Source organism: Rhea pennata, chromosome Z, assembly GCF_028389875.1.
Source record: "Rhea pennata isolate bPtePen1 chromosome Z, bPtePen1.pri, whole genome shotgun sequence".
NCBI classification, from domain to species: Eukaryota; Metazoa; Chordata; class Aves; order Rheiformes; family Rheidae; genus Rhea; species Rhea pennata.
In genome coordinates this window covers 51,322,864-51,467,042 of record NC_084702.1, presented here as the reverse complement: position 1 = coordinate 51,467,042, position 144,179 = coordinate 51,322,864, and the positions used below count along the sequence as shown (strand labels likewise).

The 144,179-nt window shown below is 36.4% G+C and overlaps 2 protein-coding genes across 4 annotated transcripts; one reads left to right on the top strand and one right to left on the bottom strand.

The window, feature by feature from the left end:
- The first annotated feature begins 37,933 nt into the window (after nucleotides 1-37,933).
- RASA1 (RAS p21 protein activator 1) lies at nucleotides 37,934-98,430 on the top strand. The gene is made up of 25 exons (XM_062600534.1): nucleotides 37,934-38,085; nucleotides 52,181-52,330; nucleotides 54,110-54,245; nucleotides 55,139-55,209; nucleotides 57,900-58,017; nucleotides 58,949-58,980; nucleotides 60,719-60,771; nucleotides 61,515-61,665; nucleotides 67,210-67,288; nucleotides 69,543-69,663; nucleotides 71,606-71,762; nucleotides 74,294-74,381; nucleotides 76,927-77,004; nucleotides 79,106-79,263; nucleotides 79,563-79,639; nucleotides 84,436-84,608; nucleotides 84,808-84,967; nucleotides 85,157-85,299; nucleotides 86,065-86,180; nucleotides 87,402-87,488; nucleotides 90,291-90,358; nucleotides 93,238-93,326; nucleotides 94,996-95,073; nucleotides 96,340-96,474; nucleotides 97,566-98,430. Exons 3-25 carry the CDS (start codon nucleotides 54,120-54,122, stop codon nucleotides 97,647-97,649), a joined length of 2,442 nt encoding a protein of 813 aa, XP_062456518.1. The 5' UTR covers nucleotides 37,934-38,085; nucleotides 52,181-52,330; nucleotides 54,110-54,119; the 3' UTR covers nucleotides 97,650-98,430.
- Nucleotides 98,431-101,181: 2,751 nt separating this feature from the next.
- On the bottom strand, nucleotides 101,182-112,306 carry CCNH (cyclin H). 3 transcript variants are annotated; one of them, XM_062600535.1, is made up of 9 exons: nucleotides 112,099-112,306; nucleotides 111,819-111,941; nucleotides 110,473-110,546; nucleotides 110,031-110,241; nucleotides 109,553-109,716; nucleotides 106,976-107,046; nucleotides 105,072-105,183; nucleotides 104,401-104,461; nucleotides 101,182-101,426 (listed from the first exon to the last, which is right to left on the bottom strand). In XM_062600535.1, the coding sequence occupies exons 1-9, from the start codon at nucleotides 112,213-112,215 to the stop codon at nucleotides 101,388-101,390; spliced, it is 972 nt and encodes a 323-aa protein (XP_062456519.1). In that variant the 5' UTR covers nucleotides 112,216-112,306; the 3' UTR covers nucleotides 101,182-101,387. The 3 variants fall into 3 exon arrangements, with proteins under 3 accessions (XP_062456519.1, XP_062456520.1, XP_062456521.1); XM_062600536.1 differs by lacking the exon at nucleotides 101,182-101,426 and adding an exon at nucleotides 102,183-102,412; XM_062600537.1 differs by lacking the exons at nucleotides 101,182-101,426; nucleotides 104,401-104,461 and having other exon boundaries at nucleotides 105,077-105,235.
- Between the last annotated feature and the right edge of the window lie 31,873 nt (nucleotides 112,307-144,179).

The following is a 144,179-nucleotide window of genomic DNA, read 5'->3' as shown; positions in this document are numbered from 1 at the left end:
ACTGCTCTGACCACCCATGTTCTGCTAAATGAGACAGTCCTTGAGAAAAGGCTGATGTTGGATTAGATCTGGAATTTTAAGTAGTCCTAACCAGAAATAATAAAAGAGTATATCCACTTATTTAATACCTTCACTAGATGGAGATATATCAGTCTACTGATATAACCCACATTCAAAATGGAAAAACTACAATTACTAGTGTTTACTAATCAGAATTAAAATTGAGTTCCCAAGGATCAATTGACTGTGATTAGTGTACTGTCTAGATAGGACTGATAAGCTAGAATTAGGACTGGCAGTGCCCAAATGCACCTGACAAGGTTTGTGTCAAACCCAGCAGGTACCACCGGCTTTAAAGTGACAACTATGTAGGTTGCAAGGTAGCAAATTTTGATAAGCAAGCAGCTGACTGGGGAGTGGCAGAAGTTACAAGAATAATTTTAAGGTCACAGTTGGTATTAAGGTCTCCCGGCAGGTATCAATAAGTTAGGAACATGCATATTTCAGAATATGTTTTAGGATGGGTTTAAGATTGGTGCTGGTAAGGATCACATAGCACAGATACAAGTACCTTAGAAATATATGCCAAACCACAAGCTGCCAAACAGCTACTATGTTTTATTTGGTTCGTTTACCACATCCCTAAAACTTAAGACTTCAAACTAGATAGATTCACACATTTTCCCTGATAATGACTCATGATAGCAATGTTAACAGCTAACCAAGGGATATGACTGGCTCTAGAGTTCAACTAATGGAAAGACATTGGCTCTAAACATTTATAAAGATGTTGAAGAAATTATTTAAATTCTAGATTGAAGTCTTTCCAATCTGTCTGAACATATTCTGTATTTAAACTGAAGTAAAAATGTGTTTTGGTAATAAAGTTTTCCAAAATGCACTACTGAACAAATAATATCCTTCATAATCCGTATCAAGGAAAGATAAGCAAGATCATGAATTAGTTCTACTGCCCTTTGCAAAGATCACATTTATTTAGTTGCATATGATGGTTTAGTATCCAGTGCCATAATAACCTATGTTTATTCCATAATTTCCAGAGACTGTGCTAAGATCCTTAACTTTTTTTAAAAAAGACAATCCTTCTTCTCCTTTTATGTGTATTTCTTCAAGCATGTGTTTCTAAGCTTTCAGTGCTGCAGAGTTATTCGAACTGACATGCAATTTCATTCATTCTGGTGCTTATCATGAACTGCAAGCATTTGGATAGCCTAAGAGAGGATGCAAGTGTCAACTCACAAGAGATTTCTGAAACATATTTCGCATAATCTGACTACTTACCTTGCAGTCTAGATAAATTATATAGTAAATTCAGACTCCTTGCCAGGGTGAACATCCTTTGCTAAGAAATTAGAAACACTGTATCATTAGGACTGTATTCCAAACTGCTGCATGTGGCTCCAATCCTGATTCAAGTAAGGTGTTGAGAACAGCAGAAGTGTTGCTCAATTTCAGTAGTGGAGGATCAGGCTACTGGGTCCCGTGAGATCAGACTCTTCTCTAGAGAACATTTATATCAGTGGTGATTATGGCTGATAGAATTGTTTGTTATCTAATACTGGCCTCAGCATCAGTCTTTGTAGAGTTTGGCTGCTTTCAGATGAATTTTTTTTTTTTTAAATCTCACATATTGTAACCATCTTTCCATGTAGTTGTTCACCAGTCCTTCTGGGCCAATTGGGTGAAAGACAAGTTGGGAGATGGGATGGTGTCCTGTCACAGAGGGAAGTGTTAGGCTCAACCACAGAGCTTCTTCTTACTTTAGCTACAGTTTAGCTACACACGCTAAATTTAGGAAACTTGGTCTATATAATTCTGTGCCTATATTATTCCTTTTTGTTAAAATCTTGTTTCCTGAAAATACACAAAACAATACCAAAAAATATATGGTCCTAAATTTTTTAAATTTCATTTTTGTGGCTTAGCATCAGAATGAAAAACTTGATACATAAGAATGAATCTTGTGTTTCATATTTACACATTTTTTTTCAGGTGTACTGAAAAACTGTACATTATAAATAGAATTCCCACCATATTTGAGATTTACCTAAGCTCAGTAAGGAAGACTGAAAAATGAAAACAATAAAGGTTACCATTTTTTTACTTCAGTAATTGAATTTGTTAAACGGAGCACATTCAAATCAATGGATTAAATTTGATAAAGTTTGTTTTCTCATTTTCTTTTGTTTTTTTCTTTTTTTTTTTTTTTTTTTGTTTTTTTGTTTTTTTGTTTCAGTATAGTCTGGCATGCAATGGTAAAAGCAAAGCTAGCTGCAATTAAATGATTTGCAGAAGCTGAAGGAAACTCAATTTAAAAATTAACTTAAGATACTAATGCTCATGTGCAGACATTGTAAGGAGGTTAATCTCCTCAAGACAGTGAGTCTGTGACACTGTGACTCTGGCTTCTAGTGAGGTAGCTCCTGCATGGGTGAAGTTATGGCAACATAAAATTTCTGAAAGAGTAAATACTTAATGGAACAATTTTTCTCTGATAAATTTTGAATAATAAAAAAAGGTAGTGTTAATAGAACAGATATCTGCTGTCTTTATCTACAGTTGCACTCAAGACTGATGAAGGAAATTAAAAACAAAATATACAGAAAGATTACATGGGCACTCACCACGATTCATGTAGTAGTGCCTACTACACTGTATTAGAACAAATCAATAAAGCAGGAAAACAACCAAATATTAGAGAAACTTTTAACCAGAAAACAGATTTGTCAGGTGAGTGAATCAGGACACTGCTATTCACTGCACAGGGCAAAAACAGTGAATACAGAGACCTGAGGGCACTGAAAGTATTGCCTATTTTCACCAGTAGGACAAAGACCAACAAGTGAAGCAGAGGCAAGACTCCATCTCCAGTAAGTAGGAAATTCCTCGTGTTGTTGCATAGGAATGCATAATATAAGACAACTGTCAAAAAATGCATAGCATAAGGGAATGCCTACACACATAGCAGAGAAAATAAATGTGATCGTTTATTCATTAACCAAAGGACAGAGACTGGGAAGTTGAGCCTTAAGCTGCGCTCTGAACACAAGCTCTGACGTAGTTACCTCTACATACCATGTAGACCTACCACGCAGGCCTATCAACCCAATCAGCCCTGCATGCACAACTGGCAGCACCAGACCTACAGAGCTAGGCGAAATGCTTCAAATTCTGAAATATATACCAAAATACATAACAGGAAAATATGTTGATATTTTGAAATTTTCCATTGATAATTTTAAAGTTTATGAAGAAAAGAAGGAAAACATTGCAAAGTAAAACACTTCTCCTGATTAGCTTTAGAAGACGGGGTCACGTAGAAAAGTAAAACCAGACAGAATCAGGCTTTTCAAGTAAACCTGAGCTTGTTGGAGAAGGATGCTGTAAGACCCTTCCAAGCTGACTGTATCTTACTTATTCTGTAAGCAGGCAGTTATTAGCCTAAGATACACATAAGACTTTTTTTAGATTTTCCTATTAGTAGAAGTACCTTTTAATAAAATTTATTGTTAAAATACTAGCTATTGAAAAGTATTTGTCTATTTCCATGCAATTCCAGTTCAGAGACATTGTTCTCAGCAAGTGTGGGATTGTGATTGGGTCTTCAAAAAAAAGAATCATCTTGTCATACAGGAAAGCAATGCTTCAAGCCTAGACAAGTGACACTCATTGATTTCAACACCTCTTTAAGTCTCAAGGCTGCTCCTTTTAGTTTCGACTAAAATTAAATCACTCTGTGGTTTGAGGTTTAGGGGAATTCTGAACAAAGGAAATGTACACTGTGACCAAAGTTATTGAGGAAATTTGATCCAAATTTATAAATAGTTTCCATCAGTCAGAACCTACAATGCAGAGTACAGAAAGAGCAGTAACGAGACGAGAGATCAAGATTTACTAACAGAGTTCTCCTGTCAGGCAACAACTTTTCTGAATTAAGAAGACAAGCATCCCATGCTGTTACATGATGATTTTGTTTTCCCAACGTATTAGTAAGAACTGTGGTTTGCAAGCAGGCTTGTCTGTCAAATTAAATGTTCAGTAATGAAAGCCTTGGAGATTATACACCAGAAGAAGTCCTGGCACAGTGCAATGCACACTTCCACATTGCAGTAGCATAGAATCTTTCACGTAGAAATACACTTCAACAGGAAACAGACAGGATTTTTTACTAATTTTTGTATAGCCATATCACATCAGCAACATGGAGCATATCAAAGAATTGCCTAAATCATTTCCTTCTTCTGGTAAGGGAAATTCTATCAAACCTAATGTATAATTTAGATACTAGCAATAACTCTAATTTTTTGCCACTTTTAAGAATTTTTTCCACTTAAAAAGAAGATGTAAAATATTAGCAGTAGGTGCTTAAGAAACCACAGCAAGCTTGTATAAAACTAGTCTTAAAACCAAATATAAAGTCTTCCGTGGGGGAGGTTCACCACTTCCTCTGGCTGCCCATGTAGGAACTTATTTAGCAGAGAAGATAAAAACAAGAGCTATGTGCAGAGTAATTAGACACTAGAGGTGTCTCTGAATCAGTATTTCTTAACATTGTGTGTTGGAGATTGACATTGTCAGTTGTTTGTGATGCATGTATAAAATGCCCCACATTTTAGTCATATATTATTAATATCTATTTTGTTTAATTTTGTTTTGATGATGTGTAGCAACATTAGTTAAATGTGAGACTTGTACAGGTTTCAGCAGAAAGATACTATTTGAACAGAAGACTACTCAAAAAGGAAACAGAAAAAGAATGCTCCCATCAGTCTTTTTCTCATCTGCACAAGACACATCAGAAATGATTTCTACAACAATGCCCTTTGTAAATATTTGCCCCACACTCAAATAAAAAGTTAGAACTTAGAATTCTAAATACTACTGGTTTTAGTACCTTTTCAGTACTTTTCATATCACTGCTCTTACTTTTCATGCTGGAACTACAATCAAGGACAATAGCTGAAAAGGCATTCAAATGGCATTCCTTTTCAGGCAAAAAACAAAACATGTTTATCTTGAAGGCAGCCTATGCTTGTGGAACTTTCAGTCCAGACACTCAACCAAAATGAGAATCAGTTCTACAGTTCCTCTTAAAAACAATATACTCAACTCCTACCAAAGACTATTTAAAAAAAAAAGAATAAATACCATTTGAAAAAAAAATCTAATCCTTGATATATGAAAGAGCGAGGAAAGCTTTGTATAAATATAAGGGTCTGAATCCTTTTATAAGGTCAAACTAAAGGCTCCAGTTCAGCAAAGAACTTACACTCCAAGCTCTGAACACTGTTTCACTGACTTCATTGAAGATAAGGTAGAGCTCAATGTTTATTGGTAAAGATGGGATTAAGTTTATATTGATCTGTAAAAACAAGTCCTCTGCAGCTAGAGAAAGTGAATTACTGGCTGTTTCCATTAGGTCATATTTCTCCTGTAAAATTAGGATATTACAGACCTTGAGTTAGTCATTAACCTTCTAGACAGATCTGTATGCTCTGCAGAAAGATATGACAATAGCGAGTACTATCCTTGCTAAATATGGATGACTAGTAAAGGAGCTGGGGTAAATTAATGACTGTACACTTCTTGTCAAGAAGAGCTCACACAGAAAAAGGGATTCATCATTATGAAATCATACCATACAGATGGCCCAGCCTATTGCATTAAATGCAATGATCCCTTTATAGGGAAGCAGTGGAAAAGAAATGAGAAGCATTCTGAAACTGGATTATACTGAAGATGTATTGATATACCTATTACCACAAAAAAAAAAAAAAAAAAAAAAAAAAAAGAAAAAAGAAAAAAGAAAAAGAAAAGAAAAGAAAAGAAAAGAAAAGAAAAAAAGAAATCCAAGTCTTGCTGTTACTATTTTGGAACAACTCATCATTTATATACAAATGAAAAGAAGGAAAAAAAAATCCAGAAAACATATTCTCTCTTAATATAACATTCATTTTGCTTGGCACTAGATAGTAATCAGAATGGCTCACTGCATATCCCAAATTTATTTTAATAGCAAATGGAAATGTATATATTAGAACATTCAATTTATACTACCAATGGAAATCAGAGGCATAGTCGGAATTTCAAAGGGAGATCCTATGAGAACTCATTCTGAACCCTATAAATTCTAACTACCTTTCAGCAACCATCATTGTAATCATGAAACAGCAAGAAAACCATAAAAAATAGTTAATCTAGTCATTCAGTTAATTTTTTGTATTTTCAATCTCTATCCTGTCTCCAAATACAAATTTAATTTCAGTAGTGATTTCTACCTTGCAGCTACTGAAAATTTATCACAACTCTCAGTTTTATCTTCTCTGTATAACTCAGCACTGCCCAAAGCATCCCCTTGTATGGGTTCTAGAAATAAAATGTATGCTAAGAGAGCAGAGTGTGCTTTGGTAAAAGCAGATCAGAGAGATGATGAAAGATATTTGGGAAGCAGAACAAAAAAGAAATGATTCTATATTCCAAATGATTGGTAGCATGATTTTTACAGAAAAAGTTTAGAATTTTTAATAGAAAAAATTACATTTTTGGAAGTAAGGTCTTTAAAAACCCTCAAAATAGGTCACCATCAGCTTGCACTATGCACAGATTTGTCATAATTTCTACTCTATAAGGTCTGAGCATACTTTGTGGGAAAAGGAACATTTTTCCAAAGAAAATCTAGAACTTAGATTAAAAGTTCTGATCTATCAAGGTGGGACTCAAAAGATTTCTACACAAATTTAACTCAAGACTGTAAAAAATGGATTTAAAGTTCTCACAAAACAGAAGATGGACACATTTTAAGCATGCACAGAAACCACAGGCCAGCCTTGGAAATTGCTGAGAAGACGAGGGAAAGTACCTCCTGCCTCTTTTTCTCTCAGCAAATATATGTGCCCTCAGCAATATCTCTGGCACTTAACAGCCAAATAATGCAGTGTTGGTTCTCCTTTTCCCTTCTACTTGCAAAGCTATCACCAGATGCACCTAGAGTCTCCAGTACACCAACCAGATGTGGTTATCAGGCAGAAGGCACAAGAAACTTCCAAACAGTAGCCAGTAAAGCGCCCTCTTAAGCATTTATCTTGCGCCCTTGCAAGCTCCAGTAAAGCAGAAGGCCACATATTCCCTTTCTATTACAGAAAGGGTGCGGGCTTCCAGGAAGTATCTTTGGGATTTGCACCAGGGTTAGGGTTCTTCAGCATGTGTCTTATGGTAGGAAATAAAACAAGTCATTTAGAATAGCCGTACTGTTTAAAATCTGTAGTGATCCTAATCTGTAATCTTCATTTTATCTCTATATAAATGTAGATATATGTATGTCTATGTGTCCGTCCATGACTCATATAGGAGCAAAGAGAATCACAGGTCTTTGTCCACAGCCATAGCTTTCTCCAACAAGAATAACTCGACTGCCTATAATAGACAATATCTGCAGTGTACTCAGCTGCCTATAATATGGACAGTATCTGCAGTGTAGATGCAGATATCCCATTCCATATTTTCCTACATGAATGAGGACTGACACAAAAGCTCAAAACCAGTGTTTTCAACTAACTACAATAAGCAAAATGGTCAGTAGTAATGGCAAACATCATGGAGTTAAAGCCTAGGAAAGAAAGGGTAACCTGTTATCATTATTATTACCGAAAGTGTTTAGGGTAAAGAGGTTTCTCAAAGGATACCAGTGAGTGTGAAGCTGAGAGAATTTTTGCTACTGTGAGGTGAAGTCAACTTTGGTTTAGGGCAAAAACTAAGTGGCAGCATTACTTTGTGTAATCCCCAAGTTTACACTTTGAAAAGACATCTTCAAATGCTTCAAAACACTTTCATCCAAAAATTTCCTAAGTATTTTTTTTTCTGAAACAAGTTATATAACCTGAAAGATTGATATGAAGCTTTGGTTGGTAAGGTATAGTCTCTATCCTCTCAATTTCACACAACACTGATGTAAAATTGCTGGCCATTCAAACTTACCAACTATTTTATATTTAAAGATTATAATATACCATTCTGTGACCTTCTGTGCCTTTGTATATGCCCTAACGCAATTTGGATATCCATTCTTTGGAAAAAAATTATTTCAGGCACATTTCCAATTACCACAGTCTGCAGATAAACACTGAGGTTCACCCAAAGCCTCCACTGCAATCATCCTAACACATGATATGCTCACACCAAAATGGCTAGCTATGAACTAGAACCAGACTACATTTGACAGTTTCCAAATCTTATTCACTATTCTGATGCAAGAGCAGTCATGTTAATTCCTTCTGCAAGTCCAGGATCATCTGCCTCCTTAAATGAGTCTGGGAATTAGTACTGCCATCTGATGTCTATAAACTAGATGTCCTTCTCCTGGAATATCATTTGTGCAGTAGGAGCAAGACAGTAGGTGGTAGAATGCATCATGCCAGACCCCTTAGCTATGTATTCTTCCAAATCTGAACACTGTGAACACAGAAGTTCCCAAAGTGAACTCCAACAGTCTGTTCTGAAGCATGAGCAATTGAGCCACAAATATGGCAATATGTCTATCCAGTTTATGCAACATTTAATAGATCTAAATTTTAATTTAATCAGTAACTTTGACTTTTACCCTCAAGACCACACTGGAGGCTGCCCCGTAATCATTTCCACCCTTAGCGTCACTGGAAAGCAAGAAGATGGCTACCAGCTAGTTTTAAAATTGCTCCACTACACATGGTACACAAGATACACCATAACTTAGCTTGTATGTTCCAAGAAACACAGTATAAGCAAGCTTAGCACATGTTACCAAGGTGGATGGCAGAAGGACAGATTTGTTGGCAACAAAAATATCATTGCTGGATGCAAACCTGAGCATTAAGATGTCTGCACCATAGACAGCTCATGAACTGAGGTATAGATCTTTGAAAATTAAGCATAAGTAAACTGCCATCTTTCTTTGCTTTTAAAATCACCAAGACAAGCTATACTCATGTATATACAATTTTCAAGTTTTGGCTTTTCCGCTAAAAATATGCTTCCACATGGTTCTAAGGATGTTCAATGTATAAATGTCCACAGGCCAGAAATCCTCAGAGCAAATTTGTTGAGCAGTAACTTATAGTGATGTAAGCACATGTTACAGACTGACAGAGGTTTCAAAAACAGCACAAGGGAGAATGAAGGAATGCATATCAGAGCTGTGTATAGAAGACAGAATCTTTACATCCAAGTTTTAAAAAAATAAGCAGACATGTGCACACGTTTTGCAGATTGCTTTATCAGTGCGTAAGAGTAATTTTATCATGTGTGGATTCATAACCTAGGTTAGTGTTGCTGTGTTCACATAACTGAAAATAAGTCCTACTTCACATCTGAATTATAACAATCTAACAGCATAAATCTCATTATATCTACCTCTTCCATAAAGAGTTAGACAGAATACACTATTTTTTTGGTATTCTGCTAGCGAATCTGAATTCAAATGCTTCCAGAAAAACTCCGAGTTAGACTTTCTGACTTTAGATTTCGATTGTTAATCCATTCTAAAAAGAGCTTTGTAAATCGGAAAAAAACCAGCCCTTTCTGCCCACATATTTAAAAAACAGCACTCTGATCCCCCCCAAAAAAATTATTTCTCAATGACTGCAATACGTTACAGTAGCAAAAAGTGAGATTATGAGTATTTACATATATATGGGAACGTATATAACTTGAAAATTCCATTTTACTCGCAATTGTCTTGCATAGTACACAGCTACGCTCATGTTCGGGTTATAAACATCGATGTACAAAGCTGCAATAATCTTTCTTAGACAACAACTTGGCCAGTCCTCAGAGCAAATAAACAGCAGCTATAACCTCCCTTCTGTGAAAGGCCTTATTGAGATGAAGTGACTTCATATCAGTATCAACAAAATGTAGTGACAAAAAGGGGAGAAGACTCAGATTTAACAGTGGAATTATATCCTTTTTAGGCAGAAGACATTACTTACCACTAAAAATGTTAAAGGAATGCATCAGTAACATTACTACTTTGATCACAGCTTAATGATCCAGAAGGTCTAAAGACTACGTCTGCAGTTCTCAAGTACATGAGCCACATAGCATGAGTAGCTCTGGTGGCTGCAGGGCACGGCTGTACCTGTTTGTACCTCCCTGTGGAACACATTAAACTGTAAACATTTACAACCATTGCAATTCTGGAAGACTATACCAGGGGTCTGACAAAAAGCTTAAGGGTTACAATTATTTCAGAAGATTGGAAATCATTGGATTATATTGTTAGTCAAAATGTTCTACATTTTAATGTGTTATCACAATCAACTTTTACTCTGTGAACTTATCGTGAGAGAAAGAGAAGAAAATAATGTTCAGAAGGAGAACTAAATGACAGCGGCTTTCCTGTTGGCCACTGTTCTGATGGGGTTACTGAATTTAAGCTCCAAATCAGACATTGACAGATAAGCAATTGTTGGAGTTCCTGAAATTAGTCATCTCTCTTTTCAATAGAGAATTGGATATACCAATTTATCATTTCACTGTTTTCTTCTTAATATCCTTGTGATTATTTTAAGGAACAAATACAAAATGAAGAAAGCTAAAGAAGGACAAGGCTGTTACACTGAAAACTGTTATGATGTGGGGGCACACACCCCTCCCTCAGCATTTTACCTCATTTGTAAAGAAGAACAATGCCATGTTAGTTGCAAGAACTCATTTTTATTTCATGGCTGTTTGATAGCCTAAGGAATGCTTTCAGTAGCACCCCTAGAGGACAAGTGTCATGTAAGTGAAATCATATACCTGCAGTTAATAAATAAACATTTGAAGCCAAAGCTCAGAGAAAATGATAGATGGAATATCAAGGAAAGTATGGAGTGCCTAAAGAAAGGGCACTTAATCTGATAAATACCTGCTAAATAAAATTTAATCTCAACAGTGATGGAAATGCTCAAAAAAGGAACCACAATCTGATGAGTTTGTACAATTTTTTTCATAACTGATTATGGCAGATACTTCCAACGGAACTTGTCTTTGAAACAGAAAATACGATATGATAAATCTGTGACTTATTTTGGCATAGCTGCACTCAAGTAGATAATCTAAATGCCAAAATGTTCCTAGTTGCCAGTCCTTGAAAAATAGTGGTACTGTAAATCAGTGTCAGGATATTGCATCTACTCACCATCTCTTCCATGGAGATCTCTTTCTGCTTTGCTGAACATGGAGAAATGAGGACTTGCAGTATAGATGATAGGAGCTAAAGAATATACAGCAATATGGATGCCCATTACTTTCCAACTCAAGCCTTCATATATTTGTTTAGAAGACAGAACCTGAATAAATCAAATGTGAGGATCAATGAGAGCTGTGGCCTTCAGTAAACTCGAGAAGCACTGCTATAATAAGCCTGATAGAAAATGTTCACCTTAGAAACAGCTAACAAAAACTACTATGAAAAAACAGGTTATAACCTAAACCAACTACCAATTACCTCATAATCCTTATCCAGGCAAACCTCTTAGAAAATTCAGAGTTTGTTTGACAAGTGGGTGGTAAATGATTACAAATTTGATTTTTCAAGGAAAATACCTTAAAGAGAGGAGGCAAAAAAGGGCTTTATATTATCAGCCTTCTAAAAGAGCTAGTCTAGGAAATATTCCTGGTCTGCAGAAAAAGAAAAAAAAAAAAAAAAAAAAAAAAAGGTTTACAGGACTGCCAGAGTATTAGGAGTCAGAAGAGTTATAAATAACACATTTATTAGACTACTTTCTGTTTCACCCAGAATGAGGGAGCAAAAAGGTAAAAGAATTGAAGGCAATGTGTACATATGTTACTACACGGAGGGAATCAAACTCCCACACCTAATAAGTATAGAATAAAAGGAAGAGAAAGCATCACAAATCTGCATTGTAGAAAGCATTGAATATGAGAGACGAAACCTAACAATATCAAAAGGCTACCTAAGACTGCATGTCATTCTTCAAACAAACAGAAAGACAAACACTTTTATTTTATTTTTAGAAGATGAAACAAATCTGAAGAAAATGCACTGCAGTCCTATAGGAATGCTGACTCCTGCTCCTTGTTTTTTGTTTATGTTTAAAATAGAACTATTCCTGCTCTCTTTACTGAAACAGATGGGGAAGGATGACCTCCTTTACATCGATTACTAGTTTCTTTTCTAAATATAAAGAGCAGACTGCACTGTGCCCAGACAGCTCCTTGGTGACTAACACAGGCAGACACATGAGTTGATTCACCCTCACCCACAGGAATACTTTCTCATTTGCTGGAATGTGACATTCTAATGCTCAAGCAAGCTCACAGTCCCCAACACACAGTCTCAAAGGGAAATGTTCTTATGAAATGAGGCTTTCAGCACCCATGCGGAGAGAGTGTTAATACTGGCAACCAATCTACCTTGGTGTTATGCTCTTTCTCCCTAACATCTGAAAGCAAGATCCAAAACCCACTGAAGTCAATGAAAGGCTTTTCAGAACTTTCAACAAGGTCTGCATCAGATTCAGAATGGCTACAGTTATAGATGGGAACAACCTATATTGTCTCAACAAACACTTTATTTACATGCTGTGTCAAAAACAGATTTAAGTTCAACCACTCAGCATAGGCTGTTACAGAAAACATGTAATGTACCTGGAAGCAATATCTGAAACCCAGATCACTAAAGGGAAGATGAATTTAATACTGATGCTACTTTCGATATACCAGTTTGCTGTTTAGGTTTCACCAAAACTTGTTTCATAGTGCTCAGTGTTCTGCAATTTGTTACAGCCATAAAATTCTAATACAAACTTTGTTAAAAAACAAGTTGCTTTCTCTTCTTTTTCCTTCATCAAAACATCATGCCAACAGACAGACTAGCTCCTCTGAAAGAAATGAAGTTCAGATTAGATATAAGAACAGATTTTATTTTAAACATCATTTCCATATGACCCTTGGGGAGTAAGATAGAACATATCTGACACTACATCAGTGAAAGGCTAATTCAAATACGTAGCCCTACCAGCTGAAAATCTGATTTCTACAGGTATGGTGAGTTTGAATGTGTCACACAAATAGCTATGAACTCTTACAAGATCCTGTAAAGCTGGTGAAAATGGCATGTCAATTCTAATGTTTCACCATTAGGTATAGGCCCAAAACATTACCAATACAATGAATCAGTCTGAGAAAAAAATAGGTATTTCTTTAAGTTACTGAGACGTAGCTTGCTTCTCTTGAAAAAACAATCTGTACAGTATCAAACAACAGAAACCCACTCTCAAGCTTTAAATTCATTTCATTCTCATTTTGTTCCTCTAACAAGAACTCTGTCTCCTTTGGTATACCCAGGAGGAGGATTCAGGTTTGGCAATCACTGTAGCCACATCCAGATATCAGGCAACTTCCTCTTTCTTTTGATACAGAAGGCGGCTAGCCCAACCCTCACGTGAGGGCGGGCAAACACACAGATGTGCTTCCCCCTACTTTCAGCAAAAGCCAAGTATGTCTTCCTGTATTTGCCACAGAGTGCTGGGTTGTTACCACATTTGTGTGGGTGGCAAGTAAGCTTACTAGCTATCGCCCTCGTGACCAACATAGCCCGACTTTACTGCTATAAGCAGTGGAGTAGCAGGTGTTTCTGAGAGAGGCCATCCCCAGACTTCAGCAGCAACACTTGCTTATCACAATGGATAAATAATCCAGATAGGACCTCCCAAGGTATTGCTATAAAATGAAAAATATGTTGTGATTCCTGAATGTTTAAATAAAAGAATACAAACCAGGAAGGTTATGGTAACATATTTGTTGCTGGTGGTCCTGTGCAATATGAAAGAAAGAAGAAACTACATAGTCATGTGAATAATTAAAGATTTGCACTCTATATAGCTTATCCACGTGAGACTTTCATCGGAGTCTGTAGGTCTGAACCAAAATATAGTAGAAGACAGCTCTTCCACAGAGCAAGCAATGGTACAAGATTCAGAGGCTGTAAGCTGAATGCAGACAAAAAGTTAGAGAAACAAGCTGCGTTATTTTTTGACAGAAAGGACAGCCTACCCAGAATGCAGGAGACAGTGGGCAAGATACACTTCACCTCATTTCAGTTGGCTAAACATTGAATGTTTGCTCCAAATTAGTATGGGTGCCCTGTATTGCCAACAGATATCCTCCAGAACGTGATTCACCTCTTTTTACCATCTGTCTTGTGATGCAGCGAACTGCTTGTTGGAGCTGCGTATGTGTCTCCTTTGACTGCAAACAGAGTCCACACAACTTGGTAGACTGGATATCTGTGATAACCAAATAAATGAATCCTATATATATATATGTAGTTGTATATATATAAGGATACACACACACACACACACATACATATAAAACCATATATAGAATTGAGCTGAATCACATCTGATAGGCCTGAAGGTAGAATTTATTCAGGGAAGTTCTTTGGTTTGAATCTAGGAATCTAAGTTTTAGGAGTTTTCAGCAATGCAGATCTCTCTGATAGAGCTTATGCTTCAGTTTCTTGTAGACATACGGTACCTTCAACTTAGTAACCCATTTAACTTCTAATTTTCCACATGATTGTACATCACCGAGTTCAGATACTCCAAATAGAAGAATAATCTTTGTCCTAGCCTCGAAGACCTTTGTCTTTGAAGGCTTCACTGGGAAATAAGATATGATATCAGACTCTGTAGATTAGTGGCATATTCACTGAAAAAGCTGCATTCATTTCTTTCTATTGTTTCTGCCCATTCATTATGCCATTAGCAACAATAGAGACTTCCTGCGAATAAGAACAACTAATTGTATTTATGACCACTTATTCTTCTTAAATGAGCTAACTATAATCTAATTATCTATTTCTTACAAATTAAAACTGATAACAACTTTTGTATAAATCAGGTTGTCGTAGATCAGTGCAAGAAAAAAAGATTAAACCCTTTTTGGAAGAAAATATCTGAAGTATGAAGCAATATGTGCATGATGTCACTCCCTTATTTATGAGGATGAAGTAATTCTTCCAGATCATTCATGATTTCTTCTCTTTAGAACAAAGATCATCCTTTTGTAATTCCCAAGTGAACAAACTTTAGTGGAAAGGTGTCATGTGCAGCAGTGCTATGTGACTCTTGCTTTTAAGCCACTATTTAATTCATGACTTTGCTATTACTCATCTACTTGCATTTTTTCAAAGCAGTCCATTTCATTAATAATAAAACATCTTTGTTCTTAATATACTTTATTTTTATGCAGCAAAGTTCTCATGCTTGACATTTCTCTTATGTCCTTATGCAGCCGTTTTGATCTACATATTTTAAGTCACTGAAATCTAAGCATACAGTGTATGCTGAAAGATTCAAAAGGATATAATCAGTTTAGATTGATACTGCATGAAGATATGCAGAATTATTTGCTTCAGAATGGTGGAGTAAGCTTCTAATAAACTACTTGTGGTCAAGTGTTCAGGTTTTGTTCATCCCATATGCTATATCAGAATACTCATCATTCTCACACGCCTTACTTAAGTAATTTCTTTGACTGCATACTCTCTGAAGCAAAGATTAAATGTTATTATGTATATCTAGAAAATACAGGAATATAGATAGTCATCTAGCTGGATGAGAAATAAGAGAAGATTGTTGCAAGTAACTGCATAAACAGAACTTGATGGGTACTGTGGTTGCCATATCCATGCCAGACAGTAGAAGATGCTTGCATAATGCAGCAAGTAATTCTCCAAAAGGGTATTGAATTACCTTCAAATGACTGAGAAAGTGTTACTGTTTTTATCTTGCATTGTGAGAGAACTGAGGTCAATCTGCATTTTATGAGGTACTGTACAAGCACAGAAGAGGGGCAGCCCCATCCAGAAGAATCTTAGTCCAAATAATCAATAGTTGGAAGGAGAATCAGGAGCTTGAAGAGTTCGAAGAGTCCCAGTAAGATGAAGTGCCTGAGTGAAGGTCTCAATGCAGACGAGCAAGAACACACTCAGGTCTCCAGTCTACAGGGTTAATGACCTTTCATTAATGACACGACTTCATTTGACTTCAAGTAACATTGCTGCATCGTACTCCTTTTACACTGACTGCTGTGTATTTAAGACAGGGCAGAAAGCAAGGCAATGGAGAAGTAAGCCTAAAGGTACAGTGCATTGCAGATGCTATAACATTGAAAAGTCATGAAAAAGCAAGCAAGCAAACAATATACAGGGCATCAGCTCCAATAATGCAGGGGAAAATCTTCTTGGTCCTTCTGCTAGTGCAATCTCTTCAAAGCAAATGGTATCTTCAAATATAGGACTGTCCCAATCTTTATCCTCCTCCAGCCAATATTCTCAGTTATAAGCATCCATTTCTCTCAGATCTACTGTGACCCTTACATAGCGTATAAACACTGGGCGTTTTTAAGCCATGGATCTAACAGTCTGTGACAGGGCTAATTTATTATCTTGAATTTTAGGCATATATAAGAAAGCACACATTTTTTCCTCAGAGGTGCACTTATTCTTTTTCCTGTATCGTCTCATCCTGAGTGGCTTTTTGAAAAATTAAAAACAAAAACAGAACCAGCAGTATTAATAAGAGCAGAGATCCAGGTCTTTGATGTATTCTGAATAATAATATATCAGCTTTTCCATCTTACATGAGACCTCTTTAGCTCTCAGAAGAGCACTACTATTTATATCGGAATACACTACTGATGCAATACGTTTGCATGTTTGCAAAAAGGAGAATAATAAAAGCACCTGCTATTGTCCTTTTCTCACATAGCCTGGAGACATATCTAATTGCTTTACTGTTTTCACTTGTTCTTTGGATGGAGGAAAGAAATCTTACTTTCTGTAGTAATACCACTCTGTGGACTCTAAACACATAAGCTGTTGCTCAGGAGATACTAATGATTACTTATGTCATGCATTATAAAAGCCTGAAGGTGTGAGTTAGTAAAATATGTCAAATATGAACTAAAGTTCCAACTGATTTGATATTAGTTGGTAAACAGCTGGAAGGAGTCACATGCAATTTCAGATGGTTGTCCAAATTTGACTGGATAGGTGATAAAATTTATACTACACACAGACAGGCATAAACATTTCTCAGTCAGAATAGTCATGAACAAGTTTGTTCTTTGACAATCCTTAACTTCTCAGGGTTTTGAATAAACACAGCAAAACTTTCTATCTGGGACAATGTGAGAGACACTACCACCGAAATACTAAAGAAGGGGTTTCATGTTAAGTTACATGATACTACAGAAAGATCAGCTTCCTATTTCTATGCACAACTCTACACAACTATAATTGACTACATTCCCTCAATTGAACTTGAGCCTGACTTGAGGGAAAGTCAATTCCCTCAAGTTAAGGTACAGAGTCCTTAAATAACTAAATACAAAAATAGCAAAATTTCTGGATTAATACAAAAGAAAAGAGTAAACAACAACTCTGAACACAAGTGGCAGGAAGAACTTTGTTCTTCATTTTTCTTTTCTCATTTCCAAAAAGCTAATTACACTGAGATACAGTCCTTCAAGCCTTAAGCTACACCTTGTCAGTTCATCTACATCTCAAATAAACTAATTCAAAAAAAGCAAAAGCAAAACAAAAAACAAAATATAACATGTTAATCATGTTATAAATCTTGACCTGACAATGGTAAGAAAAGGAACAATTAATCAAGCTTTAGGCAAAATATCAACCCAGGAATTATTTTGTTTATTCAGATCAGGTATATTTGGCCTCACTAATACAGTAGTTTTATAAGGAAGGCTAAATCCTTTGATTTATATTAGTATAAAAGTCTCAGACTTCATATTGCACTGATGATTTTTGCATTTAATAATATGTAAAAACAATGTTCCAATGGATCAAAACAACGTGTACTCCGTTAGTTTCAGGGAATTATCCCAGAGCTGAATTTTACCCAGTATAATTGAATTCTATGCAAGCTACTGTTTATCTTCTCTCTGAATGCCATACATAGAAATTCAAATATGCTTTCATTGTGCAGCAGCTGTATCAGTTCTTTGTCCAAGCTTTTATGGCTTCTTTTGGTCTACTGTTTCTCCATTTCAGACTTGTAAGCAGACGCATAAATGAAGAAGAAAACCGAGTTCAGTGTTCATAAATGAGTCTGACTCACAAAGAAGCTGCTTTACTTAACTCTATGGACTGGTCCTCTAATCAGTTCTGGTGGACGAATACACCTCTGAAAATTGCTTCCAATCTTTCAGTAGAGGTATCATCTCATTGTTAAATAGCTTAATGAACCCTTAAGTGATCCAAGTAGTTTCCACTTGCAAGAAAATAGCAGCAAGATTAACAGTTGAATAAACTGCAGTTAAAAAAAAAAAAAAAAGCTAGCAAGAAATATTTAGTCCTTCCCTTTGACAAATCTACAGATCGTGAAAGAACACACAGATTATGATGTTTACTCCTCGTGTTAAATGATACAGTACTATATCTGAAACACAGAAAGCAAGATTTGAATCAGTGCATACCCCTTTAATTATTGATGAGGCTTTTTCTATGAATAGAAATCTCATACCTTGTTTGTTTCATAATGAAATGGAGCTATTATTTCAGTGTTTAATGTAATGCACCACTGGGTCTCTTGCTTTCAGAAGTCTTAAAACAGCTGTTTCAAAAACTGAATGCTGCTTTTCCTTTCCTCCTTTAAATTCAATTATCAAAGAGCAGGTGCACAAAAGCTTTTTTACATGGAGAACAAAAAAAAAGTTATAAAATTACAATACAAATGTTTCTAAGCAAAAATCTGGACTTTAAAAACCCAGAAATCTGGAGGAGTTTTTTTGCATCTGAAAAATGGTATCAATCCATCTTCTGGACCTCGACTCTGTTTTTAGGCTCAACTACAGAATATTTGTCCCAAATCTGTAAGATGAGTGAGGACTCATGGGATATATAACTCAATGACAGCTGATTGCCTGTTCTTGCCTCTTTTATATTTGCAGACTACCACAGTTAAAATATACTCTCTCTATATAATAATCTGCCCTTTCTGTTTTTAAAAATCTCCTCCTGTAATCTTATCCTGTAATATTACCTTACCCTGGTAATATAAGTATATGAACTCTGAAGAATGTAATAACAAAAGGAAAGAAAGCAACTGAAGTATCTGTTTATTAGACAGGCTAGGTGAGGCCTTGCACAACACTTGTTTAAGTAAAAGAGAAGAAAAGGATCAGATGCTAAAGAGCTGATGTAGGTAGGAAAAAAAAAAGTTTTAAAAGCTAGAAGAGGAAATGATATACCTAAAATTAAGGTTGGATGGTAAATTATAGAGAGGGAAGACTCAGTTTACACGACTTGTTTATTTTATTATATTGGGCCTCTATAAAGAGAGACAGCTAAAAGACTAAAAACACTAAAAGAGAAGGGAGAAAAGGGACACTGCAGGAAATTAAAAGAACCACTCTTCCTGTCATTACCAGTTCCTATTAGTATTTCTGCTACTGTAGTGCTAGATAAATGTATTTTTGTCAGAAATTACCCTACTTAATTTACTCAACAGGTTTCTTGGCTTTCTTATTTAAGATTATTTTATTATTGCTATAGACAACAGATTCCACCTTGTCAAGTCATTTGACAGAAAGTGCCAATTTCATCACTGGTCTAACTCTTCTAAGTCAGATAATAAAACCGAATGAAATGAACAAAAATCTACAGTAACTCCTAAAATATGACACTTTGCTCCAAATTTTTATCTTTTTTCCTGTAGAGATGGCAAGGATATGAATATGAAACAGGCAGAGAAAGACTAATGTAGATAACTCACATGGTAAGCAAACCACAGAAACAGTAGTGTGATGGAAATCACAATCTGAGACAGACCCTTAATGACTCAGATATTCTGAATTACTTTTCAAAAGGAAGTGGTTATTTCTGTATGGGGGAAAGGATATCAAATGCCACATGACGCTTCTGAACCATATTTACACACAGGGCCTTACTGAAGTCACTGAATATTGTCAAAAATGCACAAAGTACCTTACAGATTTCACAAAATTGTCATCATAGGCATGGGAGAAGAACAGAACCCTACACTCATGTCAGACTGGTAGAATACGTTTTTTCATGTTTCTTTTTCAGCAGAGGGACTTGCTAGAGCACTTAAGGACAAAAGACAGAAGTGCATAAGGATCAAAATGGAAGTGATATGTACAGTGCCAAGAGACATGAACTGTTGTGTTCAACCTAGAGTTAAGACACACTGCTAACTAGTTTAGCTGTCCAGTATTTACTGTCTTTGTTAACTTTCCACAGTTGCATCAAATAGGAATTGGACATAACCAAGAATGTTAATTTTTCCCTCATCCATCCATTTATCTTGCTGCTTCCTTCCCAAATCTTCCCAATTCTAACCTTAACTCTAACCTTAGTCCTCCAGCATTTAAATAGATACATATTTCCTTTCTTACCTGGCATTAGCAATTAAAGATGAGAAAGCTAATTTCAGAGGAAGTGCTAGGCTCTGATGACAACAAACAATTCTTATTCCAAATAAGTATGAATTTATTTAAATTGAAGCAGGATCAATGGAATGGATCAGAGTTTACCTTGGTGCCTTCGTGGGGCATCCAAAACCTTGTGGTTTTCAGGGTTACAAAGGTCCTAGAGCTCACACTGCATAGCTAACATATGGACCAAAGACTTGACTCTCTCATTGGAGAATGAAACTCATGCATTCATTCCTCATAATTTACAAATGAACAGGACTCTAAAGAAAGATAATAAACTGATGTATTATTATATGACTTTGTACGATACAAAAGCCTTCCTTTAATCTCAAAGTCAAATATCAAAGCAGATGCTTGTTATTGTTGTTATTGTTCCCGTGAGATTGAATTTTTTTGTACTGATTTCTCACAAGAACAGCGTTAATTCCATGCTTGTACACTCTCAAGTCACATGAATGCACATGATAAAGGAATCTAACACTGGATATGCTAATATTGCACATTTTGCACACTGTTGTAGATAGAAAAACAAAATGATATACTGCCATTCATCTTTTCATATTATACATGAAGAATACAGAACGAGGACAATAAGGTTGCTAAACTAAGTGCTCAAGAGTCAGAAAATGTCAGAATTAAGGTTCCTGGTCCAAACTTTTTTTAAAAAAAAATGCATACATATTTTGAGGCAATCTTTAAAATAAATGACATCATACTGACCTCCTTTCCCACCTAGATCTCAACTTCCTTCCATGAATAGGATGGACAGCGCTGACTATAAGCAGCTGTTGATAGTATTTTCCCCCTCCACTGTTTTCTACATTGCTTACTACTTACCATTTACACCCTGATGTAAAGACTGTTACTGATACTGCTGGGAGGTTATCAATGGTACTATCACTATAAGAACTGAGAACTTCCCACAGATTAACTAACTGGTTCTTACAACTATGCCATGAGACAAGGAAATGGTATTATTTCCATTTTACTTATGGGGAGCTGAGGTATTCAGATGGAGGTCACAACTCTTCATGCATACTACATCTCCAGCTTGAAATGTCTACATCTAGTTTTTCCAAAGTACTCAGCAACATATATAGAGGTTTTCACGAGTGAGACTGTACTGCTGACTTCAACAGATTTTGGAAGTGTTCAGTACTTCTGCAGATCAAGCCTAGGTCCTATTTTCTACATTACAAGCCATGATACATGCAGTTGAGAGGCAGATGTCTGAAGTCCAATGCTACAGTCTTTATGACAAGGACAGAGAAAAAAAACTTCTTTAGGAAAGATTTCATCTGTTGTCACTATGAAACTCTTTCTGTTCTTCCTGTTTTTTGCCTCATTCACTACACCCCTCTCAGCATTGCAAAATATAAAACAGGATCTTAGGCATACCAAATAATGTCACTACAGTTTGATTCACTCCCAGTGTACTGGCTATCCTGCACGCTACCAGATAGGTGAACATTTTTTTTCATTCCTAATAATACACTTTCTATTAGAATCCCTTTCTCATTATGCCTGACCTTTCTTATCCACCTTCTTTACAGCTCAATAAAAACAGAAATTTACCTAGTCATTATTAATTTTGTAGCATACTGAAAGATTAGGTAGAGTTATACTTATCTGCAAATCAGACAGTATCATGTAATGATTACATACCAGACTACATTTTATATTGTGGCTAATCTACATGCAGTATCACATAGATTATTATCTACCAGAATCTTTTTTCTTCCCTTAATTGTTCTTGTGCTTTACTATTTTTAATTTACTTCACAGAGAGGGAAATATTCTGACAGGCCAGCTGCCAGCATAGTGGTCTTCTGAGAGCACAAAGCATCTTGCATTACTCGACATATGGATCTCATGAAGGTCATATAGTTCATGGAAATGCAGTTATGGCATGCTCATGGAACCTCTCTACTGTAAAATGGACAAGAAACATTAAAAAAAATCTTTTCATCCTCGAGAACTTAAAGAAATAAATTGTATTATGCAATGAAAATATAAGCACTAGGAAAGGTGTTATTTGTTCCTTTATTTTTGGTAAATATGCATACAAATAAACATACACACATACCTGACTTAAATTGTAGTCACACAGTCATAACTATGAAATAGAGTGTACCCAAGAACAATTTAATACAGAATTTTAAAGGACTTAAGGATCTTAGCAATGGTTAGAAGCATTAAAAACTGTTTGGCACACAAGTCCTCAGCGAATTGTCAAACATGCTAGTTCACTAACAGATGAATGCATGCTATTAGGATATGAGGAAGTTGGAATTAGCATTAGAACTTCTTTCCCTCATAAGTACTCTAATCAATGAGGTAATACAAAAGAACAGACATTATTCAGTTTGACTTATTGTCAGAAGAAATCTTGCTTATACCTTTGTATTCCTGACTTGTCAACAACTGATATCATGGCACATAGAACCATAGAATTCACAGAAGAAATATTTGTTAATTATTCTCTTTCACACAGGACTGTTGCATTGCTTATACTTACATATCTATGTAATATCCATATATACATTCTAATTCTAAATACTTTATCTTGATGCCTAAGACTAGCATACTTACTTGCAAGGTACACAAAACCCAAACGAAAGGGGAAAATGAAGTTCAAACAATTATGACATTCTGATGTCTGCAAGTATAGGAATCTCTGCTGGATTAGCTCATTGGTCCTTCCACAAGCAACGCAGAACATACAAAGAAAAGAATTATTTGAAAAAGAGACCCAAGATTTCTCAGATTTCTCTTATCTCACAGGACTATGTAACACAGAGGCTACATCATAAGCTACACATGCATCAATACTTTGAAGCGATCATTCATACCACCCAGGACATTTCTTCTGCCATATCTTGCAATACCATGTTGAGTATGCGTATGTGTGTGCGTGCGTGCATTCTATTATCTATGATATGCACTTTATATATACATGTATTAATAAAGAAAGCACACTGATTAAAATTACCTTGGAGTATTTTACTCCATCTTGTAAAATCTGCTAGTAAAAGTTGGAACAAAGAAACATTTTCAGTGAGCAGTTATGCCTATACAGAGTAGAACACAAGAACTTGTAAGCTTGGTCTTGTAAAAAGAAGAAATGTAACCTTTTGAAATGCTGTTATAGCAGTTTGGTTTTCATCTTCTTGTCAGTCTTCCCTTTGGGCTTCACTTTCCAAAAAGGTGAGAAGCAGGTTCTCTTCATTTTCCTCTAGAAGTATTAAGTCTTGTTTTGCTGTGGTTAAAAGCTAGGCACATTTTACTCTCTGAATGGCTAGATTTCCTTTCCTGTGAGGGAACTAATATTTTAATCTGATATAGTAAAGTAAAACTCAAGGTTAAAGCACATGCTTAGGGAGGAAAAAAAAAAGTTATCCACATCATAAAGAGCCAAAAGAGGAAAGAGAGGATACTTTTTCACCTCCCTTTTCTTTGAAGGGCAACAAGATAGGCCAGACCAAACCCATTAAATACAAACAGTGGAAAGAAAAATCACCATCTTGTTTGATTAGTAATCAAACGGTTATCTTAAGAAGGATATGTATGAACAAACCTTTCCCTTTTCTAGAGTATACAGTACAGTAGCTCACACTGAGCATTTCATTTTTTCTGCTGTTTTTTAAGTAAGTGTTCCAGGCTGTTCCTCACAACCTCACCCTTCTCACAATCCTCTCTTCTTTTGTTTCTATGTAAATTTAAGGCAATTTGACATGCATGCAGAAATATTCATGGCATATTACCACAGAGTTTGTATTTTGTAAATGAGACACATGGATCATCCTTTCTAAAATAAAATCACCTATACAATTAAAGATGCATAAGATGTGAACAACTGGGTGACATATATTTCCTGTAACTGAGAAAAATTATACATGGAATTCACTCTAGCAGACAGCAAAACATATAGTGTATTCACTTTTTATAAATTATACCTCATTTGAATACACATTTTTAGATCAACTTATTTAAGAGTAGGACTATGATACCTGTTTCCTAGAATATATAGAAGTTTTGACATTTTGCTTCATTTTGAATCATAAGTGTCATGAGTGGGTATCTCATAATGCTTCTACTGCATGTGAAAGAATAGCTAGCAGAATCTAACCAATGATCTTTTTGTTCTGTAACTGCAAGTCCAATTCCAAAAACATTACAGTAAGACCAGCATAAAATTTAACCCAGATGAGACAGTGAGCCAATGCAAGCGCCTCATTGATTCAAAACTAATATCACATACCAGCGCTTTGTCCCTGATTGCTGCTGCATTAAGAGATGCTAACCAATTTGACATGGACAGATCTACTTTTGGGACCGCTGCAGTAGAGCCGTAAGCAGCTAATAAAACTGCTGAAAGGGTTTTAATAACTTCTTAACTTGTCAATAAGAATCTGCAAATATACAGTCCTCCAATTGCATTCACGCAATTAGTAAAACCCACACTCTTTATTTATAGCATATACAAGGCCTTAGAGTTTACAGGAATTAAGGTATATTTCTTCTATGCATTCAAGAGTCTGTGTTATCACAATAATAACTTGTCAGCAGCATTGCAAGATAGCCTAAAAAAAGTATGATTCTGGAATTTTCATAAATTCTCACCTATTCCTTCTAATGGAAAAATACTTACTTGTTAGAGAAAGTTATGCTTTGGAAATGAACAGCATCAGCATCCCTCTTCTATTCCAGGAGACGTAGCCTTTCCTCTAGGAGTATGGCTGATGAAACCTTTCATCAGATTAGAAAAGAACTAATCGTCATAAAAGTTGATACAGGATGATAGAGGAATATGTTCTTTGGAAACTGAAGGGTAATGGTGATTGTAATCAGGAGGCTTGAGTCAGCAAGGAATACCTGCCATGAATTGTAAGTGCAAGCTGACTCCTGCATGACATCTGAAAAGCAAAGGTGAAAATTCTGCAGAGCTGAGAAAACACTTCACACAACTCTCATAGCCTGCCAGAGGTATGTCTGAATACCTACTTTAAAATTAAGCATGATGTTGCACAGAGTCACACCATGACGGGCATTTACAACATTTGCTTTCTATGAAGCTTTTTGTTACAATTAGCATGCACATATATATATATATATAAAACTGCTCTAGCCTTGAAAAGGCAGGCTACTATGACTATAGCAGAATTGCAGCAAGGAAAATGGTGGAAAGTGACCAGATGGACCATATGCTCCAAGAATGGTATTTACCTGCTCAGTGTCTCCACCAGCTGCCTCTATGCCTGGTCTTCTTGTATATCAGGCTCCATTTTGCTGCTGTAAGTGATTTCTCTGACAGCATTGTGGCTACTGTGTTCTCCTTCATGGTCTTTTTGTCCTTTCCTTTTTCCTTTTGCTCTGTTCTGTCTCTTACTTCAGAAAGACATTGAATTGGTGAGACACTTTCCTACATTTTATATTTTTTCAGTAATTCTATCAGCATTTCCTCTTATGCTGTTGCTTCTTCTTTTTTTTAAAAAAAAAAAAGAAAGTATTGAACAATGGTAACATCAGTGCTTTCCAAGATCCAGCCATTAAGGTGGTAATCTACAACACCACATTTCCATAGTGATAAAGACTTAAGAAAATCTTACAATAATTTCCATCTTCCACAGAATCCTATTTATTTATTTATTTATTTTAAAGTCTGGACATGTAGTCCTTTCTACTTCTCTCCCCATATGCTTTGAAACTGCTGTGGAACCTCCCTAGCTCACAGAGATTATCTTAGCAGGTAACTGCCTGATTGTTTGCAATGTAGAACACAACTGATTACAGATGTGCTGTTCTTCATTTCAAATTAGGAAAACAGAAGGCTGCAATAGGGGCTGTATTTGAATTAAAAAATAATTAGGATAGGGTACAGAATTAAAATTAGTTTTCCTTTTGTGGCTAGTTTAATTCACCACTTAATTCTTAATACTGAATTATAATTAACCATGCAGTGAAACAGTGAAAGATAAAAGCATCTCTCCATGAAGACTAAAGGAGATATGACAAGAAATAAAAGCAATGATTAAAAAGTGAGATTAAGAGGATTATAGTTCACTTCACCCTTTTTCTCCCTCTGCTGGCACTGACCAATGTGCTACTGCATTTGATGACACAACTGAGGAACGCCTTCTTCTAGGACTAGGTCTGTCCTTCCAAGAGTGTGCATTACTATCACCTAACAGAATGTTGACATTCTGCATTGCTGGAAGGCATAGCCGCATATTTAGGAAAGGGAGACGGAAGTAAGCAGCTCCTATAGCTCTAACAGGATGCTTTTTGCATCTAAAATATATAATTTCATGCACCTTGTGGCAGCCTTAAAGTTTGTGATACCATTATTGCTGTTTTTCAATGAGTTTTAGCACCTTAGGAACTGATAATATTGGTAAATTGTAAATTTCTCCATGTGATTTGTCACCAATATTCAGTTTTCATACTGATGAATTTCTTTTTAGTACACTGAAGAAACATAGATAGATTTTCTGTTGATAAAAATAGCCTTTCTAAATTTTATGTTAATAAAAATGTACCTTGCTAAGATTTAACTGATTGACAATTTTTTTCTTATAAGTTAAAGCAATTAATTGAACTAATTTCCTAAATGATTAAACACAAGCATGCACCATACATGAACCTCAGTATCTATGGCATTCGATAAACACATTGCTCTGCTAAGGTAGTCTTTTTTCAGCTGTGCTTTCTAAGAAAATGAGATCTATGTGATCATGCTCTGTGCACATGCATACACATGTATGTGGGTGAGTATAAACATCTGTCTCCTCCAGTAACCTTTGAAGCCATCGGCCAAATGCTGAATCAGTCCTTACCAGGGCTCAGAAGTAATTAATTTCCTTTAAGTTTTAGGAAAATTAGGGTAAGGTGTAAAGAGTCCCCTAAACAACTTATGCCCTTCAGAGACAAACGCCTCAAGGCAAGCTCTTTGGTCTGCTGCTAGTCTGTATATGGCTTTCAACAAATAGTCCTCACATAGCTCAGAAACAACTGTATCTTATGCTGTCTCTTTCACAGACATTATTTAGGTAAGAAAAGGTGTTGATAATGTGGAAAGATGAAAGGACGTATAGAAAAGTACGACACAAATTCCAAATAAATTGCTGCTTATGGAACTGCTTGGTTGCTTTTAACTTTCTTGCAGGCACCTTGCTTTTGCTATGGCACTGCACAGTAACCCAACTGAGACCTTGCTTCTCTATTGCCAAGGTACTGTGCTCAAAAATGCCGTATTTTCTTTATCTGATGGCTAAGATTTGTTTCCCCTTCTTCCTAGACTCTGTTAAGACCCACAATCTTAGCTCAGGCAAGGAAGTATGGCACAGGTCTAGCTAACGTAGCATGTTTACTAGCTATGCTTATATCAGAAGTGTCAGATAGAGATAGGCAAAATGTGGCCAACCCCTGGCATTCAAGCAGGAAGCTTGTGTCAGGCATTGCTGATTCCATGCACTCTATTCCCTAGAGGTCATACCAATAAGTAGATTGGCTGGTTAGGACAGTAAAGCAGTTGGAAGGGTGAGAAAGCAGAACAGGAAGGCAGATGCAGAATTGCTAGAAAATTTGAAGCACAGCTCCAAACAAACTTATGATTTGCAAATTACATGCAACTTACTCTTCATTCCCACAAAAATAAATTCCCCACAGGAATTTCTAGTTACAGTAATGTAAGCTAAACTTCAGTTGTAGTCTAGACATTATCATGTACATTGATGTAAACCTCTCATACACAAAAGCCCGTAATTTTTTTAATTAGCATCTGTTTTAACTTGAGGCATGAAATTGCTATGCAAGACAAGGGTAGGAGGTGATAGGAAGTGATGTGACAGTGCACAATCCTCCTACTCAGAAGTAAAAACTTGAAAGTATGATGTTACAAAGCACCCTTTGTTCAGGAGAAGGGACAACTCTATTTTCTTGTGCAGACCTGACATGACCTAATCTTTTACCTGTTCTGTGCATTTTAAATGCTGCAGCAGTAGGCTCAAAAGCCTAGACAGGTATGCACCAATGAAGACCCATCCCCACTGCCAGCTCCAATTCCAATAAAATGTGATGTTTGTCTGAAACTTGCCAATCTGACTTTATTCACTTTGGAACTGCTGACTATCATACCGTATGAATTTAGCCACAAGCCAGGTCCTTTTGTCCCTAGACAAAATTTCTTTCTCTAGAGAGAAAACAGCTTCTGATTTACTGCTACTGTTTAAAATAGGCTAAAGTTTGTCCCACCAGCCCCAAAAGAAAATCTCTGGACTCTAACCTTCAGTATCAGACACTGAATGTCCACTGAGAGCTTCACTGACTCTCCTCTAACCACCAAATGCAGAGTTAGCTTTAGCTCAAAATACTCTTTCAGATACAAGATTTCCTTTTCTAAGAAAGTGAAGCCTCTCAAAATACCAAATGGACTATATCTAGATCATCTGCTTCCTCTTCTTTTTGTGTTATTATTAAAACGTTTTCTTAGTGTTACATAAAGTACCACATTTCATCATGTAGATTCTGTGCTCTCTTGACGGACGGACTGTGGATGTGCTTATTCCTTGTGAATGTAAAGGAGACTAAGAGCCTCCTCCTCTACTATGTGAACTACACCCCTGCAAATTTTCCTAAATCTGCAGAGCCCCAAACAACTGTCACAACCATCTAATCTAAGACCTGTGTGACATGAGCCACAAAACTATCCTAACTTAATTTCCAACTGAATGACAGTATGCAGTTTAGAAAAATCAGGTTTTTTTTTAAAAAAAAAAGTTTAACAGAGAATCAATTCACTGTCCTCTTCACCGACAGCTACCTACCCAGAAAGATTTGATCCTTGCTGTACAAGTTCATTCTAACTTGGTACACTGAAACATCTCGTTAGCTGGAATAAAAAGGTGTTAGTACCTAACCTTCCCTATTTTCCATTTGTTGTGCTGCTACTGACTAGACCCTGCTCCTGTAACAAATTCTATGCAGGTACTGCTCTTCGTACAGAAAAATTTTCAGAATAGAGGCTGTAGATTTGTATTCCTGTTATATACTCTGCAACAAAAATATTTCTCTAAATAGCCACACATTTCACAATTATACATATGTGTATGCACACACATATCAAAATCTATGTGTAATCACTGATTATGAGAAAATTAATATCACTGCAAATTGCACTACCTCACTGAAAGTTGCAAAGACATTTATGGGAACTGAAAGCAGCAAATAAACTATATACCAGCATATCTGGTACATGCTTAGATTAAATACAAATTGTGCCTAAAAGTTACAATTTAAATGTCAAGTGTAATTAACTTTATTTATAACCATTAACTGCTGCTAAAATAATTGTCTGCATTTAGCATATGCCATACATCAGATGCTATTTGAATATCCCATCTTCCGAACCATGAAGAACATTGTGTTGAAGCATATATAGCAGACTTCTGCCCCTTTTAGAGTAATCAGGTTCAGCAGTGATTTCACTACTGCCATTAGTTCTTCAGGCATCCCGCAATTAAACTCAAAGAGAACAGTGTAATGACAGCTAGTGATCTCCTGTTCAATACTTCTTAGCATTTGATCCACAACTGGTTAAAATCCAACAGAGTAACTGCTGGGTCATTATATTTAGTCTACTCTGGAACGAGTTGCATGAAATGCAATTGGCTTGAAAGAATTTCTTTCATACAAACAAGTATCTATCATAAGCAGGAAATAGAAAATATCAGCAGTACATTCAGAGTAACAGATTATAAAAGGTCATAAAAGGTATGAGCCTGCGCAAATATATAGCATAGGCCATTTCACCTAGAATTTCTCCTAGTAATTTCTACAGCTAGATTAATACATAGTGTCTTAATCCTGTAACAAAAATAGCTAAAAATGGGGTTCAGTACACTGGATTTTAAAATTTTGTTTCATCTATCTAATTTAAAACATTTATTATCTAGAAAACTTATCCTAGGACGAAGGACACATAGGAACTACCTTGTAGGTAGAAGAACAGGACACCTAAGCTCCCAGTGTAATACTTGAAGGAACTTGTTTCATGGGAGTGTATACATACCCATACAAAAATAGGAATCTTCATAAATTGAATGGATACTTTAGATGTGTAAATATGACCTTAGACACGGTTACCAATTTTGCAAATATATTGTATATGCCTACCACGCAAAAACTGGTTTCTTACCTTTAGTAGATGTATACACAAATTTTTTGACATCATGTGAGTCATCATCTTCAAAAACTACTGGAAAGCTCTACGCAGATTTGATGTCCATGAAATTAGATCCAGCTACATGATGTCCAAATTCATGACTATGTTTCCTTCCCTGGTTTTTCATCTTCAGTGATACTGATTAAGTTTCTCACTCAAAAATGTCAGGTCAAAAGAGCTGATTACAATTTTTTGGTAACTGGAAACTTAAGTGAAATTCCAAAATGAAAAAATAAATAATTTCCATTGTTACTATTTTATCAGTTCTACTAAACAAGTATTCTTTGAGAAGACCAATATATAGGTTTTTGTTACTTATATTACAGCTATATCTAGAAATAGATACCCTATTTGGAGCTTAAACTCAAATTTTTCTATGAAGCATGAATATCAATCTCTTCAATTAATATGGAGTATGAGCCTGCTAATTAATATTCATATTAGAATTTTGTTGATTTTTAGAGGTTATGTACATAATTTAATTTATGTGAACAACTGTTAGCTGTAACAGAAATATCCTTTACTTAAACACAAAATTTACTTGGGAGGGTTATATTAAGTCATCGCAACTAATAATTACCAAGTAAGAAATCAGGCTATTGAAATGAGTGTAAATGATATACACCTATAATCTCAACAGTGTGATTAGCTGTTTGTTTAACAGTGTCAGGGTAGCATGAAAAATTGCCCCAGCCCGAAATGAAAGACAGTCTTCCAAGCAAAGGCTCGGATCACCCTGCATAGATTACATAATCGGTCTCAGAGGAAATTCTGTAGGTAGTAAGAGCATATTCACATTTTCCTGTTTGTTCATCCTTATTAGACTTTTCTCCTTCCTCCAGCTCCCATAAAAGCATCTCTGCAAACATCCAAAGGGTAGCTAAACAGCTCCAAACCCACAAAGATGTTCATCTCTGTGTAAATTTTTGTCCATCAGCAAAGTCAAAGACATGAAGCACAAACCTAAGGCCATTTATTAATGATAACCTTTATGGAAGTGGCCTGTAATTAACTAAGCAAAGAAAATTATTTCATGTGAAATACTGTCAAATTCAGAAAGGAAAAATGTTTGTCCTTCATAAATACATTTTTTTTTTGCTTTTATTATAGAAAATAGGTAATAAATCCAAAATCAGCTTCTGAAAAAGATTTTAAAATGTTGCTTAAAAGATAACACAACTGTTCAAAAGGTCTACAAATGGAGTCTCGCAATACATATAGGCTCAGGAGAGAATTCATAATAGCTTTATGTGCATATTTCAAAGAATAAATTATAAGTATAGACAAGTATAAATAGACAGGTCTCTCATATTTAAATATATGCAATAATATAGAATGGAAATTAAAGAACTGTGAATTAAGACTGACAGTCTTTAGACTAGTTCATAAATTTTTAGATTTGCCAGTAAATTAAAACATCATACTGACATCTTCAAGTTAGCATTGACCCGAGCCTGTATAAGACCATACAGCACACACCACAGTGCTTTGAGGAGAAAGCGGCACAGGTGTTGGGCAGTATAGCTGCATCTGACGATGCTATGTCTGAACTAATAAGCTTGATCTCTCAACTGTATTGCTTTTGTCAGTATATTTTGCCAGCTACAAGGTAACAGTTATTAAGGAGTAACAAACTACAGTACACTCCTTCCCCCACCCCCAGCTCTAAATACCTCCCCAGCTCTAAAAACAAGAACCAGCGAAGTTTTCATTATCTATGTCTATTTTTAAGACATCTACTGCAGGAGGTTCATGTGAAGTGCCAGAACATCAGTCTAAACTTAGCATGTACAAAGGGTCTAAGAGTTTAACCACAGTGGCTATTCTGAAAAGCAAAACCCTGCAAATTGATAAAAGCTGTTCCACGGCCATCAATGAACATGTATTTTGTCAGACACATATAGAAATTATAGCAAAGTATTTGGCCACAGGAAAATCTGATGCAATCTGATAAACAACTTCATTGTTTTTATTGCATACAAATTCATTTTTTTATTCTTACGCTATTTATACTCTTACTGCTATTAGCCTTTACAGATACACTTTCACAGCTCTTAGGATTCAGGGGGAAAAATATTTTCTGCTTTGTTGCTATAGCTGTATCTTTAGAGATTTGAAAGAACAAAAAGTCAGATATAGACTTACCAGGCAAAGAGCAGTAACAAACAAAGCTTCTGACTCTACAGACAAGGGCCAACACGTGGCCATGAGCCTGTGCGATGCCTCCAAACAGAGTGCTACTGAATGTTGCTGTTCTTGCTTAAAATAGATGTTTTTGAATAATTCATTTCCTTATATACTATATTTTATATCATCCAAGATGAACATTCATTCAGATGAGTATCATGTGATTCCACAGTCATGTCAAAAACAACCATTCTAGATCTCAGGAGACAGAAAACTGTCCAAAACTAGAAATATAACAACTGATAAATACATTAAAAATACCCAGTATTTTAAAAATTCAGTGATAATGTGGAAAAAATTAAGGGTAAGAACACACACACTGCCACAAGTGTATTATACTCAAATGAAAGACAGGAAAACAGTAAAATTATCACTTTTTGTTTAAACTAGCAAGCTCTTTTACAACACATACAACATTTAAATTGTATGCCATGGAAATTTTATGCTTTCCAAAGCCAATTCTCAAGAAAAGTGTGGCACAAACAGGTTAAGGCAAATCTGCCAAGATGTACAAATAAGAAAGGTAAAAAAAATTCACCAATGTTCAAGAGTGGGATAGACTGGGTGAAAGTATGGCCACACCACAGACCAGTGAGTAATAGGATTTCTTAGGAAGGAATCATTTTGAACCTTGATGTTCTAACTAACATAAGGTTTCAGATGCAAAGAAGTGTTGTGCCAAGGCTGAGCGTCAAACTGTAATACCAGTTTGTTTCCAAGAGAAAAAAAGAATTGCTACGTGCACAGAGGGCTCAAAAAAAAAGAATGTACCACACTTCTAAATTACACCAGCAAAACCACGCAATATGCAAAGTTAGAGGAAAAGAAAAAGGTTTTTTGTTTTCCAGATGCAGGCTGAAGTGAAGTGAGACAAAGGAAAATTTATGCCTCTGTATAATGGTGGTGTTCTACAATTAAAAAGAGAAAGTAAAAAAAGAGAATTATAGAAGAGCTTTCTAAGCCATTTTGCAAGACAGCCAAAAGAAACTGAAAAGAAAGGTATCACATCCCAGTAACTACCCCAATGACAATTCCTATTAATTAGTTCACTAGTTTTATATATATATCAATTTTTGCATTTTGATAAAAGAATAAAAATACCAAGTAGTACTTTCTTTATGAATATGAATGTCTCTAAATACATCTATTATGACTGTAAAGATAGGATACTATTTCTATTACAATGAGGAATACTTTTCTTTATTTGGGTTTAATTCATCTGAACTCCAGTTTGTATTTAAGCACCTATTTGAGAAGACATCATACTACTGGTGTATATAGTGACAAAGGGTTATGGTAGAGTTTGGAGTTTGACAGAGGTCATTTCTCACGTGACAAAGACGTTCTCGAAAACTAATAATAATCTGCAAGTCATTTAACAAAAATACCAATTGAAAACTGCCAAGCATCTAAAATAAAAGAATTTTAAAACAGCATCACTATTTACCCTCCATTCAACGATACAATACAAACAAAATATTCAGTGCAAACAGAAGTTCCTAATCTGCACCATGAAAATGGAAGAATCAAGAGCACAGACCTAAAATTAAATATGCAGACATTTATTATGGTTGTTCAGTGATTACCTTACAATAACTGTCCCAGGGATGAAGTCAGATTTATCTGATAAGAAAGAAAAGAAAATATAAACATGAGAGAGATAAAGAGTTTAAGTTACAGAAAATAAAACAACAGAAAATCTGTAATCTATATGTGTTGCAGTACTTCAATATTAGACCAAGGTTAAGGGATACGAGACCCAGCAGACAGGAGAGAAAAAATCCTGTACACTTTAATTCACAGATTAGCCTTCCTGCAAATTATCTCCAGGGCACACACAAATATATTTTTCATATAATCTAATCTGACATCATCCACAGCAGCTATAAGCAGGGATGAAGAAATAACTATCCTAGCATCATTTATAGAAGGGTTTCCAGAAAAAGATAAATTTGTAAACACAAAGGAAGTATTAAGAAAGTGAACCTGTAGGTTCACTTGTTCATTCATCTGAATATACTAATGTAAATTAAGCCCCACAAAAGCTTGTGCAACGGAAATCAAACTCTAGGCCTTAACAGAAGAAAGTCTGTCAAGAGGAAATGCAGATGTGCTTATGTTACCTGCAATGGCAAGTGAGCTGGGACAGACAGCTTTGCCTGAAAAGTGAAAAGAAACTGTGAGTCAGGGACAGAAATGCAACAATTTAGCTGATCTTACAAGCCAGCTCTCTGTTGGAATCCTTGCTGAATTTAAAGCGTCTTTCCATAAAACAAATCTCATGAAGGATGATTGCAGTTTCATTACCCTCTCTTAAAGGAAATTCTTACGTATGTAATTTCAAAGAATCTTGTAGCTGTCTCTGTGGGCTTCTATTTACTACTGTTTACTTTTCCTTACAGATTTTCAAATAAAATGATTTTAGCACAGTCTTATTGCTTCTGAAGAAGCGATATTCCTAAATATAGAAATGCAGTGTAAATATTTATAAGATTCCCTTTCTGAGGCCATCTTTTCTAAGTGCTTTGAAGGGCAACAGCATGTGTGTGGGTATGTGGGACTAGAAGGATAGCTGTGCTAAGAATTCCCTGAAACATGGTAATGTGGAAATCAAAGTTGTTTGAGACTACCATTGAAGCTGCAATTTCTTAAACAGAAAAACAGTAGAGTATAAATGTGTTATAATCCCGTGAACTGAGGACTACAGCCAGATTCTGCCTTTCACTGACAGTGGCACAAATCCAGCATAATTCCACTGATACTACTGGTGTAACTAGAAGCAAATTTTGCCTTTAGAGGGCAAGGTATGAAATTTCATTTCAGTCAGATAAAAAGATTTTGGTTGGAGAGCTGTGAAAGTGGGAGTATTAGTTTTGTTTTAGTGGCCTCAGGAGAAATTCACTTAATACTTTTGGGTAATGCAAAGCTTTGAAAACCTGAATGTTTAGATACCTTTCTAGAACTTTTGAGAGACATGCAAGTGTCAACATGCTACTATTTGTCAGCTCTTTTAATACTGAAAAAAAATCAAAAGATACCTACATTTTATTTTTCCTGGTAATACGTTTGTCACACAATAGAGGTACTTACATATATAAGAATTGTGTATGGAGAATCATGGAGGTACTTACATATGATGGGAACCTAATGTATTCAAGTAAACTCACTGAAGTTAGTGCAATTATTAATGACAAAGATAGGCTTAGGTGTGAGAGTTTATAGGCCTGGGTAATAATAAGGGAAAAAAAAGTAAAATTTCAGGAAAGTGCACACTAAATATATTTCCATAGCTATGGAGTTGCAACTCAGAAGAGTATCTTGTAGACTCTAGTATGCCGGAATATCAGGTACTTGTAAGTTTTTGTAATAATTTGCATGAAAAGATATTTAAAAAAGAGGGGAGAAGGTGGATTTCTGTAACAAGATCAAACTTAGGAAGCAGTATTGTCATCCTGTGTGAAGACAGTCAGGCCCAGGGGTGTGAATTAACGCTAGATCTGTCCGAATCCTCCTGTCTTTTGCATCTGCCCTCTTACGCGGTACTGCCAAACCGCGGAACGAGCACGGCGGCTTGCACCGCGCTGAGAAAGCCCGCACCCCAGTGCCGCAGCACGGCCAGCAGCCGCCCCGACCGAACCCGGCCAGGGCAGCGCCGCGGCCCGAATAAAACACCTCAGTAAGGCCGCGGCAGAGGCACCCTCGGCGCCGCGACCGTTGCGCCGCGTCCCTCTCCTCGCGCGCCCCCCGCCCCCTCCCCTAACGGCCGGTCTCGCGGCCTCGCCCCCGCCCCGCCCGGGCCGCCGGAGCGCGGCACCTGCCGCCGCGCCGCGGTGCCTCACCGGACCTGTTCTCCCTGCGGGCGGCACCGTGGCACCGAGCGAATTCCCTTTTCCTTATTTTTTTTCCTTATTTTTTTGATTGTTTTTGTTTGTTTGGGCTCGTCTCGCGCCGGGATGGCCCGCGCGCCGCCCTGCTGTCCCTACGCGCCAGCTCGCTGCCTCACGCGTTGGTGCCGCCAACGGCCCGCGCGGTTGCTCTGCACCTCGACGCCGTAACTCGGGGGAGGAGGAAGCTCCGGCGCCGCCCGGGCAGAACCCACCTTTTCCCGTTTGCTCGCCGCGACGCTGCTTTGCCGCGTTGCCGGGGCCGGGGCCGGGGCCGGGGCCGGGGCCGGGGCCGGGGCCGGGGCACACCGCTCCCCCCCCCCCCCCCCCGCCCCAGCGCGCCCGAGGGGGCGGGGCCGCCCTCGCTCCCGGCCACCTCGCGCCCCGCGAGCCGGCGCGCGCGCGCGGGGGCGGGAGGGGCGCGCAGGCGCGGTGCGGCGCGGCACCGCGGGCCCGCCCGCTCCTTTCTCTGCGCCCGCTCCCTCCCTCCCTCTCCCGCTCTGGCCTGCGCCCGCCGCCGGCCCCGTCCCGCAGCCGCGCGCGCGCGCTCGCTCGCTCGCTCGCGGGCGGGGGCGGGGAGAGAGCGCGGCGCCGCGGCCCCGCGGGAGCCGCTCCCCTCGCGGCCGCAGGGGATGAGGCAGCCGCGCCGGGGCCCTGCGGAGCTGCCCTGAGCGCCCAGCCCCCGCCCAGCCGGGTATTGTTCCGCGCCCGTCTCCGCCGGGGAAGTTCGCTCCGCGCCCCGGCTCCGCTCCCGCCGGGGCGGGGCGCGGCGGGGGGGTCCCGGCCCCTCTGTCGCCTCCTCCCCGGCGTGCCGCGGCCGCGGGGGGAGGAGGGGGCGAGGCTCAACATGATGGCGGCCGAGGCTGGGGGTGAGGAGGGCGGCTCGGCCGCCCCCGCGGCGGCGGCGGGAGCCGGCGGCGGAGCGGAGCCCGGGCACTACGCCGGCCCCTGCCGCGGCCGGGGCTCCTTCCCGGCGGGCTCCGGCGGCGGCAGCCCGGGCGCCGGCCCCGCGGGCGGCCCGGCTTTGTGCTCGGCGCTGGGGCTGCTGGCGCTGGGCTCGGGGCCTGCCCCTCCGGCGGCGGCCGGCGGCGGCGCCCTGGCAGCGGCCGGCCCGGGCCAGGGGCCGGAGACGTCCCGGGGGGCGCTGCCGCCGCCCGAGCCCGGCGCCGCCGCCTTCCCGCCGCTGCCGCCGCCGCCGCCGTTGGCCGGCGCGCTGGGGACCGTGGACGAAGGCGACTCGCTGGACGGGCCGGAGTACGAGGAGGAGGAGGTGGCCATCCCGCTCAACGCGCCCCCCACGAACCAGTGAGTAGCAGCGCCCCCGCCGGCGCCGAGCCGCTGGCTCCGAGCGTGGTGCCGCCTGCGGACCGTGGCGAGGGTCAGCCCCTGGTTTGGTGACGGCCGCCTGCCTTGCCCCGGGCTAGCGGAGCCAGCTTCGGCAAGTTGCTCTGCTAACCGTGCTGCAGACTGCCGGGGAGAGCGAGGTTATCCTCCCCGCGATGAACCTACCTGTTGGGGAAGCGCTTTCCGTCTCTGGTAGTGCAGTAATCTTTCTCAGAAGAGTAACGCGCATTGCTTTTTAAAAGCTAAACCAGCTAAAGTGTTAGCTTTTTTAACCGTATGCTGTGTAATTTTATATTACTCCTTTATTAAGAAAAATGAACTGGCGTTTAGCTTTTGCACTTCACATACAAACACAGCTAATGTAGCATGCACTTCTTTATTCAGGCAGTCTTGAGGCATGAATTTAAAGCGGATATAACTATTTCTGTATGTTAAAGTGTTAGTAAAGAGAGTATTTTTGTAAATAATGCCTAACTTTTGCTGCTCAAATGGCTTTAAAGAAAGCTATTTTTAATTGGGCTATGTTTAGAGAGAAGAGATAGTTGGAAAAAAATAACCTATAAATTGTCAGTAAGATTTTATACTTACCCTTCTTCTAGGTTAATCGAGATTCCTCCAGTACTTGTAATATGAAGAATCTTGCACTAGAGGCAGAGTAATTCTGTGTTTATATTTTTGAAATATAAGATCAGATAATGTTATATAGAGTTCATGTAATTAGTGAGTACTCTAAACACAACCTTTGGATTTAACAATGAACTAACTGTAGGAAGTCTGTAGGTTTACATAAAGCAGTTGCAAGGATTGTGTTAGGACAGAAAATAGCCCTTGAGCAGATACCTTATTTTCCCCAAAATGAAATTGTTTCAAAGGCTTGTATTGCTTATGCTGGTATCTACAAATATATTATTCCTGAAGTTACAGTAAGTGTAATGGATAATTTAGGGCTTCAAGATACAGGATTGCAGATGTACCCAAGGTGTAAGGTCTGAATGTCCGTCTGAAACCCATCTGAATTCAGGTTCATTTGCACGTGTCCTACCTGAAATAATGCAAAAGTTAACTCTGATGTTTGAGTTACTTCCAATATTTCAGGAGCTACTGCAGTTCTATGGCAGACATAATCTGTAATATTAATTCTTTTTTTAAATTAATCTCTCTCACCTTGACAGACTTTGTAGTAGTCATTTCCACTTCTAATTTCATGATTTATTTTGGGGGAAGGTTGTAAAGATGGAGACTGTTTTGTGATAACAGTGTTTGAATAGTCTTGAATGTCTACATTTCCCTGAGGAACTAGAAATATAACTGGGCAGTTAGACAAAGGATGAGGAGGGAAGTAGAAGCATATAAAGATGAAGTTACTTCTTCAATATTGCTTATAAAGTAAGACACAAAATTCTAGTCTGGTTTTCTCTCTGAAAGATCAAACTGCTTTTTTTGTTATTACTGGTTATGATGTTTCTCCAAGAGTAAGTAATTTTTTTTTCCTGAAAATATTTTTTGAAAGTGGGGTAGTAATTTGGGGTAATTATTTATGAATAATTACCTATTTGATACTAAATAGACTTTACCACTTATACAAATCTAAGCAGATTATTCTGTCAGAATATTGTACTGTAACTCATATGCTAACATGATTTTTAATTTTTATAACAGGATATTAAATTTCTGATGAGAAGTACATCCTCGGGAAGACTGCAAAGGCCCTGATTTTTGTATTGATCAGTAAGGTTACTCACCTTATTAAAGGGGATGTTGAAGTCCTGGCAGGACCAGGGCATAAGCTGTGTAGTTGAACATTTTACTCTTGAAGGTTCTTTATATAAAAAATTCAAGAAATAAAATTTATTAGAAAAACTGGTTTAGAAATTTTTACCTCCATTTATTTCAAGGTTGATTTTCTTTGTAATTTTATCCTTTTTTTTGTGACTCTTTCACAGAAATGGTAGGCTGACCAATTAAAAATAATCAGAAAGCTTTTTCCTCTGCCATGTGTCTATTTTATACAAAATCAGATTTTACCATTCTTGGTTAAGTCATTTAAATTCACCATATGTTGATAGTAAATTGTATCCTTTCAGTCCTGCTGTTTTATTTTGAAAGTGTCCTTTCTTTGTAGTCATACCATCTGCTTTTATGGCATTGAACTGTTGATTTATTACCAAAACAAAGAGCAATATTATCTATCATCTTAAAATTATAAGGAAAAGTGTAGTCTTTAAGTCTTTAAGAACAGTTATTAGATCTGTAATTTAAACCTAGATTAAATTTCTCTGGTTGAATGTGATTACAAAACTGCTATTTCATTTGTTTAAGTACGACTGGCAGCTCCACCCTTTCCCACTTCCTCCTAATTCATTCAGTTTTTATAGGAAGCACACATGGTGTGCTTGATGGACAATTCTATGATTCTATCAAATGATTGTTTCTTTGTCTTGTTTATCATATCTAAATGTATGCATCAAAAAATTGGTATGACTCTTCACTCCTGGCTCTGCTTTATGTGTTAAAGACATATGGATAAAGATGAAAAGGCATTATTTCTTCGATAACAGTAACTACTCACTAGGGCTTCTTTGCCTTCCCTTGGACACATTTCAGGACTTCCTGAATTTGTGGTTATTGACTCCAGACAAAACTATTTGATAAAAGATGCTGCTAGTGTTTTCTAGTTCATACTCTAATCTGAAATTTGACCATTGCATATAAAATGAAATAGAGCTTTCTATAGAAACGTAGATACAGCTTTATTACTTTTCTAGTTCCTAACTCAGATTTTGCAAATCTTTTTTTTTCTTTTAAAAAAAAAAAAAGAGAAATAAAATCTCAAACCTGAGTGAATTCCTAGATTGCAAGTTGTAGGCAATAAATTCTCATAGGCGAAGCTTTTGTATAAATGAGTTTTTAAATACCCTATAGCTGGCATAATAATTTTCCCAGTAACTAACCTGAAGAGATGGGAAGTGAAGCAAATGCAAGTTCTGCACTTCCCATCAGGATGCTGTAAATATAGTTTTTTCAGAGTCAGGATGTGTTGGTCTTCGTTAGCAACCACCTAATATACTTAATTTCCTCTTCTCTTTTCCAAGCACCTAAGGAAAAGTGGAACGTGTCTTCTCTTACTATGTTTTCTTTAATTTTCTAGGAGTAGGAAGAGATTGTCAGTATTTAACAGATTCTCTTTAGTCAAAAAAAAAAAAAAATCAAAAATGCCAAAGTTGATTTCTGTTTTCCGTGATTCTGTATCGAACTGACTTGAGGCTCGTCTGGTGTGTGTGATGGTTTTGCTTCTCAGGAGTGTATAAGTAGCATGTTTATGCTGTAGCTTAATGATGTGTGGGAGGCATAGGATGTTAGGGAATAGAGTGGGTGATTCTGTGTTTGATTTGATCTTTTTTTCTTCTTTTCTACCCTTTCTACCCCATCTGCAAAGCTCATTGACAAGGGTTGATGACAGTCCAAAAGGGTATTATGGCAAGGTCTTCAAAATTAGTGAATGAATGCTACTTAATTTAGTAGTAAAGCAGTAATATGTGGAATAGCATAGCTATTTATGTATTTAACTAAAAATCTTAAATTGACAGGATTATCGTAGATCTTAGATTAAGATGGCAGAAGCTGTTCCAGTACATTACAATGAAATTTCACATTTTTGTATGGTGTTTTTTAAGCAGTGTTTATCAGGTTGAAGTAGTAATCAGTCAAAATTGAAAGCTATCAATCTTACAGAATGAAATAGGTTGTCAAAATACTGTCTTGTTAAAACAACATCTTACTCAAAGCAGATATATTTGTATTGCCACTCACGGTATCTGTTGGGGCACCATACCAGTGAGAAAAAGAGCTGAAGATGGAGAGCAGGGTAAAGAAATATTAAATAAAGGGGGATTGAATGAATGTGGAATACGTTTTCCTCTCTGAATGCAGCGTGAAGTTCTTGTTTCTGCAGATGAGTTTGCCAGAGGTAGGAAGTCTAGAGTTCTGCAGCAGCTGTTCCTTTCAGAAGCTAGAATGAAAAGGATTTTTTTTCTGAAAGTGTATAGTTTTACAGTAATTGTTGAAGCCTGTACTCAGTACCGATGAATAAATGTGTGTTGATCTGCACACTGAGGATTGCCATGTTTTGCTGGATTCTGTGTAAGCAATAAAAACAAAGCTTTTTAGATAATTTCTTTGCCAGTGGCTTGTTTCCTAAGTGTGGGGGGAAGGTGAAGGGAAGCACCTTATTTCTCTGAAGTTGATGGTTCGTGTATTTATTGTATAGATTTTATGATTTATGTACTTACAAAATAGTTGTTTATAAATCTAGTTTTGGTTTTTGTAGTTAGGAGCAGCAGAACAAAATTGTATGTAACCCTATATAGGAAGTAGAAGGAGTAAGTAGACTGAATCTCCTAGGTACTTATATTAGTGGAAGTTTCAGATTAAGAAAAACAAAAGTAGAACAGCATTTGATGCTGGGAAAAGCTTGGAGAGGGATTTACAATATTTTTGTCAGTATTTCTAATTAACAGAGACTCTTGGCATGTACTTAATCAAGTTTTTATTTTGTATTGTATATTGTCTCCAAGAACTTCCATCTGTGACTTAGGCACTTCATCTACTGGCCTGTTCTATTGAGAAGCATAATGTCATGCTGTATTTATTCACCTTTTTTTGGTGGCTGGAGTGTGGGAAGGAACACAAATTTTCCCATTAGGTGGCATAGGTGTCTTCAGTGTAGAAGCCCATCTGTTCATTCAGCCATGAATAATTATGATTCCTGCAGTAGTTCTGCAGTTTCCCCCTTTTCTTCATTTCTTTAAAAAAAGATATCTAGGAAAAAAAGATATCTTGATAACTATCTCACTGGTTGGCACAATCAGAGGAAGAAGAAGGTATCCTAACATTGCCCTTGTGTTGTCTAGAAGCATCGCAATGGAACAGAAACCTGTATTTTCTGTGTTTCTCGAGAATATGATCAGCACCAATAAAATGTTACCAGTGCTTGACAGATCTTCCCCTACTGTTTTATATATTTGCAGGTAGTCTTAACAAGTTTTTCTTATTTTTGTGCAAAACATCTACTCTATCACAGTGGAACAGAAGAAGGTTTCTGTTCTTGCATGCATCTATCTATAAATTCCATTTTGTGTATTTATAAATATACTGTTTATAGTTGAGGATCATTATTAGGGAACCTATTTACTGAAACTTGTCACTTGTAGTCTGGAATCATATCGGGGCGGTAGCTAATTGCAAAGGGTTTAAAAGGAAGTGCAAGAAACTCTGAGGTGGGTAAATGAGTAGTTAGGTTTTTTTACTCTTCTGAATTTGCTGATGTTAAACTCAAGGAACCTTTCTTCTTTCTTTCTAAGGTAGCTAGCAGTGTTACTGATATATTTCATCACTTTGTAATGTGGGGTTTTATGTTTCTATTAGTATACAAGCCAGTGTTTCTAAATAAGCTTATAAGCTCCAGTAGCATTTGAGGGAAGGAGTACTGGATTTCCGAAACACTTGATGTCATGTTCTGATAGGTGGGGAGGCTGGTTTTCATGAGTCTAAGAAACCAGGTTCTAAGAAATTCATTCTCATCTGAATCTTAAGTTTTCAACGTTTTCAGCAGCTTCTGGCAACCTTTTTTGCATAGAATCAAATCTTTTGGTTGTGGGCTCTTCATTTTTTGGAGGAGTTTATCTCAGTGTAAAGTTGCTTCAGATAGGAGTGTCTTTATTAATATTGAGAGCTTTTAGTCATGTAATTCAATTTAAAAGAACTGAGGATGTAACCACATGGGAATGCTTAAAATCTTAGTTCGCTGTTAAGGAATCCTGTTGTTGGCTTGACAGGAGCAGGTATATGATTTTTCTCTTGTTAATATCTACTTACAGACACTTGGACAGGGGTTTCTTTTATGAACTTGTTGGAGAGTACCTTGCTTTCTTTTCTGGAGTAGTTTGCAGAAACCATGAGGTTAATGATACATCTAGATTTAGCCAACATTTAATAATCAGCTCAGGAGTCATATAGTGATTCTATGTAGATTTGTGTAGGCATTTTTTAAAAAACGTTTGGTCTCTAGTTTTGTGGGTGGTTATTTTTTATTTTAAGTTCACTTGTTTTCTGTAAAATGATGCATATTTATATAGATGTTCACCTTCAGCAGTATACACACCAAAGGACATTCTACCTATGGCTTACTTATTAGGATTTGTAAGGTTACTTTATAGTTAAGTCCTATTTAGAGAGCAATTCAGTGCAATTTAAGAGGAATAATAAATCAATCCTTATTCTGCATCTCTATCTTTTAGTAGAGTAAATAACATTGGATACCTACAAGGTGCAAGCTAGAGTACGTGTGTCATCTACAAGGTTAAGGAATGGGTTGTGTTATCTTGTTTAAGCTATAGCCAAATTCAAAATTCTACATCTTTCTTTCTTATTTTTTTTCATTTTCTCCTTCCTTACAAAGCTCTTTGTGTTTTTGGAGCATTTATGGAATTTTTTGTTTTGTGTTTTTTTGTTTTTTTTTGGTTTGGTTTTCTCCTTGTCAATCAAAGGAAAGCTCAAGAAATGTCTTTATTACAGAGATTTTGCTTATTGCATTGTGCTTCTGGATGGATAATCACCTCATCTCATATTCAAGTCTAGAAAGAGTTTATATACACACAATTAATAGAATTGTTAGTTTGCAAGTTGTTCAAAACAAGCATTGCCAGTTGGATAGTTTGCAGGTTTCTTTTTATGTTGCACACATGGATTCAGTGTGTATAATGCATCGTACTCCGTGGGTAATCTTTCTCCCCCCTCCCCCCTTTCTTTCCTATTGATTTTATTCTCTGCGGGAGGCATTGATTCTAATGTCAATTTAGGCATTATTTCTGTCTTTGATTTTTAGTGTTTAAGCTCTGACTTCTGGGGTTTTCTCATTAGGGCAGCTCTTCTCCACTGGTGAGAGGGACTTCACTAGTGTCGCACTCTGGCTTGAAAGGTGAGGGGAGAGTGGAGCACATGATAAAAATCTGCACTTGGTTGGTTTGGGCTCTAATCTGGAGCTGTGCTGCTGACCAGGAGGCGAAAGGAAAGACTGATATGAAGTGAGGTTCAGTACTGGATAGGCTGAGGCTTCCTATTTTCAGTCGCTTGAATGAGCGTTTTGCTTCTGATGAGCAAAGCTGGGCTAGTGAGTAAAACAGTAAAAGGATGAGGAGGAGGTCCAAGAAGGCTGGCAGTAGGAAGGGATGGGGTGCAAAGAGGAAGAGGAAAATTAAGGAGCCGCTGGTACTTCTAATGAAATTAATGGCAGACAAGGCAAAAACATTTTAGAAATTCCTTAACTATTGCCAAAGAAAATCTGCTGATTTGCACAACAGTAGTAATAATATTTCCTTAGGAGCATTATTCCTAGTTCAAATAGATAAAGGCATATCTTTGACCTGAGGGCACAAGAATGAAACATATAAGAATGGGATGCTTCTTGCCGAAAACTTTAATGAGTTCCAGAATTCATTTCCTAAGCTGAGCTTTTGGTAAGAATATGTAGACAGTCTTGAGAGCTATTTTTCAACCTATTTAGCTCTATTTCATCTATTTATCGATGTTTTTTTTAAAAAAAAGAGATAGCAATCGATATTCTTTTGGATTGGAAGAAATTTTTTGAGTTGCTAAGTTTTGTATTATATTAGCATGTCTCTACATCTGTTTTAAAGCTTATTATTTGTCCTTAAAACTGTTGAAACTTGTAGAATCTTGCTTCCTTTAATAAAAATTATTTTAATATATTGCCTTTTGAGTAAGCTGATCTAATCTTTTCATCCTTGTTTAGTCTTTTTCTTAATTTATTTTTTTGGTTGTTCGGTCCACAGCTGGTGTAAGCTCTACTGGAAGTGTTTTAATGATTTCTTTTGGTAGTTTGTGTAACTCCCACAGATAATGGCTTGGCACGGCTGGTATACTGAGGAATGCCTATATAAGTGACTCTCCATTTTTAGTTGGCTCATTCCTAATCTGCTTTTCTTCATACTGTTACTGTTCCTAATGTGTTTGAAGCAAGTAACTGAGAAAAACAGACTTATTCTTCATTAGTCTTTCATTTGCTTTGTACATCCACTTAGATGTTTAGGGATCCAAAAAATATATAAAAAAAGATATCCCAGGAGAGTATGAAACACTCTTAATTTCATGCTTACCACGCAAAAGACTCTTACTTGGCCTTTTTGGTCCTGTCCCCCTGTTCAGTTTCAGGTTAGTGTGAACTCTTGCTTCACTATCTTACAATCTGCATCCGATGTAGAAGGTAGTATATGTTTGCACAGCTTTTTCTGGCAGGAGTTGTGATGTCGAGAACTGCAAATACCTGGTCAACAACTGATAACTAGCGAATGGTATAGCAAGCAAGATGGAGGGAGGCAATGAGTTCAGTTAAGCCCGAGTGAAACTTACCTTAAATTAATTGTTGCAAATGACAGGCATACAGAAAGCAACACAGTCTTGCACAGTATCTTTGTAAATCTAATGAAGACGGGGACAGGATGTTAAAAGGAATAATTTGATAAGACTTAAAATGTAGCTAACATTTTATGCTGAGAGAAACTAGAAGGGCTAAAATGATACTCGAAGAATAAATATGAGCATCGTGTCTTTTGCTGTTTATCAGAAAGGGAAATCTTGAGAGGAGGTTGGATATTGACAGAATAAAAAGGAACAGATGAAAATACAGGATTTCTTTTTTCTCCTCTGTCTTCTTGAAGATGTACTTGAGATTTCTGCATGTCACTTGAAGTTTTCCTAGTTTAAAGGTAATCATGTATTTGTTCCCTTTTCCTTCTAATTGGAGTAGAGCTCACATAGTCTCAAGAAGTGATAACGAGAATCTGCACTGTGTGGAAAGTGTGGAAGTGGTGATTGTGAATTGCTAGGTAGGGTGCTCTGACCATGTCTCCTGACAGCTCTCCATTCTTCTGTTGAGCTTCACTGAAGCAGACAGATATGGCTAAGGAGAAGGAGAAGAGCTTTGAGTAAAATGAGTATGACATTTGATGATGGATTTTTTTTCTTTTGTGCACTGTAATTTATTTCTAGAAGGAAATAGGGAGGTCTGCAAACTGTTATCAACACTTCTAAGCTGCTGGAAAACACTTGTTTCCCTCCATTGCTTTTTCTTTCATCCTTTCCTCCTTGGCCTATTGTATTCCTAAGTTAAAATTGCTGCCTACTGTAAAGGAAAATGCTTTAGTGGAACAATGAATCTTTATAATATTTGCTTTTCCAATGTGTAAAAAGGAAATATGTAAATAAAAACTTAGTGGAACCGCTTGATATGACACAGTTGCCTCTGCCTCCTTCCAGATAGTAAATCCACTATCTGCTACCTCTTTGGGTACAGCCAGTGTGTTTCGTGAACCTCTGGTGCTTCCAGACTGGGGCCAAGTGTCCTGTAATTGTATCGTGAGCTTGCTAAAGGCCTGCAGTGTAACTGCATTCCTGCTCACAGTCGGAAGCGCGCTGGCTGGGCCTGCTGAGGCTGGCGTGACTGGTTTGCTGGTACCCACCTTCCTCAGCGGAGCAGTGGAAAACTAAGGAGCTCTTGTTTGCAGGCTAGAAATAACAGCTTGAACTCCTGTGCAGCTCATTTCACAAGGTTCATGACCTGGCTTATAGCTCTCAGCCACAGAAGTGGCTGAAGTGTCAGGAAGGTTCTCCTATGCAGCTGTATGTTGCTTTTGTATATCTCTCAATGCACAGAATCAAAATTGTTTATGGTGTTGTAGTTGTGTCTGCATTCTGTTTGTTTACTGTAATTAAGGTTGTGATAAATAGGGTTGGAGTTCTGAATATGCTGCTTATGATTTAAACTGACAGATGGAAGTGTTTTTTTGCAGAGCATCTGATTGGCTTGTGAAGCATGGAAGTCTATCGTTGATATTCTCTTAGAATTAAAAGTGCAATATGGGTTGCTAATTAGTTACAATAACAGTTAAACAGCCAGTCATGAAAGCAGCTACCTAAACTATGATCTATAATTAGTAAGATATTTTATAGCTGGATCACTTCTTTTGGAAGAGTGTTTACATCTTCAATGCGTCTAGTAACAGCTGTTGTAATGTCAGGATACAGTGTGATTCACAGTAGTATTTAGTAATACTTGCTTAAAACACTGAAAATGGTGGAATATCATCACTTACTTTTGTATTTCCAATATTAACTTTTCAAATGTATTTCTAGCTAGGATTATGTAAGAAATCACAGATAACTAACTGGAAACGGTAGGGATCTTTTTGGCGATGATGAATGGTATAAATCTAAGTGGTAGTGTGTTAGTCTATTTTGAATGCATACAATTCATAAAAGTCAGAGCAAGAGAGGCAACTTTGTATTTGTGAATGACCAGGCAGGATTTTACTTGCTATCTTTCTGGGGAAACCTTATTTCTCTTCATAAGACTAGTACTGTAGTGTACTGTAGGTAGGACTGCATTTTACAGCTCTTCAGAAACAATTTGATGCAGGTCAAGAGGTTTTGTTAAGCATTATTGCTAACTGAATGCATTAAAATTAGAGCTGTTCTGTCTGCCCAAGAGTAAAATTGTTGATCTATAAAATTCTAAGTAGTATAGAGCCTTCTAAGAGAGGGGAAGGTAGTTCATGATGCATCACTGTGATAGACTTTTGTAGAAACACCTGAACTTGAGCTTCCTTGAGATGCCTGGCTGAAAGATGGTCAGAGCATCTGGAATTTACATTCTCAAAATTTCAGATAGCCTGGCCTTGAGAATGTTCTTCACTTTTTATTATTTTGATATGGAAATTAGGGATGGTTCTGGAGATTGCTTTGTGGTTTAGTCATTTCTATTTTACTTTCTTTAGGTAGCATGGAATATTGGATGGATTTTTCTTCATAACAGATAATAAAATATTGGCAGTCTTAATTTTTCAGTTATATAAATTTGTGCTCAGTATATTGATACTCAAAAAAATCATTTATGGATGTATTTTGAAGCCAAAGAAAACTCCTTTTGTTAAAGAACTACTACTAAACAGAAGTATTTTTAAAAGAGTAGATAATATCAGTTCTTAATTGATCACTTAATATGCTTAAATGAGATTAAGAGCTGTAATTTTGTGAAATATTCTTTACTACTTAGAATCAAACTACTTGAAGATAATGGTGGAAATAAACACAGTGCATCATTCCATGATATTAGAAACAGGTGATAGCTGGGTGATACATAAGATGTGCAGTTTTAAAAATAAAACCTTTCAATGATATTCTGCTGTATATTGCTTGAATAAAGCTATTCTGTCTAGTGATGAAACTGCTCTGTGGAAAAATGCAGTTGTTTCCCGAAAAGCATTTTGCTTACTCTACTGATATCTTAAAGGCTTGTACTTCAGTGTGTATCCTGTTTTCTAAAGATGTGTGCTATCTACAGAGGCTTCCTGAGGATATCACTTGAGCTGTTTTCTGCTCTCAATGCTCTACTGTAATTTGTATCTTAGTTTCCTATCAGTTGGTAGTTAAATTCAGTGTTAACACTTATTTTTGTAGCTAGTGAGATAGAATAACTTATGTATTACATTAATATATAGCAAACTGTAAAATACGGTGTATTTTCTATCAGCTGTTTAGCATTTGAAATATGTGCTCAGTGACATTGAATTTAGTTGCTCTTATAAATTAACTAGATGTTTCTATTTCAGAAAACAAACTTCCCCTGAAATAAGGGGACAAATATATGGTTTAAGTGTGTTTATACATTACTTGGTAATAAATATCTTCTCTTATGCTTAATACAAAACTTTAAGCAGGAGAAAGTAAATATAGCCTGTTCAGCATTAGAGGAGGTAATCAGCAACATGTGGGGTACACCAGTATGCCTGTTACTGGCAGGAGGGATTTTTTTGTTTGTTTGTTTAGAAGAACTTCTTGTCTTAAAACTTGAGCACCTGAGTGTGTGGTATATTAGTGACCCTTGTTATAAGAAATATTGCCCCCTTGCAGAAAAGCTGAAGGTTTTATTTGCAAAATAAAATACTGCCTTTTTCTTTTCCTAATATATATATATATATATATATATAGAGAGAGAGAGAGAGAGAGAGATTTTTCAGTTTTTTGCATCCTTATTAACACTTCTCCCTTCCCTGTTTTTAAAGCATGCCTTTCAGTTTGGCATTGTAAGCTGCTGTGTGTCTCAATAGAGTTAAGACTGTTTTTCTCAAGCGGGTGGTAATTGGGACAGCTAAAAGCTTAGTGATGCCATTGTTTAAAATAGGCTTTGTGGAATGTTGATTTCAGAGAATTTCTTGATCAGGAAGGTTTCTCAGGCCTCGGGGGAGCTGGTTAACTTGTGAAAGTCTGTCTATCCAGAATAGCGAATAACCCAGTTGTTACGACGTTTATTTCAAATGAACAAATTCTGGTTGTAAGCCATACTCTGTCTGCTCTGGAGCAGACAATTTCATCTCAGCTACCTCAGAACAGGCAAAGTCTTGATTTTTTTTTTTTTTTTTGTTTTTTTTTTGTTTTTTTTTTGTTTCATTTCCCATAGGACTCTCCTGGCAAGGGTAGTGTTATCCGCTTTTTTGGAGACCATGCTTAAACTACAGGTTTCTATCAGCAAAGTTATATTCTGGAATGTGATGAGACATTCCTAACAGTACTTTCTCTGCAAGAGCCTCAAGTATTATACAGTTACACAGACAAAACAGCACTTTTACTAATTTATCTAACTTAGATCGGAAAGAGGAAGAGAAGCTAAAGAGAGCTATAGTAGCAAGAGGTACAGCTTTGCTATTGTGAACAATACATACATTGATGCTACTTGTGCTGGTATATGTGATGTATATCTGTATAGTCTATCTGATTATCATTCTAGTAGAAGCCTTCAAAACAAACTTTCACTTCCATTACATATAGAAAGGAATGGTTTCTGGCATGATTTTATGAACAGTCCAGCTGTTCAGGTTTTTGAACTGTAAATTTTTGTAATTTTTTTACTTTGATTATATTAATCTAAAAGGTCACTTTCTCTTCTAGAATGTATATTTGACTCTTGCAAGACACATGAGCTAGTAGAATAAACTGATTAATAGTCTGAAATTGTCAATGATTTCTGGAGCATGAAACAGTGGCTGTATGGAAGTTGGTATTTTATGGAGTGTGGAAATTAAAGGTTGAATCTGCGTCTAAACATATCAGCAGATGGATGCAGGGATGATAATTTATTACAACATGTAGCTCTGGAGTATGCTGTGGCTTTGTGAAGAGCATATCTGTTTTCCCTTTTGATAGGTGGTGAGAACAACAATTTGCTGCTTTTTTTTTTTTTTTTTTTTTCTTTTCTTTTTTTTTTGAATCTAGTCCTTGATGGTTTAGGGTAGAAAGAGATCTGACTAAAGCCTTTCTTGTAAATAAAAGAAAACTGAGTTAAGAGTAAGGAATGGTTGAATGATGAGAGTTTAACCTTTCCCTTTCAGATTAAAGCCTTCTTTTGTCATATTTTGCTGTCAGTGATTTGCCATGCATCTGTGCTTGGTTTTAATTGATAGGCTACACATTGTGATTGGGGAAGACTGCTTTGGAGCTAGACTGTCACCTGGTGGCTGCTGTCATCTTGATTAGATGCAGACTGTCTACTGTGATATCTATGTTTGTCAGTTGAGAAACAGGTTATTACAATTCACTTCACAATTTATACTTTAGGAAAATTCGACCTGAACTGAAGACTGAATAGGCTTAAAACAGTCTTTGAGTTAGATCAATCACTTCTGATAGTGCTTAAGTGAATAGGGGAGGAGAGAAAAGCTAGTCATTTAGAGCCTTTCCCCCTTGGGATGATTTGAAGGGCTTTCCTCTAGTGTGAATTATTTGGGGAAGCAGGTCATCTGAAAAATTGTGTGCTCCTAAGAGTACTGTTCATTGGAAAAAAGTAACTTGAGAGAGATTGCACATGAAAATATATGAAAATTTTATTTGAAATGTTTTGAATACATCAGTTTTAACTGAAAACTTTCTTTAGTTTCACAGGTTGTTCAACTACTGTTTTTATGTGGAATTTTTTAATTTTTTTCAGGTGGTATCATGGAAAACTTGACAGAACAATTGCAGAAGAACGTCTTCGGCAAGCAGGAAAACCTGGTAGTTACCTTATTCGAGAGAGTGATCGGAGACCAGGTTCATTTGTGCTTTCATTCCTTAGTAAAACAAATGTCAATCATTTTAGGTGAGAATTAAATGTTTTATTTTAAAATATTCTAAACTGTTTGTTTATGGTTTTAGAACACAGTATACTACAGAAAACAATCATTGTAATTGACTATTTTTGACCATTTTTGTTCATATGTGGTATAGGCTTATTGGTTTAAGCTATATTGGGCTTAATTGTTTTTAGAACATGCTACTTAAAATTCACTTTACAGGGTAAAGAACAAAAATGTGAGGGAACCAACAACATTAGAATGGAGAAGTTCGTCTTCAGCTGTTGTGAACAGAACAACAGTAACATGCAGATTTCTTAGTCACCGAGGAGATTGTTTTGAATCTTTTCCTCAGTCACTGTAGCCCACAGGACGTATTTAAATGGCACAGTTCTATCTAGGTGCTCTCCTTTACTTCAAGAAAGAAATAACAAGGAGAAACAAAAAGGTTATGTATTTAATAATCCGAGGGTTTGCTAGAAACAGCTTTTGGTGTGTGTTAGAATTAGTTGCTCTAAATACAAATAGTCCTTTATCCAAAATTGTAACTAGGATTACTTTACCATTAGCAACTTATGTATATTAATAAATTTATTGCCTTTAGTGTAAGTGAGATGTATTCTGGGAAGAGCTTGAATGTTAGTCAACAAGTAATGTGCTGCAGTGTAGCAATAATCTTCCCAAATAGGAAGACCAGTGCCTCTTCAGCAGTGTTTAAAAAAAGAAAAAGAAAAAAAGGACTCTTTTAGATAGCAAGAAACTAATGCAAATTTGTCAACTTCTGAAAGTGGAATTAACCAGGATACCAATGTATGTACCAGATGTGCACAGAAATAGTTTCATTTGCATTACAGATGTAGAAGTTCCTGAATGCATATGCCATTTCATGAATTGTGATTCAGATTTTGCATTGACATGAGTTTGTAGTTCTCATCAGTGCAGATAAACTAGTACAGAAAAGTATACTCATGTTTGCAGCATGCTGTGTTTCAGCTAACAGTCCCAGCTTCTCAGCTGAGCTGATTCTTGTTTGGGAACTGCTTACTATGTAGCAAACAGTAGCAGAAAATTAAACTAGGTTAATACTTTTAACTGTTGGGTTTTTTTAATAGTCTGATTATAACTTTTACTAATAGTGACCAACAGCAGGAGCTTGAGTATTGGTTCATGCCCACTATAATAATTATATCAGATAGATTGTGATCTTTAATAATTTCCCCAAGGGAAGAATTCCTTACGAGATTTTCAAATCTTAAAATATCTTTCATTCTTAGATCCATAAGTACATGCAAGTGTAACTGTATCCAAAGGAAATTAATTTATTGGTTGATACTGTTCTTCAGAGATGAGACATGCCCTGATCTCATTTATTGACTGCAGAGCCCAAGGGGGGGGTAGTTATTAGAAAGGTAAGTGCTGCATTCAAGAACACTGTGAACCTCAAGAGTGGCAGTCTTAAAATTATTTCAAGCAAATAAAAGATGGACAACTGTATCCTACAGGGTGGAAGTGCCACTTCCACCAAAACTTGATCTTTGACAATTGTGGCCTTCCAGAAATGGGTGAAACTTCCTTTGCTAAACAATCTCCCTGATACTTTGTTTCCTAAAAATGATATTTTTTAGAGTAAATGTCCTTTACTGTATTTCTGTGTAACTAAAATCCTGGCATTTTTGGTGAAAGTCTCTAATTTTGTTAAATGTAGATGTTCTGCTTTAAAAACTCAACATTATCCTAACTTTCTTTGAAAAAAGAAATCATAGCAAAACTTTTTCCTCTGTCAACTTTTCTACCTCCTTGATCAGGATTATTGCCATGTGTGGAGATTATTACATTGGTGGACGTCGTTTTGCTTCACTCTCGGACCTAATTGGTTATTACAGTCACGTGTCTTGTTTGCTGAAGGGGGAAAAACTGCTTTTTCCAGTAGCACCTCCAGAGGCAAGTGATAAATTTTTTAAGTGTTGTTTACTTAAATGTCTTTAATCTTGTGTTCAGTTTTCTATGAAGAAAACGTTGCAGGAAGTTTATTCTAGTTTTAGAGCTGTCTCAATATAAGAAGTATGTAAGTGGATTCTCACTGATACAAAGTAATGATTAAATAGCTTTTTAATGAAAGCATGTGATTAGAAAGCTAGATATGAAGTATTGCAGTTATCTCTAAATGTGTGGCATGTAAATTGCGATAAGAATATGAGCAGTTCTTGGCTGCTGAACAGCACCATTATAGTGCAGTTACCTCTAGAGTTTTATGCTGACTTAGAATATTTCAAAACAATAAAATATTTTTGTTGATATTCTATATATCTAGCAGAGGTTTCAAAATACACATTCTGGAAATAACCAATTTTTTTGAAAACTGGACTTCTTTCAAGTGCCCATCCTTAAGATAATGTCCATAATTATAAGAAAAACAAAACCAAAAATCGCTACAAGTCATGCCCTGCTTCTGCCTAAGCAAAACCCAAAGTCTGAATAAAAATATGAATGTTATGCTGAATGTTAAACTTGCGTGAACTTAAACTTACTTTCATTTAGAATGGAAAAGTATTCTTTCATAGGAACTAACTAATTTTGTATTTTATTTCTAAGACGATAATATACATTATTTGGCAAGCTACAAGGCTAGAAACAAAATGAGAGCTTTCTTAGCTAACCATATGGTTTTATGCATTTGTAGATCTTACTAATTTTAAACTTTGAAAATTTAAAACCAGCAAGGAGTTACGAGTGACAATTACCAGTCCTGTGGTTCAGAACAGCATAATCTTGGAGAAGAATTCTACTGTAGAAAGGGGAAAGTAACATCTTTGTTCTCATATCTTAAACTGTAGCCTGTGGAGGACAGGAGGAGAGTTCGAGCAATTCTACCATACACCAAAGTGCCAGAAACTGATGAAATAAGGTATGTTTTTTAATAATAAGTAGGAGCAATTGTGACATTATCAGAATATTTAGAAATAGTAGTGATTTCAGTATGTATTCACTATGCAAATATTTTCCAATTGCATCTTAGATGTAATACTTAGGAGATTAAAACATGGGGCTTTTTTTCTTTGCTGGTAAGTATAACGATAACACTGTTGATCTGGGTATATTGCTTGTATTTTAAGGAGAATTCTATTAATAACTTCTGAAGTAAATTTTATAAAGTCTTATGTTTTTTTCTTCAGAAAAGGTGAATTTGTGTACAAAGGTATTCTGTGCAAAAATGTTTCACGTGGGTGTGTTTGGAATAAATGATCTAGGCTTTTTCCCTGAGTTACTTACAGAAGTAACTAAGAGTGGATAAATAGTGCAGGTCAAACCAATCCTGACCACTAGAAAGAATATGAGCATTGACTATCTGATAAATGTGCGAATCGTATTTTTAGTGCCTTCTCAGAAATAAGAAAAAAGACGCTTCAAAGAGACTGTTTAACATTCTAGTACTCATTTTATTGCCTATGCTTAAAAATCTGGTGACTTCCTTTTTTCAAAATTCTCTTTACTTTGTTCTTAGAATGGAGCAAGAATGATTCTCCCTTCCCTTCTCTCCTCTATTTTCAGAAGAATCTAAATTGAACAAAGGATGCTTTTAAATGTGTATTATCCAGTAGTCTTACTTCAATTGCTTAGTGATCAAATTGCCACCCTATGTTGCTCTTCTTGTGCGTGTGTGTGAACTGTTTTTCATTTCCTTTCAAACACTGATTTCAAGAAATTCCCAGGGATTGGCTGTGTTCTTCACTTCACTTGCATTTTCTTGATACTCTATGTGGAAAGAGCGCAAGACCAACAGTCCGGTATCCAGTAGAAGAGGATATGCTAGTTACTTGGAATTGATACTGTATTCCTGAGGTGTCAGAAATTTGTTTTCCGGGTGAAAAAAATAAGAGGATTTGGAAGAGATGTGTAGTAATTTCTAATCAATCTAATGAGAGCATTTTGGTTTCAGAAGTCATTTTAACATGCCAGTTGAATTGGGATTTCGGTTGGTTTTAGGAATAATTGGCCTAAGGTATAGAGGAAGGGTATGCAAGCTAGGAGATTACAGCTTTGTATCCTTACTAGTTTGGAAGTTTATCCCAAGGCTGACTGTCCAGTCTAATCTAATCTCTTTAAAGAACACAGAGGGTATTCGTCTTTGAGAAGACCTACTTCTAAGTGAATGAGAAGTAGGTGGTAAGACAGGAGGGAACTCTAATTGTATATTGAAAGTAGGACTTCCTACAAGGTATAAAAGTAGAAAGATCCATCAAGTCAAGTAAATGTCTTACTACACCTATCAATTTAAGGGGAAAAAGCATTTCATTACTCTGCTGTGGTCACAAGAACTGTAGAAAATTGTACTGTTTCTCTCTTAGGATGTTGCTAAAACAAGTTTTTTCTTTACTTTAAAACATGAAGTTTTGTGTGTCTGGCTAGGCTTTTGAGATCTGCATGGTAAAATAATTCTCTTCACAGCATAGCTGGGACCAAGTTCTTGGTTTGTTCCAGGTCAAATTAAGGTACTTGTGAAGATTTTTACATACTTCAGTGAATCCTGACTTACAATTTAAAATAGAATTAATTAGAATTAATATTTAGAAAACTTGGTATTCCAAGTTAATTTCAGATAGTTTTCCATGCAGTAACTTACTGTGTCATTCTTTGTATTAGAACTGACGTAGAGTGATATTTGTCTAATGCTCGTTCTTAGGATTTAGATTAATTAGTAACTGAATCAACCAAAAGAAAATACAAAATTCAGTCTAAGTGGTTTTCATTAGAATTTTTTATTCTTGCTGTTTGTTTTGTGCTCCAGTTAATGCCTTTTCTGTTACCCCATCATAAATCAAAGAAAGTTTATAGATAATTTCTATGCAATTTTGGGTTGGATTAGTGTTTGTTGTATGTACCTCGTAGCTATTGCCTGTACCCATGATGCATCATCTATCTAGAGCACAATAGGATTTCTGAATCAAATGAAGTGTTTTTGTATGACCTGGTTTTGAGATAACACTGAAGGAATAACTTACTTTAACCTTTCAGTAATGGAGCTTCCTTGGACATGCTAACACTCCTTATTGATACTTTTCTTTGTAACTAATTGCATGTTTCTGTAGTAACTATTCCACACCCTCTTTTTAGCACTTTCTCATTTGCAAGGGCCTAAATATTAGATACTTCTGCAGACTTTTGGTGTACAAAGTTAGCTTTTGATAAAAGAAGCATTATTTTTTTTTATAGGCTATTATGGGAATCTTGAATTTGTTTTTACTTTTGTTTTTACTTTTGTTTAGTATTTGATCCGCCTTGATAGAAGAGCAATATTACTGTCCTTTAATATGGTTGTGATTTTCTTTTAAGCATCCTTAGCACATTTTAAAGCTGACTACATTCAAGTAGGTATTAGATTCTAAATATAAGTCAAAGTAGTGTAAATATTCATATAATATAGCTACTTAAACTGTGAGGGAAAAATGCACGTGATGTTCTTGGGACACTAACGTGTTTTTCATGATACTATTTCCTCAAATGCTTTGCTGAAATTATGCTTAATAATTCATTGTTCTCATTAAAGTTTAAATGTTAATTTATTTCTAACTTAAATTTCACTGTAACTCTCTTCAGTTTCCTTAAAGGAGACATGTTTATTGTCCACAATGAGTTGGAAGATGGCTGGATGTGGGTTACAAACCTACGGACAGATGAACAAGGTCTTATTGTAGAAGACCTGGTAGAAGAGGTGGTAAGTAATTCTATATTCACATCTGTTACAAAACTGAGGTTTTGGATGAGGGTGAGGATGTGTTAAAAATAACATTGAAATAAACAGAAGCGAGCAACATCTAGTCACCTGGTTTCCAACTACATGGGGTTTTTTGGATTTTTTTTTTTAATTGGACCTATCAGCTTTAAAGTAGTATAGCAAACCTTAAAGCTTAATTCAGTACTTGAAAGAAGCAATGTTAAAGACTTACGACTTGTTTGGACAGCGTGTGAATGTACAGGTGAATATTACTGTGAATTTCCTAGGCAGTTCCCTAAACTCAGCTGTCCTTGTGATGAATCAGCTAGTCATTTAATTACAATCTTTTTATCCATAATATTTGCTATGAACTGGGGTAGGGGGACCAAAGTCTGCATTAAAAAGTGTACTGATGAGTTAATTTTCTGGCTTATATGTACTGCTTATGCTAAGTCAGGAAGGTTTTTTTTTTTTTTTTTTTTTTTTTTTTTTTTTTTTTTTTTTAAGCTCAACCATTGCTTTAGAGTCTCAATAAAATATTCCTGTGCAGCATATATATTTTGCTACAAGCAGAATTAGCTTAACCTGCTTCACAGAGATCTAAATCAGGATGTGAATGGCTAAACTGAAATGTTTTTCAGTATGAGAGAATCTACTGTAGACTTATATGTCAGCAGTTGAAGTCAGCCTTAGAAAAGTTGATATTAAAAGTTGTTGCCAGTAAAGAAGGATTTAAAGCATGACAAAACCCCAAATCCTCTGAAGTAACACTAGATTGAATTTCCACTTGGTGAATAAAATGAAAAACCTCTTCAAAAATGTCTCAGTCTTATTAGTGTTGTTTCTGTAGAAGGCTTTCACCTGTGAATTTTATTTTTCTAAACTCGGGTATACTGTTGTCATGTACTTAATCTGTCAATTTTCTCATTAGGGAAGAGAAGAAGATCCACATGAAGGCAAAATGTAAGGATTTTGCTTTTGTTATTGAAAGCAAATTGTAAGATAACTGTTTGTAAACTTCAACTATGAGGTTGCCTGACTTTTGGGAAGGCATTTTTTTTTAATCATCTTAGCACTTTTCTATATTCACTGCTGAAGATATATCGATAACTAATACAAGATTTTCATGTCAATTATGGCTAAAGTTTGTGTGTTTTGCAATGGTGAAATCTTAGATGAGTACCTTCATGATCACTTCCACTCAAAATATGCTCAGTGAAGTTTTCTTAACTAGCCTTAGAGGTAACTTTTTCAGATATGCTTAACTAAGTGTTGAAGACAGAACAAGGTACAATTAGATGAATGATGAAGTATAACAATAACTCCTTCTCTACATGATTTCATGTCATATTAATAACGCTTAGATTTTTAAAGAGAAAATTGGAAGCATATAAAATAATTGATCCTGGTTGCTGTGAATTACAGCTTGTTAAATAATTAGGTTTTTTTTAGGAATTAATCCAGTTTAGAATCCGTGATGCATTGATGTTATGGCAAACTGTTTATTTTTATATTATTTTCAGTGGTAAAGATGAGTGGCAAATGAAAGATACAGAAATTTTTTTAATCACTTCATCTCCCGCTGTTCATCTTGAATGCTTGCTGTAATTGCAGCTGCTGCTTTCTGCATCTGTATTGCACAGTTTGCAGTTTCCAAAGTGATGACTGAAGAAGGCATTTTGTTATCATAATGGGGAGATAAAATCATTGATATGTTGCTTCAGTCTACTGCTCCCTAATGTTTCACTAGCCAATTCGGCAAAGTGGCATAACAATTGTAGGAATACCTTCAAATACAGGAGTTTTTCTTTGTAAAAGGTAGTCTGCAGCAGGTGTTTGGAGCTTTGGCACTGTTGGTCCGCACCAGATATTCATGCTGCTCAGAGGATCGTAGGGGAACAGGAATTCCTTCAGATATTCCAGTAGCTAGATTGTCCTCTAAAGTTAGTATAATGACAAAGTTAAAACTGGAGCAGTTTTTTGATCAGTAGAAGAGGCTTCTTTTCTCCCTTCCTCTCCCCCTCCCACTCTTAATATAAATGAAATGAAAAGTTGACTGTACTTAGAGCTTTGCTTTAAAGGACAGAATGAACTTTCTAAGATGTAGCATGTGTTGTGCTGGAAGCAAACTGAATAGCTGTGCAATGTCAGGCTACTCTGTATAGGCGTAGGCATCAGGCTGAGACTTGACAGAGACTTCTGAAATTTAGGACAGTGCCCCTGAAACAGGACTCTGCAGAAGATACAAGGTGTGAGATTAAAACAGTATTCACTCATCTAACAAAGCTAAGGTCTACTTTTTCAGCTTCTAGCAAAATTCAATTTGTTAGTTATTACAGTATTTAACCTTTATATTCATCTCCATGTTATAGCTTTGCATTTCATGATTCAAATTGCTATATGAGATTGACCTCAAATAATAACTATCAAATTATCTATCATTTAAACAGTGCCTTATCTCTAAACACACTTAGATTTGAATGCCATCAAAATTAATTTATTTAGATACCTGTTAGTGTTTGTTTTCATTTCATTGGTGGTAAAATAGAAATGCTGAGTAACACAATGATTGAATATTCAGTTTGTGTTAGATCTTTTTTAAATAAAGATTGATAAGGTGCCAGAGCCTTGTGTGTCACTACAACCAAAAAAAGAGAGCTAATAGTCTTGCTTTCTAATATTTCTCTTCATCTTTATTAAGATGGTTCCATGGGAAGATCTCCAAACAAGAGGCTTACAATTTGCTGATGACAGGTACTTGTATTTCAGATGGAAGTACAATGGTAGTGGAATGGCACAAATTAATCCTGTGAATATCAAGCTGGTTTTGTGTATGAATATATGAGTATCTAATTTTGAACTGACTTAAATGGTTGCTACCACAGTAAAATGCTACACTGGAAAAATCTTTTGAGGCTCTTGGTATTGAGGACTTTAATTCTCTCAAGTACTAGTTTCATCACTATATATAAATTCAAAAACCATTTAACTATAATAATTTCATGTTTATCTTCATCAAAATTCTGAGGAGAAAGTACTGAAAATACTTTCCTCCTTACAGGAAGAGAATATATTTAAATGCCATGCCTCTGGCCCCATCCCTTGCCCCGCTCCCCCAGACACAGAGAAAATATTTCTTTAAATGGAAACATCAAGAGTGCTAACCCATACCTTAAATGCAAGGACAAAATCTTTGATTTTTTTTTTGAAGTTATTTTGTCAGACACTTCTCCTAACATCTTTTTGTAAAGAGGTGGCAAAATAATCGGCAAGCTACAACTAAACTATTTTGCGTCAGCTTTGGCAGTTTTGTACTACTTCATCTCATTTGGGTAAAGAGGAGAGGAATCACTGTTGGAACATGCTTCACAGACTTTGTATTTGCCCCTTACATGTGCAATTCATGCTAATTTATGTAGAAAGGGAATTGATAAGAGTTTATAAGGGACTCTAAGATAAGCAAGGGTGAGTAACAGAGTATTATGATGTCTTTTCAGTTGGTCAAGTGTGCAGTTTTCTTGTGAGGCCTTCAGATAATACACCTGGTGATTATTCACTTTATTTTCGGACTAGTGAAAATATTCAGCGTTTTAAAATATGTCCAACATCAAACAATCAGTTTATGATGGGAGGCAGATATTATAATAGGTAAGTTTTAATGGTTAAAAGAATTATGCGTATTTTGTACCCATGTATGTTATTTGTTGGTGTGATTATAAGACATAATATAAGATTATTAGTATTTTTTTCCAATATTACACTAAGAATTTTAACTAAATTGCGTAGTTGTTGCTTGTAACTAAGCAAGTTCTAAAAGTCTTCAGAAGTGTAGGTGTAACTTTTTTCTTTTGATGTATTTTCCTTTAGCCAAACTTCTTCTCTTTCAACCAGCTTATTCACACTATGAATTGTGGATCATGACATGTTAATTAAGAGAACATTTATCTTGGAAGCTACTATTTATAATGAGGTTTCTCGTGTGTATGGAAATGGAAAGTAAAACTGACCTTTTTATTTGAGACATTTGATAGGGATGTCAAAGTGTGAATAACAGAAATAGGCATTTACAAGAATGGAAAAATGGTCTTTGTTGCTGAAAAAAGTCAACAAATTACATTAAAACATTTGAATGATGCTTTAGTCAGAAGTGCAGATCATTTAGAGTGAGGAAACTTTGGATAGGTTTGTTTTGTCGTTGGTATAAAGTACAGTAATTGGTACAAAAAGAAAAGGAAATGACAAGACATGCATTTCCCCTTTCATGGGAGAAGCTGTTGGTACAGTTGCATCCTTAATGATACTATTTTTAGTGTGTCATAGATTTGAGACTTCTCAGTAGTGAAAACTCATCTCCCCATTTTAATGGAGGCTGTTGCCTGTCACAGAAAATCAGAAATTTTCCAGACTTGTTCATCTGGAACCAGGGCATTCTTCATCCCAGTAGAGAATTTCTCTCGCTTCCAGCTTGGCTTCTGAGTGGGTAGAGATCCAGGAGCTGGTGTGTCTGAGAAAATATCAAGGTCTCCTAGCTAAGAAGTTCAGTGGATGGTCATACGTCTTCAAGTGGACGATGGTGTGAGCCTAAACAATTGGAACCTTATGAACCTATGCCTGTCCCACACGCAGGCTGCTTGAATACCTTCTGCATTAATCAGTTTGGCCTCCAGACATCCTCATTGAAAATCAAGCTAGCTGCAGTGTCAGCCTTTCACGAAGGTAAATGCTTATTTGCCCGTTCTCTAGTTACTTATATTAGGAGGCTGGTAGGCTAAAAGCATCCCCCTCAGATGATATCAAACCAATTAGCAGGTCTAGTGGAAGTGTTAGTCCCAAATAGTTTTGCAGCATTAGATAGCATACCTTCAGAAAGTTACTGTATTGAGTTAATTACTGCTTTCAGAATTAATTTTTAATGCTAAATGCCCTTGAAATGTGTATGCAAAGTACGTTTACCAAATAAGATTCTTTTTTTGAAGTTGAATGGAAAAGAAGATTATAAAGTTAAGCAACCCTGAATTATGATGAAATGCTTAGTGTTTTTTGAATATATTGGTACCTAAGTTGCAAAGATTTTGTAGGAGCTTATAAACGACTTCGTAAGATTAGCAACGGTGAGAAACATAGGACAACATAGGATTGTGATATCTTTTCAGATAGGTGTGCAGCTTTTTTGTGAGGCCTGGTTTATATATATAATGATTTTTTATATATATATATATATATATATGTATGTATGTGTGTGTGTGTATATATATATATTAAAAAATCAGGTGTACTTTTATATAAAAATAAAAAATACACCTGCTTTTTTAATTCCCTTTCACCTCAGTGAAGGAGAATCTACTTAATTTTACCTAATCTACCTAGTTTTATTCATATATTTCAGGGAATTACTGATATATTTCTAGGCTCAAATTCTGTCTAAATCAGTATTTACTGAAAGTTGATAAAGTTCTTGGAAGTTCAAACAGTATGCAATGCAAGATAATAAGGATGCAAAATGAAGGTAGTAACTGCCTCAGATTCTTAAATGTAAAATCTGCTGCAGAGGCAATAAATAAGGAGCAGCAACAAAGGCATAAGTTTGAGCTTTTTAATTCTTGCACTGATTCATTTCATTCTGTTTCATTGTGGACACTGGAAGAAGGAAGTCTTTAAATATATGATGACTAATGTGGATTATTCTGTGGAACAACTGGAAGTGGCAGAAGCAGATCAAACAGGGCATTGCATCCAGAACAGATATAGGAAGTGTGAATTCATGCAAGATAATAAAATAATTTATGAGTATTTATGGGGACAGAGAGAATGTCTGTGTTTCTTTATGGCTTATCTAAAAATGTAGAATTTATCTTCACAGCGAAAAACTTCAGAATGAGGAAGTACTGCTGCTTGTTTAAATGCATCTGTTTGACAATTTCCATGAACAGAACTCTGAACTTTTTTATAATAAGCTGTCTCAGTAAATTCCCTTGAGGTATCTCCTTTAATATCTGTTACTAATATTAGAATAGATCTCTCAAAATCGTCCTTGATCATGGTGTTTTCCAAGTATTCTTCTCTTGCAGTTTTGGTATTGTAATTGGTGTAAAAATATAGTTAAAATAAAGCCAATTTGTTCTTTGATTGCTGAGTATTGATTAGGATTATAGTTGCAATAAATTATATACTAAGAAGTATGTAGCCCCTGGCTACACTATCCTGAACATGCCTGATCTCATCTAATCTTAGACGAATCGGAGTCAATCCCAGTTAGTATTTGAATAGGAGACTGGTTGGGAATAGTTGGTCTGGGTGCTGTATGCTTCCAGCAAAGGGCCACAAAGATAATTAAGGGACTGGAGCATTTCTCATACAAGGAGAGGCTGAAAGAGCTGGGACTGCTCAACTTGGAAAAGAGAAGGAGTAGACATGATCTTATCAGTGTGTGTGTGTGTGCGCGTATCTGAAGGGAGGAAGCAAAGAAGATGCTTAGTGGTGCCTAGTGACAGGACAAGAGGTGATGGGCACAGACTGAAATACAGGAAATTTGATTTAAAAATCAGAAGAAAACTTCTGTTTCAACTGAGCACTGGAACAGGTTGTCAAAAAAAGGCTGTGGAGTCTCCATCTGTGGAGACATTCAAAACCCGAGAGGATATAGTTCTGGGCAACCTGCTCACCCTGCTTGAAGCAGGCAGATTGAAGATGATTGCCAGAGGTCATTTCCAACCTCAACTGCTCTGTGCTTCCATGAATAACTTCTATGTATGTTGCACTTTTTTTTTAGCATAAGATAACATTTCTTAGTGTTTCAATTCTGTTTTTAAAAAGTGTCATAGGAAAAGCATACTAGGCTATTTCTTTAGCCCCTTTGTCCTCTCCATCTTTACTTTTCAAAATCCAACATACATAACTCTTCCAAATTCCTGTGAAGTTCAGTTGGTGGAGGCACTTTTGGTTGGTTGCTTGGTGGTGGTGTTTTTCAGACTGATTCCATGAAAGGAAAAGATAAGAATGACAAAAACTGAGAAATGTTGACCCATCAGTTCATACAATGAACAAGCATTCAAGTTGTCTTTAATTTGACAAACAAGACAATTTGAGACTTGAGTCCATTTTTTTTTCTAACTGATCCATATTTTGATAAGCTGAACAGTATGGATCTTAACATCTTAATTCTTTTCTCTGTAATTTAACAATATGTAGAAAGTTGTTTAGTTCTGCATTTCGAGTTCTTCACTGTTTGAAATGTCAACTGTTGGAATAATCTCCTAATTCACCTACTATGTTTTGAAGGGCTGATACATCTCACGGTGATGAGATACTTTTAAAATTATCTAAGTAACCAAGACCTGGGGAGCCTAATAAGCCCTATGCTAAACATTTTACAATTACTGAAGTAACTGTAATATAGTATTGAGATTCATCTTTATTTCTGTAAATCAAACCAATCTTAATTTTTTACTTTTTTTTTTTTTTTAATTTATGCTTGTATATACATCCCCGGATACATTTGATGTAGGTTGAACTTCTGTTGTTGCTGTCAGACACTAAAAACGATTATGATCCTTATTTCCTGTCTGTTTAGATTCTTTGTCGTCGTTCTAATTTCATGTTTTACTTGTTAGGCAACTCTTATTACTTGTAAATTCACATTCTCCAGCATATTTTTCTGAAAGTATCTTGTATCTTTGTTTACAATGTCTAGTTTATTCAGCCATTTATACTGCATTAGTGACAAGGCAAATATACTATGACTATCTGAGTTGAGTTCACTTTGGGGAGAAGAGGGTTAAAGAACTAAGCTGTAGAACCATAACTCAGGTTATTCCTAAGCTCATTTTATGAAACTGCAAGAAATTAAGCAATTGCCTCTTATGTTTAGGCACTCCTCTTGGTATTTATTTTTAACCAAGAAAGGAGAGGAGACACTGACAGTCAAGGTATTCTTGATCTGATGAACTTGAAAAAAATCATATAAATCTGCTTAATTATTGATTGTCCTCATAAGAAGTTCTTAGCAATAACTGTTCAACACACAAAATAAAATGACTGAGTCATTGTTTTATGCAGTGTGATAAGGCTTAAATTTTCATGTAGAAGATATCTTGCACATACTGTATCTCAATAAAAATTGAAATAAATGATTTTAATAATAGTGACAGAGAAGTTTAAGTCATTTTATAAACTTGGAAAATTTTTTTTGTGGGAAGATTCATTGATTTATCAAGCATACGCTAGTTCATGGCTTTTAGAAGAATAAAACTGAGAAAAACTAATGCAGATGGCTTTCTGTTGCTTTACTTGTCTTCATTATTGTTCTACAGTATTCATGCATCTTTCTTGTGTTGGGCACAATTGTGTTGAATTGTAACAGGCCAAAGATCTCATTGCCTGTCTTGTTGATTAATTTACACATAGAGTATATTTGCAATGAAAAAGCACATGCGATATATTTGTTTTATACTTGATTATTTGGTTCTTTATATACAAAACATCAACCTGAACGTAAATAATTAATCTGATGTTCGTGTTGCTGTTCTTTATTACAGTGTAAATCTCAATAACTGCAAAAGTAAGTTAGAGCAGCTCAAGGATATGTTGAATTTTCGTTTTCATCTATAACTACTTCTCTCCTGATCCTGAAAATGTAATTTCTATCTGATTCTGATAATTAGAATGCAGGTTTCCCTGTAGAGGAGTGCTGTTGATAGAGAATTTAATTTAACGTGATAGCTCAGTGATCTTGAAGTATAAGCTGCATAATCTGTTACATATTTTTTTCTATTTCCCACTCCTGTACGCCTTAAAAAAAAAAAAATTTGCTTTGCACAGTGAAGTGTCTCACATTCTCCTTCCCTAGTATAGGACCTGGAAAATGATTACCACTCAAATAGCAATTTTCAGCCTGATTGGAGATCTGGGAATGCATGTGCACTACTTGAATGAAGAAAATGTAGTGTCCTCAGCTGGCACTAGTTAAAATGTTCTGCAGAGTTTAGAGTGAATGTGTTATGAATACAGTTTTGTAGATGTTCTTGGCTTCAATGTATTAGTAAGTTCTCATTGCTACAAATAGTTATGAAATTTCACATTTGATATTTGTTAGGAATTTGTGAGGAAACAGTGCATCTGCATGGAAAAGCAAATTCCTCTGCTGAGGAAAAATTAGCCAGTTTAAACTTAATCTTATTTTTCTTGCTTGAACAGTATTGCTGACATCATTGAACACTATAGAAAAGAACAGATTGTTGAAGGATATTACCTTAAAGATCCTGTTCCAATGCAGGTAAGAATATTTTTGAAGACATTGACCTTGCTGTCACCAGATGTGTTTATAAGTTAGAAACGGAATTAGAGCAGAGGGATCAATTACAATTAAACAGCATTCATCCCATCTCCGATTTTTTTTTTCTTTTCATGTGTTTCTCTTGTTTTATTCTCATGTGCATTCACTTATCAGAGGTTGGCTTGTAGTCAATACAAAAAAGTATGCACAGGAAAGCTTCTGGGATGATCAGGTGACTAGAATTGCAGGGCATGTTCTGGAATACTGTTGCCCGATAGTATAGGTTGATCCTAAGAGACCACCAATAGTAAGCCAGTCACATCATCTAGCTTTTTGTAAACTTTACAACTTGTTCTAAAATACCTGCATATTTTCTTTCCTCTCTGTTTCTAAGCTTTTCTATGTAATGATTAGAAACTTGGTTTTGATTTTCAACCTAAATAATCGTTGGCAAATCATGCTCTTTGTTACAGTTGGAAGGTACCTTTTGGCTTTCCTTTCTGCTGTATTAATACAATTTGTATTCTCCCTGAAGTCAGCTCACTAAGCTAAGCATACCAAGCTGGTCTTTTCTGTTCATAATGTTTTTGTATTTGTGCTGCTATCATTAATTCCAGTACAAGTTCACGTTTCTTGAATGTGATGGATCAGAACAGCTGGTGTACCATGTCATTAGTAATCCCCTTTTTTCTGTGGGAAATACTTGCCAGATATATTCTGGAAAATCTGTCATTCCCATAGCCACATTATATTCATAACTCAGTCATCCTGTGAATGTCTCAGCCATTCAAGTTTCTCATCCTCTGTAAGTATCAGCAGATGTAACTTCTGTGTTGTGAGACTTATGCTTATTTCATGTATTGCCAGTTGTCCTATGTGTCATCAGCGCTTCTCAGTTGTCTGATGCTCTTAACTTGCACTCTGTGGTTGAGAGAGAAGGCAAATGTGAATCCCAAGACTAATCGTTGAAAAGCTTCACTAGCAACCTTCCTCATGATTCATAATTCCTCTTGCATCATGACAATCATAATCTTAATTTTGGCTTTTTTTCATTATCCACTTATGGTTCCGGTATTAATAATTTTCTCTGTCTGATGAATTTTCCATACGTGACTGACTGCATCAAATTCTTTTAAGCTATTTGCTTATATTTTTGACTTTTCCTTTTGTTTAAAAAATCAGTAGTGTAGTTTGGTTGCATTTTTATCTCCCTTCCACATCCTGCCATCTCCTGTGTTTTTTTGAGAGAGAAGTATTTACGTTGTCTTGTGTACTGTTAGGGTCAGTTTAATGGCTTTACTACTCCCCATTTAACTTTCTTTAATGTAAATGCACACGTTGCCCTTACTCCATACATTACTGTATCTAATTTGAAATTCATTTTACAAAACTGGTGTCATTAGATCTGTTGTGTTTTATACTGTTTCTCTTGTAGTTTATTAGCATCATCTCTAGTTCATTAAAAAAAAAAAGTTGATACTGCTTTTCATCTCATCTTTGTCATATTACAGGAAGGGAATGGGGAGGAGGAAGAAAAATAGAATATTTAGTATGGAACATGCATATATCACTTTTCATCTCAATGCTGTCCTTATGCTTGACAGTCTTGCTTTTTCATGTTTTCTTATGGTTGATCTGTGTACCTAGTAATGTCAAACTTGACTTTTGGCCATTCACAGTTAATATTTACATTTCCAAATCTTAGTTTTCTGTGTGAATTGGTCCATTTTCTTTTTCCTGTTTCTGCGTCCTCCTGTTATCTTCTGTTAGAATGCTACTCATTTGGGACAAACGGGTGCTGATGTGATTAGTGAGGGCCTGTGCAACTTTGTGTATGAATTGATTAATTCTAACATGATCTGTACCATTCTTGTTACTTCAGGTTTCTCTAATTAGTCAGTCCCAAAAGCTTTGGGACTGTTAGAAACTATATAACCTTCAAAGACTTGTATAAGTTTTACTAAAATAACTGTGAAACATTCTACTTTCTATTTGTTATTTACAAAGTAGCATCTGAGTCTTTTTTTAAAGGTTGGTTGGTATTTAAAAATTACTTTTCTTCTTATATCATAGTTTTGAGGTAATTGTTTCCCAAGAAATTTTATTAAAAATATATTGTTAAATAGAACACTTGGAGAACAGTAGAGGAGATTTGGTAGTATTCAATAAGATGATTTTGATTGCAGCTTTGTAGTGTGCAATTGTTTCACAGCAATTCCTGAACTTAAATGTTGATTTCTTCCTTGTTTACTAGCATCAAGAACAAGTGCTTAATGATACAGTGGATGGAAGAGAAATCTACAATACAATTCGTCGCAAAACAAAGGATGCTTTTTATAAAAATATTGTCAAAAAAGGTTATCTTCTAAAGAAAAGTGAGTTCTGTTTTAGCGCTATAAAATACTTCTCCAGAGATATGCAGTGGGCTTAATACACTACTGGCGTTAGAAAAGATAAATTTGAAGCTAACATTGAAAAAGTTATAAAAAGCTTGTAAAAAGAATGTGGAAATTTCTTTTTCCTTAAGCACATTAGTACAAACACGTAATACATAAAATTACATGTAATGTAAAATTGTTGATTGGCAGCTCAAAAACGAGACACCTTTGTTGAAGATGACGTTCAAACTTATTAAATGGGGTGTATTTTCATGGAACATTCATATTTAATATGGAATTCATTAAATTTTAGCTGATAGAGAATGGGTTAAAGAGCTAGAATAATGTAAACCACTACGTTCATTGGAGACCAAAGCTTGTTTAATTTTGTTATTCCAATTTAGCTGATGTGTTTAATTTAAAATGTATGTTACAGTCTACAAGATACATGGACAAAACCTTTAAAAATTCACTACCACTGTTATAGTCAACATAACGTACAATAAATGGATTGAGAAATGACTGTTTGACACATTTCAATGTATCTCTTAAATTATTTTTGAGTAAGTCTTTGAATTTCTGAGGAAGCTGGTTCAAATGTCACTTGTTTGGTTGTTTTTAATCAGCTTCAGTGGAAACAGGAAAAACTATAATAAGGCTTTTGTAGATGACAGCTACCATAACTAAGAGGATAGGTTACAGATAGTGATCTGGATAGGAAGTAAAAGTGAGAAAGAAGGGTAAGCATTTAAATATAGCCAAATGTAAGAGGCACATTCAAAGGAAATAAAAACTGTAGAACCTCTGAGTAGAGCAAGGAAAGCATCTCTTCTGTTGGGAGTGCTAATTCTAGGAGAAGATGTGGAGGGATATGATAGAGTAAGGAATCAGCTGAAAATAAACTTCAAGCCTTTAGCTAGAATGCTTAATGACAAACTTTAAATGCACAAACAGGAGCAGTGAGTAGGTGTGGAGGGGTGTGCATTACCTGCATATAGAACAGAAATTTAATAAAATCACTGTTCCATTTAGTAGATCAAGTATATTAACAGCATGTTAAAGTTGTCTCTTCAAAACAGTGAGTATTAGCGCGTGTGTATTGAGGGCTGTGGTGGATTTGTGATCATCAAAGTTTAAAATTAAGACTGAATATTTTTCTAAAAGGTGTTGTGGCTTAAGTGTGAATTAGTTACGGAAAGTTCTGTATCTGTTTTAATTCAGAGGACCTTAAACAATGAGTGATTTATTTGTGATTTAGTCAATAGCTAAATCCACATTTCACATATAATGTGTTTTCCAGCAAAGCTTGAAGTTAAATCCCCAGTAATTAAAATGCCACTTTGTGCTTGCACACATTTGTCTAAAGCATGTGGAATTGGTCAAATTTTGGATATAGGTGGATTTGGGACATGGTTCTGATCCAGGATTGCATATAATGTATTCCCATTTCTATTTTTCAGTTGTACTGTTTTAAGATGTTGTGATATAATCTGTTACATACTAGTCAGCTGATGAGAGTTTAGGAATAGTTTTCACATATCAAGAGTCTAATTCTTAATTAAAATGGGTGCCATAAATTGGATCACTTGGTACCAAGGCGTTGTTGGCAAACTGTATAGGCACACTTCCCATGGATGTGTACTGAACTGTCCAGACAGCCAGTATGCACTTGCTTAATCCTGTTGTAATTAGTGATAACGTTTATAGAACTGTCGGCAACTGTGCCTGAATCTGGGAATAGGGTCTGGTTTTAGCTACTTGTTACATAAAACTGAGTACATATACTGACTTTTTTTTTAAAACTTAAATATAATTAACTTTGTTCTTAATGTCGTTCTTTTGTTTGTAATTTGATGAAAGGCTTACTGCCTTCTTTTGTTTTCTTCATTTACACAATGTGCTTTTTTAAAAAAACATTGTAACTTTTTACTTTCCACAGGTAAAGGAAAGAGATGGAAAAACCTGTACTTTATATTAGAGGGAAATGATGCCCAGCTTATTTATTTTGAAAGTGAAAAACGAGCCACAAAACCCAAAGGATTAATAGACCTTAGTGTGTGTTCTGTGTATGGAGTACATGACAGCTTGTTTGGCAGGTAGGACAGTGACTTTTAATTTTCATGCATGCAGCAGGACAGTTAACTGCTATTTTGAGGTATGTACAAAATACTGACATCATCACTAGTGAACAGGTTGCCCTAGCTTGACAAGTTTGTTCGTTGACACCTGAGCCGTGGTGGTTGTCCGCATACATTTCTTTAGTGTCTGATGGTTGTAAAATAAAAGCATTGTGACTCTTAGTTCATGTTCTGTTTTATTTTGTAATTGGGATAGATTGCAGGGGCATATATAAACAGCTGATCATAGTAACTTGTTAAGCCATGGCAATTCATTGCTAGTGACTGCTCATAAACAATTTCTAGTTAAAGATTTTAGAACTTCTATTAAGCTTTTTTTTGTGTAGTAAAATGCAATAATTTGGGTGCTTTTGCACTGCCATTTTTCAACACAAATATATTGTTCCATGTTTTGCATTAAGGACATTAAAGAGATTATGAACTACCTCTGAGGGCTTTAATCCTGTTGAACTAATGTAACGGAAAGATAAGACAACAACTTTGTCAATTCCAAAATACCTTCATTCTTTTTGATAGATTTTTTTGAAAGCTAATTGGTCAGATAATTTGTAAGTCCTCTTTGTATTTAAGAATCAGTACTCTTGTCAGATTAGAGCAATGTTAAAGGAGTAAGTAAGCTAGGTCGTATAAGCAAACAGTCTTTCAAATTTATTTTTGCAAGATAGTTAGATTCAGTGATCATTTTCACATGAAGCTTTGTTTACTGCATTACTTTTGATATTCAAAATATAACAACTGCAATGATGTGATTATCAGCAAAGAAATTGGAATCAAGAGACTTCCGGATATCACTGGTAATTAACAAAGAGGTGGCATCATCTATTCATTGAAAATTTTTAAAATTCAACATCTTCGCTGAATGTAATATGATGTAGAAGACAGACACGTTTACTCCTATGAGTGTTACCCTTTTCCTTACAAGTGCATGCCTTTTCTCATAATACAGATAGAAAAGCATATTAAATAGAAATTGTAATATTTATTAATATCTTAATATTTATTTTCAAATGATATTTAGTTGACTTCACACTATCTCTGTGAAAGGAGTTGAAAATGCTTAAAGTTAGTGGCATTTCTTAAGCTGCAAAAATCTGGTTCTGCTCTATCTGTTTTTTTTTCCTAAGCATTTCTAAGCATTTTTCTTCAGCATTTAAAAAAAAAAAAAACTAATTGGAATGAGGAGTATGTAAGTAGAGGAGTACCAGCATAATTAAAAAAAATCACTGAAATGTTCCTCATAAAAGGTGTCAATTACACAGGAAGCTTTGGTGCCAATATTATACAAGGAACATTTTGGTTAATGGTGACTGTTTCTTAAGCGGTTTCCAAAAAGCGCTGTGTTGTGAGTTAAAATCTAGTTGGCAAGTGAGTGGTACTGAGAGTGTGGGTACAAAATACTGCGTGTTTGCACAGCCTTGGGGAGCTGTTGATGAAGAACAGTACTTGAGACAAAATTACTCCTCTAAAAGTTGCCTTTTCCCTTTTTCTGGGAAGTACAGTGGAGGCTGTAGCTTTGCATGTGTTTGGCAGTTAAGTAGCCTCTAATCTGACAACTTCCTGCTCTCTTCCTGTGCTCCTCTGGCATGGCTACAAAATGCCATGCCAGTGTCTCTCTAAGCAGTAAAATGCGTTGGGAGAGTGGGAGGCTGAAGACTGAAACATTGCTTCCAGATGAAGTAAGAGCCTTCATGTAAACCTGTATATGGGAGATCTGAATTTTTTTTGAATGTAATGTGGAAGGCCATGAATCAAGTGTGCACTTTAAATAGCTTGTAATTTAATGATACAAAATCTTTTCAATGGACTTCTTGACAAATGAGTGTAGGAACACAAAATGACCAAAAAAACATTTCTAATTGCATTTAAGGTTGTAGAAGTTTGTGTCCACATACATTTGATGATTAGTATGTGATCCAGTACACATTTATTGGTTGAGAGCTGTGAAACAGATTCAGATTTCTTATGTTAATACAGTTTCACTAACTGCTAAAAGAACGAATTCAGAATGTATGATTAATTGCTAGGGAGCTAATGCTGTACACTTGTACACCTTTAAAATGTGTGTGGGAATAGTCCTCGTTAACAGCTTTTTTTACTTATGAGACTTTTTTGCCTTGACCGTCAGTGATACGTGTGTATTCTGTGCCGAGCGTTCAAGAAGTTTAAGGATTCTGAAATACACTACTGAAGAGCAGTGTGGTTTTTATTTTATTTAGCTTTTGAAATTACATAATTTATTCAAACCAAAATGCACTTTTGAAAAACTTAGCAATTTTTCCTGTTGGAGTTCGTCCTGTTTCCATGTATGATGATAATAAGGTTGGGGAGCAGGGGAAGTTATGCTATGTTCAGCGTTCCTTACTGTCACACAGAAGGAATTTACTAGTTCAGCTTGAACTTCATTTTGGCAGAGAACAACAAGTGAAGATGTTTGTTGATATTATCAAAGAATACTAAAACTTACTCTTTTTGTCTTACTTATTTTCAAGGCCAAACTGTTTTCAGATAGTAGTTCAGCACTTTAGTGAAGAGCATTACATCTTCTATTTTGCAGGAGAAACTCCAGAACAAGCACAGGTGAGAGCTTTTGTTGGTAAATATAACTTTTTTGTCTTGTAATATGTGATGCTGTTACCTTTCTGTAACAGGAAGCAAATGTACCACGAATAAATAGTGGCTGTGTCTACATAGGCAAATATTACCATATAACAGATTTGTAAAGAAAACAGCTGGTGCTGAGAAACTAGCAATTACATTCCCCACACCTTAGGGATATCCTTTGGATAAGCTCTAGTTTGGTACACACATTGAAGTTCTGTTATCTTCCCTAGATGTTTCTGGAGAGCATCTTTTTGGAGTAGTTTAATCCAAAATTATTTGTTCTCCAGGACTTTTCCATGATATAAACCAGAGCATGGTAAGTGTGAGTGATTGGGAGTTTTGCTTCAAGAGCACGTTCCTGGTATGAACCAGGTTAATACAGGTATGTCCAGTGATTAAAGCATACTGAGCAATTGGCTTTTACAATTATTTGTCCTGTTTGTAAAGCATTGTTCTTTAGTATTTGGCCCTGATCTTGCGCAAAAGGTAATTTTCTGTTTTTAATTTGGTATTGTTAAGTTGTTAACTGTCTACCAGTTATGTTTGATAAAAAAATTATAGCATTGGAGCTTAATTCTATAAGAGTCTTTTGCCAATGGGAAGGGTATATTAGATATGACAGTGTTTCTAGTCATCAAATTGTTTCGTCAGTCCACAGTCTGAAATGCACCCATAGCATCAGAAATTAAGCTTTGCATTTGATTTTCTTTAATTAAAGCTGTTGAGAGCATTTATACGCTGCTATTCAAATAAGCATGTATAAATTTAGTTTCCATTTCTTTTATACACAGGAATGCACAAATTTTCATGTTAAATTGATACACATATACAAAAGTCACTTAAATGACATCAGAACAATGAAGTGGTATTTGTCTCACAACACTTAACGTACTGTCTTTGAGAAGCATCGTGCACTATAATAATTAATAATAACAAATATTAATATCCACAGTCGTGAATGTAGGCTTCATTGTTATTACGTATGCAATGTCTTGTGTTCTAAAATTGAAAAAAACCTTCAAAGTAATTTAATGTCTAACAGGTAGAATATCCTGTCTTGTTTCCTGAACGCTTGGTGTAATCTACTTTTGTTTTAGATCTGTGTAATATTTAAGCTGTTCAGTGCATTTTTACAGAACAGTGAGATGTTTTTTATAAAATTATTTTGACCCAGGCAAATTAGATCCTTTATAGATACTTCTGTTTTGAGAAGTTTCAGCTTTCTATACCGTGTGTTATTTCTTGGAAGAATAGTTTTACTTGTATATTAAGAAAATTTGATGGATTTCATATAACATGGTAAATAAATACCAAAGCAGCCATCCAATGAGTTACATATCGTCTTTGACGTTTGTACAAAGCGTTACTCGACATAATAATGTGAAGTGTAGCCTCATGCTTTTGTTGCTGTGCCTACTATAGCACACTGCTCATTAAAACTTTGTGATGTAGTTTGAAGTTCTTTCTTTTGTGGAAGGTTTTGAAAGCTAAAACCTTACTCTAAGTGGGTTACTTGAGACTAGCTGCATTTTAGGGTGTGCCTGTGCTAATGTGGAAGGTAATATGGAGATTGAAACTTTTTTTAATGACATTTTTCAATTGCTCTTTGAGAGTAGGTAGCAGAACTTTGACATAAAGCCTCATGAAGACTGACCGTTAGTCAAAAACTACATTTTGTGGTTTACAAGAGCAATACTAACTTGAGGATGGGGCCAAAAACATGAGAATGAGGCTACAATGTATCTTGCACCTTCCAAAGTTAAGAACTCCTACAAAGCTCTTTTGTCCCTACTTTTTCAGGCTGCAGTGACTTTTCAGAGGTGGTCATGCTAGCTAGTAATGCCTCTTAGCAGCCTATCTGAAGAAAAAACATGGATAAAGACCTACACTCAGCTTGGTGTTAGACAACCTGTTTATTTTCCTGTTCAGAGTGAAATCCATCCACTTTGCTTTATGCATTTGTAAGCAGAAGGAACCGGGGGCGCAGGATACACTTTTCAGTGTTTCTCTGTTAAAGCTATGTTTTTTTGTTTTTTTGTTTTTTTTTTGCTTGCTTGAAGTATTTGCAGTAAAATTTGACTGCAATACAGAAATGATAGAATGATCAGAACACATTTTGGCTATTAACTGTTATTTTTCTCAGAAGCGACCAAGTTTTGCTTCATTTTGTCCACCATATGTAATTTAATGCAATATTAGTAGACTGGAAAATTGGTAAAGGTCACATGGTATAGCCATTATTAATGCTTGGTATTTCTAAAAGAGAAAATGCTTCATATTTGCAAATCCTTTATTTGATTTTACCAAGTGGAGATATGAATTTTGCTTTAATACTCAAATATGCATAATTTTGAGTTACACAAAACTTAGTGATTTTTTTTTCTCCCTCAGAATAAAGGAGCAACTTCAGATACTTTATCCTTTTTTTTTTCTATTTACTTATTTATTTGGCATATCTGCTTCAGTGCAAGAAGCTGTTTTGGACTTTGTTTTGATTCTGTTCGATGTGCTTCTTTCTTAGGACTGGATGAAAGCTCTGCAGATGTTTTGCAGTTTAAGGAAGACCAGTCCAGGGACATCAAATAAGCGCCTACGTCAGGTGAAGCTGTATAGATACGGTGGATTTGGGAGCAGAGGGGAAGAGTGTTTTGTCTCCTTGTTGAAAAATGATACTAATAAATGTCAAGAGTTTTCCATTCAACACTAGTAATCCTGCATGTGCTTTTTTGAGTGATGCAGTACTCTGGTTAAACCAGTTGGAATAACTTCATTTGTGGCTGTATCCATGCATACACAAAGAAGAAAATGTTCTTTATAATCTGCAGGTGCTTTGCTAGGTATTTTTGACCACATTTGAGTAAAATTCACCACATATGGGAAACTTGAAAGGCTTAACAGACTTACTTTACATGCAACCAGGATACTAGTATAACTGCTTATTTTCAGTGAGAAGTGCATGTTCAACCATGCTTGTGGCTTAATTTATGTTGAGCTCCTTAAAGTGCTGTTTTGATCAGAAGAGGTGCTCAGAGGTAGAGGACAGATAGTCATAAACAGCAAAGTCTGTAATGATTGGTGAATAACAGGAAAATACTTCAAAGAATCCCTGGTATCTTTGAATGCAAGGAACATTGAAAGTAGCTATTTAATTAAAACAGAATAAACAGTAATATATGATGTTTTTCAGGAAACGTAGAATTATTCTGTGATCAGAATATATTAAAGATCAAAAATGTTAAAGATGATTTGAGTACTTCTGAAGAACCAAACAGGGTGAATAAACAGATCAACTAGCAGATGAAACTAGGGACTGGTAATCTAAACTAGTTCTGACGTGACTTTAAAAAGCCAAGAAAATATTAGGCTATATGAAAGAAGAGAATAGAAGATATGATGCTATTTTATATATTTGGCATTATCATTTAAAATACCGTAGTTAATTTTAATCACCTTATATCGTAATGTATAAAGGAAACATGAGAGAGAGATTTTCACTGAAGGCTACGATGAGTGAAAATTTCTAAAGTGAATACGCATGGAAAGTGTGGAAAGTTTACAGTTTTGTGAAAAAACAGTGTAAATGATAGAAGTAAGTAAAAGTGTGTAAAGATCAAAAATCAAATAATCAAACACTTCTATTTTTATCTTACACAGTTTTCTTCAGGGAGACTTAATGTTAAATTAAGAGAAAACATAGTGGATGCTACGATCTATTTGTGTTTACGTGTTCTGCACATTACAGTGGAAGAAAAAAGCTAATAAGTGTTTACTGAACACTTTATGCTACTTTATGACATAAGCTGTCTTCTGGTGGAGTTTGAAGAAACTTTACTATGAATTTTTATGTAAAGATGGGTTTCCAGGGTTTCTTGAACTGTCCTTTGTAACTTATGGTCCTGAATATTTGAATTTAAATGGAATATTGACCTGATCAAGTATATTTCCTGTACTGATTGTCTAATTTGACTTTTGTTGGTATCAGTAGATGTTGGATTGAGCTATGAATTTCATGCAACTTAGAAATTTTTATGGAAGTAGATCATTTAAAACATTCATTCTTATTGTAAAAGATATCAGAGAGCTTACTTTTCATTTTCAGGAAATTTGGAATAGCCAAGTGCTATAATTTTGAGAATCTGTAGTATAGATGAATGTTTTCGTTTTAGTGGAAAACAGGTTGTAATGTGCTGAACAAGGAAACTTTAGGAAGTCTGCTAGGGAAACCCCAAATATCCCATTGTTTGAGTAGTCCATTGCTTTTAAATAAGATGTCTGTAACTTAAGTCAGTCATGTAACTTAAGTTATATGACTTGAAACTTAAGTTGTCTATGACATAGGCATCTAAGCCTGATGTCTATGACTTCAGTAGAATTTGCTATGCACAGAAAAGTTAATGCTTGCATTTCCTAATGTTTTATAGAGATAGCTTTAAAGGATAAAAATAAGATGCATTAAAAACATGGTGCTGGAGATTTTTTTCAATAGTTATATTTGAGTTGCTCTTAATTTGTCACTGGTGCCTCTTAAAATGTTGTTCGATTACTCTTGTTCTTGTTTCTCATGTTCGGAAACTATAGTTTGTATTTGGTATTTATACATTAACATTAAGCCTCCACAAGGGGAACAATTCCGTTCTTGGGGGAGGAGGGATTGTTTTATTCTTTAGCAAAAAGAAATAAATTTTGTGTATTTTCTTTAGGTCAGCAGTCTTATTTTGCATGTAGAAGAAGCTCATACGCTCCCTGTAAAGCATTTTACTAATCCGTATTGTAACATCTACCTGAACAGTGTCCAGGTAGCAAAAACACACATCAGGGAAGGGCAGAACCCTGTATGGTCAGAAGAATTTGTCTTTGAGTAAGTCTTAATCTTCTTGAATTATTGAATTTCACTTGAAAGTTTAATTGCCTTTAAAAAAATCTGAACACTATGTAGAATGTTTTGCATATTAAGAAAAAAAAATGTATATGTGGTTATACAGCTAGTTGCCTTTTGGCCACAAATGCTTTGTCAGAATGTTCTGTAGGCACCTAAGTACCTCTGTTAATATAAGTGTCTTTAGCTGATGGTGAAAACTGAGGATTGAAATAACTTCAGAATAACTTTAAATGCTGGCAAGGATAGTATTAATTGAGGCTTTCTGTCTTTTCTCCTAGTGATCTTTCATCTGATATTAATAGATTTGAGATAAGCCTTAGTAACAAAACAAAGAAAAGTAAAGATCCAGATATATGTAAGTATATTCCTGTAAAATTTTATATATAGCGACAATAGATACTTTTTGCAATTGTCATTACTCCTGTCAAGCATTGTCACAGGAGAATTAAGTATACTGTATTTTTATGTTTTTCATACCACTGTTAGTATGTTTTGGATATCCGTTACTCTGCATTAATGTTTTCTACAGTGAGAACTTGCATGATTTTTAGTAATAAAATGTACTGTAATCCAACTCTTACGGCTTTGGTAGCTCTGTTCTATAATAGATTATACAGTGACCGTGTTTAGCAAAAAGCAGGAAGAAAGAGAGGCTGCTCTATAAAATGCAAAATTTTGCAAAGTTCACTCCTTTAAGTTTCTTTAAGCCTGACTGTGTGGAATTTGTTTTGTCCTTTTCTTTTTTTTTTCTTTTTTTTTTTTTTGTTGTTGTTGTTGCTTCCCAAAGGGAGGAAAGGTAGTACTTTCACTATTAAAAAAAATGCACACAAGAAAAGCATGAAAAAACTTTGTCAGTCTCTAGAGCAAAATTTTCCCACTGTTTTCTTTTTTCCTGTTTTCTGTCATCTGTGTACCTTTCTTGAGTCACGCTTGGGCTTATAGCTGATTTTACCTCCATTTTACTTTGAATGGAAAAGGACTTTGCTTCCTTTTGCATTTTATAGAAGTTCCCAGGAATTTACTTTCCTTTTCCCATCTAGACAGCTTCTTCAATTGTTGTTTTGTTTATATTCCAGCAAATTAGTATCAAGATGGATAGGTGATAAGATAATAGCGGGGTGTAAAGCTGTCAGCTTTCTAGAAAAGAAAGGACTTGATTTGAGAAACTTGTATCCTAAGCTTTTAGATGTGAGAATTTTTTTTGTTTTAGTTCTCTTCCCACACAATGTGTTTTTAGGCTTTTTCTTTTATTCAAGGTATTTTGTTTCCAACGGTATTTGTTCTGCAGTAACTTCAGCCCTTTACCTCCTCTTTGCCAGCAGTGCAGGCCTTTCTAAGATTTCTTACAAGTATTTTTCTTTTCCATGTGTTCGGACTTGTCTGTTCTGAAGCCTGGCACAGTACTTACCTATTGCTGTTCTTTTCAGTTTGTATATATGGTGTTACTAGCCTGTCAGGTTTGCTGCTTGATTTTTTTCACAGAATAGATCTGTAGGGAAACCCTGATCCAAGTAGAATTACTACTCGGATTGAATGCTCTTGTAGAACCTAATTCAGTTTCAGAACTCTTGCCCCTTCGTGTGACTACAGAATTTTCTGCGTACCGGGAGGAAAAAGATACCTCCCCTCTGTCAGACAAAAGGACTATCCAATTGTAATTGTAATTTTGTTCTGTATTTTTGTATTCTTTTGAGCTAGAAAATTCTTCTCTAGGACACAGCTCTGGCTAGTAAGAGAACCTTTTAAAGCATAATTCATGAATGAAATATGGAAGTAACAAAATATTGTTGTAGTTTCCTTCTCTGTCTGGTTTAAGGAGATTGTGTTGGCTTTGGGTGTATCTAACTGGTGGAAGTTGATGGAACATTTCCAGGTCAGGATGCTTGGCGATGTTTCTGAGTTGCAGTTAGGTAGACTCTTAAAGCATAGCCCAATGATCCTTTCCTTGTGGGATAAGGAATAGACTAAATCAACTGGAATTGACTTATCTCGGCCTACGTTCCCACCTGTATTAAAAATGTGAAGTATATGGGAAAAATCTGAGCTAAAGCAGACCTTATCCAACTTACCTGTGTGCTGTGTTGCCTTAAACAGCCTCTCCAAAAGCAAGAGAATCAGTTTTTCAATGTTACCCTTCTCAGCCACAGTTGTTAAACATAGATCACTCTGAAGTGGGTTGTCAGCTTTCCTGCTTGCTTTTTCTGCTGTATATAGGAGATTGAGGACTCAAAAATCTAGTATTGGTTTCACTGCTTCATTTTTCTCATCATGCACAGAAGTAAATACTAAAAGTATTTTTTGACTTAGGAGTTTACCTATTAAGTATTCATTCTGTAATTATTTTAATATTTTTGCTTTTAAGAGGTCACTTCAGATATTCAGAAATAATGATACTAAACAGTATAGCATAAATTCTGATTTTTATTTTACTATCAGTATTTTTGTATGTGAATTTATTCAAGTGTATATAAACATTCTTGAAAAAATAAATCCTAGGAGATCAGAAATGTGTTAGTAGGTTTTGAAACTGTTATGCTCATGTTTTGTCAGACAGTGGAACCAGTAAATCTCTCAGAGCAGTTCCATGTAGGGAATGGCTACAATGTTGGGGTGGAATTTCTGGTTTGGTTTTGCACCAGGATTGCAACTGGGAAGTTGGTTAACTTCAAATTCATTCATGTTGAAAAACAAAACACATTGAGGCAGTCACCTCATACAGGCAAGTCCATAAAGCAAAATTTTAGCTTCTTTTCTTTTAACAAAAATTTATTACTGTGCTGCGTATTTGCCAGTGGCACTGGAAAATAAGCCTACTGTGGCAGGGTTAAGACTTAATTTCTTCACTCCCATATAGGGAGCAAATGTGCGCTAAACACATTTGCAGCCAGGTGGGTAACACTCTGGCAGACGTGTGGACTTTGGATAATTGGTAGAAACTCAGACTGGAGCCTGTGAGGCACTTACTAATGGTAGCAACAATATATATATCCATTGCTGCAAAAGAACAAAGGGTGTCCACAGTGCTTTCTTTGAAGAACAGACCGAGTATAAAAAGGTTCCAGCCCTTAACAGCTCCTTGTGAGCTTGTAGAAAGGGTTGTTAGTGAGTTGTACATGGAAAGCTAGGATTTAGTATACCCATCTATTGAACTTTTTTGTTTTATTTTGTTGACATTTAGATGGGCTTTTATTCTGAATCAGTTATGGTAAATGTTTTTCAAGGGGGAGGGGGACAATAAAGGCTCCACTATAAATTTGGGTTTATTTCTAGTCTAAGGAAAATATAAATTTGAACAATCCCAGGTTAGCATTGTTAACCATCAAAATATAAACTTACTACTAGTTACTAATCCCTGTGTATGAACCTTATATATGCAAGCAACATGAGAAGGAAGAGAGACTTTGAGTTACAGATGCTTGAGAGCTTTGGTGCTGGGAAGATATATTCTAAGAAGGTTATTTGCTTATCTGTCCTGAAGCGATTGCCCCATCCACACTTGTGATAAACAGCAATGATAATGAATTGGCTTACTTGCTACTTGACTGACCTGCGTGTGTTACCTTATATTAAATGGTCAACTGCAAAGACTATGAAATATTCCCCTGGAAGGTCTTTAAGTGCACATGGTAAATGTGGTAGTGTTTAGTTCAATGGTCTGATTAGACAAATGATGCGCCAACACATATTCCAAAACTGGGGCAGTAGAAAGTCTGCTAGAACAGTTGCTAATTTCAGCAATGCAGTGTTGTCTATAGGCTTTGCAGAAAAGTGAGGAAAAAAGGAGATGTGAGGAAAAAAGGTGATGAGACACTTTTTTACTATTATTGCGAGTGACTCAGTTGAACATAGATCTTGATGAGATGAACAGAACAAGGGTACTTTCTTGAAAGGTCCAGACTGACACAGTAGAGGTGAAACGTGGAGGGGATTATATATCCCCTCTCAGGAAGTTGTAGATAATTTATAGGTAGAATGTTCTCTTCAGTGTCCGGGCTGAGAAACAGCTCTCCACAGGAGAGGGTGGGCTTAGTTGGGAATGGTCAGTGAGTTGTTTGCTGCAGCTTGCTCATCAGCTGTTAGACCAGATTTTCAGTTGTGGTCAAATGGGCGAGCTTGGTAATTTTAAGGTGCCAACACTGCTAGAAGGTGAATTCATGATTTTGCTGCTCTTGAGCTGTTTTTTTTTTTTTTTAATCATTACCTAGCAGTAAGCTGTCCAGGAATGCTTACTTGCTTTTTTTGTTGTTTTTTGAGGGCTTGGGGATTTTTTGTGTTGTGTTTTGTTTTTCTTAATAGAAAATTTTCAGAAGCTATTACAGCCTTAACCTGAGGAATTCCGAAGTATTGAAGAAAAATATATGGCAAGGTTTGGTAAAGCTATAGTAAGACTAATAATAAATAACAAAAATAGTAGTAACAAAATAGTTCAAGAGGTGATAGTATGGAGGTATGAGTAAAAGACTGAAAAGAGGGCAGTGAATTATCTGTTCTGATTTTCTGATTGTTACCTAGGTTTGAACAAACCCATTCGCAATTTTACTTTTTCTAATACTTTACTGTGTCTGGTTCTGGGCTCAGCAGTACAAGAGAGAGATGGAGCTGCTGGAGCAGGTCCAGTGAAGGGCTGCTAAGATGATTAAGAGGCTTTAGAATATGTCTCATGAGAAAAGGCTGAGAGTGCTGGACTGTTCAGCCTGTAGAAAAGAAGACTCGAGGGGAGATCTTACCAATGCATATAAACATCTGAAGGGAGAATGTGAAGAGAAATTGGGCCAGACTCTCTTCAGTATTACCCAGTGATAGGACAAGAGGCAGTGGGCACAGACTGAGACCCTGGAAGCTCTATCTGAACATAAGGAAAAACTTCTTTATCTGACTTCTTTTACCTGTGTGATGTTTTCAAAAGTATATGTATACTTTATTTACAAAATGTTTTGTATTTCAGATGGAGTTTGTGGGAGTCTTTTAAACCGTTGAAGTGATTATCTGTTAATATATTGACAACATAAATCTTGGGGTTTTTTTGTTTTTTGTGTTAATACTCTTACTAAAGCAAGATGACATGCACCAAAAATAAAATGCTTTTATTCAATACTAGGAGTTTTTTGCTGGAAATAACTTCTGTGAACAATGCTTTTATTTTTCTTTAAGTGTTTATGCGTTGCCAATTAAGCCGATTACAGAAAGGACATGCAACAGATGAGTGGTTTCAGCTCAGTTCCCATGTACCGCTAAAGGGTATTGAGCCAGGATCTTTGCGTGTTCGAGCACGATATTCGATGGAGAGGATCATGCCAGAAGAGGAGTACAGTGAGTTTAAAGAGGTATCAAGTTGTTTAACTTTCCTTAGTTTATCTGTCAACACAATTCATTTTGTCTGTTGTTTGAGACAGACTTCAACGCTGGTTGACCTCTTTAAGCACTGCTTATGTCACTGTCACTGTCATTGTATGATAACAGTTTTTCCAAAGCTGTGATACAGTAGAAGAAGTTTCTGATCATGAAGTTCTGTTTTTCTTTCAGCTTATACTCCAAAAAGAGCTGCATGTAGTGTATGCCTTATCACATGTTTGTGGGCAGGACAGAACACTGTTGGCAGGCATTTTATTGAAGATTTTTCTTCATGAAAAGCTTGAGTCGTTGTTGTTACGAACACTAAATGACAGAGAAATAAGCGTGGAAGGTACTGTACTAACTACTCTAACCTTGAATTCAGTTTACTGAAACTGTGTGTTGGGGGGGGTGCTCTGTCTTCTTTTTATTCTCTTCTGTCTCCTCAGTTGCATCATGTATGAAATTGTAGGCACAGCATTTGTTTACTCTGCTTTTTGTTGTCGTCTCCAACTTTTCATTTTACCTTCTTTTTTTTCAGATGAAGCTACTACATTGTTTCGTGCCACCACTTTAGCAAGTACTCTTATGGAGCAGTATATGAAAGCCACAGCGACACGTTTTGTTCACCATGCACTGAAAGACTCTATATTAAAAATAATGGAGAGCAAGCAGTCCTGTGAGGTGACGCTTTAAACACTTTGATTTGTTGAAAGTTATTTAGTGGTGGTGATTGTTTAGTGTTTGCATTAAATACCAGCTTTAGAGGCATTTAGTAATCTTTCAGAACTAAACTTTACATGAGAAATACAGGAACCGGATTCATTACGATATTTTTTTTTCTAGATGTTGACTTGTACAATATAGTAGCGCTTTTCATGGTAGCACTTTTAAAATGTTTTTAACTCACAGTTCTTTAAATTGCATGTTTATTCTTTAGCAATACTGTGCTGTTTTGTAGCATGTGCCGAATGGCCTAGCTTAAATTACTTTTGGTAAACTCCAGATGTAATTGAAATCACTGTCTGAACTTATTTTTAATTTATAGCTCCATGATGTTATTAACTGCTTGTTATTAGTCCTATCTCCTTTTCTAAACCAACCCTCTTAACTTCTGTATTTCACTCTAACTTAATTGCAGAAAGGATGGAGACCTTCAGAAGATTGGATTAAAAGATGTGAAAAGGTTATGTAGATGGATAGTGTTAAATGTCTGTGCTACTAAAAGCTGTACTAGTATACTAAAACTTAAAAACATTGCTTGTTCATATTAGTTTCCTGGCTAGCCATTGCAACAGACATTTAAATTCTCTATAAGTCTGGGGCTTGTACAGCAGCAGAATATTAATTTAATTTAAAATAGTGTTCAGTGTGTAATAGTGTCAGGTCACAGATGTAATTCTATTTATGTGAAGAAACTTAGTCTACTTTTTCTCCCTTTGATTTTAGTTAAATCCCTCAAAGCTGGAAAAAAATGAAGATGTAAACACTAATTTGGCACATCTACTCAGTATACTATCAGAATTGGTGGAGAAAATATTCATGGCTGCAGAGATACTGCCTCCGTAAGTATGCACTCTTTTGTTCAAATTTGTATTTGAAAATTCCTGTTTGTGACTTAAACTGCACCGTAATGGTGTTCTTATTGGTTCATCTTTTACTAATTAGTCTGAAGACTAAGTTCTTCAGGGTTGTTATATGCACAGAAGGAAAAATATGTATATATTTTCAGGAATTCTGCTTTTTTCACCAAAGCTTCTGGGTAGCACATACATGTGCTTTTGTTTGAGGGAAAAGCTGCTAGATTCAAGGAATAAGGGAAAGAAGCAGAAGAAGAAAAGTAAAAATAGCAATATAGTATTTCCACAAAGAGGTAGAAGACAATATTAGTTAGCAGACAATTGTAAATATTTTAAGCTGATTGCAAATTCTTTCTGTCTTCCTCTTCCCCCTCGGTGGGGAAAAAGGGATGCATTATTAACTACATATTAAAAACATGAATGCATAGTGGCAGAATGCATGTATTTTTTTTTAATTCTAAAATCTGTGCTCATGGTTTAAATTTGAACCATTTAATAAAAGTGTGTAGTACTAACTTCTCTTTCACTATATCATTAGCTGTTAATGGAAACAAAATTCTGAATTTTGGAATGGTAGAGTAGCACAGAAATCTTGTGTTGGTGATGGCACAGTTAGCAATAAGTTACCTTCCTTTATAGTAGATGATGCAAGTCTCAACGTTGTGCATCACAGTGCTCCCACTTTTTGATGAGATAGTACTATTGCTCCAATTGCTCATCTACTTTTAAATACTACCCCTTATTTATGTAAAAAAAAGAAAAGAAAAAAATTATTATTCAGTTAAAAAGGGAAAAAATAAAAAGACCAAATCACCCTGTCCTTTCTTAAAGTGAAACACTGTTTAAGAAATAGGAAGCAAATAGTTATAAAATATTTAATGCTTATCTGAATAATCATGAGATCTTATCTATACAAATAGAAGTGTGTTTTGAGGGAAGACTTTCTTTGCCATTTGTAAATGGACTGTCACAGCAGTTCTTTAAAGCTTAATTTAAAGGTTAAATTTTATGTCTAAATTATAAACCTAGTGTTGGTAAGGCTTCCTCATCAAGCAAGAGGTTGGACTGGATCATTTCAGAATAGCCATTTCTTTTTTTTATACATATATGTGTGTGTGTGTATATGTGTGTATATATATACACACACACGTGCGCACACATTCTGTGAAATTTAATGGAAAGACTAATTAGCTATAATTTTTGCAGAACATTGAGGTATATTTATGGATGCTTGCAGAAGTCTGTTCAAAACAAGTGGCCAGCTAACACCACCATGAGAACTAGAGTTGTTAGGTAAGTTACTTGTTGCTTTCTTCCGTGCTGAGAATAATCTTTTAAAGTCTTATTAAAACCTACTTCAACTGTTTTTCTTCCAGTGCTAAAACTTATAGTACTTGTATAGATTACAACAATATTAAAAATCTTTGATACTGAGCTATGATATCCCAATTAAGGATTGAGAACTTGCTGACATCTTAGTCATGCAGTTAGAGCCTTGCCAGAGTAAGATGGTGTACTAGTATAGAGGTCAGTATAGCTTTACCTTTGAATTTACTTGTATTTTTGTTAAGTTTTACAAACTAATGTACAATCCTTTTTCATATCTGGAAAGAAAAACTTCTCTTAAACTGATAGTTAACCTGTGATAGTTGCAGAGAACAGTGACCTCTGAAGATCTTGGTCCTGTCATATGCCTTCTTGGGGGACCATACCTTATCCAGGGACTCCTATGTAGTGTGTGTTAATTACTGGAGAAGTAAGATCTCACAGAACAAGGAAATTAATACTTTTTCAGAAAGATGATTAGGCTGTCACTAGATTTCACTGAGGTTTTGTCTGCATTGGAATACGTAGGTTTTTTGCATCAGTTAAGCTTCTCAGTGCTGATAACGCACTCTATATTGACTTCTGAAAATAAGTAGGTTTATGCTGTCCCATTTCTGTTTCTTTGCTCTGGCCCAATCATGCTGAAACACTCGAGCCTCTGTAAAAATGTTGCAGGCTACTGAACCTGGCTTCTCTGAACTGGCATTGAGTACAAAAGCTCCAGTATTCATTCATCAAATTGAATACAAAAATTTGTCCCTTGACTCCATCTTTTGCCAGTATAGGTTAAACAAACATTTTTGACATAAGATGAGGTCTTGGCATAGTTTTTGGAAATTATATTGGTGGCTTAAGGGTATTGCAGCCACATCTTTCCTTCACTTGCTTTACCTTTTTTGCGGGCCTGACTTCTTAATAGACAAGTGTAGTATTCAGCACTGATATGACTTGCTAAGGTTAATCTTCCATTGGAGGGAGTCTTCCAGATGACTTGTCTTTGGCTCTGTTTATCATTTTGACACCAGAAGCCTTGACCTATATCACTTAGCATCTACTGCAGACCTTTTGTCCTCGTATTGAGACTGCTATTACAAGAGGTGATGGGCTAGTCTGTTGCAGGGATGTAGAACTTAGAAGTGAGCACAGTATCTTTCCCTGTTCCTTCTCACCTTCAGAAATCCCTGTGGCTTGCCCTAGGTGGATACATTCAGCATTTTCCTTGGTTTCCATTATTTCCAGCATCCAGAATTTATGCTGAATGGTATAAACATTAGATTCTTCTGTTGTTCTCTTAGTCTCTACAAGCCAGGTATTTGTGACTCCTCCCTGCACTACAGAGTTCTGCAGCCTTCAGTGAAGAACATTATCTTTTATTGTACTGGCTTTGACCCATGATTAAGTATGATCAAGTATTCAGAAATGAGTGGGCAGTTTAAGTGTCTGATTAGCTACCCTGATATATCATTCAGAAGGTGCTGCCATTTCTGTCTGGTTGTAAACCCCACACTTAAATATTGGCTCATTCTTAAATTAAGCAGCTTAACCAGTGTAAGAAGCACCAAATCTCCCAGATCTGCAAGGTCCATCCAGGTCATCCAGGTTGCCTTCAATTCCAGGCTGTCTAAAAAGAAACTATTGTATGTGCCCTGATTTCCAAACTACTTCTTTATGGCTTTAGGTTAATTGCATAGAAAATACTCTTCACATGGGGCAGAACTATTGTATCATCAGCCCAGAATTCATGGTTCCCGAAGAAATAAAGTGTTAACAGCATGCTAGAATTCAGGTGTTTTGAACATTTGGAAGGTGTGTTAACCTCGCTGCTGCACGTATCATTTCCAAGTAGTAACGGACAATACAATTGCTGGTACACTGCCTTGCCTGTTGAAAAGTAAGGTCTCCTATCCTCATTTAGTAAATGCTCAGTCTTTGGTATTGCTGCAGTGAAAAACCAGCTTGCTAATACTATTCAAGCACTCTGAACAAAATGAGAGATGTTCAGATTGTTTCTGTTGGTTCGTATGTCACCTCATCATGTAGCAATCTTCCAGAATTATAGTTAATCTAGGGTGGATATATTTTACTTTAGCTATTAACAAAGTCAGATTTTTCACATGCTAACCTGAAGGCTATTGTAAGTTTCTATTGGATGAGTTCCTAGTTCTGCAATCAAAGAAAACCCTTTTCCTCATCTTTCTAGACTGTCTAGGTGGCAGCAATTACTTCTGTAAGGCAGGTATCTGATTCAGAATTATTCTTCTAGGACAATGTACTGTCATCAGGATATGGATTTGCTTAAGCTGAATGAAGGCCGTGTTGCTGCCAATAGTTGCTGCCATTCTGACTGTGCGCTCCTGCTTTCCCTGTGTCCGCTTGGCAGAGCAGGTGGCTACAGAATGAATTACGTGCCATAGCAGACATGGGAGCGCTTACTTGGGGGAGGTGGGAGACCAGGCGCCCCTCTTTTTCGAAGCCAGTATGGATTTAGATTGGTTTCAGTATGGCTTTACAGTGCAAGCTTCTTTCCAAGGTGGTTTCAGAGGCTCACCTTAATTGGGAAGTCATTATGCCTGTTTTTCAATTTTTCAACCCAGCTGAAAACATTTGAAGACTTTCTCAATTAACAAATATATTCAGAGTGCAGGCTGGTTGGTTGTTACCTGTATCAAAAAGATTTCCACACTGACTTGAATCCTTAACAACTACAAAATTTTACGTTATTTCTCTGACTTTATTATTGAACAAAATACAATTTTCTTCCCATTTCAGTGGCTTTGTTTTTCTCCGACTGATTTGTCCTGCTATCCTGAACCCAAGGATGTTTAATATCATCTCAGGTGACTATATGCTTCAGACTGAATTCATACTTATACAGTAATGGACATGAATTTACTTTAGCAGCTAATCTAGCAAAATATTTTTTCTTTGAACAGTATCCAAAGTCACATTGTCCACATGACTTGGCTGATGTAGGGGAAAAATTCAGTCAAGGCTTAGACAATGATTGTCTCCAAAGTCTTGTTTTAAAGTCCAGAAAACATGCTTTGTGGTATTTAAGTGATACAATGTTGAACTCTGAGTTACAGTCTAGCAATGTAATGTATTCTAGCAGTGTAAAAATTGTGTGCTAGTCTTCAGATCTCATTTGAAATACAATGCAATGCCAAAGTTTATAGCTGAAATTCAGTCTTATCTCTTAAATGTAAAAGATCTATACAGTTGAAAATGTCTGCAGAGCCTGGAATACGTTTGTGTACCTAGAAAATTATGCTTGAATAACTTGCCAGAAATTGCTGTTTAAGTAACTTCCAGATGTTGCAGAAGCCTTTACTTGGACTCATTAGGGTTGGGCCGGTCTCAGAAAAAGGAATGTTAAAGATGAGAGCGAGAGGCAGACTTGAGACAGTGATCTTGTTTGACTGAGGGTCATAGAGAATTCCTGTTGGCTTGCCAGAGTGAGTGTTCTTATAGCATAAAGAAAGTGTTGCCCTGTTTTTTGGGGCGCTTACTACGTAGTGCGTATATAGTAGTAAACAGTGACTGGGAACTGCTTCCTAGAAGACTTGTGGAATTTTCTAGGTGGCAGAATTGTTGTGTTAGCCAGCGGCACTGTTCTGGGCCTACCCTAGATAGCGTTCTTACAGTTGGGGTGTTGGCATGTATCAGGGAGCGCTTCTGACAGTTTGTGGGGGGTCTTTCCTGCTGCAAAGCTTTAACGGTGAAGGCATGAGCTATTCCTTGGCAGTTGGCTTAAGCACCTCAAAATATTTTTGGGGGGTTTTAAGTTACAGATGTAGTTGAGGTCTTGCAGAAAAACATCAACTATTTGTATTTGTTGCTGCTCTAGACAAAAGGCTGTGTTGAAAGGATTTCAGGGCTGAAGTTTTGCTATATTCCTCATGTAGGAGGAAAAAGAAAGGCATAAACTACTGGAGGGAAAACTGTATTATTAAAATAGCGGGACACCAAGTTCCTTAGTTTTAAAAAGTGTGTGTATGTCATATTTCATCTTTCGCCCTCCCCCTCCTCAGAAAAGGTCTTCTCAACCTAGAGAGCACTTTCTCAGTTTTACCAGTAAAATGCTGATTTGAAAATGGGAAGAACTTAGAAGAACTTAGGGTGACTGTGTCAGAAACCGTTCAGGGAAAAATGCTTTGGGTGTGTGTGTGGGAAGTCCAGACAACATGTTTTCTGTGCTCTTTTTAAGCTAAACCAGATGAGAGGGCCAGTACCAACCCAAAAGTTCCTTTCTTTCACTCAAAATTTTCATACATGATTTAGGGAAGGCATTTAAGAAAAAAATATGGCCTTGTACTCAGTGTTCTTTCAGTATGTTACTCGGATAATTTGCGAGTTAGTTGCTTCCTGACTTGGGAACTTCATTGAATCCATTGTGTCTATAGCTGTAAATAGTTATTACACATGCATTTGCATAAATTCCTTTTAAGTTTGTCTATAAGTATTTAAGTTCTGTTCAGAAATCCAGCTAATATTCTTGATTATTGCCAAGTAAATTTAAGGGTTTTTGTTAAAGCTTCTAGAGCTGTTTTTAAAAAAAGGGGAGGAGTCTTTTACTTTTGAGATAAAGCTCCAATTTGCATTTCTTTCTGTAATGGGAGAGAGAATTCTGAAGTCTGCATGTACAGGCACACTTCAGTTTTAAGCAGAAATCTCTATCCTATTGCCTCAACAGCTGTTCACAAAAATCTTTGCTTCAAAAGCAAGTCCTGTGTTTCAGCCTTCTTAAATGCTTTTGATTAAGGTTTTAGATCAGTCCTCCTAACCTGAAGTTCCAAATTCTAAGGCTAGTGATGTTTTCTACCAGTGCTTTTTCAAAGGGATGTAGGATTCCAAGTGCTAGATACTGTGAACTACAGAGATTAGTTGTGTGATTAGTGCCTCAGTCTAAGCCTCAGCTATACATAAAAAGCTAGATATTTTTCAGTGGACTGCAGTGCTGAAGAGAGGGCAGTGAGGAAGACAGGAGATCAAAGGATGCACATAGACAACGAACAGTATATAGCATTCTTATGAAAAATTGAAAAACTTACAGTTTATGTAACGATCATGACAATTTTGATGCCTTTAAATGACCTATAAGCAGAAAGCTAGGTTTGACCATTACTGTAGAAAATATTTTGCAAGAAATTCCTGGTACTGTTACTTGTTGGTAAAGGGGAAGACATTAACGTTAAGCGCTTGCATTTTCTTTGTACAGCAAGTAGCTATATCTTCTTGGAAATGCACACCATGACTGCATGTAATGTTTAGTCTATCTCCCTAGTACTAGTAATAACTTGCACAACATCACAGGACCCACTTCTGTGGGCCTACAAAAATAAGGAAAAAGGTAAACTCATTTTTTTTTTATTCTAACAACAAATAATCCTTCTTTTAACAGAATTGTTTCATTTTTGTGAAAAAGCTTTTCACTTAATTCACAGAGCTTTTTTTAAACTTAGGCTTCTGAGGAACAGTATTTCGCATATTTGTTCTATTAAAAAAAAGTACAGAAAATCAAATGTGGATATTAGTTTTCTTTTTAGTAATTAAGTCTGCAAAAGTTTTTCATCAAGTGGTATTTTCCTCATGGAGTTACAACATGCAAAGAATTTAACTTAGTGATAAAACTGAGTTGGATAACAGCTTAAGTTTCATGTTACTGCTGGTTGTTTTAAATGAAATGGCTAGTAACTCTACTTTGCATTCCTCTCAGATTCTCCTTCCCCTACTGCTGCAAGAACACTGACGCTGGTCGCCAAGTCCGTGCAGAACTTAGCAAATCTGGTTGAATTTGGAGCCAAGGTGAATATAATTTTATACACTGAGAGCAGAATAGAACTATGTTTCAAATTTATTTCATTGTTCATGTTGAATATAGGCATTAAATATGGTGTCATTTTTCTTGTGCAAAGCCTGCTATGTGGCCTGACTGTCCTCATCAGCCAGGAGGCTTTTTTTCCTGCAGCCTCTTCTATCCTTTTCAGCTAAACAGGGTTTTGATCTGAACTACAGCAGTACCAAAAAGTGGCTGAATTGAGAAAAGGAGCCATAATCATTTGAGTGTGAGTGATCTAGAAACTTGTTTTGATGACTTGGTATATATCCCCTGTAGATTTTGAACCTGGTAGCAGGAACAGGAGAAATCATCTGTTAAAATAATTGACGAACCAGTGACCATACCAGTAGGTATTACAGAGAGTAATGTAACCATGCTTTGATGCTATGAGGGCATAGATAAACTCAGTAGTAAAACAATGGAAATATGTTGACTTTCTTTTCTCCTGTCTGTGACCGAAAGGGTCATACTCCAGTATTTTCTGCGTGGGAGCTGGAGAAGTAGGAAAGAAAAGGCAGGCAGCCAGCTAGACATCCACAAAGATGATGAGTATGTGACAGTAAAATGGTTGAATTTTATTCAGGAATATCCATAACAAAAAGACAACTGAGAATTGCTAGAGCAGGAATTTGTGACTAGAAGGAGTAAGTTCAAGAAAGATAGCATCAGTCTGAAGTAGATGATGGACTTTTTTAATTATTATTATTATTTCCATTGACTATTTAAGGTTGGAAAAGGGAAGCATCTTTCAGTAATACTGGCATCCCTCTGTTCAGAACCTTGAAATACATTCCACACCCATTCTTCTCCACATATAACAATTTGCAGATTCAGACCATGTAGTAAGTCAAACTGAAACCAATTGAAACCAATCATGACTTGACTTGCAGAGTTGTCTTGTGTATAGAGTATTTAATACTGAAACAAATGACCAGCTGTCACCTGACTTTTTCTTTCACCTTGCTTTTGTTCAGCTTATTCCTTACAGTGGTGGTTTCTGTTCTACAGCATGTTGAAACACTCCTATTTGTGTTTATTTTCATAGTTTGACATAAAGAATGTTGTACATCAGCTTTACAAGTTGCACTAGAAAGCCTCAGCTGTCAATAAGGTTTCTATTGTATCACTAAGAGAATGGGCCAACAACAATTGGTCTGTTCTGGTTCCCAAGCTGTGACGTGGATGAACAATAAATCTGTTGACTTAGTCATAATGGAAGAAAGTGACTTTAGGCTGCCATTACAAAGCTGGTTGTGTGACACACAACTTAATGAAAGCACTAATGAAAGAACAAGGAGGGCACTTATGTCCTGATATTATCTTTGAAAGTATGGCGTTTTTAATTGCATTTATATATTAGAGGGACATTAATCTTAAATTTATTTCAGATATGTAAAATTTTGTCTGTATGTGTATTTAAGCAAAAAACTTCAGAATTAATTTGGAATATAAAAAGTAGACTCTTCTGCCTGGTTGCATACCAGTCCTTAAAAATTCACTTGAAAAAATAAAATCACTCCAGATGATGCACTTGTTTGGCAATGTCATTTTTCTCCGACTGCAGCATGTTCATTTCAGTTGTGACTATTAAATTAGTATTGCTTTGCTCTAATAAATACTTCTAAAAATTACTAGGAACCGTATATGGAGGGTGTAAATCCATTCATCAAGAGTAACAAACATCGCATGATCATGTTCTTAGATGAGCTTGGGGTAAGTGGTTTAAAAAAAAAATACTTGAAGCTACACAGCAAGACTGTAAATGAAATTTCTTTACAGTTCTTGTTAACTAGCTCAAAAATGTATCAGTTTCCACACAATTTTGAATGCATTCTACTGAATAAATTTTTCTTACATTTTTATAGAAACTGCAGATCGCTGGCCTGTCATGCAGAGTTAAAAGCATGAAATATTTCATTAGACTTTACTCATAAGCACTGCTGTGGACGTGAATAGCTCAAATATATCACATCTCCACTGGATTTTTGGCCAAAAATACCAATCTTTTAAAATATATTTTAAAACAGAAGATTGTGTAATTTGTCCTAAGGTTTCAATCAGTGCAAATTTTGATATTTTTAAAAATACTATGTTGAATTTCTATTATATGTCACAAAATGTGTCACTGCATTCATTCTAGACCTTGCAGTTTGAAAGAAATAGTTTTGTTTGATAGCTATATCATATTCAAAGTATAGTATTTAGGAGTTCACGTATGTTTTTTATACCAAGATTTTGTTTTAAAACTGAAGAGGGAAGAAATCTGGCTAGCTTCCTAAATTGATTCCTTAAAAGATATCTAGAAGATTATCTCAGAATATTCTGATAATCTATAAAAATGAGCGTTTTAAGGTAGAGTATTCAGGTAGGCTGCCATCTATTACCTTTTTCTGGTTAAATGGCAAATTCTGCATGTTGATTTTTTTCTTATTTTAAATGACTGATTATGCATGAAGATTCTGAAAACTGTTGGTTTTAGTCTACTGTTGGATTAATCTGCTAGTCTAATTACATTATTTTTTGAGTGGTTTTACTGACTTGCTAGATCTTGCAGTGTTTTTGCTGCTGCTATTGTCTGATTTACATTGAAAAAAAACACTTGATGGATCCTCCCTCATTTGTAAGGAGAGCAGAAGATGAATCTCTATCCTCGTAGCTTTCTGGTCAGCCCAGAGGTAGCACAGCAACATCAGACTTTTTAGTAGAAATAGACACTGTTACATCTTCAGTAATTACTCCTTATGAAATGTGTGCAATCATAACTTAAATATCTGCATAAAATGGATGCTTATGAAGATGAGGAAATAGAAATTTTATATTAGATAACATGGACAGAAGACTTAACTGTGAAGAAAAACACTGCAATACTTCTTGCACTATCAGAGCAAGTGTGTTGGCTGATCTACAGAGCTATAATTTAAATTCCTCTATTGCTGGGTACTCACCATTCTAAGTCTGCTCACATACTTTTTGTTAAAGAATGTTCCTGAGCTTCCAGACACTACAGAGCACTCTAGAACTGACTTATCGCGTGATCTGGCAGCCTTGCATGAGATATGCGTGGCACACTCGGATGAACTTCGAACACTCAGTAATGAGCGAGGTGTAATGCAGGTAAGTTACAATAGTTAACAAAAAAAATCACAGATACAGATAGTATGTCTTGAGTTACTGTGTAATTTCATGATTTTTTGGAAATGCTTCTGGGTAGCAGTATGAGTGATAGATAAATTAAATATTTACATTTCATGAAGAGTTAGCTGTAGATCTAAAGGTAAGTAACAGTCCATAGTTGAGTTTCTTTATACAACAAAACAAAACAGGTTGTAAAGCTGTGGGTGTTTCTAAGTTCCAGAGGAACTTTTAACTTCCAGAGGAAGCTTTTAGTTTCTAGAGGAAGCCTAAACCAAAGAAATGACTGTCTTCTGACAGGCTGTCTGGGTCACTAGTTTTAGGATCTTAGGTGGATTATTTATTTATTTATTTATTTATTTACTTTTTTATTAAGAACTAAATGTACTTGCCTTAGCTTTCTTTTGCTACATCAGTTCTGCTTCCTAATTTGTTACACTTTTAAACAAACATGCCAAGCTTTTCTAGCAAATACACTATAAGCATTCTATTCCAACCATTAAACTTGTATACTTTCCTGAAAACTTCATTTTTAAGAGGGGGAAAAAAAAATCAAATAACTTCATGCATTGCCTCCAAAATATTACAAAAGTAATACTTGCCTAGAGTCTAATAATTATGATGAACTTCAAGTAGGTAATTTAATATGTGCTTAAACTATCACTGTGTGTCCAGTACAAATCAAAAGGGACTCTTAGTCTTTAAACATAATGGATTTCTGGGTTTGTGGGTTTTTGTTTCGTTTTTCTGAACGACTTTTTTGAAACTTGCAGGTTGACAAGATAATGTTCTTAAAAAAAAAAAAAAAAAAAAAACAGCCAAACAAAAAGATCCATGAGTGCAGAGACAAAATTTCTTCAAGATGTTTTACAGTTGCCTTTCAAAATAGTACCTTAGCAACTAGGGAATCAGAGCTGCTTTTATATAATATATTTTCTGCAATAGTTCATATTTTTATATTTTTAAACTGATAGCAAGACTTGTAGACTGATGTTGAAATATCTCACTTCTCAAGTGAGATTTTTGTTCTTTCTAATTGCTAATGTATGGCTGTACTGACTTTTTTCCTACAGCATGTTCTTAAGAAGCTATTGGCTATTACAGAACTGCTTCAACAAAAACAGAATCAGTATTCAGTGTCTAATAACATCAGGTAGCAGCCCTCTACATGAATTCTGCATGGATCCAGCACGCCCAACACGGCAACTCACACCAGTATCACTTTCTTCTTGCTCTTGCCAAAAATAGCACACCCTGTCACATTCCCAGTGATGTGTGAACTATGCAAAAAGAAAACAAAGATTCTGTTGGTGAATGATTGTACCAGCAGCTTTTTAAGCTATCTGTGCAGGACACTTGCACTTTTTTACACTTGGAACAAATTTTCACAACCTCTGAGCCTTGGTGTACAGTTCACCTTCCGCAAAGAAAATGCTGTGACTGTCTTGAACTTTGAAAATTATTTTCAGCACTTCCAATTGCCAAAGTTTTGCTGTCCTGTTTGAAAAGAATTATCAACTGACATGGAAAGAAATGCATTGTTTTGACAGCTGCATATAACTGGATAACACTTCTTACTGTAATTTCTGACTGGTTACAATTATTACAACTTTGACTGTTTCAACCACTTTAACTTGTATTTACAGTTTCCAGAGTTTGACATTATGGTAGGAACAATCTTTGCTGTACACTTTTTATACCATGCTGTTTCTCTTGCTGGAATCATGTTGAAAGAGAATATGCAGAATGGGTCTTGACAGCTTTATTTTTTAATGTGCCATTGATTCAGTCTGAATAATTCTTCCATCGAGGACTGTATATCCAGATAAATCACAATGCTTTTGTAAAATGTTTACAACAGTAAATAATTTGAATTCAGTAAATTTATTGATCACTGTATCAGACATGCATGCATTCATTAAACCATTTTATAAAATATGTATTGGTTGGTCTTTTGTGTAATGTAAGTCTACCATGAATCTTATTTTTATAACTGAAATACCAGTTTTTAAAATAAATCAAGTTGCAGAGAGCCTGTTTATGGAAACTGGTAATTTTGGCTGCTGTGGAAGTTCTTTTTATGGTGTTTACATTCATGATCAATTTTGCGATGTCTGTAGTCTGTAACAAGCAAGCTGGTGTGACACTGAAGAGTTTGAGTAAATAGCAAGGGGGGAACCCTGAATTTGTGCATATCTCAGGAGCAACAGAGCAAGTCTGTTAAAACTATTAAGAAGAAATTAAAATATTCAAAGAATGTCTCAGCATTCCCATTCATGACTCTTTCTTGGGACTGACATGGGAATGGATAAAAAGACGCTAAGATTCGTTGACAAGACTAATGAGAAACTGCATTATAAATAACTTGCGTTACATGAACACAGCTGTTATACCAGTAGGGCAATTATAACATCTGGCTGGGAAGAAAGTGGATGTACAAAGGGAAGGTGGAGATGTAATTGTTTTGACTACTGTTGCTAGTCTAAGGCTCACGTATCCCTCTAGAAGTGGAACAGAATTGTTATTTGCAGGATTGGTTGATGGGATAAAAGTTTGAAGATAGATAATACTAGAAAACCAGAGAGGTGCTGGCCTTTAAAATAATCATACTATAAAAACATTATGGTTGGTTTCAAATTTTGAAAATGCTGCTGCTTTCCCTATTTAGTCTTGCAAATCAAAGCTTGCACAGCTAGAACTTCTAAAACTTCATATCATATTTTTCCCTACTATAAAAAATTTCTCAATTTTTTTATCTCCTGTCCATGAGAAGAAGGACAAGAATTACTTTTTGCAGTCTTTATCTTTAAATCTTGGCCATAATGCTAGTGCATCCTTCCTCTCACGTTTTCTGGGCTTGCAGTTGCTTTGCTGCCTTGGACGCTTCGATTAGGCCATATCCTTATTTAAGATGGGAGCTCTTAGTTAAAACAGAAGATCCAGTATTGGACACCTAAGTGTCAAGAGTAGTATGCTATTAAGTATACTTAATAGGTAGAGGTGACACTTACCGGACATGACATGACATCGCCTGCTCCTCCTTCGAGCAGGGATGGCTTTGCTCGTCTTTACCCTGTCGGCTGATCAAGCGAGTGATGGCTGGGGGAGACCTATCCAGTGGTTCCCCACCTGGGCAGCATCTGTGTTCTCTCCTGGCCTCATCTGAGACAGCAGGGACCAAGTGGTAGGCAGCCTACCACCTGACCTAGCTGAGTATACCTTTTCGCTTATAGTCAGAGTAAAAACTTTCACATGGATGGTGAGTCTGCTCAGTCTTCCAGAGCCACTGCCACCCCCATCTACACCTTACCCTGGTTGTGAATTAGAGGGATGCTGGTGGCAAGTAGCACACCTGCAGGGCCTAAGAACAGGCAGCCCAAATACTATCATCAGCTGCACCATGCCTCCAATTCCAGACTTCCCTCAAAAGTAGCATCTGTGTCTAGTTTCCAAATGACACTTCACTGAATGCAACTTGGGCAGATGGGCCACCTACCACTCCCAACTCAAAAAAGTACCCTGTATCATACAGGGTTCATAAATAGCCTAGTGAGACATCTCCCTGTTTGCATGATTGATACTCAGTTCCTTTGTAGAGCCTTTCCTATAAAACTACTGCTTGACTCATTCCTGTCAAATTTGTATTAAAGTGCATTTTAGAGAAAGAGGTAAATCAACAGTCTTGTTTTCAGCATTTCTTATAGGCATTTTCCCTAATTAATAGTATGGGGAGAAAAGTTAGGTCACTAATAGAAATATGCAAGTCAGGCCCTAATTATAACTTGTATGAAGTGTTGCTGAATACTCTGCTTATATCTTCCAACCAATCTAGAACCTAATGTGCTGTTCCTAACAGTTTCAGTTTTCTTCTTTTGATTTTTGAAGGTGCTGTTATGTAAATGGTGTCAAGCCTGCTGAATTAAAGGAGTGAGTGATAGCTGCTTTTCTTCCCTGACTACTTGGCCTACTACCTTGATGCAGAAGAAATGAATCAATTTTGACAAAAACATATTGTATATTTTTGTCAAACAATACAAAGTTCATCATTGCATTTTCATGTAATAGATAAATAGCTAATGAAGAAAGTGAATTTAAGTTTCAAAGTTGCTTTAGGTTATGCATATTCTAGAGGAAATAACACTACTGCTTACTTTCATGCTTTGTTTTAGAAAGTAGAATAATCTGACCTAGATTTGGAAGGTATGTAACTAAAAGCTGGTTTTTTAACTGTTTGCCCTAGTATGTTCATCACACCAATTTGAGATCATAGTTGCAGGAACAGCAGTTGCAGTAACAAATTAAGTCAGAACATTTGCAACATGGAAGGTAATAACCATAGCTTGTATCTGCTTGCAGTGTGTTTCAGAAGAGCTTCAAAATGTTGAAAATGTTATGGGCAAGGTTGTATTCTTTTATCTATTTCAAGGACAAACTTGGGAAGAAGGCAGCACATCCAGTATAAAACATTTCAGTATCCATACCAGATTTGTCTCCTGCTTTTATGCATCCACTTTGCTAAATGCAAAGTGTGATAAGTCTAGAAATATAGCACAGCAGTAACTAGAGTCAAATCTCAAACTGTTCCAAAGCCAACACTCTTCCCTGAGTGACAAATGCCTTTAAGTAAATATTTCACAGTAGTGTTTTGCCTTGGAAAGGATGAGTGTTTGCTAAAGTAACTAGCTGCAGTTGCACTAAAAAAAGTCATACACTTTATTGTAAAGACAGAGATTAAAACAGAGAGAACAAATACCTCCCAAAATCAAGTAAGGAACCTGTAGTAGCCTTGGAGTTCTGCTAACAGCAGATACTGAACAGCAGGTAGCCTGAGCAGGTCCTGGCACCTGGAACTGCAGTGTTAGAATACCATGCAGAATATCATCTTCCTTCAGGGTTTACAGTGAATCCACAAGATCATCATCTGTCCATTCTTCCTAATGGAGGAAAAGGAAAAAGCCATGCCCTAAGCAGTGTATGCAGGTGGTATGTTTTACAGTTAGGTAAGCCAGGCAAGTAACTAGCTACAGGTACATGCTACTGCTGCACAATGTCAAGGTAACAACTTCTACCAGTTTAAAGAATTTAATGGATACAACTATCTTTTCATATCGATCTTCCAACTATATCTATGGTTAATAACATTTAAATAATAAGTGTAAACTGCTTTTAACCATATTGCAGAACTGGGTTGTCGTGTCCATATTATTTGACACTCCTGTGCATCTGCAGGGATACTTCTGGAGAAAAAAGTAAAGACCAGGGACCATATTGCATTACACATACCATTCTACTTCTGATAACCAGGAAGTTTAACTTACAGTAAGATTAGCCCTAGGTTGAAATGAAAACTAGTACGTGCAAGCCAGCAGTAGGAGTTGAGTAACTCCTAATGAGTGAGATGAAATGCATGTTCATTAAGCACATCATGACAATCTGAAAGGGAGCCTGTTGCTGAACAACTCAGAGCACACTCTACTTAGAACACAAATCTTTGTCATGTGGAATCTAACTTCCTCCCACTTCTAAATGTGAGCACAGCATAAAGATTTTTTAGGCTTTCCTTAGTTAGTTGTGGGACTCCAATTAAGTTTTTCTTCCTGAGATCATTAAGGATATATCTTGCCCCCTCAGAAGTATAACCCATTGTGCTCAATGTCTTTTGCGGGGCGGGGGGGGGTGGGGGGGGGGAATATCAGTAAAGTAAATACACAAGGAAGATTTTATTTTCAGCTAATGATAGCTAATCCCAGCTAATGAAGGCTAATCCCAGAATACAGGATTGAAAGCCTCCTAGAGCGAGTCTAACTTCTTGCTCGTGCAAGAATGTTTTCATGATTTTTGTAAGGAAATTTAAAATCTTAACCCAGTGCTCCTTATGCCGAGGATTTAGCACCTCCTAGCTGAACAAGCAGGCTAGAGCCTAAAAAAAAAAAAAGTGTTTAAATCAGTGGTGACTAAGCACTTTATTACCATTAAATAAAGCAGTTCATCCAAATATACTCTAAAAGCCACATAGTTCCAGTCATTTTAGCACCCCTTTTGAACACCTGTTTGGGGTCCTTCTCATCCTTCTTTATTACTGGGAACTACGCACAGAAGGGACCAGAAAAGCTCAGACTGGAGCATTTTACTAGTATCCTGCCCTTTTTATGGCTTCATTACTTTGGCAGTTTGTCAGCTATAGCTAGTTAGTACTTTGTGGAGTCCTAGCATTGCAAATGAATAAGCTCTCCGTCCCAGTTATACCTTTTGTATTGCTATTATCTTCAGCAATAAACTGGTAGATCCAAAAAAATGTTTTAAGTCAAATAGAACTGATTGTGAATTTGCACCTATTAAACCCTAATTACAACTATAAACATCATTGAGGCTTCAGTACCAGCTGTGCACAGGATTAGTGAAGTGTGAGCAACTGTACAGCTACTATAAGCATCTAAAAAAATAAGCCCACATCTTGTGTGTTTATGATCAGTGATCCCAAATCTGATCCTGCACAGATTTCCATAGTAGTTGAAATTCACATGGCAAGGATTTGAACAGACATCATTATTCCACAAATGTAGGTGTTTTAGTTTTCCACATTTTAGATTGGCATTTGGAGTAAACTTCAGTCAAATTTTTTTTACAGTATTAAATAGTTATTAGATATGTTTAAGATTCTGCATTTTATAAGAGCATATTTTCAAGAGTTGTTGAACTGCATAAATTACAGCTTAGCTCCACAGAAATCATTTTTCAGGTTGGTGCTATAATGTGGAACTAGAATCGACCGTGATAATTATGACAATTTACACAATTCAAGAGCCTTGCAAAACAAAACAACAACAAAAAAAACAGACCCAAAAAACACTCCTCACAAAAACACCCCTCAAAAGCACATACAATCCCTACTGCATTTTAAGATTAGAATTTTGACAGACAACCCTATTCAACAATTCAGAAGGTTCTCCTAAGTGCCATACTTCGGAGGTCTTAGACCAGAAGGATGCAGAATGTCTTCTGCTCTTCAATATCAGGAAATGTTCAGTTGAAAAGTTTTTCCAGCCAAAGTTACAAATGAAAGGTGTGTGGAAGATGTTTCAAATTACACCTAAGCAATACCTTAATTGTATTTTAATTTAAGGCACCTGCCAAAAATCTCTACCTCATTTATACTGTCTTCTAATTTGCAATACAAGCTACCCCCTCGGTGTAATTTGTGAAAGCCTTAGAAACACATAGCCTGAAATAGAAATTTAATCTGGAAGCTGAGTCTCTCCCCTGTGCAAGTAGTCAAAGAAGGTAAATGAAAACAGGAAAGAAATACTGGCCAGCAAAAAGACCCCCAAATACATCTTCAAGGAGAAGAGGAAAAAAAAAAAAAAAAAAGACACCACACACCAACCACACACAAACAACTCTGTTATTTTTTTCTCCAAGATATCCTCATTTGTTTCATCTACTAAGTAGTAAGTTTCTGCCATCACCATCTAAGTTAGGATTTCTCCTCAAGCATTCAGTCATTCAGATCCTGGCCTTCCAAAAAGCTTTCATCGCTAACTCCAGAATCTCAATTTTACAGCTGTTACCTCAGTGGCATAGTGGAGTCTCACATGCTGCATTTACAAGCACTTAGCTTTATGCTGCTCTATGGTTGCAGTTACCCAAGACCTTCAAATCACAGAATACAGCAGAAAGGATCCTTGCACTCTCTCCCCCTCTCCACACAAGACCAGAGTGTTTAAGGACACTCCAAGTACAGGCTAGTAAGAGCTCTGGCTTATTTTTTTTAAAAACAGGTTGAAAGATTTCTGAGCAGCATGTAAATTAACAGAGGTTAAAAAAAAAGTCTCAGTAGTTGTGTCATTTTTGTCTTAGCAATAATTAAAAAGAGTGGAAAAGCAGTATTTGTGCTTTAGATTTACTAACCTCATCCATTTTAGATTTCTTTGCTATATACTCGTCATCTTCATAACCTTTCCTCTTCTTCCTAGACCCCATCCAGAGGGAGGGAAAAAAAGAAAAAAAACAAAAAACAAAAAGAAAGCCTAAGCATTTTTAGAGCCAGGAAATCTACTTATTTGGCCACAGCACTTAAAATTAGATTATATATCTCTTTGCCACATACAAAGCTACCAAGGTCCGAACTAATAGCTTGCTAGATGTTTGCAGTTTTGTGTACTAAAGTTAAAAGGGCATAACACTCTCCAGAAAAGAGAAATCCAAGTTTTACAGTCCACATATAAGCCTTAACACAATTTTTCTTTTAATCAAGTGATTTTGAAGCCCTCAATTCTTATTACATACAATATCAAGAGGCCAGGCCTTAAGAGCCATCCTGAACTCCAGATTTATGGTGCAAACAAACAGTACTAGTGTTTGAAGTGCATATCAGCATAAAGAATATATCTCTGAAAGCACTACTGAAATAAAAAATGAGACTTAAGCTAGCAGAAACTCACAGCAAGAATTTAAATAGACATCCTCATTTAGACATTTTAGTTCGCGTTCACTTACAGAGATCAGAGAAAATTAAAGTTTCTGTAACAGTAAAAAAGCTGAAAAGAGTATTAAGAAGGAATTGTTAAGTATCTACTTACGGGTTTATATTAAGTGAAAGCTCTGAGCTGTGACATTTCTCCAATTTCTGTTTTAGAGCAGCAACTTCTTCAGGCTTTGGTAGTTCATATTTCTTTATGAGATTTTTCATGCCTATAGTTGCAACAACACAGCCTTAAGTGAATTAAATACTTCCTGCTCCACCCTGTGAATTACACAAGGTACTATCAGTCAGTACTATGGTTACTGTTACTGCTCGTCCCTTATACTTAAGCTTGGACCAGCAGTTTACAGTTCCTTCACTCTTTTTAACAAAGAGCACGTTACACATTTTTGAGCAGCTTCTCTTTATTAGGTTTTGAAAGCCTCACATCTAGTTTTCAAACAGCTACAAGGCAACATGCAACATACTACAAAACAGCTGTAATTAGATAGAAAGCTTACCAAATAAAATCCTAGTATTTGTCAAAGTATGCATTAAATGTTCAGAAAGTATTGACTACTTTCCTGCCCGAAACTGCTTCACAAGCAAATCTCAGCTTAGAAAATACCCACTTTATGTAACGCTCAAACTTCACAGAATTCAGGATTACACATCTTGGTATGTAAGACTTAACTGTCACCTTACATTAGGGAATTAATTCTAAACATCATCAAGATACAGCAGAAGCTCAGTGCAGAGCACTATACTAAAAAAGTTGTTAGCATCGCAATTCTGGATTTCCTCAAGGCAAGTGAAAGTCATGCGGAGTTCACACTGGTGTGCTAACACACACCAGGGTACACAGATACTTTTTGCATTCAGCATTGTATCTCAGTCTTAAAACAAAAAGAGAAAAAGAGAGAGAGATTGGTTTCAGTCTTGTTAAGAACACAAATTAAATTTGCAGCTACCCTATAAGCAAGAGACTTATTTTCACTACCATCAGTTCTCTGTACATTAATTCATTTATTAATGACTTGAATGTTTCAAGACTTCCTTCCGGTCATTTTATGTTCATAGAAGAGTTGCCTTAGTTGTCTTTGGGCAAAGGCTATATTCTAGAATGTTGCAAGTAGAGAGAAAATAATCCCAGTTTTCCTTTTGCTTCTTACTAATGGAGACAGGAAGACTAGATCGCTTAATAGGAAGAGAAAGGGAAGATATCTTATGTTTACAAATCCAACTTAAATCTGAAGTGTAGACACTGGTGATTAGTGCGATATATTCACTACCAAAGTCAACTTAGCTGAAAGACTTTAGATTTTTAATGCTCCCACTCTCCCATTTTATTTGTATGCATTTACTTAGACATTATAGGACTGACTACTTAGTGAAAATTTCATACCTCAGCCTTTTTCTTTTTATAATTAAATTTAATCGTAGAATGTACTACAATCCCTATCGTTCTAGCAAAACCATGTTAGCATTTTGATATTGCTATATATAAATATAGCAAAACTTAAACCCTTTCAAACCATCCTTATAGTCTTCAAAAAATATAAGTGAGATAAACCCTGGCACGTCACTTAAGAGTAATGATTTATTTTAGAAAAGGTACCCTCTGGTGGCAGAAAAAGTTATGTGCAGGCTTTTGCCAGAACCTGCACTTTCAAGTTACAGTGACTGAAAGGAAGAATTTCATCCTAAAACGTAAACGATAGAAGCATCTAGTACCCAAAACAAACTTTATACTTTTGAATACAATTTACTCACTAGTATTTAATTGACTACACTTCATCAGGCCTTTTTTGTTTTAGCTTCATTTGTTTACACCAAAGCTAAGTTTCAATATTTTCTCTAGTGCTTCATTTTATTGCCCATGATTTACTTACTTAATGCTAGCCCTGAAATGAAGAAAATTGTTTAAAGAACATTTTTCTGCTCACAGCTTTTGTTTTTTGGAGAGAAAAGAAGTTTTTCTTTAGAGATATAGTTTATCTTCCCCTTCCAATGTTTACTTACATTTCATGCCATCCAGTAGCTTGGCTAAGGATGTTCTGTTTTCTTTCAGCATAAGACTTTCTGATAAATAACTAAAGAAACATGAAAGAGTAAGGCTGAAGGTCTTAAAACATCTCATAGTTACTTGGGACAGCTACTACTAGCTAATAAAAAACATGCTATTTATCATTTACACATGCTAAAGCTTTTAATTGGACTTAATAAAAACACTCTTGTTACATGAATGCTATAAACAGATAAAGAAAGAAATCTCTTGCCACTTCTATTATTATTCTGTAACAGTTTTACAAAAGCATTTTTTTTAGCCATGTGAAGGATCAAGTTCCTATGTTGCAAAATTTAAATTTTAAATAAGCCTTATTAAGTCAGCTTAGGTTTCAGATTCTATGAAATGTCACACTAAGATCACACAGTTGCACAGTATGACTGCTGGAAAAGCAAATCCTACAAAAAGGATAGTTCTCAGACAGATTAATGGACAGGAAAGTTTGCGAGATGGGCTCCTTCATTTGGCAGCTGCATGGCCTTGAATCCTGAAAGTAAATTTAAGACGCTCTTTTTTAAAGTCTGTAGAGCCCTTCCTCTTCCCTCAAAGATTCAAGCTTCCTTTAAACAAGGTAACATCATTATTTAGGTATGCTATTTAACACATGCTAGCGTAAAAAAAGGAATTTCATTGCATATAATGAAGTCGTGGTACATGATCATATTGGAGTAAAAACATCACAAAGAAACAGATTACACTTGTAACTTCAACACTAGCCTCACTTAAGCTTCCAAATCTTAAAGATAAATGAATAAAACACCACCCCCAAACACAGATTAAATCACAATCAACACAAACAATAGTCCTCACTAAGTTCTACACTAAATAAATAGCTTTTCCTTTTCTTGGGAAAATATATACTTACAAATAGATTACAAAAATCCAAGACACGAAATTACCTTAAACCTTAGTTTATATATAAACAAGCAGAGGTATATAAGTTGCAGCTTGCAGTCTGAAGTAAATGATCACCAAGAAAATAATTACTATAAGCTGACTGACAGCTGCTCTTTTAGTATCACTGCCCTTGTTAAACTGACTTTTAATCAAAAATGTGATTTAACCTTTTGCTGATACCATAATGAAAGACTGATTTGGAGCCATCTATTCTTTAGAGCTCTAGTGCCAAGAGTGGCACTTGTTTTTACTGAAACTGTAACTCTTCTCAGACTGTCATACACATTACTCACATTGTGCGAGCAACAAACTTGTCAATCGTTCAGGTTCCATGCACCCTGTCGCACCTCCACACAGGCACACGCTCACCACCATCCCATAAGATCTGAACTGCAGCATTAGTTTTCATCACACCCAGCAGCTCACAAGCTCATTTGGAATAATGAGCAACCAGGTTACAGCAGCTGCATGGGGCAGACAGGTGACAAAGATTTAGCTTTTCCTGAACGTGCAAACAAAGTTCAAACTTGAATTCAAACGTTGTTTACAAATTACTTCAAGTTCTTTTCATAGGCATGCTTTTCTGAATCATGGCACAAATAGTACAAACTATAAACTCAGGAATCAAATCAAGAACTTTAAAGTTAGGATAAGGACCTGAATATTTTTATGCTATTTGAGAGGAGAGTGGACAGTGAACACAGCACAGGGCACACCCCACACTAACTCATTCTTCTAAGAAAATCACCTTTTATTCCTTCCTGACAAAACTAAGATTCATTTATGGCAAGTAGAAGGAAACTTTCTCAAAAGAGTATGCCATGCACCTATTATCAGCCTTTTTACCTACAGCAGTTACTTCCCAGATGCAATCACACTCACATGAAGCATCATGTGATGAGCAAAACACTCACAATACAGCTAGATGTAGCTTAGAGTAACTACATTAGTTACACTTCTGGAAGGGGAAAAAAGTAACCTTTAGTTCTTGGAAAGGAGGAAGAGAGGGAAAGGCAAACCAACACATTTTACTACTGATATCAAAGTGCTTGATGATGCCTTTGCAAATATCAATAGATAAGACCATAGAAAGGAAAAAAGAGACTGATTTAAAATAGCACGTTCTCATTAGTCCATTTTCATGGAAATCAGGCTGTTAGAGGAGCCAAATACAGGAGTTAACAGTTTCTGCACACCTAACTGTTAGTTAAAGAGAGATTCTCTTCGACTCTGAAATCTTAGATACTTGTTAAATGAGGAAGATATTTAAGTATTTCTTTAAGGTGTTTTGTACCATCAGTTCACATTGTTTCAGTTTTCTTCACTCACTCTTCCAGATCAGTCTGAAAATCTTGTTCTAACTAGGGCAAAGTTAATTGGAAGAAGCAAATAAAGAAAAAAGGAGACAACTAATCATATCTCCTGTGCTGGAATCTGGACAATATAATAGCAATGCTCCAGTTTTGAAAACTCAGTTGAAGTATGTATCATATGTGTTAATGATCCGTAAATATATACTTACACTGACTACTTAAGAATGCCTAAACAAAATAATACATTGTAAACAATGTATTATTACAATATCAGAAGCAAAGTGTTTAAAGCATACCTATAAAGAAAAAAAAAGAAGCTACCTTTCCATGTTAATTCCCGCTCTTGAAGCACTAGATAATATAGCAGTGAGAGCTATCTGTGAGGGAGTAAAGAGCAGATATGCATCTGTCAGAGCTACCCGACTGAGAAAGTCATCGGCTGTTTTCCTCAAAACTTCAGGATTCTCCAGCATTGGATAACGAGTCTGGGAAAAAAAAAAAAAAAAAAAAAGGCATTTATGAAAGCAGGCAGCTGTTTTTGATCTGGTTCACAAGTTCAGAATACACAATTCAACAGTGCTGCATGAAGGAAAAAGTAGCAGGCCATCTTATTCTAAAAGATGGCCTAAAAACGCTTAAAGATCATAACAGATTTCCTTTCAGTTACTTGCCTATTCTATTGCCTAGAATCTGTATCTTTCCAAGCAGAGACACAAATGTAACTTAGCCTTTTTAATACAACCCCTAAAACACTTGCATCGCATCAGTGTACGAAATGTAGCATATAAAATAGTATTACCTTCAAATCAATTAAAAATCCCTCAAATGGTCTGTATGGATTGTGCACAATAAGATGGAAGTTCAGCTGCTGAATAAGTAATAGTTCATATTCCAGTATCTGTTCAAGAGCTTTTTCCTGTCCAAGAGGGCTTTCACGAAGGTTGCCAACAAACTGTGCACTGGATACATTAAATTCATCTACTTTACATGCCAAAAATGCACATGTTAGCCTTGAGAAGGGAGAAGAGGAGGGAAAAAAAAGTGAGCAACTGACAAGTACCCACCTTGTTATAAGAAATCCATTCAGAAAATTTAAAACACCAGAAGGGACTATTTTCTGTCTTTACTCGTATTCAAGCTCTTTGACTTCCTTTCCCATTTCTTCAATCTTTTACAGATATAAACATTATGCTTCTAAGGTTCTGCTGAATACAATAGTTCAAGATGTGTTGATAACTCACATTATTATCCGAGGATGATACTCCATCACTGAGTTATTGAGGTAAAAGCGTTTGAAATACATACAAGCTGTTCCCTAAATTAAAAAAAAAAAAAGAAAAAAAAAAAGCAGAGAGGAAAAAAGTAAGCATAGAAGTGAAACTAGATTTAAAAAAAAAAAAATCATAAAACAGAAGAAGTAACTTTGAATATACACTAAAGACAAAGAATACACTAGGGCTACAAGCACATGCTGCCATGTCAGCACATACCTCATAGTCTAATATTATTCCTGTAAGAACCTTACAAAATGGTAGTTTGATTATCTTTTTCCTCCAGATTAGAGATTAAGATCTGAACTTTTTCCTTCAACTAGATTTCCAAGTTGATTTGAACCCTATCAGCGTGAAACGAGGTATTCAATCGCATAAGTCTGAGAGGGCTCTAAAGGGGCTACTTCTCAAAAATAAGGTCAGACTCTGTACAGTGTGTAATGGTAGCCTCCTGCTATGTTTCCAAAAGGTATTCAGAAGAGACACTTTTCATTTTTATTGGTCAGTACACCAGCTAAGAAGAGGGAGACAGACTGGGGCCAATGAAACTAATCCTTCTTAGGACAAGGTGACAAAAGAAGCACTGACTTCATTCCCTGCTTCAGCCATAAATCACCACTCTCTTTCCTGAATTACAGTCTTCTGACTTAAACACAAGTCACTTCAGAGTTTTTTTTTTGTTTGTTTGTTTTTTTTTTTTTTTTTTTTTTGATAACTGCCAGTATAGGTGCTTTAAACAGTGTATTTTGAGGTCAGACACACACCCATGCTGTTGCTAAAGAAACAAGTGGACCAAGCAGCCAAAACATGGGATTCAGCAATGGGAGTGTTTTATTATACCATAAATCCATTCATCTTTAGGTTCATTTCTACTTCTTGCTTAGAAGAGGGAAGATGTTAAAAACCCACCCTGAACAAGCAACAAATGAAGTTGAGAAATAATTATCTGTTTTACAAAAAGTATCACACTCTCCAGAAAACAGACAAAAAGAAAAAAGCAGTTTGAAATACTGCAATGCTGGAGGGATAAACACTCAAAGAACAGCTGTACTTTCAAAAATAAAATAAGCAAGCAGCAAGTGAAGGAATAAAAGACACAGAAGGGACAAAGCTGGTAGCTTCATTAGTCATCACACTGCAGACACTTCACGCTGTAAACACATCGAATCATACCGAAGAAGCAGTAATGTCTCAAACAACCATCTCTTGACAGAAGTATCTAAAGCATCATTATGGGAAGCATGTTTCTCTCAGAAGAGAAAGCTAGGAGATGGAGGAGGAAAATCTTGAGACAGAGCCAAAACACTTCTGCTTACCACTACAGATCTAGGCATTGAAGGCTTAAAGACAGCACAGAAATCCAGTAATCTTTTTTCGTAGTATTTGCATATCGTCAGCTCCTCATGTGGCTCAAGAAGGAAAGGGTCAGTCTGCTGAACCTTGGGGAAACAAGATCGAGTCGGACCCAAGGGCCGCCACATGGGGGAGGGGAGGGCGGAGAGGGCTCTCGCCCGCCCTCACCTCCCGCTCGGAGGCGCACGGCGGCCCCGGCGCCCCCTCCCCGCCGGGCTGCGGCACGGCCCTCCAGCCCCGCACCTTTCCGCCCGCCACCGCTTTGCCGCGGAACTTGCGGTTCGCGTCGGCCCGGCAGCGCGCCAGCTCCTCCTCGCTGCGGAAGGTCCAGTGCCGGCGCTGCGTGCTACTGTGGTACATGATGATGATGATGACGATGATGGCGGCGGCGGCGCCTCCCGCGCCCCGCAACCGCCAGGCCGCGCGCCGCCTCACGCGCGCGCCGCTCCCCCCCCGCCGCACTTTACGGCCGCGTCCTCCGCGCACGCCATGACGCCGCCGCGACCACTACAGCTCCCTGCATGCACCGCGCTCCGCCCCCCGCGCGACGTGCCACGTGAGCCCAGCAGGCACGGCGCCACGCCGCCCACGCCCGTCCGTGCGGACGCGCCTCGCCCGGCAGGGCGCGCCGCCGCGGGGAGCGGAGCATGCCGGGAGTGGTAGTTGCCGCCGAAGGCGCGCGAGCGCCGTGGCGGCGGTTGGGCGCCGTGGCGGCGGTTGGGCGCCCGCGACCGTTGCCGGAGCGGCAGTTGGCGCCCGGCAGTCCGGCCGTGAAGCGGAGGGCGGGGCGCCCGCTTTGAAAACCTCTCTGTCAAATCATACGACTCGATGAAAACCATAAGCAGGACATTTTCGTGGAAGTAATTAGAAGCAGGTTAATTAGGAGACAGTTCATCTGGATTTACTGCTCCAAGCAGAGTCGTGATGGGTGTCAGAACAGCCCCTCGCTGTGGATGCCACTGCAGGGCAGACATGCCCAAGCTCTCCTCGCTGTCCGCGCCAATGAGGATAGGTTGCACTTCTTCAGCACTGTGTGTCTAGAAGATGTAGTCGTGAGGGGAGTCTGGAGGCATGGGTGGTGTGAACACTGACTAGTTCAGCAGCAGCCTTGTGTAATGTGGGATTTCCCATGTGACAGCCATGGATTTCTAAATCACAGTTTAGGGGATGATATTCTGCACGCTTGGCCACTTGCAGCCAGGTGTTAGAATTAACCGCCTATTCTGACAGCAGTTTTTCTGATTGCAGTACAAAGGTCAAGGTGTCTAATGCAAAATGGTCCTACTGCAGCCTGGACAGAGCAGGGAGGCCAGCTCCATATCAGATGTGAATCACTAAAAGGCCAATGTTGCTAAGCTGAGTCCCACGAGTCCCACAGAGGAGCCCGCTCTTCCACAAGGTTGAAAGAAAGGGTGGCTTAAAAGCTCATGCTATTTGTGCTACGTGTTACCAGTGACCTGTTATGCCAAAAAGAACTGATTAATTGAGTACTGCTCCCAGCCTCGAACTCCTGGCAGCGCTGAACTCGAGTTTGCTTGAGTGAATGGGAAATGCAGCTGCAATCATCTGACCCAGTCAGGGAGCTGACTAAGGGCCTGTAAACGGGCCCCGTAAGGGCCTGGACAGAGAGGACAATGAGAACTTTATGTATTTTATAATAAAATCTGACAGCTTTGGGCTCCAGGAACTTGAAAACTTTGTCATAGCCCTGATAATGGATGTGGAATGTAATAAATATTCTAAAATCATTGACAGAATCAGTTAAGGAGAAAAAAAGGGTACTGGCTATCATTCAGAAGTAAAACACTGATACAGGCTAGTCCGAAGTGCACCATATGATACACAGACAACTGGATGTTCCAAGGATGATTTGATCCAGCTAACCTTGCAAGCTGAAGACTAGAGCTCCATTTGAATATGCATACAGGTAGGCAGAAAGACTCTCAACTGTATTATATATGACAGTGAAAAATTATTCTTTCAAAATTTAAACAAGACTTTGTTCACCAGTAATTTTTACATATACATATATGTGTTCTAAAAAGCTAAAGATCTGAGAGTTCGGTCAGCTAGATAAAATATCTGAAATACTGATTTTTACCGAAATACCAGAAATTTTCAATGCTCATTTTCTGCAGCAAAGTTACAGAAAAAAAATGAAACCAAACGAAGGGAAGGGAAAAAGGAAAGTACTGCAAAGCAGGAGGAGTAATATTTATAGTGAAAAGGACAGAGGTATGATAAGGAAATAAAATGGCTTAAGATGTGATGAAAAAGTTCAGACTTTTCACAGTGTTCTATATATCTTGAAGGTAGTAGAAGAAAATAAGCGCTATGGGGAAAAATAGATGACAACAAAATACATGCAGCTAGAGAACAGCTAGATCAGATGCAGATCCTTCTCTGTGTTGAGAGCACTGTTTTTAGTTGCAGAACATCACAAAATAATCTTTACTGGGTCCTTTTGTAGTAAAGTACTAGCTTTTATGAGGAGCTGGCACAAAATGAGCATACCATGGAGTATCTTAAGTTACAGAAAACCCTGGAAATGAAAGTGACTATTTTTCTTGTGAACAATCATGTAGCAAAAGGCTTGTTGCCCTGATGAAGCTATGCATGACATGGAATGCTAGCAGCCATAGCACTACACTGCTGGCAAAAGCAAAGCATACGCTTTAATTCCACTAAGTCTCAGCTGCCCCTTACTGTCTTCTGGGTTCTGCCATGGCCTACTGGCTTCAGCACATCCCCAATCCCATCATTGTTACAGAAGATTTATCTCATAATACAATCATAGTCTTTCATTGATGAGTAATACATAACTATAAAACACAACTTTCTGCTTTTTTAAGCTTCTTGAAAGTGCAGTGAAGTATACTGACATCAAAAAAAAGTCCCTTGCTCCTAATGCACATCACTGTTTAGTTTTCATCCCTGGGAGCTATAAAACCACATAATTTATCAACATCAAATAATAATACAGTTAGTACAAGAAAAGAAAGTAAGAAATCACTTACATTATACCAAATGAAATCAATCTTGGTAAGTTTTCACAGAAATATGTGAGAAGAAATGTTCCTCTACCAATTCTTCTAGTCTCTACTCCTATGTAATGTGCGGGTTGATTTCATTATCGTTAAATCATATCCGATAACTTGATATATAGTCTCCATGAATATCTCTGTGAAGGTGATTTAACAATTTGTCTTGGTTGCTTGTCCCATTGCTTCACTAATCATACAGTTCTCTCCAATATTTTGCATATTTTCCCTGTTGCTGCTTACATTTTTGATAATTATTCAGTTTCCTTTGAATAACAAGACCAATGATATAGATATCTAGTTACTATTCAGAGTCTTTTTTCTAGACAGTGCATACATAGTTTTCAGAACCTTCTTTCCACTGATGTTACTTGGAAACCTTTTGCCATTCTGACTTTCTTATTCATTATTGTTTAAAAGACCAGGTTTAAAAATGACTAGGGTCCTGCCACGTGTGCTGTTCCTGCTACAGATAGGATGTTCCTGAGCTGTAGATCAGAAAATAAAAAATGAAGTTTATCTGAAAAGCTCGTACAGGAATAATGAGAATTTTGGCAAAAAGCAAGTGATAAATTTTTTCAGAGTAACAGCAATTTCAGCTTCTCTTACAGTTTAGTCCGTAGCAGCCACAGGTTCATACTTGTCCCTTTAGGTACTTCTGTAGTCTCTTGCTCCCCCAAAATAATCATTACATAGCTAATTAAGTTATGAAAGCAGCATTTCATAGCGTCTCTGCTTTGGCAACCAAATTTTAAGTATTCCTGCACATGCATTTGAAATGAGTGAGATAATTAGATGCTTCAAGTTAAATATGTAGATGTTTGCAGGCTCAGTAGTTAAAATGCTTTCTGGTAGCCTGAAATGTGGAAGATGCTTTTCCTAAACTACTTAAGAAATATTTTTTAGCATGTGCATAGTCAGAATCTGTTACTTTTTTATATTTAAATACAACAATTGAACTTTATTGTGAAATCTGTTGGTAGAACAAGGTACAGTCTGATTTTCAAATAATCCGATACCAAAGATACTTCTGTTTGTGCACATACTTATAATGCTTCAATGTGCAAATTAGACAATCATTGGAATTGCATATTTAAATCTTATCAATCAGTTTATTGAGGGAGCATATGTCATCTCACATCATCACTGTATAAAAGGGATTGTATTAGTAGAAATGACCATTTCTGAAAGGGAAAAGAGCAGTAGAGAGGTTAAAACGGAGCATTGTATATGCTAGTATATTTGTTCAGAACCAAACAAGTAGTGAAATAACAGAGAAAAACTTGTGAGAAAATAAAAATAATCCAGTTGCCTAGGCTTTTGAAAATGCACTCAACAATTACTCAGAAAATTTACCTGAAAGTCTGAATAACATCCACCATCTTGGGCTAAAGCTATTTTGGCTCAGAAATCAAGAATCCATTGCTAAACTTGAGCAGGAATACATGACAGTAAATAAAGCATACTTTACTTGCTTGTAAAGTGCCACAGAGGTACTCTTCCTAATGTAGGATCTGAACAGTGCCGAGTGCTCTCAAGGATGAAGTTTCCCCCATATCCATTTATTGGAAGGTAAGAATTTCCTTGAGAACAGTTTTGGTGAAAAGTGTATGATGGGAGGTGATGGATTTGAAGTTTGCATGGAGAGAGAAATATGGTTTGATAATAGAGGAGGCTCAGAAATGTGGGTACCACCTGCTGAGTAAACGTATGTGCTCATCATAGGATGCAGTCTGGAACCCTTACAGTGCTTTCCTCTTTGATGAACAATCCTCCCCAAGAATTACAGAACTCGGTTATATTGCATGGTGAAGTGATATAAAAGCTTCTTTCTTTGGGAGGAAGTTTAGGAAGAGAACAAATGGTAATGCTAAAGTGATAATGAGACATATTGGCACTCCTGGAATAGCATTTCTTCCTCTCTCTTTCTCTGGTTTCTTCCAGCTTTGTAGTTCTTCCCCCCCCTGCCCTGGATTCTTTTTAGCTCCTGACTCAGACTTTTAGCCCTTCAAAACAGCAGCTGGTTGAGTTCAGTCATGTTTGCACGTTTGAGGTCTTCTCACAAGTGCTCTTACTATGACTCCCTATTCCACCCCTATTCCCAGTGTGGTGCATACTCACTAACCAAATTTGCCTGGCTTTTTTGATAGCGTCATGTCCCTTTTGCCTCAAGGGAAGTTGCTTTCTCACACTTAGATCATAAGAATCTTGAAAGCAATTCTTCTGCATTTTTTCAGTCTTCATTACAGTTAGATTCACATGTAACTCAGCTCTTGTTGGTACTGTTGTTGACATAGTTATATCCTCAACAGGTACTTTTTTTAAAGTAATGTATGAGAAAGAAAATTGTTTTTACTTAAGCCTATAGAGAATGAAGCGTTGGGATGAAGGAATGTAATGTGTGGTTTCCTTTTCCTTATTTGTTTGTGGAATGTTTGGAAGAGGAGAAAGGTTTTCAGTATCTTTGCCTAAAAATGTACTTTTTCTGTTCAAATCATAATAAAATGTACAATGCCACAATAAAAGTTGTAATTTAAATCTAAACAATTAGCCAGAATTATGTTTCTGTCAACCTCCATGAAGGACAAAGTATGTTTTCTAACATATACTCCAGTAGACTGCAAATTAGAAATTAGGACCTCTGTTTCCAACTCACCATCTGACATGGGACACATGATTTCTCTTCAGGTTTCTCATATTTCAATCGAGGTTGATGCTAATTAACCTATTTTTTTAACAGCTACAAATGAAAAGTGCTGTGCAGTAGCCTCTGAATGTTAAAGAATTATGTTGCTACTCTAAAGGAGAGATAAACCATACTTACTCTATTTAGTGCACACTACAGTGTTTTCACTATCATAAATCAAAGATGGGAAAATACAGTAAAATTAGTGCACATATATTCTAAAATAGTGGAGGAACTCAGATGAACTGCATTTCCCCAAACAGTAAAGGAAAAAATATTCAGGATTGTGTGAATGATGAAGAAACTGAGCTAACCTGTGATATAATGATAAAATTATTTTCCTACATTTTAAAAATAGGTCAAATAAGGTCAAAAAATCAGGATTTTGTGAAGCTATTGCCTAGGAAAATTGCCTTCAGGTACATACAGTTTTAAACCGTTGTGATTGAGTGTGTTTTCCTTATCTCAGGTTCTTTACAGGTGCTTAACATTTTTGAATCCAGGGGGCTAATGCTGTTTCCATTCAAATCAGTGGCCCAATTCCTACTGATTTTAGAGAGAGATAATTCAGTTTTCCTATAATTCATTTAAGAATAAGGCTAATTAATTTCCTATTAAATCTAAGTGCAGATACCAACTCTTCTTATGTAACCTAGCAAGATGGTAATACATTCAAAGGAAGAAGGAGTTAAAGTTATTGATGCTCTTTGAGAAGGTTAGAAGCCTGAGAGGAGAAAAAACAACTAAAAAATTTATTACCACATTACATATTAAAGTGATTTTAATATTTGCTGTATTTAATGTTACTAAGAATTTGTCAGTAGTCCTGAATTTAATGTTTGAAATACTATGTTTTAGTCCTCACTCTATTGAATATATGAATATAGTATTGTAGTGATTTCTACTTGACTTAACTTTATTTGAGTATTAATTGTCCTAATACTGAAATACTAGTTAGAACTAGGTTCTTACCTCTCCTCTTATGCCAAGTAGTACTTATAGATTTGGTCTCACTGATGTCAGTGAAGAAGGAGCACTATTCTGTATCAGTGTAGCAAAATATGGTGGTCATTCAAACCAGTACAAAAATGTATATGAATGTAGCTATAATTCACTTACGTTGCATATGCAATGTAAGGACATAAGCATTAGAATTCTGGGCTGAAACACGGGCTTTAAATAAGGGAAAAGGGACCAGAAACAACATTATGAAATTCTTGACCTTTGCATTTGTTACATCACAACGAAAGTCTTTTGCATATGGTCTCAAAGAAATCAGAAATCAAAGGAGCAAAAATTAAATATGCTAAGCAGACATGTTTGTTTATTGTTAAATTAAGGACATCACATTCATTCCCTTAATGAATTCACTGAATTCCTTCTGGGTAATTGGAATTGCATACTCCTTTTGCTACAGTGCAGAGTATCTGTTGAAGTCAGTCAGATTTGCCTAAAATCCCAGGGCCAAAGCTGACTTTTATGTAGCGAAGTAGTTGTTAGTTTTGCTGTTCTCCACTTACAGGTCCTGAATCATTCATTGAGAAATATGGCTGCTCCCATCCCTTGTTTCTTGGTTTTCCTTCTCAATTTCTCTCTTCCACTTCCTGACTTTACCTTGATACTTTCTGACATTTCTTTTTCATTTCTTCACAACTCCATTCCTCCTGCCGACTTCACTCCCAACATATGGATGTAACTCCCATTATGGATATAATTAAATTATTGATGCTGATGCCGAAAGGTCATCACTGGATTTCTAAACTGATAGCGCCCAGAAATTAGATGAGCCTGAGGGTTTGCACCACTGAGTAACTGGTGGTAGACTGCAGCTATCTTCATATTCAGAAAGCACTGTTGCTGCATGTTTGTCAGGATTTCTTTGCAACGTAATGTGTTTGAAATTTACTTCAAAAATAAGAGAGCTTAGATACTGCAGAATAAGGAAATACCATTTGGAAGGCCACATAAATGCATCCAAGTGCAAAAACTACCAGCCTAGAGGCTATGGGTTGAACACCTCCGATTTATTTTTTTTCAACTTTGGAAACACTTCTATAAGGTTTATGATCAGCCAAGATAGCATGTTGATCAGTAATTCTCTGTATATGTGTAATTAGCACAGATAGACACTACTTTTGTAAATAAGTCTGAGCTACAACATAAGATTGAGTTCTGGATCTTAATTTTACTGGTATATACAGTGTTCTCAGCTGAGGCTTTCATACATAATATAATATATAATAACATAAGGGGAAGAGATTGTTGCAAAGATAATTTTTGATGTGAACTTCTCTAAATTTTATGAGTATTTGCCGTGAAAGTTCTTTCTGAGGTCTTGTTTCACATTGTTATGTAATTGCACAGGGCTCTAAGACATGATTGGAAAAGAAAAGGACAGATTACATTTTTCTAGAGATCCATTTTGTTGAACCTGTGGGTACAGCCTGCAGAGATACATAAGCTCTCTTCCAGTTCTAAGGTATAAAACACAAACACAAAATTAAACTTAAAATCACTTTATGTGATTGTTTTGTGTGCTTTTTGTCATGGTATACTAAGAACACTTTATACTGAGTACTCAGTATGTGAAAGGGTAGTGTACCAATTTCATCCTTGTCCCTGTCCTTATGCCATGCTGTGATGTTGTCTAAGAGCCAATGATAATGGAAAGTGAGATAGACATGCTGCACACAGGAATTACTGAGGAAGTGGTTACCCTAGCAACAATGACCATGTGAAAGCAGAAAAAAATATTTCTGCACTGAAAATGTGAGTTTTTGTCCTCTGCTCTAAATACCACACATAAAGGAATTGGATGTTATGCGTCCGATTCTGTATCTTTAGTTCCTGCTGGAATTAGAGCCTACCAGAAGAGTTGGAAGCATCTGAAATTGATAAATAGGCCTTACACCTTAATATATTAGTAAAAGTGCTCAGAAAGGTTCTCTTTTTCCTGTTAGAGAGTCACAGCCTTCATTATTCAGTGGAGACAAACTGGACTGAGAGACAAATCTGGGCGTTCATTATCTCTCTCAGAGCTTGTGACAAACATGACCAGTAGCAGTTTTAAATTTATTATGAAGGACAATGATACTTTGTTTCTTTAAATAAATGAAATAAAATGATGTGGGGATGGAACACTCTTTCCAAAGCTGATAATGTACAAGCCCATCAGAATCAAAACTCACAGAATTACATAATCACAGAATGGTTGAGGTTGGAAGGGGCCTCTGGAGATCATCTAGTCCAACCTCTCTGCTCAAGCGTGTTAGACAGGGTTGCATCCAGGCGGGCCTTGAAGATCTCCAGAGAAGGAGACTCCACAGCCTCTCTGGGCAACCTGGTCCAGTGCTCTGTCACTCTCACAGTAAAGAAATTCCCCCTCACATTCAGGCAGAACTTCCTGTGGTTCAATTTATGCCTGTTGTCTCTAGTCCTTTTGCATGGGACAACTGAAAAGAGTTTGTCCCCGTCCCCTTGACACCCTCCTTTCAGGTACTTATACACCTTGATAAGATCCCCCATCAGTCTTGTCTTCTCAAGGCTAAAGAGGCCCAGCTCTCGCAGATGCTCCAGCCCTCTGATCATCTTTGTAGCCCTACGCTGGACTCTCCCCAGTAGCTCCATGTCTCTCTTGTCCTGGGGAGCCCAGAACTGGACACAGTACTTGAGATAAGGCCTTCCCAGGGCTGAGTAGAGGGGCAGGATCACCTCCCTTGACCTACTGGCAACAGTCTTCCTAAAACTTCTTTCTTACATACAACATTCTTATATGCCACATTTAAACTAATTTAACTGCTTTATGATGTTTACATTATATTTTACATTGTTCCTTAATACATAAATAATCTATAGTGTTGCAATTGCATAATTTCTATGCAGAGCTGAGTTCCTAAAAGAAAGTAAACTTCTGAGTTGAAAATGTTCCTATATCTGTAGTTTTGTATCTCATCTTATCCAGAAGCCTTCATTGAGAGACAAATCCTGACCTGTCCTGTTTAGTTTGTGTAGCTATTTAAAAGATTGGATAGTAATTTCCAACTACTGCCATAATTTCCCTTACTACTGCAGGTTTAGCTCAGTTGTTAAGAGCGTGGTGCTGCTAATGGCAAGGTTATGGGTTCAGTCCTCGAATGGAACTATACTGAGGGTTGGACTAGATGATCTCCAGAGGTCCCTTCCAACCTTATGATTCTATGATACTTTAGGGTTGGCTTGTTTGCTTATTTGGCATGTTTCCTTCTCCCTCCTTCTCTTGTATCTCCTTTGTCAAAGGGCAGTCATTTTTGCAAAGAAGAAAGAAGATAAGATGACTTTCTTTCCACACCACTCTTTCATTGAAATAAGATGCTTGTCAGCCATTTGTCTTTTTTTTTCCTCAAAGATGAAGAAAGGATAATATGAAATAAAGAAGATTTGTAAAATTCTGGTCAAGAAATGAAGAGATTCTTTCAGTCACAGCAGCTCATGTTCTTTCAACTACGAGGGACCAAATCTTTCCGTCTTTTCTCTACCTTCACTGTAAACATGTTTTAACTAGGGTATTCTCCCTGTCTCTCTTGTTCTGAGTGCCTGAAGAATGAATACTTTTCAAAGCACTAAAAAGTCCCACATGCCAATGCCATGTGCCATCTGCATCATCAGACCAACGTCTCCCATCAACTTCATGGTCTACAGTATTCCAAAAGTAGTTCTTTGTTAGACTTTGGTAGTATTCTGAACTAGCTCTTCACAGAGTTCGGTGCTCTATAGGTGGTGTTAAGAGCCTTTCTTCTATGTAATTGCTTTATTGCATTAGATTGGACAAGAAACCATTTTCTTCTTTCTTGTCTGTAGGATATGCTGAAATGAAGGAACTGGATCCCTGTTAAGTTAAAATGCCTGAGCCAAACTAAGTGGAAGAAATAATTGTGACATGAAGGAATCTGATAGAGGCTGGCAAATGCTTTTATAGTTTCTTTGCAAATATACAAAGAAAACAAGTGGAGAATTTGAAAAATATGTGTTTCAAAATGGTCAGGCAAATCAGACGAAGTGCAGTGTGGGGTTCTGTAGCCATCTGTTGTCTGTTCTGTGTCTAGTACTCTTCAATATTGTGACATGGATGATGTAGTATGAGTACAAATGTTACACTTACATTAAACAGCAGTGTGAGAACGTCTACAACTACAGGATTAGGCTTAAAGTATTTTTTTAGAAAATTATCTGAAAGTGCAGAATACAGCTATGCAGGGTCAACTGCACAAATATAAGATGAGAAGCATCTGACTAGGTAGCTATTCTTTGAAATAACCGAATATGAACCAATCTCAGGCTGTTGCATATGTTGTCTAATTCTGAATATTATCCTTCTGTTCTGCATACCACATGTAAGGCTGGACCACTGTTCCCAGTTTTAGGCACTTCTAGAATACTTTGGTCCTATTTAAGTATCTAAAAGAAAGAAACAAGAACGATTAACATTCTCATGGGCTTACAAAGATTGGAGTTCCTTAGAGTAGAGAAGAGAAAAGAAATCTGAGGAGGAAAATCTGTCATAGACAGCAAGCCAGCTATGTCTTTGAAGGACAGGACAAGGTGTATTGGTCTATAACTGTAGAAAGGAAAACTCAGTTTAGACTGAGGTTAAAGTTTAGGATTGCTGAAGAAAAGATGTTTCCATCACTAGGCTGTTATTACAAATAGCACAGATTGAGTTGATTTACCTTGGGCAGTGAGGTAGATTAGGCGAACTCTTAAAATTTTCTCTAACCCTATAGTTTTGTGGTCATACTTGTTGCCATGTAACTAAGATAGTACACTAGTGTCTTGTATGCATGGTAGAAAGGTAGTTTTCTACAAGGTTAGTATTAAAGAATGTTTGTCAACGTACTTTGCGTCAGAGCATGTGGTGTTGGAAGGCAACATTCTTGATTTTTTATAGTAATTTTTGCAAGTTATGAGATATGTTCCGCAATTGGAACATATTGGAAATACTATGCATTTCATTTTTAGGTGTAACATACTTTTCTCCTCATGATGGCAATCACAGTCGTTTGATTCTGTTTAGTATATTGGGCTCTGAGTTTTCTGGGATGCTTAATGAAGATTCTGAACCAAAACACATATTCAAACATAATTCAGGCTTGGGTTTATGTCAGATCGTAATTCAAGGTTTGTGATTTATTTCTGTGGTAACACCAGAATTCTAAACTACTCCTGAAATGAAAAAAATATCAAAGTGATCATCAAAATATGCTTTATTCAGGGATTTGAAAATGAAGATACATTAAATGATGTTTGATTCCAAAGCTCACAACAGACATATCTGGTTTAAAATTATAATTCCTTTGCATGTATGCCAAAGAGGAAGGTTGGATCTAAAAAACTTCTGCCGTATTCTGTGCATGAGGATTTCCTGTTTCAAAATTTATCCATTTGCTTCAGTGTGGAAAACTTAAATCATGATATTTTTTCCTTTAGATAAGCAAATTGAAGTTGAGTAAAGTATTCCTTTAAAATATATACGGAAATATTCATAGAATCCTCATGTATGTCTGTGGTCTTCTGTTTCATAGCTGTTTGCAGAAAATGAGATGACAGGGTCTTTCAGTAATAAGAGATAGTCACATAATAACTCCATGTGATTTATGGCTATTTATTTATAGGAAGAAAAATGCCACCTATAAAAGAATTTTTCTCGGCATAAGCAGGTATTAAACCAATAAAGTTTTCTTTTGTTCCTTCAAAAATAACACCAGACCTTATCAGGAAGTTTTAGATATGTGTTACCACTTTTGGTAAGAGACTTTTGTGAGTTTTGTGCCTACAAACTACTACAAACTACTACTATCAGAATAGTATGGTATTGTGGTATCACATACTACACTGTGGTGTTTCAGAGTCATAGGAAATTAACTTGAAAGACATTGTAAAAAGGGCTCCAAGGGGAAGAATATTACAAGTATCATACTGAAGCTACTCTAAAACTTGTAAGAACATTGACCCATTCTTTATTTGAGATGATTTAATTGGTAGCACAAGTAGTGCTTCATCTCAGTTATGGTTTAGAACCAGTCCTCATTTTTTTTACAAAAAAAGAAAAATCCTGTTGCTGCATCAAACAGTAGAAATAGCAGGAACATAGAACTATTTACAATGGCATGACAGTCTCAGTGCTACTAGTGTAGAATACCGTGGTACTAATACAAAGGCAAAATGATGATGACAAAGAACTTGCACTTGAAGATCTTTTTGTTCTTATAATAGTATGTTATTCTTTTCTCTGAAAAAAATGAACTATATCATTCACAAGATTCTTTTTTCAGTCTGCTACTACATGTATTATTTTCAGTAAATTAGAATATAAAACCGTTGAGTTTATTCTTGTTGTGTATTATTTTTTAAGTAATAAATACTTCTGAGAAGAGAGCAGTCTCATCAAATCTATAAAGAAAAGATTTGGAGCTGGGTTTATACTTGGAAGAGCCCCTTTGAACCCATTATTCCATGAATGCTTTTCGCTGTTATCTTGAAGATTCATCTTCTGAAATACTTTTTGGCTTACTAGATACTGAGTTTCAATTAAACCAGCTGTGAGTTACATGGACAATCTAGATTAAAATCCAATTTCTCAAGTATCTGGACCATTTAAATTTATTCTAGATGGAAATGCAAGGCATAAGGCAGTAAACCTATATCCCGCCAGCTTCTGTTGATTCTACTGGAAATTATAAGCACACAGCAGATACAGCTCTCCAAATCACCTCTCTTGAAGTTCCATTCCTTTTAAGAAAAAGAAGATACTGCTATTTTGAGGTGTGTCTAGGGATATATTTCACAGTTTATTTTTTCTCCCATCACATAATGAATTAAATTATCGAAGCAGAGAAATTATAACCAACTGATTTTTCTTCTCCCACACCTTCCTGATTTAAAGCTGTAAATTCAAGAGGGTAACAAAAATGTGATCAAGGATACAAAATGTGGACCATTCTTTTAGCAGTGCAAACTAGTTAAGCTGAAGTAGTTTAGTTACTTAGATATTTTCTCTGTGAACATAATATAGAAAGAATAAGTAAGGAGAGGCAAACAGAGAGGCAGGAACCCTAGTCAGTCCATCCTAATTGTTCTTTTTAAACAGCGCTCAGCCACTGCACATACGTAAAACAGTTTTGAAGAGCAGAGCAACATCAGTACCTTGTTACCAAGGAAAACTACAAAATGCCACAAAAATACTTAGTCTCTGAGCACAGAGAGCATCTTCTCTGTCCATAACTGACATCTGTTGTTCATAACATGCCATTAGGAACAGTTATTTTATTAGCTCAAGTACTGTACAGTTTGTGTGTGCTGCATACCAAGAGCATCCAATAATAAATTATCTAAATGTAGCCCGGCAGGTAGTCTCTTTGCTGTTATAGAGGTTACAGGAATAAGACTTCTATTCCTCTGTATTACAGATTCTATGGAGTATTACTACAGAGACTACCTAAAATCTCTGTATAATTGCCACCTTCTATTACCCGTATGTGTCCATGCAGCAATCTTGATTCTCAAGACTGTATTCCCAAGTGGTGATTTGTGGCTTAATGCCATTGGCTTTAATATTCTGTCCTAGAAAGGTAATACTGAAGATCATGACTGACGTAGCTGTGCATGCTACCCCATTCACCACTGTCATGTAAGCTTCATAAGTTTCAGGTTCCATCTTAAACCTTGAGAGACTGTTTGAACGCAGTACTCCTAGTGGAAGGTTGTCCTAGAATCTGTGGTCCTAAAGGTCAGTAACCACTTTCAATCTTCTTTTGTTCATGGCCAGTTTAAGAACATTTGGTTTTGTAGCAGCATAGTTCATTAACCTAAACAGTTTTTCTCCCTTCTCCGTAGCCCACACTTTGTTTACCATAAGCACTTTCAGTTTTCTGTAAGACAGACTCTATCTCTCAGACCATTCAAATATACCTTCTCTTCACTAGATCCATTCTGAGTTCCTTTCCTTTGATCAGAACTGTATGTGAGATCCTGGTCCACATCTTAGCATAGCTCTGGATTAACGCTTCCCTCTCTCTGCTGAAGGAAGTCTTCCTGATACATACTTAGATTGTGTTTGTTTTTTAATGTGGTGCATTCATTAGATCACAGTCATCCTACAGTCAACAAGTGACCTCAAGTGTTGTTTTTTACATTTTGTTTTTCCTTGTCATTTTCAAGGTGGACTCAAAGTTCGTAGCACAAATTCTGATTAATAGGTAAACACTTGACTTTGTACTTCTATAAATAACATGTTTGCTCTCTTATTCTGTCCCTCAAGATCATCTGGTTTTACCTGCATGATATCCTGAACTTTTTCAACCTCAATAATGCAACATCATCTAACTTACCTGCTAGGTTAGGAAACAAGATTTTTTCCAGCAAAGCATATTCTCCAGGAGGTGTTTTGAAGATGTAAGCTGAAATCCCACTCTGGACCATCTTCTCAAAACCCTTTCTCTTTACCTCAATTGACTGTGGAGGGATGTTGTTTGATTCTTATGCTGAATGATGTTGAATATTCTGCCTCATATTCTAAACTATCTAAACTAATTCTATCCTTAGCAAGTGTATTTGACATACTCTGATTTTTTTTGACAAGGTCACTAATGGAAATATTAGAAGAGATTAGTCCCAAGGAAGTCTGCTAATAAATTCCCATCTGTTTGACACCTTTTCATCACTAAACTATTGTCCATTAACTATCTTTGTATTAATCCTCATCCTTTCCATTTTAAGTTTCCATTTTATATCATATGAAATACTTTACTAGATTCCATATGCAAATGAAATCAACTGTGATTCCTTTGTCCAGGCAATTGGTGATTAATGAAAGATGTTAGGTTAGTTCAGCATAATGTATATTGATAATCTTATGTTGCATTGGATCTTTTTTTCCACTTACCTTTCTTGTCTTAAATTTTGAATGAGGAAATAATAAATTGCCTAGCATACTCTTGGAACACTTCTTTCTAAGTATTTGTGCTAGACTTTCTCTCCTCTTGTCATAAAGTCCTGCCTTGTATCAGTAGATTCATTCAGAAAAAAATCCTGGCTACTGAACTTGCAGTTTTATGTACAAATTATTTTGGGATGGAGAAGGATGCGCATTTTAACATATAATGATATTTTATTTTTACTTGTACCTTGTGTGTAGCAAGGCACATTAGCCATCCTGTCTTTGTTTTCGTGCTAGATCCCATCAGTTTTACTGAAAACTCAAAATTCATTTAGATTTGATGCCATACTCAAACTGTCTTTAGTTTCTTGCCCGTCTCAAACCTGTATTTGCCTTTATGAGGAAGGAGGAAATCTCAAGAATTTTCAAAGGACAGGAAAAATGATTGACCTACTTACTGATCTAGTCATGAGATCTAGGTTGTCAAGGTCTGAATTTTACTTCCCTCCTAAGAGAAGACTTCGTGTGGACTAATGTCTTTCCAAAACTATACTACAGCACCAATTTAGCAGAATAGGGCCCCAAGATGAATTAATGTTGGTGAGAAACTTTTTCAGAGGTGTGTTGACATCACCACCAATAAAAATGGCAAGATGATAATTACTATGTCATTTGCTGTTTCATTTACTAGTGCATTTGGCATTTGCATTGTCCCTCTCTGTGAATGCGCAGATCAAATAACAGCAGAGAAGCTTACAAATATTTATGCGTTTATTCTTAGAATATTGCAATAAAATTGGGATATATTGCATTTTTCTGTGTTACAAACAGGAATGAAAGCACTAAGATATGATCATTAAGTAGCTCGTCCAAGGTCATGCAAAAGTCCATAGATGTTTCAGAAAATGACCTTAAACTCAATCCAGTACTTTAACTGTGGGATAATACTTGCTGCACAAGATAAATGAACAAATAGAATAAAAACAATGAGACAGACATTTCAGAGTTTGCTAAATGAAATAAAATATATAATTAATAGGGAGATAACATTTTTCAGTCTTCTATATGTACTATAAATAAAGGGGCAAAACCAAAGTAAAACTCCGAAAAACAATTATAGCATTTCTTTAAATATATTTCATGTAGAAATGATAAAAAAAACCCAAACATTATTTTGGGGGTAAATATTAGGCTAAATATCATTTGGGGAGAGCGATGGGAAACCAGACGTAATTATTCTGTAGTGTTCCTTTGAAGTGGCATCTTCTTTGAGAAGAATGATTAGCTATAGCAGTTTAGATATTCCATGATATTTTTCTAAATTATAAAAAGGTATCTAAAGCTTTCAAATATACTGTTAATTGTCAGTGACTACAAAATGTGTGCCATCTGAAAAATGCGGACATAGTTTGTTTAGTTAGTACAAAAGAAAGCATTACAATTTCTGCAATTAATTTTGAAGAGTTTCTGACTAAAATATTTGTCTTAAGGTTTTACATGAATTACTTACATTCTACAGTATTTCATTTGCAGCCAGAACTAAATGAAACTTTCATCCCCTGGCAGACTGCTAAACAATATTACAATTAATATCTATACATTTTCTAAATGTATATGGCAACAATGATAATGAGTAACTTATATTTCCTACATTTTTGTTTTTACTTGGTTGACTGAGCTGATTTTTAATTGATGATAAAACCTGTATCTTAGGACCAAAAAAATAAAAATGTAGTAGAATATAAGTCAGGTATTATTCTTCTGTAGTAACATATTTTTCATTACCGTATGCTACCATATAGAATGCACTGAAATATGATAATTCAAGTATAGCAAACTATAAAAGCAAAGATAGATAGTAAGCTTTTCAGAATTAATCTGAATTGTTTTTAGTAATAATTACTAATAATTGTTAATTAAGACCATAGTTGCACTGGGTACTGGGTACATAGAATGGAAGGCAGTCGCTGCCCAGAAGAGTTCTCAAACTGAAAAAGTTTGCATAGCTACATCACAGGTACTCCCACAGGGTTGTAAAAATCTCACTTTGGCAACCAGCTTTGTGTCTGACAGTTTTTCCTTTCTGAAGGCCAACTGTGCAGGGAAGGGGCATAAAACTAGGATGGTGCAGCTGTACAAGGACAATATTATAGCAGAGAAAATACAGTAGGAAAGTAGGGTTTTGTGTATCAGCAGTTCTACAGACTATTTGATAAAGTACACATTTATTGTAGGGGCAAGAGAGCGGGAGGAGGAAGGAAAGGCTAATTGGGCTGTAGTCTCCTCTCAAATCACATCATGCAGCTGTGGAAATGCAGCCCCCACCATTTAGATTAAGGCTACATCTGATCTTAAGACATATTGTATTGCAAGAAAAAGTCAGTGGTATGCAAAACCATCCTTTCTGTCTTCAAAAATTATGCCTTTCCCACTTCGGTTTTCCATAATGTGCAGGGAATATAATCAAGTCAGCTGGAGATAATGAATAAACCTAACTAACAGAACTAACACATAAAAAGAAAAACTGTATTAGGGCTCTTTACTTTGGTTTCTTTGTTTTCCTAACAAACAGAGGGTAATGCTTTTCTGTTCTCAAAAGCACTGACAGTTTTATACAAACCTCCAGTGGCATAAGTTCTCTCTCTCAAATTTGCGGCTGATCTCCATGGTGGACCTCTTAGGCACTGAGAAAGTGTTGGACACAGCAGGTATTATGATCATTATGTGGTATATGCATTATGATAGGGTTAGATTATTCAGTGGTTATGGCTTTCTCGGTAATAATCTTTATTAGCAAATGTAGGAAGGAAAGAATAATCACTGTATGAAAAATGCTTTTTAAATATATTAACAATATTTCTGTAAACAGATAATAGAAAATTATAGGTGGAAAAGGTTCTATAATGAGACAAAGAAAAAACTTTTGAGCTAATACCGTATTTTTTATTTTACTAAAACTCTATAACAGTACTCTTTTCTATTTTCACATGATGTTTTTCTACAGACATTTCAACTTCTGTAGTGTTAGGTAGCAATGAAGAACTAGAATGCTTTCTGTAGGTATCTTTTGTGTTGTATTGAGCACGAATTCTACTGAGGATTGCTGGGTATTGCTGTAGGATGGCGACATTAGGATCGCTCCAGAGCTCAAATTTGGCATCTGGGCAGAGAGCTAGGTTTGACATTATGGACCTGAGATTTCATTCATGTGCTTTCTGCTGTCAGCCACTAAATACTTACATTTCCTCCTTTACTGAATTCATTAGCAAAATAATTCATTGAGGCTAATTTGAGTTGCAGAGGACATCTAATTGTGGCTCTGTGGTACTCTATGGGTAAATTTCCCCCTGCAGGTGCAAAGAATCACCCAGGCATTATATAGGCTGACTGAAGCATCTGAAGCAGACATAACCTGATTAATAGATCACATATTCTGGCACTGAGTTATTCTTTATGCTGGCCTTTTGCTGTCCAGAAAACTGATACATTGTACTTCTCAAATACTACTCTCCCAACACATCATCTCTAGCAATGTAGGTACCTCAGGATGGTCAGAGAAATAAATTATGCAATAGGTCTTTTTCTCATTCAATATGTGCATGGTGGTGAGATTCCAGGAATAATACTAGCAAAACCTGCTACTTTTCAATGTATTTTTCTTTGCCTGGTGTTTACAAATGAATATTTGAAAAAGAGATTTTAGTGACCTATGTGCAGATTTCACAAAAAGAAGAATATTTTCCCCTTGAAAGCCTAGGAGACAGTTTTACTATACATACAGAGGGTAATGCCAGTATATAATATAAAGCTCTTCATGACTTTGGAACTTCCACAAGTATTCTATTCCTTTTCATTTTATTGAATGGCCTAAAACTACTCTCTATTGGACAGTCTACAACTCAGCAGGCAGAAAAAAGAAAAATAGCAGCTAATAGTTTTTGCCTTTGAATAAAAATAAAGGTGATGGTACTGCATCTACATAGATGGCACTCATCACACATGTCCTAGGAGTTTCTTTCAGTAAGTTGTGATCTTTCTCTTGAACTTTATTCAAGATTTGGAAAGGTTGAGAACACAAAGAAAGTTAAGAAAGCAAGAATAAAATAGAGTGCTTACCAATAAAGAAGTTTCATTCTCTGTTAAGGTTTCTTACCTGCTCTTTAGACTTACCTTTATTCTCTTGCCTTTCTTCCCAGGCAGTTTCTTGTAGAAAGAGGACTTTGGTTTCTTTAAGGAAATGTAAGTGTACACTGTTGAGAGTATACGCTGAAGTTAATTGGGATTTCATCACTGTCACACTCTGTCTTTTGAAAACTGATTTTCAAAAGAACTTAAACAGTATCAGTACCTATTATTAAAAGGGTCTCTATGCTGTGCAGGATGGACTAGCTATGGATATGTCTGTTGCTGGCACATGTAGAATGGTAATGCCAGATCTAGTACTTTATTATGGAGCCATGACAGTGATTTTGTAGATAAGCCTGTTTAATAGTTTCCATTATGACACTGAGTTCTACTGCAGCATGGATTGGGGATGAGGAAGAAAAGAATTGAAAGTAGTAGCAGAAACAGAAACTGTTTTCAAGCTGAATTTTGATTTCAGTTGCTTTGATATTGGGCATGTTTTGTTTTTGTCAGTTGGACATGAGAATTGTGTTTGAAATGCTGAATTTCAGAAAAGTTGGGAAGTAAACTAAGTATAGCAGCAAAAACTTACAAGATAATATCCATAGAGAGCTTTTCTCTCTTCATAGCATGGTCTTTAGGAAGAAGTGGAAATCAGTAAGAATTTTGCTAGGATCTTAAGAGGATCTTAATTTTAAGAGGAGATTTTAGAAAAGGGAAAGAACTTATTATCCTGGGTTTTGTGGATTTTGAGGGGTTTTTTGGTGAGTCTTCTATGGGGGGACATTGTTTTCTTTGCTTTTGTTTGCATGATTATACTGATTTTGTCAAGGACTGTTTTGGTTTCATTTTATTTCTCCTTATTCAGCATCTCTTTGAAATTTTCTTTTCCCAGCCTTTTAAGATTTTACCTGTTTGCCCTAGAAGCATGGATTTCCTCTTAAAATACCCAGCACAAGATGGCATATAAAACCAGTTGAAAATATGACATTTAGCTATCTTGCATTTCTTCTTATTTAAATGGTTAAAATTGATAAAAAGGCTTTACAGATGTCAGATAACTATCAGATTTTTCTAGTCCCCTGTTATGTACAGTTGTATATACTGTATTTTGCCTAATATACCCTCTTTACATGTTCAATGAAAGGCCTCTAAAAATGCATATATAGTCCTTAGAAAGAGTAGTAACTCCCATCTATTTTGTTCACACAGTTTCCTGAAAGGAGGGCCTAAAGCTTTCTGTAAAGCTCAGAAGAAATCACTTTTTATGCAAAAGTAAATTAATTTTGCATATCCTTCCTCCATATATGAAAATATCTTCTTGTCTTCCCTTTCTCTAGTTTCATTATGGAATTCTGATTTACATCAGGATTACTTTAAAAAATTCTGATGGTATATGATCTTAAATTGCCAATAATTCATTCTCTTGATTCTGCAAGAACATTGATTTACAGTCTTCAAGTGTGGATTTACTTGTAACACGAAAAAACCTGTAAGGTCTGACTTCTTGTGATTGAAGATGTGCCATTGCTGCCCCCACCCAGCTCACCCTCACATGGTGGCAGCCCCCTTGTTTGCTGTTGTAAGTGAAAATCAGGCACACTATTGTGAGGCAACTAGAGGAATGTACATTGTTTGACAACTGTCTTAATTACAAGAGAGGAAAGAAAACAGAAAAAAATGTAACGATCTGAAACTGTTCTTTTCTTCTGGTTTTAATCAAGTTATATCACCTTGCAGAATCCAGAGATTTGCTTCTTTTATAATAGGAAGATAGCTGTAATTTGTACTATGGGTTATTAGTAAATTGGTTCCTGAGTGAGTTTGTCCTGAACTGGAATTTCATAAATTGTGCACTCCTTTTATTGTCTAGGAAAACCACTTTATCTATAAACTTATGATGGTCTTAGGAGTATTCTTTCTATCTTTTGCCATGACTGCAAAGTTTTTGGTGCGTGCACAGAACAGTGAGATAAGGTTTTGTTAAAGAAGGAATTGACTTTCCAAAATTGCTGCAGAAAACCAAGCTGTGACTGACCTGAAGAGATTCCAGCTGCTCTGTGTTATCAAAAATCAACAGCAACAGGTTAGGATACCAAGAGTTATGTTACAAAATGTGTTGGACCCTAAATTCACAGTTATTCAGAAAAATTCTCTCAATTTTTCTTCATTTAATTAAAATTCTACCTTTTCCCATTCCTTTAATAATCTCATTTTGAAAGAAAAAGGGGAAATAACTAATCTAGTTCTTATTTGTAGCTATCTTTCATATGGAACATTTGTAAAAACTGTGTTTTGCAAGAATTTTATTATGGAATTCATAGTTATTTTACTGGTTCTGTGAATAAAGCATGACTTAGTGGAGCTGCAGACCTGTATAATATGAAATATAAATTCTGTATAGCAAAACTATAAGCCTGATACAAATCTACTTCAAATCAAGTGATGAATTGTGCTGTCTGCTGTCATTCTATTGCTGTGTTTTTGAGTTGTTGATACAAATGTTGATGCAAGTGTTCTGGTGACTAAGCATGCTACAAACACTTTCTTTTGATACACTGAACTCTATTTTAGCCATGCCTGAAATCCTTTCCAAGAGTATCTCTGTGACAGCAGGGGCTGAAGTAGTTAATTCAAGATCACTCTGCCACCTTGCCCCCAGCATGGTGATTTCAGCACTCTATTTTAGCCCTGTCTCCCATTTGGACAGAAAATCTCAGTAGTCCCTCTCTCCCATTCAGAGGCAAGAACCATCAAGCAGGCCTCCCAGTACCTGCAGCCACTACAGGTCTGCTGGGTTGTACTGGTGTCCTGTCATGTCGGAGGTTCCCTTGGTAGCCAATCCTTGCATGCAGGACTAGTACCAATGACTTAGCACCTGTGGGAGACTTGCATCATTTTGGAACATCACACTGAAGCAAAGCAGGATAACCCGAGGCATCTCAAATGACGCTTGGTACCAACATGCAGCTGAATTCAACCACAAAATGTCCTTTTGGTTGTCAGAATTTTTTACTCTGTCAGAATTTAACATGCATCGGCTTGTTATGTTCTTCTTTTTACCTCCCCCAGTACATGCTTAGAAACACTGTGCCATCATTATGCTTATAAACTGTGAACCAGCAAACTGTAAACAACGTCACAGACCTAGGATAACACTTCTATCTCCATACGTCCATTCTCAACCATATCAAACACTGATAGGTCTAGCAGAATATGGCAAGTTCCTGTAACTCATTCCTCTCTTACCGCTCAGAATGATGAGAAGTCCAAGTATTGACAATACTAGGCTGTATTACAAGCTCTTCTTTTGGATATTTTAATCTGTGCAGAAATCTTGAAATTAGTAATCATTTTTGATGAATCTTACAATTTTACCCCAGGTCTCAAAATTATTTATTATTTTTTTCAGTGCCTCAAACATGGGACTGACAGTCTGATCATGCACATATATATTATGTTTTTGACTCACGTTTGTGAAGAAAAATGTAAAATTGTGAAAATGCTATAATCCTAAAGCTCGATAATAGTAATTCAAAAATTACAGGTGCCTACATTTAGAAAAGATATGTCATGGCTTCTAACCTCTTCTAACCTGTTTCTCCTTATTAGGCAATGTTCCATCTTTATTGTGATGCTGTTTAAAAACAAAGTAACAAACCAACAAAACACCCTTCAAAACCCATAAAGCAAGAAAGGTGTGAAAAGCTTTTTTGGGGGCGGGGGACGGGGATAGAAACGATGCTGTCTGAATTGTGCTTATGGCACTAGGTGCTATTTTTGTTGTAGCTACTATGCTTGACCTTAAAATTAAAACAGATTTATCCCAACTGAAAGCACAAGGTTACTTTCTGCATATTGAAAGACAGGACTCCAGTGTTGTTGATCATCCTTCCTCAATGTAGAGTTATGTGTATATTAATCAATTTGTAATATTCAGGAGATATTGTAATAAATAATATTATTGGAGAGCTATGATAGACACTGGAACAGCTCTTTTCTGTTTCTGTGTTCTAAATTAATCCTGAAACACGTGGAATTGGGAAGGCTCATTGCCAAAGCAGGTAATATGCTAGATAATCCAGGAGGAATAAATTTTAATTATCACAATTATGTGGACCTTTTCCTGAAGGTAAAGACATGTGTCCCATAAGTGCTGTCCCAACCTAGCTGGAAAGAACTATGATCCCTAATCCCATCTGAGCTTCTTCCTTCTGTCATTGCCTAAATCCTATCCGCTTCAGCAGCAGCAGCATTGGTGGCAGTAGCCTGAACAGCTTGGTCATGCTTGCCATGTTTGTCCTTCCTCCTCAAAGGGCTACCTGATAGAGGCATCCTTCTTACCCCATCTTCCTGCTTTTGTGCTTTTTGATGTGCCATGGGATTGTGAGTATTTAGCAGCTGGAGAAACCTCTCTTATTTATTTACAAAAATAGAAAGAATTGGCACTGGGAAAATCTAGAGGTCATTTTTTACAGTCATTCTGTAATCCCATTTCTCCCCTCCTCCTTGTCTAGATGTAGAAGCAAAATTAGTGATCTTTGTAGTTGCAGTCATATAGGCTAATAATAATATGAAATCATGACAACACTTGTTATTTGGCTTTGTGTTTTCTATCAAATATAGAACAACAAATATCATCTAGTACCCAGTGCCAAAATAAAAAGTTACATCTCAGATTTCTGAGCTTCTTGGGGAATCCAGGATCAAGTCCTCATTTCACACTTATAGTTTATCTCCCTGGAAATTATTTTAGAAATCATAGATAACTTCTGCATTACTCATGCATTTATATTGTATTTTAGGACGTAAATATTATGTCTTTCTGTTGGTGATACAGTATTTGTTGATATAGCATCTAAGGACACTTGACCACCTCCCTAAAACATGATTTGAAATAAGCATTATCGTGTATAAAAGTATCAGCAGATTTCAAACAGGACAAATTATACACTCATGTATTTCTGTACAAAAGTACAGAAAGAATTTCTTCCCAGTATTTTTGTGCAGGCAGAGGTTCTTATTGTGTTGATGAATGTTGTTCAGATAACAACAAAATAAGCTTCATATACATACTGTTTACACAGGGTATCAAATCCCTGAAGACTTTCATCCTTCCACAGCACAATTTTTCACTCCACAAAAACTTGGCAGCATGATGGAAAATAGAGAATTGTCTATCTAAAAAAGTATTGTCTTGTGATCCTGAAGTTCTTAGTCCTAATCCCATTAAAGAAAAACAAATATTTTAGAATTTTACAGTGAATACATAACAGTTGCAACACTGCCTTTGATCTATAAGTGGCAGTATTTATTTGTTGGAGCTGGTAGAATTTGTAGCATGAATGTCTGATGTTTGTGAAGTCCTATGTGTCACATTGCTTCATTTCCTGCTATACTGTATGTAAATCAGCTGCAGCTTCATGCCAGCAAGAAGCACAATTTGCAGAATAATTGCTGGCATTTTGCAATGATTCCATTTTTACATTAGAGCATAGTTAATATACATATGAGAGAGAAGTTTTTATAAACAAAAATCCCACAAATATACTGTAATCACTCTCATGATTTTTGATATTTTTTATTTTTTCAATGTTTAGAAATATATTTCCATCAGCTTATTATTCATTCAGTCAATGATTGTACAGCAAGTGAAATATGTTGTTGTAATTCCATTGCACATGTGGTTTCACAGACATTCTCCAGTTTCAGATAAACTACAGTATCTGGATCTAAGCCTCCACATCTTCTAGAAAGGGTTTGGAATATGAACTCCACTTCATTCTTTAGCCTTTGTCCCATTGAATAGTTACTGACCACAACTTTAGCTCAAGTTAATCCAAGATTTGTGCATAACTTGGGTTCTGTCTATATAAAAAAGACCTTAACTCAGATGTGACACTGCTTCTCACTTGAGCTGGCTAGATCACTGGGAGGCTTAGATTAGAGTCTGGATAGGTACAACTTGCCAGATGTCAAGCACTCTTCTGTTGTGTAGCCTTCATATTTTTTCCACATACCGCTTTGTCACCATAACTGGGCTTCTATAAGGGCAGCCTTAGAAACTGTACAGTCATTCTGCAGTGAAGCATGTCTTTGAGTGGCTCAAATAAAGTTTGATGCTTTTAAAATCATTTTGAAAATGGACATGTAAAATTGTGTGTATGTTTCCTGCCCAAATATTTACAGATTGTATTACTCCCTAATCGACATGTAAGTCTTGTTATTGGAAAATCATCTAACCCCTCACAGCACATATGGTTGTTGTGTTCTGAATATAACACATAGATTTTCTGTTGTACCAATAATTGTACTCTTAGATGTCTGCTTCTAATGAACTATATTCACCATGAGCTGAAAAAAAAACTAGTGCATGTAAAGTATATCTGTACTTAATGTCATTAATTTAAATATCTCTACTTTGAAGTCAACTATTACAGCCTTCCAGAAGCAGAGTGCTGGGTACCAATGAGATCTTTCTGAAGAAATAAAACTTACCTTTCTAATTTGGCAGGTCATGGTACTTTTAGACTATGACATTCAGATCTAGAGTAAGTGTTATATTTGGAGAGCAAAACCTGCCCATCTTGAACCATGGTGAAGACTGAAAATTTGCTGCCCAAGATATTATTCTCAAAAACATTTCACAGATATGACCACCTGCAAAATTGCCTTGATCGCAGACTATGAAAGAACCATGCTGAAAGACTAGGACATCAGCTTGAAGCTCCTAAGGTTTACACTGATAATTTTTCTCAAAAAAATCGACGTGCATTTTAATCAAAACAAAACCTTTACCATATTGCTTTTCCTTAATTCAGCCTCAGCACAGGGTTAAATATCTATGCTGTTTTCTAAAATCCCATAATGTAGCTAGATCTCTTTACTTCGTAGTTAATCGTTTCTCACTTTGTCCTTTCACAGTCTCAGTATTATCAGAAAAGTGAAACTGCAAGAAAAATTAGGCACCTTTGGAGGAAAAAAATACCCTCTTAAACTGATTCCTACCATGATAGTGTATCCTACTACATCCCAAAGCCGAAACGTGCAGTCGGTGGCTCAGGTTGTGAACTTTTAGTGCTTGGTACAGTCTGTAGCCAACTGTTCTGTTCTAGTATATCAAAGACTACAAGTACTATATCACTGAAACCTAATAAGGTCGTGTATAAAATTAGCGGTGCCTTAAGTTGCCAGACTTCTTGGTACAATATATTTCTCGAAGACACAAGTCTTTTCAGACAGGCTTGAATGCAGAAGATCCTTCCCTGGAAAAATGTTTCAAGTGTATGCTCCTTATCTTTGGCTTAACAGAATAAACTAATTACAGTACTCTTTTCTCAGACTTCATGACATTGAACGCTTCCCACTACAGCACTGAGAGATGAGAATTGACATAGTAATATAGGTCCTAGCCTCCTTGCCCTGAGGGATTTTCAACATGCACAACGACATCACTCGGATACAACAGCCTCAACCCTGCCTACACATTTCATCATAGGCATTCTCAAGTGATCTCTGTGCTTCACATGTAGAGACATGGTGACAGAGAGATACTTAATCTATAAATACACATAGGAAAAATAAAGTATAGCCCTATATTCTGACAGAAAGATGTTTGATATCAGAAGTCAGTTACTCAGTCAAGATTTCTTGTCAGTACAGAATTATGGGTCCAACTGTCTTCCACTGTCTTCTCTACACCCTAAAAAATAGCTCAGCATTGGAGTTTCTAACATACATTCATGTTATAATCCTGATGTTACCTGTTAAAAAATCAATATTCTGAGTTGTAAATTTGAAATGTTGCAAAAGGCGTTGGTTTTCCTTTAATGCTTTACAGGAAAATTGCAATACAGAACAGGAAAACAATTTTCTGCTCAAACTAAATATGTAATTATGCATCAATTTTCATGCAGTCAGTTATGCTGTGACCTTAGGTTAAGTATTTAAAGAATGAAAAGAAAAATGATTTCATATAATGTAACATTCATGTAATATATATTATATTCATTGATATTATATAACATATATAACGTTTGAAATATATTTTTAAAATCCTATAACATGAAATTTAAACACATTAGAAGGAAGTCACTAAATTTTATATGCAAATATATGAATCCAAAAAACAATAAATATATCTGTGCTATGTATGGTATTTAACTGCAGAGGGCTGCAGAGTCGACCATGAGGTAGAAAGCTCTTTTACATAAATGCTGCTCCTCCTCCTCCTCCTCCTCCTCCTCCTCGTCTTGTCAGTCATAATGCCTGATCAAATTAGCATTTTAACCCTTACCTATATTTGTATAATGAATATGATTTTCTCCAAAATTCTTCCTTTTGGAAGGTGGCATATATGCTGTGGTAATAGCAATTGTAAATGTGTAGAAGAGGGAGCCTTGACCTAGAATGTTGATTTTGTTGGAAAGAGTTGTTTTTCTTCTCTTTTGCAAGCTTCTTAACCTTTCATTATTTTAGTAAGTTTTCAGGTGACTGTTCTAGCAAATCTCTTTCCCATACTTTTAAGCATGTATCTTCCCTAATAGTAACATTACCAAATCTCTCCAGTTTCCTTCTGAAATGACAAAACTGCTTGTATACTTTATTTTATATTTGTAAACTTGTTTCGATGTCAATATTGAAAAACATGCCTGTCCTGGAAGCCAGAAGGTATACTGGATTTCCATACAGGATATAACACGATACACTCATTTTTAAATAGGAGATGTAAAAGGGGCATATGTATCAACTGCTAAGGTACAGTTTAAGGAGAGTATTTTTAACATCACCGTTTTACCTCTTATTCTGCTTTAGTATACACTTCCGCCTTCGGTAATTTACATAAACATACATAGTCTATGAATAATGCATAAGACTTACTTTAAATGCAGGGCTTCCAGCTCCCACAGTGCAGTAGTGTACACAACAATTTGATTGGCTCTGCTCTGTTTTCATTACTGGCAATTTCTTGGAACACAAAAGAGGTTGAAAAGGCTGACAGGAATGGACAATATTTATTTTGTGAGAAATATTTGTAGCCTTTTCAAGGCAATTGTATTGCAAAGTTTTGCCTGTGATTGTTGTTCCTCAGTTTTTTTTTTTCCTGGGAAGAATGCAGTAAAAGGTCTGTGATTGCTCTTTTGTAGATTCAGTCAGATCTGTGATTTTTTTTAAAGGATACTGCTGGATTTGTTCCCTATTTGCATAAATGTGAGCACAAGCCATAAATAAGTAAAGAACCATCAGATTTCTTAAGGTCTCTCAATTAAACATAAAGTAACAAGGCAGTGCCAAGGAACAGCTAAAGAAGAAATAAAATTTCTTGACATACAGAAATTAAAATAGAAAGTTTTTAGTATTTTAGATTTTTCAGGAGGATTAAATGGCTTCTGAAATGTACACACATCCTTTGCATCTGGGTCAGACTGATGTTGTTACGGCATATATTTTATCCTTACCTTACATTTTCATATGAGTTTTTAATAGAGAACAAAGACAATGTGTTATTTAAGCAATGCACACAAAGATTTTTCTTTCATCTTAGCAATGTCTTAGTCATGTCATTGTATTTATTCAGAAGGAAGATCAATTCTTTCTCTTCCTCTCCCCCCAAAGAACTGTCATTTATTAAAAAGATGTGGTCCTATAAATTGATGCTGCTCATGATTGTGATTTGGCCAGTAATTTTCCAAGTTCTTCAAGCATGCTGATGAAGATAAAATGTATTCTTTTTGTAAAAAAAGGGAAGGTCAGGAGGTGAGCCTGACCATGTACCTTTAATCAGCCTTCAGTCTCATCCAGATTTACAAAAAAGTAGAGGTTTGTTTTAGAAAATTTTGTGTCTGAAAATGACTTGACAAAACTTTTCTGAACTCTTTCAACATAACAGGGAAGTGTCTGAGGTTAATGTAGCAAACACTTTCACGAAGTGTTTAACTGGCTCTGTAGATGATTAGGTCATGTACAAGTGCTCACTGTTAGCTGTGATTAATATTTTTAATAGCTGAGGATATTGTTATTTCACCATCTGCTTCTTACATTAATCATTCTGTAAATGAATTGTTTTTAGCTGTTCACAGGACATTTGCATCTAAGCAACCAAACCACAGTGCTAAAATGTTGCTTTTTTTCTGTTTTTTTTTTCTTTCTGTTTTTAACAAGGATATCTGAACTTTGTTGATTGGTTAGTATTTTAAGTCCATGTCAAGTTTCTGAAAAAGGTTACCTTGGCTAAACTTTTTTTTCATACCAAAACAAATTAAAAAGGAGGGGCAATAAATGAAACTGCTGAGGAGTAAATAACCCATAAAAGGACAAGGCAAAATTCAGGGCCTAATCTTTCCACACTTCCTCAGGGGCACAGAGGAGTGGAAAGGAAGGTGAGACCATGGCTGTTTTCCACCTGTGCATCTGTGCAAAGACTGCTAAGCTCCCTGCACAGTGAGAGGTGGTAGGAAATATGTAATCTCTTAGGGCTTCAAATCTGAAAGACTAGCAGGAGCTCTGGCTTACCTAAATGTTTTTGTGTGTGGTGTTGTATTTTGCTATTTTGAAAACAAATTCCAAAACATTACTAATAAACAGTTGAATATTTAAAAGCAAGTGCTTCTTTCATTTTCTCTGCAAAATCCTCGTGCAGGTTTTTGTTTTGATTCTGTGATACTATCAGTTCTGTCTAAACACATACACAAATGTCCATAAAAACTATTTACCCAGCTGCTAAAATTTAAAACACCTTTCATGTTGCTAATCACCACAGAACAGAAGCTTTTTTTCCAGAGCCATGCAAATGTCTGGAATGAAATTCTGAGCCAGTAAAGCTGCCAGGTTGCAGGGTTCATTATAAACTAAAAAGTCAGATCATTTTTCTCAAAGATTCACAAACTTAGGCCCCCTTTTTAGTGAACCTAGGACTAAATCAGCTTTTGATGAGATTCTTTTTGCGATTAAACTTGGTGGAAAGATAGAAAGTTAAGTTTCTTCTTTTTTAGTTTGAGGATCAAGGGAAGACAATTCATGTGCAGTGGCAATGAAGAATAATTCTAAACAAAAAGACAGAAAGAAGAAAACCTGTTTTGGTTCGCTCAGCTCTGGTCTTCCCGTAACTACTGTAGATTTAATACAGTGGAATCCTAATCAAGATGCCCTGGCAGATGGCCCTTTGTCTCCATTAAGAATACTTGATTAACTGAAGACGCTCCTTGAATAATAATTTTTTTCACGAAGATTCAGTGCCCATCAAATGACTGAGAGCATCTCAAGCCACTTCCTCTGTGAGTGTAAGTCAGAACAGTTCTGCTGAAACCAGCAGAAGCTTCTGAACCCAGGGCCATACTTCACAAAGTTGGAAAGCTGCATACAAACACAACTCAGTACAGGCCTTGACCCTCAAAGGTATTTCAGCACCTGGATGCTGTTTAAGCACTGAACTTCAACTAATTTCAATGGGGCCAATCAGATTATCAAGGCAACTGTGAGGTGCCTGTCACAGCAACATGTGAGGTGCAGCTGAGCTGAAATGAGCAGCTAAGATGCAGGTACGAATGTTACAGTTATGTGCATTGAAGAAGACTGAGCAGTAGATGAAAACTTTCATTTGGAAAGCAAAGAAAAAGACTTTGACTCATAAATGCCACTATGTTGCTAGTGTGGGCCCCAATGTTGTTTTTATTTGGTAGCAGTCACTAAAAATGATAATTTAATTTAAACTTCTTCCTCTGTCATGAAAAATTATGACACAGTATCAGTAAGTCATATAAACATAGTATTTTTCCTTTAAAAACACCTTGTCTTGGGAAGGATTCAGCAGCTGTCTTTTGTAGGTCCTAACATTGTCTACATACCATCTACTTTCTGTATACTTGATACTGGTCTGTCATGCCTTGGGTCCGTCCTGTCAAGATACACGTTAATCACCAGACAAAAAATGAAAACATCTCATTTTGATATTGAATACCTACAACTGTTTTTCCTCTTTCAATGTAATTATGAGGATTCTGATTCTTGTGGTCCTTTCTAAGTAGTCTATTCAGTGTGTCATTTTAGCAGCTGTGCAATTATTTCCATTGTTGGCATATTGCACTGGTGTCAAAGTGTTTTCGCATTATTAACAGGAGAGTTGGGGGTGGAGACACAGCATGTGGATCTGGAGCAGATCTGAATGCTGAGCAGCTCTCTGTTGTATTGTGCTGGGATTCAGGACTGTGAACTGGGGCGGAAGCAGTTTTAGTGCAAAGGAACTGGTTCAAGCTTCCTGAGGACAGGCAAACTCATTCTGTTGAAAGACCTCCCTTTCAGAAAGGCTTTTTCATAAGAACGCTGGTTTCCATCCCACAGAGTCAAGCCCTGTTATCAGTAACATGGAGAGAAAGTTAAAAAAACTCACAAAAGTCAAACTCAAATCCTAAATCAGGTTTTACCATGAATGTCAGTGAAGGGTGTGAGAAATTCCATGCAGTTCTCAATAAATTTTGCCAACAATTCAGTGTTGTAGGAATGCAGCTCAGAGTGGGTGTTGCGGGGATCAAATTTTACACTGTATAAACTAGCTACTTTGCACAGA

What these genes read in the sequence shown, in the direction of transcription:
- RASA1 (XM_062600534.1), top strand. Translation starts at nt 54,120, where the DNA reads ATGTGTGGAGATTATTACATTGGTGGACGTCGTTTTGCTTCACTCTCG. An exon ending in TCAGAAGAATTTGTCTTTGA is followed by an intron (nt 79,264 to 79,562) that starts GTAAGTCTTAAT and finishes CTTTTCTCCTAG; the next exon opens with TGATCTTTCATCTGATATTA. An exon ending in GCTGCAGAGATACTGCCTCC is followed by an intron (nt 86,181 to 87,401) that starts GTAAGTATGCAC and finishes TAATTTTTGCAG; the next exon opens with AACATTGAGGTATATTTATG.
- CCNH (XM_062600535.1), bottom strand. Translation starts at nt 112,215, where the DNA reads ATGTACCACAGTAGCACGCAGCGCCGGCACTGGACCTTCCGCAGCGAG. An exon ending in GATTTTTAATTGATTTGAAG is followed by an intron (nt 109,717 to 110,030) that starts GTAATACTATTT and finishes TTTTTTTCCCAG; the next exon opens with ACTCGTTATCCAATGCTGGA. An exon ending in AGAAATCTAAAATGGATGAG is followed by an intron (nt 101,427 to 104,400) that starts GTTAGTAAATCT and finishes TTCCTCCATTAG; the next exon opens with GAAGAATGGACAGATGATGA.